We start from the raw sequence: 144,179 nt of genomic DNA on the forward strand, positions 1-144,179 counted from the left end.
ACATGTACGGTCGTCAGTACAGACCTACCGTACATGTCCAGCCGCCCGCCGTGCCTCGCATGCGTCGAATGACTTCGACGCATGCGTGGAAGCATTTTAAAGGCGGGCCGCCCACGTCGCCGCGTCATTGTCGCGGCGACACCGCGTCATCGACGCGGCGACACCGCGGACACGCCCCGCGTATTGTTTACGCGCGGGCTTCTGTACGATGGTGTGTACAACCATCGTACAGAAGCCCTCTGGCAGACATGTATGGTGAAAACGGTCCGACGGACCGCTTTCACCATACATGTTTGTCCGTGTGTACCCGGCCTCACTGATCACCAATGTAAGGAACATTCTTCCCACTGATCACCAATGTAAGGGACATTCTTCTCACTGATCACCAATGTAAGGAGCATTCTTCTCACTGATCACCAATGTAAGGGACATTCTTCTCACTGATCACCAATGTAAGGGACATTCTTCTCACTGATCACCAATGTAAGGGACATTCTTCCCACTGATCACCAATGTAAGGAACATTCTTCTCACTGATCACCAATGTAAGGGACATTCTTCCCACTGATCACCAATGTAAGGAATATATATAGGGAATAACACTCACTTAGGCTGGATTCACACCTACAGTATGCGTTTTTAGTGCTTTTTGCATTTTGCAGATTTGCACTACAGAACGTGTTCCATAGGAAACCATGTTAAATGGACTGTTGTGCAAATCTACAAAATGCAAAAAGCACAAAAAATGCCATAGATGTGAATCAGGCCTTAGTCCAGGTTCACACTGACAGCAGGAATGAAATTGTGTGAGACAGTTCAGCTAAACTCGCACGATTTCATACCCGCATGTCAGTGTGAATTTGGCGGGTGATTTCAGAGACGTCTGTGCGGATTCCATACACAGATGTCTATGGAAATTGCACCAAGAAGTCGCCAAAGGTTATACAGAAACTACTTTTGGGAATCGGTGCTGCGCCAGAAATGGGGCATCGCACCGATTCGGGTAGTGCTATTACCATGCGATTTGACATGTCAAATCGCATGGTATATTGCTTCAATGTAAATCAGGTCTAAGTGCTATTCCCTATATATAACACTGATATCTATACACTGAGTGGCATTCAGTGTACCAGATATCAGTGTGCAGGGGCGGACTGACCATTCGGTCAGTTGGGCACTGCCTGAGGGCCCCGTGGTGGGAGGGCCCGGGCCGGCTCAGTCCGAAACCTGGAGGTGCCCGGAGCAGTGGCAGCTTATCATACACAATAAAAAAAAAAAAAACGAGTCTGTACCCCCGAGAAAGCAGTGTCTTGAACCATTAAATCCTGCTAGCTAGGATGATGTGGCTGTTGTATGAGAGGCTCGGGAGGGATGAGCTGGCCAGGATGGATGGCTCATCATGTGCACTAGTGAATAGCACCTGACCTGCTACCTGGTAAATAAGCACAGACACAGTACAGGGAAAGAAGGTAAAGTAACAATCAGCATGGCTCTTATAACACAGATGAGACACAGACAGTGCTTTCATTATGACACTGACCTGCTTCTGCACAGGCAGGTCTGTGTGGAAGCCATGCCTGTGCAATTCACTCTGCCTCCGAATCCAGCAGCTCCTTCACAGACAGTCCTCCGCGGCAGTGACTTACGGCCCCGCCCCCTCAGCTGAATTCCACAGGGGGGAGAGGTGGCCGGAGCGCCTGTCACTGTAAATCCCAGCACGGCTCCATCCATCTCCAGCTCACACCTCACAAGCCTCTCATACAACAGCGCAGCCACATAAACCTAGCTAGAGGGATCCAAGGCACTGCTTTCTCTGGGTTTTTTTCATTGTGTAGAAGCTGACGCTGCTGCAGGCACCTCCATGGGCGGACTGAGCCAGCCCGGGCCCCCCCCACCACGGGCCCTCGGGCAGTGCCCGACGGACCGAATGGTCAGTCCGCCCCTGATTCCCACTCCATCTCCCTTCCATCCACTGGGTCTGAGGGAGTGAGTCCAGAGAAGGTCACCATGGGAGAGGGAAGCAGGAGAAGCAGTGTCGGATTCATGAAGCCAGGTTTCAGTAATGGCTATGTAGAACATCTGTAGGTAGGTTTTTAAATGATTACTTTCATTGGGAACATTTATGTACTTTTATACTTGTGTGAGTTCAATAAACGAAAGAAAAAAGTGTGTTGAAAGCTCTAGAGTTAGAACAATAGGTAAGGAAGATGACAGCAGATATGCTTTGCCTTTTTCCCAACTGACTAGTGCCGGCCCGCCCATTAGGGGGATCAGACCGCCCCCCCCCTCTATCCATAGCCACCACCCCCATGCTCTATCCAAGGACGCTATTTTTTGCAGGACAACGCCACCATCTATTCACGCGTCCAGCCACTTTCAGGATGCTGGGCACGTGAATTACAGCAGGGTGGTACTGTTTGCCGCCTTCCCAAAAAAACTTACCACCGGCTGCCACTGCAACTGACATAAAGAAAATCATCTCACGCCTCATAGGATAAGATAGTGGCTCCAAACAATGGACTACATAGGACTCAGTCTGTATTATTAACTCATAAAGGGTCTTTATATTGCTCTCAGTCTCCTCCAAATTCATTTATTCCTCCCTCCAATTGCCCCTGCATGTTAGCCTATGTGTCTGTAACGGTCACCACCGTTTACGATATTCATTCCATCAACCACGACAGCTTATCTGACAATCTACAATCCAGCAGACACGATCCATATGGATTTCCCCAGAATAACCGATACATACGCTCTGTTCTCTGGTTTCAAAATGTATGAACGAACTTTAATGGTTCCTTAGCTTTCTTATATACAGTACAAATATGTTACAGTGACAATGAAACTCTCCACCCCCAGCATCACACAATGGGGCTTCAATACACCTTCAGATGGGCTAATTACTAAACATTATCCAGACAGCATGGCTCCGCCGAAGCTCTGTGACCGGGACCGCGGGACCCACAGACCCGATCGCTGCTGGGGTCCCGCGATCGGTCCCCGGAGCTGAAGAACGGGGAGAGCCGCGTGTAAACACTGCTTTCCCATTCTTCACTGTGGCGGCTGCATCGATCGTGTCATCCCTTTTATAGGGGGACACAATCGATGACGTCACTCCTACAGCCACCCCCCCCTACAGTTGTAAACACACATTAGGTGGAACATAACTCCTTCAGCGCCCCCTGTGGTTAACTCCCAAACTGCAACTGTCATTTCCACAGTAAACAATGCATTTTAACCACTTCCAGACCTGCGCACGACGATGTACGTCCTATTTTTAAAGACGGATATCTCGGTAACGGCAGCAGCTGCTGTCACAACCGAGGTATCCATCTTTAGGGTGCGCGGTCTGGAATCCGATAATGGCGGTCTCCGCGGCGGATTCACCGCGAGATCGCCGTTATCGGTGGCGGGAGAGGGGCCCCCCCCCCTCCCGCCGCTCTCCCGTGCCCTCCGCCGCTTACCGGAGCCGTCGGTAGCGGCGGAGGCGATCGGATGCTGTCGGCTGGTGAGCGGGGACGGGACTGAAGGAAAAATCTCCTTCGCCCGTCCCCATAGCTCGGCTGGGCGGAAGTGACGTCAAAACGTCAGTCCCGCCCAGCCTCTTAAAGAGACAAATTTTTTTTTTGGTCATTTGAAAAAATGACATTTTTTTTTTTTTTTCTATTTTTTGCATTTAAGCCCAAATATGAGATCTGAGGTCTTTTTGACCCCAGATCTCATATTTAAGAGGACCTGTCATGCTTTTTTCTATTACAAGGGATGTTTACATTCCTTGTAATAGGAATAAAAGTGATAATTTTTTTTTTTTTTTTTTTTCAGTGTTAAAAATTCTAAAATAAATAAAAATAAATGCGAAAAGCAAAAAAAAATTTTTTTAAAGCGCCCCGTCCCGACGAGCTCGCGCGTAGAAGCGAACGCATACGCGAGTAGCGCCGACATATGAAAACGGTATTCAAACCACACAAGTGAGGTATCGCCGCGATCGTTAGAGCGAGAGCAATAATTTTAGCCTTAGGCCTACTCTGTAACTCAAAAAATGCAACCTGTAGAATTTTTTAAACGTCGCCTATCAAGATTTTTAAGGGTAAAAGTTTGACGCCATGCCACGAGCGGGCGCAATTTTTAAGCGTGACATGTTGGGCATCATTTTACTCGGCGTAACATTATCTTTCAAAATATATAAAACAATTGGGCCAAATTTATTGTTGTCTTATTTTTTAATTCAAAAAAGTGAATTTTTTCCAAAAAAAGTGCGCTTGTAAGACCGCTGCGCAAATACGGTGTGACAAAAAGTATTGGAATGACCACTATTTTATTCTCTAGGGTGTTAGAAAAAAAAAAATATATAATGTTTGGGGGTTTTAAGTAATTTTCTAGCAGAAAAAAATGTTTTAGTCTTGCAAACACCGAATCTGAAAAACACCTAAGGTCTGGAAGTGGTTAAATGCATTTTTTGCTGTGAAAATGACAATGGTCCCAAAAATGTGTCAAAATTGTCTGAAGTGTCCGCCATAATGTCACAGTCACAAAAAAAAATCGCTGATTGCCGCCATTAGTAGTAAAAAAAAAAAATTAATAAAAATGCAATAAAACTACCCCCTATTTTGTAAACTCTATAAATGTTGTGCAAACCAATCGATAAACGCTTATTGTGATTTTGAAAAAAAAAAAAAGGACGCCAATTTTGTTTGGGAGCCACGTCGCACGACCGCGCAATTGTCAGTTAAAGTGACGCAGTGCCTAATCGCAAAAAGGGGCAAGGTCCTTTAGCTGCATTTTGGTCCGGGTCTTAAGTGGTTAAAACCCTTCCATGGATTAAACCTCAATTCCGTCCCAAGAAAAAATGACTAACGATCTTTATCTCAGCCACCCTAAAAATATGGGATACAATAATAAAAAAGGGGGAGGGGGGGGTTATCCACGATAGTTGGCCCAATTACTCCATTGTTATCCAATCCGGAATTTCCACAAGCAGAAAGAGTAAAAAAAATTATGAAATAGAATAGCTCGGAGACAACGAGACTGGCACAAATCCTTGTGGATGGTAAATTACCAAAACCACAATATAAAAACAAATGGATACAATACCACCAATTAAATACATATATTGAATCAAAAATACAATTATCAGCGTTAAATAAACCATTAACCAATTTTGAACAATTGTAAATAGAAGATCAAAAAGTGATTTAAAGCGTTTCTAAAGTTTATAAATTATTACTTCCCTCAGGACCTATTAATGAATTGGTATAAATGAGAAAATGGGAAGAGGAGGTAGAATGGGAAAAAGGCACTGTCAATAATACACAAAACATCGGTAGCAGTAAAACATCAAGAGAGAAATTACCAAAATTATGATGAGGTGGTATTGGAGTCCAGGGGCCCTGAATAAAATTAACAAGAACACAGAAACATGTTGGAGATGTCCTAAAGCGGAGCTCCACCCTAAAGTGGAACTTCCGCTCATCGGATTCCTCCCTCCCTCCAGTGCCACAATTGGCACCTTTCGGGGGGGGGGGGGGGGACAGGATGCCTGTCTTTGACAGGTATTCTTTCCCACTTCCGGGAGTCCGGCCGCGGCCGTGATGTCACCACGGGGCTCCCTCCTCCTCCCCTGGCCGCCAGGCTAATAGGAGAGAGGAGCGGGCCTCGCGCATGTGCAGTAGGGTTCCCGGCATTAAGCCGAAAGGCTACACTGCCGGGGTCCCTTACCCGCAATGGCGGCGTCAGTGTAGCCTTTCGGCTTCACGCCGGGAACCCTACTGCCGACACTGAGGGACAGCAGGACAGGTAAGTGTCCATTTATTAAAAGCCAGCAGCTGCAGTATATGTAGCTGCTGGCTTTTAATTTTTTCCCCTCCGCACCTCCTCTTTAAGGATAGTGGAACAATGGCTCATATTTGGTACGGGTGTCGTTTAGTGAGGAATTTCTGGAGTAGGATATTTTATATACAACGAAAAGTTTCAGGATCAGATATACAACCAAGCATAAATGTTATAATATTATCTATAATACCAGGATCAATAAAAGCCAAAAAATCTGATATCTTTCATCACATGATAGCAGCAGCTAGAATAATAATAGCCCGTGGATGGAAGAAGACAGAAGCCCCAACAATAATGCAATGGGTATGTTAAATGAACAAAATACAACATATGGAAATACAGACAAGGGACAAAGAGGGTTTATAAAAAACCGAATGCCAAAAATGTGGCAACACTGGGATGAATTTCAGTCCTCAAATTTTATAAAATACTTATAAAGGGGAACATATCACCCCGTGGAGGGAAAACCCCCGCCCCCCCCCCTTTTTTTTATAGTTGAATGAATGTTTGGGTGAATGACATTGAAATACAGGAATATTAAATAGATCCTAGAAAACTGGTGAAGGAAAGAATGAAGGGGAAAGAGAGGGATAATAGTCCCTATACTATAAAACATGATCCCATATCAGTTGAATAGGATAATTTGTATAGATATTGAGAAAGTAGATGTATTTGTATTGTGTAATATTGTTTATAAAAACAGATGAAAAGATATTGAAAACATGTTTGTCCCTTTGGATAATTTCGGACAAACTGTTGTGATCGACTCTCTAAAGCTGTGTGATTATCGTATGATGGACATATCAGTGCAGCCTCATCAGTGCCCATCAGTGCAGCCTTTTAATTACTTATTTCAAAATGTTATAACAGAAACTAATGTTTAAAAAAATAATAAAACATTTTGACCTTTTTTCGTTTGTTTAGCAAAAAATTATTAACATTTCATATGGGTACAGTGTAGCATGATCACGCAATTGTCATTCAAAGAGCGACAGCCCTGAAAGCTGAAAATTGTCAAGTGTCAGTTAGGTGTCTGATTTGTCCACCACAATATCACAGTCCCGCCGATCGCCACCATTACTAGTAAAAAAAATAATAATTATCCCATAATTTGAAGACGATATAACGTTTGCGAAAAATAATCAATATGGGCTTATTGAGATTTTTTTTTACAAAAATGTAGTAGAATACATATTGGCCTAAATTGATAAAGAATTTTTTTTTTTATTTACATTTTATGTTGGATGTGTTTTAGGCTCGATTCACATCTACACATGTTGCTTTTGAGCACTTCTGCAGTTCTTTTTTCTGTGCTTTCTGTGATCCCTTGAAAAAGTCAGGTGATTGGTGACGCAATGCGTCGGTCACAGTTGGTGACTTTTTTATCTGGTGTCTCAGTTACACGGTTGTAACAGTGAGGAGGAGAGCAGTGTCTCCCTGATTAGCCTTACACAAATTATAAGCTTTATACAAGATGATGTAACATGTGAGTGTGATATCACTATATGTTTTTACCGATGGCCCTGATTTAATTACACTGTTAATTCCAGATTGCTATAAGCCCCCTGCCCGCAGCCCCCAACAACCACTGACCAGGGTTGTCGGCAAAAGGCCTTTGTCCCCATCAACATAGGGGCAAGGTGCTTTGGGGTGGGGTCGCAGAGCCCCCCTGTCCCAAAGCACCCACCCCCCCATGTTGAGGGCATGCAGTCTGGTATGGTTCAGGAGGGGGAGGGGTACGCCTTGCATGCTCGGATAAGGGTCTGGTATGGATTTTGGGGGGGTGTCCCCCATACCAGACCATGTCCATACCAGACCGAAGGGCCGTTTTTTTCGTAAAAAAATGTAGCCAGCAATTTCGCTGTAAAATTGCAGTAAAAATGCAGTACTTGCGTTTTAGATGCATGTTATTACATGCAAAATGCTGCATTTTGCGGGAAAGAAAGTCCCAGACCCTTTCCAAAAATGCAGAGGCACAAAAATGCATTGATGTGATAATGTTCCATAGTAAAACAAATTTAAAAAAATTCTCATAATGTAAATAGAATCAAAAACGCATTAGTGTGAATGCAGCCTGAGGGCAGAAAGTTAAAAATGTTGTTTTTATCTAAAAGAAAAAAAAAATGCAGGGGTGATCAATCACCACCAACAAAAAAATCTCTGTTTGTGGGAAAAAAGTGCACAGTGTCAGTTAAAGTAACGCAGTGCCGTATTGCAAAAAATGGTCAGGAAGGGGGGTAAACCTTCCGGAGGTGTAGTGGGTAAACAGAGAAACATTTTATTCTTTTACTTGTCATGTTGTTTTAACTGACATCATCTGCAGATCAAAGTTTATCCATTTGAGCTGGAAATTAATAAACAGAATGATACAAAAGTAACAATATGTAACATTAATGTATCTTTCTGTAGGTTTGAGTTATTTATAACCACTGTCTGACTGCTTTTTTGACAGCTGAAGCTGCCCACCTTCTCTCACCTAGATTATCAGTGCCCATCAGTGCTGCCTGTTAGTGCCGCCTATCAGTACCCATCAGTGCCGCCTATCAGTGCCCATTAGTGCTGCCCATCAGTGGCGCCTCATCAGAGCCACCTATCAGTGCTGCATATCAGTGCAGCCTCATCAGTGTCCATTAGTGCAGCCTCATCAGTGCTTCCTCATCATTGCCGATCAGTGTCTTCTCATCAGTGCCCATCATCTGCAGATCGAAGTTTATCCCTTTGATCTGGAAATGAATAAACAAAATGATAAAAAAGTTAAAGCGGAGGTTCACCCAAAAAACAAGTATATAACATTACATTTTGTATTACCTCAAACATGTACAGTATTGTGTTTTTTTTTTTTTTTTGGGGGTGTACATACGGTATTATCGCTATTTTTCACCTTGCTTCCGGGTACTAGCTCCCGCGGGAGTAGACGTTCCTATGCAGTGGCGCAATGTCCTCTGGGACTTCGCCCAGATGATTGATGTGCCTGACAAAAACTTTTTTTAAGGTAACAAGGGGCAAAGCTGAAGCAGTACACAGGCAAGCTAGTTTGTTATCAGGGTCTAAAGAACGTGAGAGAAAGAATAGAAGAGGAAGAAGAATGATGATTGTGTGCAGAATATAAATAGAGTGTGCAAAACATAAGCAAGCATACACAATAGAGTACAGTTTTGTACAAAATGTAAAATTTAATTCACAATATGATTTATTTATTACAGGTACTGATTTTTTTCTTCTTTTTGCATATTTGTCACAATTAAAGGAACACTAAAGGCAGAAGTATTTTTTTTTTAAAATAACAAACATGTTATACTTACCTCCACTGTGCAGCTCGTTTTGCACAGAGTGGCCCCGATCCACGTCTTTTGGGGTCCCTCGGCGGCTGTCTCGGCTCCTCCTCGCAAAAGCTTTCTACCTTCATGCGAGCGAGCATGGTGGAAAGCTTTTGCGAGCGCGCTCCCGTGATACTGCGGCGGCCAAAGCCGCCGACTGTATCCCTCAGCCCGGCGCGCCACATAATCCGCTGTGATTGACACAGCCTAGCCAATCAACGGCCAGGCTGGGAACCGAACAGGATGACCAGCACGTGCCTGGGACTTTCGAACGGTGAGGTAAGTAAAACGGGGGCTCGGGGGGGCCGGTGCTGTCAGATGTTTTTTTACCTTAATGCATAGGATGCATTAAGGTAAAACAACTTTTACCTTTACAACCCCTTTAAATGATTCTGATCATCAACCAAATATGAATATTACACAAAGCTAACCCAAGTCAATACAAAATGCAGTTTTTAAATTAGTTAATTTATGAAGGAAAAAAAGCTGTCCAAACCTGGTGCAGGTTAACCATGCTTTGCCATACATTTACATTATGCTCTTTCAGAAAATGCACCAAAACTGCGGGACATAATAGAAGTCTATAGGAAAGCACAGCTAACCCATACCAATACCGCGGGTACATTGGACTGCAGCCAAAGTGCAGTGGATCAGTGTGAAGCCACCTTGAAGCATGTATTTTATCGCACATTGCCCTCATACATGGTAGTGCACAATATGCAGTTCCATGCCACCCATTTTTAACACCCTATTGCACCAAGGCAGCACACTGGAATGTACAGATGTGAACCATGGGTTTTGGCACAGTGCAATGGGAACAAATGTTGCATGTCTGATTTGTGGTGCATTGGAAGCCGACTAATAGCGAATAGGTTTTCTTACTGCATTCGGCTTATTTGTATTAGGTCCAGTTTTTGCTGCATTGTGGTGCTTTGGCAGCACTTTCAAAATGATTGGGCTGCCTTGACATATTGCATGCTACTACACTTGGGGTAATGAGACCGTAAGGCATAAATCAAGTAAGTATGGCATAAGCTTGAAACCCAACATATTGTGAACTGAACAGATTTTTTTTAAACATTTGGTCAGCTTTTGAATAAATTCACTTGAAGTGATGCAAACCGAAAGCCAGAAAATGTGCACCACAACTCATATACAAAACACAAAGTATGTGTATCCCACTGATATGCCTAATGCCCCGTACACACGATCCGAATATCGTACGACAGATCGTACGACTTGTTTTGCTTAATAGTCGCAAGTAGAAATTAAATAGGATATTAAAGTCACGAAAATTCTCGTACGACAGAAAAAAAAAAAAAATCAAAAGTGATGTCATGTGTTGTAGTGTATTTGTATTGTATTTTCGGATTACAACTGTACTGACTAAACGAAAATCGTACGATCTGGTATCGTATGAGGAAAATTTTCGTGCTTGTCCGATAAAATAATATCGGATGAATTGTCATGATCGGCTCTCGAAAGCTCTGTACTAACGATCCGATTATCGTACGATTCTTCCTGGGAGGACATTTTTTGTACGATATTCGGATCGTGTGTACGGGCCATAAGGCTGGTTGTGACTGCTCTGGCCTGTAGAAATTGATACATTTAGGATACATTGAAGAAAACACATGTAAACAATTTAACCACTTGCTGACCGCAATACGTGTATATACTGTATGTTGTAGTTTGTAAGTGGTTCACCGGGATCATGGCTGAAAATATCAGACAGCTACAACCCCGGTATTGTTTTTTTACCACCGGTGGCTGGCTTTCTCATGGCAACGTTTCAAGAGGCTTGTGAGCCGCTGGAACATTTTCAAAGGCAGCACGAGGGGCTGTCCCCCCTCCTGCTGCTCGCTGGTGTTTCTCCGCCGGTTCACCTGAGAAATGTTAAGACAGTGCCCCCGGCTGGTCACACAGGCAATCAAAGAGTAGATCCGCTTTGATCGCCTATATGGCCTTGAAGGACAGGAGCTTATGACGTCACTTCTGGTCCAGGCTGTAAGTAGATTTTTTTTTTTTTTTTTTAACAAAAGATCAACCTTTTTTTTCTTTTGCTTTTAAAAAGGTCTTTTTGACCCCAGCTCTCTACATAAAGAGGACCGGTCATCCTTCTTTATATTACAAGGGATGTTTACATGCTTTGTAATAGAAATAAACATGATACATTTTTTTTAAAGGGACAGTGTAAAAATATAAAATTAAATAAATAATATTTTTTTTGTTAAAGCTCCTCTATCCCTCAATGCTAGCGCGCAGAAGCGAACGCATACGTAAGTCTTTGCACGCATATGTAAACGATATTCGTATCACATATATGAGGTATTGCCACGAACGTTAGAGCGAGAGCAATAATTCTAGCCTAGAACTCCTCTGTAATTCTAAACAGGTAACCTGTAAAGGTGTTTAAAGCATCGCCTAACGAGATTTTTAAGTATCATAGTTTGTCGCTATTCCACGAGCATGTGCAGTTTTAAAGCGTGAATCCATTTTATTCCCTAGGTTCTCTGCTAAAAGAAATTTATAAAATATGGAGGTTATAAGTAGTTTTCTAGCAAAAATACTGATTTTAAGCTTGTAAACTAAAAGTGCCCAAAAAAAGCCTGGTCTTCAAGTAGTTAAACACATAGGCCCAGATTCACATACAACGGCGCATAGTTATGCCGGCGTAGCGTATCGAATATACGCTACGCCGACGTAGCGCAGAGCGGCGAGCACAGTATTCACAAAGCACTTGCTTCCAAATCTACGCTGGGTTCCCTCGGCGTAACTCGTCGTAAGTGGCAGTGGGCGTGAGCCATGCTAATGAGGCGTGACCCCATGTAAATGATGGGCCGAGCGCCATCAAGATATGAATAACGAACGGCGCATGGACGTATCCCAGTGCGCATGCTCAGAATCACGTCGGAACGAACGCCTAAGATACGTCGAATCACTGCCTATGACGTGAACGTAACCTACGCCCAGCCCTATTCACGTACTACGTAAACGACGTAAAAAACGACGGCTGTGTTCCCTGGTGTAGCCATTTACATTGATGCTACTGACTTACAACTGCTTTATGAGGCATAACATTACGCCGGACGTACGACTTACGAAAACCGCGTATATTAATGCACCGGGCGCAAGTACATTCGTATAGCGGGGTATCTCACTCATTTGCATATTCGAATCGTAAATCAATGGGAGCGCCCCTTGCGGCCAGCGTAAATATGCGCCCACGATATGACGGCGTAGGAAAGTTAAGTCGGTCGGAAGAAGCCTATTTTCAGGCGTATCTAGTTCTGTGGGCACGGCGCACAGATACGACGGTGCACATTTACACTTACGCGGCGTATCTCGAGATACGTCGGCGTAAGTGCTACGTGAATCCGGGCCATATTATATATCCTTGTACTTTGTTATATATAATTGGTTATGCAAACATTATGTCTCATTTAGTTTGAATGGAAAAGCAGGTTGGTCAGCTGAGTAAAAAACTGCAGACTAGACTGGTATGACAGGAAACCACAAACCATAGCTGTACCAATATCCATAAAATTCTCTATTTAACCATTACTGCCCTCCGTTGTTCCCCTATTCACAGAACTAAGCCTGTTTTATTTAAGAGCTGTCACTAATTAATTACATTTAACCTAACATGCTTGTGTGATAGATAGCCAGCGTATTACAAGTAAATACCCCTTATGATCTAGTCACAGGACACGGCCAAACACAGATTTCAGTTTTGTAATATTACATTGTGATCACTACAAACATCCAAGATCACATTGGAAGTATACTAGCTGCAAAAGCTTAATTACCTATTACCTGGTGGACCTATGAATCAATATTGTACACATCATCATATCAATTATTTCTAGTACAAAAGCACCAAGACTGAGGCGATTCAGTTTGCATGTGTTGCGCTTTACAAGTCTCTCTCTCTCTCTCTCTCTTCTTAAGTTTCCCAATATGACCTAAAGCAAAGATCATTGACTTTTACTGCAAGGTGCATTACAGGTAAGCCTGCAAAAAGATTTATATAATTTAGCGATGTTATAGCGCCTGCACCCTTGCCAGAATCAGGTGGCAGTATTAACCACTTAAGCCCCGGACCTTTAGGCAGCTAAATGCCCAGGCCAGGTTTTGCGATTCGGCACTGCGTCGCTTTAACAGACAATTGCGCGGTCGTGCGACGTGGCTCCCAAACAAAATTGGCGTCCTTTTTTTCCCCACAAATAGAGCTTTCTTTTGGTGGTATTTGATCACCTCTGCGTTTTTTATTTTTTGCGCTATAAACAAAAATAGAGCGACAATTTTGAAAAAAATTAAATATTTTTTACTTTTTGCTATAATAAATATCCCCCAAAAACATATATAAACATTTTTTTTCCCTCAGTTTAGGGCGATACGTATTCTTCTACCTATTTTTGGTAAAAAAAATCGCAATAAGCGTTTATCGATTGGTTTGCGCAAAATTTATAGTGTTTACAAAATAGGGGATAGTTTTATTGCATTTTTATAAAAAAAAATTTTTTTACTACTAATGGCGGCGATCAGCGATTTTTTTCGCGACTGCGACATTATGGCGGACACATCAGACAATTTTGACACATTTTTGGGACCATTGTCATTTTCACAGCAAAAAATGCATTTAAATTGCATTGTTTGTTGTGAAAATGACAGTTGCAGTTTGGGAGTTAACCACAGGTGGCGCTGTAGGAGTTAGTGTTCACCTAGTGTGTGTTTACAACTGTAGGGGGGTGTGGCTGTAGGACTGACGTCATCGATCGAGTCTCCCTATAAAAGAGATGACGCGATCGATGCAGTCGCCACAGTGAAGCACGGGGAAGCCGTGTTTACATACGGCTCTCCCCGTTCTTCAGCTCCGAAACGAATAGCCGCGCCGTCGTCCCGGATCGCTCTCCGCGGGTATCCGACCGCCACATGTAGCGGGGGGGGGTCCCGATCGGACCCCCGACCCGCGGAATAGCGGGGACGTACCTGTACGCCCATCTGCCTGTACGTGCCATTCTGGGGACGTTCATATACATGCGGCTGTCGGGAAGTGGTTAACCTATTCTGGCACTTCTCTCTTTCATGTAAAAATCATAATTTTTTTACTAGAAAATTACTCAGAACCCTCAAACATTTTGGGCCAGATCCACATAGAATTGGATAGGCGCAGCGTATCAGAGATACGCTACGACGCCGTATCTTATCTGGCTTTAAGTCAAATCCAGGAAGATTTTGCGCCGTAAGTTACGGTGGCGTAGTGTATTTCTGGCGGCGGAATTCAAATCGGCGGGTAGGGGGGCGTGATTCATTTAAATGAAGCGCTTCCCCGCGCCGAATGAACTGCGCATGCTCCGTTTTGAAATTTCCCGCCGTGCTTTGCGTGAAATGACGTTGCAACGACGTAATTTTTTGAACTTAGACTTGACTTACGTCCATCCCTATTCACGGACGACTTACGCAAAAAAAAAAAAAAAATATTTTGACGAGGGAACGACGACCATACTTAACATGGCAAGTCTATCTATACGCCGCAAAATACCAGCTTTAACTATACGCCGGAAAAAGCCGACTAGAGACGACGTAAGAGAATGCGACGGCCGCGCGTACGTTCGTGGATCGTCGTAAAAAGCTAATTTACATACCCGACGCGGAAAACGACGCGAACTCCACCCAGCGGGCGCCGAAGTATTGCACCTACGATCCGAAGGCGTACAAAGCCGTACGCCTGTCGGATGGAACACAGATGCCGTCATATCTTGGTTTGAGTATTCAAACTAAAGATACGACGTGGGTAATTTGAAAGTAAGCCGGCGTATCAGTAGATACGCCGGCGAACTCGCTATGTGGATCTGGCCCTATATATTTTTTTTAGCAGACACCTCAGGGCACAGGTGTCAAACACAAGGCCGCCGCAGGCCGAATCTGGCCCTCCAGGCCATTTCATGTGGCCCTCGGACCTCTCCTGCAGCTGCAGGAGAGTGCCAGCCCTCCTATGGTACTCCTTCAGACCCCTACTTTCTGCTTTCAAGCAATGCATCCATCTTCTTCCCAGCAGCAGCATAAGGTAAGGAGGGTGCACTGTGATGTAAGTGAGGGACTCAACTTCTTGACAACTTTGAGAACCAGCTCTCTTTTGTTGGCGTAAATTCCGACAGCAAAAGTCCGATGGAGCATACACACGGTCAGAATTTCCGTTCAAAAGCTCACATTAGACTTTTGCTGTCGGAATTTCCGATCGTGTGTACCGGGCATTAGATTAGATTTGTCAGGTTGGTGGGAGGAGAGAGGACAACTATAAATTCCAGTATGACAGTCTTAACAAGTACCAAATCTAGTTTCTATAGGATGAACAGTCAGTTTGAACCATGTTGGTGCAGTGATGTTCTGCACTATACAGTGGCCCTACTGGTAGGTACTTGTTGACTTATGGGGGATTACCATAGCATACATGTTACCATATACCTGCATACTTAGGTATATTAATATATACATTTACATGCTATTTCCCCCTTTGGGAGTATACCCATCTTCAAACATCACACAGTCCCCGTTTCTTCTGATCGTATCCTGGGGGAATCGCTGCAGGCCTGTTCCAAGTGGACCTTTGGTCACATTGGGTAATTGGGTTGGGTGTCGGCTCTTACCCCCCCCCCCCCTTCTTAAGCATCCAGATAGCAGCTGTCTGCACACAGGGTTCTTTGATCGGCTGGATGTTTGTCTATCACTCTGAAGCTCATACAGGGCTTAAGTCCCCCCCCCACTCCACTACTAAAGGCAAATCCACTTTGCACTTCAAGTGCAAAGTTCACTTGTTATTGCACTGAAAGTGCACTTGCTGTAAATCTGAGGGGAAGATCTGAAATGAAGGGAAGCTCTGCTGATTTTATTATCCAATCATGTGCATGTTTTTTTTTTTATCTTCCTTGCATGTCCCCCTTAGATCTACAGCGACTGCACTTCCAGTGCAATTTGACTTTTGACTTTAGTAAATAATGGATTTGTATTCATGTGCATCCTGCAATGGCAATGGCAATGGCAACCTTCGTAGTGAATATACATGTATCCCATATCGCTCTTCATATACACGTATTTTCCAGCGTGGACTCACTTTTTGAGCTTGAAATACTGACCACCTGGCTTCATCACCAAACAACTGACTCAGGACTATCTTCAGTCTGGACCAGGGCTCAAGTCCTGCGGGAACGCGTGGGAACGGAGTTCCTACACTTTTTTCACAGCAGGAACGCAGTTCCCTTTGCAGGACTAGAGCAGCCGAGCCGCCGGAGCCAATCCTTCACTAAGTGGCGATGCCCAGCTCGAGTCACTGTCAGGGGCAGGCGAACCTTAGTAATCCTTTATGTTACTGACCGCTTCCTGTATATGGATTCATCGGGTAGTGTGCGGGTATTCTGTCACTTCCTCAATGCCGCAATGTCTCCTGGGAGCTTTTGTCATTGTTCCCAGGAGACATTTCGGAGGTCTGCCGCGAGTTATCGCGGGATTTAGAATGACGAAAGCACCCAGGAGACATTTCGGCATCAAGGAAGTGACGGAATACCCGCACACTACCCGATGAATCCATATGCAGGAAGCGGTCAGTAACATAAAGGATTACTAAGGTACAGTGGATAAAAAAAAAACAAAAAAAAAACATACGGTTTAGTAATTATGCATATGAGCGTATCATTTTTATTTTTTTGGTGGGGGAGTGGATCTTGGGTGGGGGTTCCCACACTTTTTTCCCCGAAACTTGACCCCTGGTCTGGACTATGTCGGTGCAGTGATTTTCTGTACTATACAGTGGTCCCACTGGTAGGTACTTGCTAACTCTTGGGGTATTTTCTCTGTGGTATACATGTTACCATACATCTGCATATTTAAGTGCATTAACACATACATTTACATGCCTTTTCCCCCTTTAGTTCCAAGTTCCCATTTGGGGTTACATCCATCTTCTATCATCACACACTGCCGGTCTGTTCAGACCGCATCCTGGGGGAATCTCTGTGAGCCTGTCCTGAGTGTTCACATCGGGCTGGGTGTCAGGGAATAACAACGCATGGCCCACTGATGCATGTTCTTAAAGTGGAGTTCTGCCGAAAATAAATAAATAAAAGTCAGCAGCGACAATTACTGCCGCTGCTGACTTTTAATATTAGGACACTTACCTGTTAAGGGCGCCCGCAATGTCCTCACCCAAAGCCGATCTGTCCCTTAGCTCCCGGGTGCAGACCCGGGATCTTTAGTAAGGGAACACAGTTGATTGATAATAAATGGCTTCAGCCAAACACTAAACATGAGTGAAAGAAAAGTTTTTGTGTTATCATTCATATTCTCTGAAAAATGGCCAAAAAATCATAAATTCTGCCAGGGTATGTAAACTTAGGAATTTTTGACTTTAATCTACCAGTGCTGCTATATCCCCTACCAGGTATGTGCCGATTTTCTGGCCCCTGAGCTACTTAAGCTATATAGTGGAGCAATGGAAGTAGGTAGTGTTCCGCCCTCTATGATGGAGGCACATATAGTAGTGCTGCCAAAACCTGGGAAAGAATTTGTTGTGCGGTTCTTACTGCCCTATGACGTTAAGATTTTGGTCAAATTGCTTTCGCTTAGGTTAAGTAAAGTAAAAAATGTTTCCAATTGTTTGTCCTAATCAATCAGACTTTATGCCAAGTAAGAGCACATTTGACAATTACAGACAACTATGCGGGTTATTTAAGAAAGGCAAATTCACTTTGCACTACAGGTGCAAATTGCACTTGAAATTGCAGTTGCTGTAAATCTGAGGGGTAGATCTGCTGATTTTATTATCCAATCATGTACAAGCTAAAATGCTGTTTTTTTATTTTCCTTGCATGTCCCCCTCGGATCTACAGCGACTGCACTTCCAAGTGCACTTTGAGTGCAAAGTGAATTTGCCTTAAGTAAATAACCCCCTATGTCTTCATGTTTACAGTGCTGTACATCAGAAACAGAGTGGGCTGTTGGCCCTAGAAATATATATAGATAAAAGAAGGGATTTGACACTGCTTAATAGTAATTTTTGTAGGAAACGCTGTCCAGATTCGGCTATGGACCTCAGTTTATCACATGGGTCCAACTCCTTTATACTAATCCACGTGCCAGGGTATGTACAAATCAAGACATATCCCAGATTTTCTCTCTTCAGCGCAGTACTCAGCAGGGCTGCGCCCTCTCGCCTCTTTTATGCACCTGGGTCATTGAAATGTGGGATATTTCTATTCGACAGACCCCCGAGGTTGGTGGAATCTGCTGGAGGAGAAAATCTCACTTTACCCAGGGAGGACCTCCCCCCTCTGCCTCAGCACCCGCCAAGGATCTGTGTGATGATCCAGCCGGCTCTCCTCAGATCCCCTGCACGGGTAAGGTTGCATTGCAGGACACTGGAAAGGCTGCATAGATAGGCATAGCTGAGCCCTGCATTCTTTATGTAGCCTGCTCTTTAGCCTTGCATTCTTTATGTAACGCACTCCTGAACTCTGCACTGTTTTTTCTGTCTTATCTTCATAACATTTGGTAGCCATATCTCCAAAAATTCTAAAGTAGTATCTTTTTTGTTATGGATGAAGTGTGAGAAATTACCCACTGCCCTAGTTTTCCTGTTTCAGGGTGACTTCTTTGTCATGCAACATCCCATGGAGCCATCCTTGCAAACAGACTGGCACCAGATTGTTCTGTCCACTGTTAAAGCAGAGTTCCAGACACAATTTCACTTTTTAAATATAAATACCCCATGTAATACACAAGCTTAATGTATTCTAGTAAAGTTAGTCTGTAAACTAAGGTCCGTTTTGTTAGGTTGTTACAGCATTTAGACACTTTATAAAACAGACATTGACTGGGGCCATCTTAAGTGTGGGCATCATGAAGCCAGACTGTATGACTTCCTGGATTTCAGCCTTGCAGATCTCGCACATGCTCAGTGCTGCACAAGCAATGTGATAGTTTTCAGAACCTGTACTGTCCAAGTCACATGATTCTTCGAGACTGGGGAGTGCACAGACTCCTGGAAAGTTACACCCACTACATTCCCAGGAGTCTGTGCAGTGAAGCTTAAGCACCTAGGTGCAGGAAGAGGGAAGATTAACTATTCTGCCTAGCAACAACACTTTGAAGGCATCTAAAAAAAAATATTTTTTTTCTTAAAGGACTAATGACATTTTTTTAAAACTACTGATGTAATGTTATATTTATGGGTGGAACTCCACTTTAACAGACAATGGGTGTTATTTACGAAAGGCAAATCCACTTTGCACCACAAGTGCAAAGTGCACCTGGAAGTGCAGTCGCTGTAAATCTGAGGAGTAGATCTGAAATGAGGGGGAAGCGCTGCTAATTTTATCATCCAATCACATGCAAGCTAAAATGTGGTTTTTATTTTTCTCGCATGTCCCCCTTAGATATACAGCAAGTGCACTTTGGGGGTTATTTACAAAAGGCAAATCAGTGCAATGTGAAGATATTCAGAAAAGTGGCACTGAGAAAGCAGGAGCAGCATTTAAAGTTGTAAACCGCAGGTGCTAGGGTAAGAATTTCAACACATAATTAGCTGGGGAAGGTTTATTTTTATGTTTTTAACTTGTTAAGCCAAAAAAAATCCTGAGGCTTGAACACTACTTTGCATTTATTTATTTATTGGATTCCTCCAACACCACCCCCAAAATCTTCTTCGCTGACATCAGGCTGAAGAGGACTGCTGATTTCTGATTGAAAGTAATGGTCTGACTCTCGCAGCCCAGCCCCTGGGTTCAAGGCTACAAGGAGAGTGTTTGCCATCACCAGAAATTAACACGTCTGTATTTCAAATTTAAGTTATTTAATTGCGCAGGTGGATAAACTGTTAAAATGTGGGTACAGAAAACAAAGTTCAACAAAAAAAAAAACCCCCATTGGAGACCACCAATAGGTGTTATTCTGTAGCAAGAGGTGGATTGGAGGCATGATGAACGGACAGATGCACTGGTTATTCTAGGGGAATCCATTTAATTGTTGGGCTATGCTCCTGTATACTAAATAGAGGCTGAATATCATTGGAAATAGCCCTAGTAGCTGACCTGTGTGAAATACAAAGCACATCTTGAGCCACTAAATATTAAGTCTACATGGGTTTACCTACCCATCTCCTCTCCCTCCTAGGGTAGCCATTCCTGCCTGTCCTTGGTCCATCTTTATGGAGGTTGGTGCACAATGTGGTCCCGTTTCTACCTGCGGGACTTTGGACACTGTCATTATACCATCTTGCCCTGAAGAAGCAGTCTCTTCCACAAAACGCATTGCCATAATACAGAGATGACCCATAACAGACCCTTAAGTAATTGTAAAAGCATAGAATTTGTAGGTGCATGACCCAGATTTTGGGTGGTGCTGAATACATGAACTGTCATTTTTACATAATTTTATACAATAAAATGTATTTTAGACAATAACATGTGTGCAAAGTCCATTTTTATTTTTTTGCGGTGGACCATCACCTATGGGTGGCCTCCACCGTTATTTTGTTGATATACATTTAGGAGGTGGTACAGTGGGAGTACAACTAACCTATTGCCTGCTCACAGCTTTGGGTCTCTAGAATGACATCTATATGGCAACACCAGTGTTAAGTCTTAAACAGTGTTATAAACCCCTTCCTTAAAAAAAAAAAAAATTCAAGTCACACTTACCGCCACTGTGCATTCCGTTTTGCACAGAGTGGCCCCGATCTTCTGGTGTTCCCCAGCAGCACTGACAGCTCCTCCCTGCATCAAGTGTTTACATTGGAGAAGGCTCTCCGTACAAGTATGCTACCGAGTCCTACATCTGTGTACCTTCACACAAAATGCAGGACTTGGTTATTGGATTTGATCGACAGCAGTAGGAGCCAATGGCTGCGTTGCTATCAATCTCTCCAATCAAGAGCCAAGACAAACGGGCAGAGAGGAAGAGCGCATTTCAACCGAGGGAACAAACAGGGTCAGGTGAGTAAAACAGGGGGCTAGGTCAGCGTCAGAAGTTTTTTTCCACCTTGATGCATCAAGGTGAACAAACACAAGGGGGGCTTTACAACCCCTTTAAGGAAAAGCGCCCAGATGTACTGTTACATATGCAACTAGGACAACTGTGCAAGATTGGCCCTTTAATATAAAACAGCCACTGTTTGGTTCCAGGAAAGAAAACATGAAATCCTTTGTTGTCCCAACAAAGATATTTTTGCCCCACTTCATATAAAACTCACACTGATGTAAAATTTTGTGAAAGAAAGATAAACAAGGAAGATGGAAGTTATTATGCAAGCTAGAGGTTTCCAAGAATAACTGAAAAGCCAAAATCAATGAACGCTTTTGTTGGTCCACAGCAGCTACATCATCAACAAGCAGCATGGAGATCTGTTAGAGCCGTGGTCATCAACCCTGTCCTCAGGGCCCACTAACAGGCCAGGTTTTATGTATTACCTTGGAAATGCAGACTAGAATACTGTAATCACTGAGCAGCAAATGATATCACCTGTGATGTATTTACATTATCTTGCAAACCTGAACTGTTAGTGGGCCCTGAAGACAGGGTTGATGACCACTGTGTTAGAGAATACAAGACCAGGAAGTGCAACATTACTGAAGCTCCAATTTTGGCATTCACACTTTGGACTGCTTTCTCAAAAATCGAGCAGCAGTCCATGAGAAACATGGTAAAAAAAGTTTCAGCAGGACATTGGCTGAATGGAAAAATGTTATTACAGCAACTCTTATTTCTCAATGATGACTGTTGGCCGATGCAGCAAAAAAAAAAAAAAACACTTGAACCTGTTGAGCTCATGCAATGGTTTAGAAACATTGTATGATTAAATACAATATAGTCATTAAATTTAATTTCAAGATTCTAGTGCGATACATTTATTCTGAAGTCATTTGTGTTGAGTGCGATGTGGTCTGTCATAATCAGAAAGACCTTTGGGGGAAAAAAATAAATAAAAGGTTGTCCAGTGTAACCCATTGTGTAGGAATACTCTGCCTGTGTCCTGTACAATTAAGATACCGATGTCCTCATCTGAAGACAGCAGCTTATAACCCATGGTCAATATTTAAACGGGTCTGTGTCTTGTACAATTAGGAAAACAAGACAGATATTTTCTCCAAACTTCAGTCAACAAGCTTTGCCACTTTAACCTTCTTTTCAGTTCTTGAATCCTGGTATGGTCTTTGGTTGTAGTCCCTCCAAGTTCTAGCAGATATGAATTTAGAGAGATGTCCACCTCACTTGCTGCCCAGATTCATTAGGTGGTTATTTATGTAGGGGCAAATCCACTTTGAAGTGCACTTGTAAAAGTGCAGTCGCTGTAGATCCGAGGGGGGACATTCAAGGAAAATAAAAACAGCACTTTAGCGTGCACATGATTGGATGATAATATCAGCAGCGCTTCCCCTCAGATCTACAGCGACTACACTTCCAGGTGCATTTGTAGTGCAAAGTGGATTTGCCTTTTCGTAAATAACCCCCATAGTGTATACCTGCTTGTGATGCAAATAGACAAAGTTGAGTAGGCTACTTACCATTTGAAAATAAGTGCCATTACAGTACACACAGATGACGTTTAAAAAAAAAAAAAGAAACAAAAAGATTTAATGTCAAATATAAAAAGCACAAAATACATTGAGGGGAAAAAAATAAAATAAACCAAATACACAAAAATAAGCAAAGTAGTCCCAGTTTATTAGAGACAGGCACAGTTCTCACAAAAAGTTTATTCTCATAAATCAGAGAATGCGTCTAATAAAGGTCACTATAAAAAGAGAAAATTCAGCTTCCAAAATATATTACAGTATATATCCAAATCTGAGTCACACAAACCTTTTCAGACTGAAAAGCACATATGCAATCAAAATATACCATAATACAACAATCCTTTCATTCATAAACCAAAACACATTCTGGCATAGGTACTGAACAATGCAAGCATAAGATTAATGGTAAACATACAGAAAAATCTTACTTGCACGACCACCATTCTTCAAATGCAGTTGTGCAAAAAAAAAAAACCTGCAAGTTTTATTTCCTAGAAAACTCAGATGACAAGTATTGTTGCAGTACAAAAAACCCTCATTACAAAACGAATTTCCTTTGCTAGATATATATAAAAAATAAAAAGGCAGATATGAAGTCATCCAACTGAAGTGCTAGTTTAGAAGTTATTAAAGTAGATGTTCGACCAATTTTTTTTTTTGAGATTTTGTAGTAAAAAAAAAAAAAAATAAAAGATTAGAAACTCATCAGGTTTTACTTCTATCCAGAACTTTGATACTAGAACTACTATCCGGGAGACAATTTAACCAGACAACAATTAGAGAATTAGAGGCAACATTTTATTTTCCCAGCAGAGTATGGAAAGGCTTGCACTTCTGTCAATTATTTGCTGCAGGTCCCTGTTGCAGATTCTTATTTTCTGTAACTGCTGTCACTGTGAAAGGGAAGGAAAATCTCTCCAGTGAATGCCCGGATAGCAATAAAAAACCCTGACAGAGGTTCTAATCCTTAAGGTTTTGGCTTGAAATATACTTTTTTAAACTCTGGGTAAACTTGACTTTTTCCATGCATCGCAATTAAGATTAATAGATTAAAATAGGGCATTGGTGGCTATATCATAGCTGTCATTGTTTCAATACAAAATACTCTGAGAGTTAAACAGACTTTAAATTACAGCACATTGGGATACAGTGTATTAAAATAGAACTAGGAAAACCTTTACCCCCCCCCTCCACATTCTGGATAGAGCAAGGGAGGGTTAACCTCTGTCAGATTCTTTGTTTTTTGCACCATCTGTGTCACTTCCTGTCCCATAGCCAAACAGGAATTCCTTGGGGACCCCCAGGTCACCAGAACTAGTGTCTCCATGGGAAGATTCCCCCTCAATAACTTTTCTGGGGACAACCCAAAACTTGGCATTCTCTTTACTTTTATTTTTAATAATGGTAAGCAGGACAAATATTGAGAGTGAATCTCCTTAAAGGCACAAACATTTATAAGCAATCTAATTGCACTCCACTCTATCCAAAGCGATAGAAGGAAAAAAAAAAAGGTTTTGCCTTTAGGTATACTTTAACTAAACAAAGTTACAAAAACAGCTAAAGTCATTCACAGAATGTAAAAACACTTCACAGGTTTAAAGAACACCACCCCAGTCATAAAATGAGCATAGTTTACATCACATGTTTGTTCCACAAATCACCTTCTTTATTCACACTGCAAGATGGCCAAAGAGTGTTGCTCCATGGCAATGGCAGCAAACTAGAGGATATGCATTCATTATAAAAACATGTGATGATACGGATATGCATCATTCATTATAATCATGCGACGATAACATATTGTAAAGTCCCAAAATCATGCAGACCCAGCTCTAACCGATTACATAAAGATAAAAAACGATCCACAAGTTAAAACTTAAAAAAGGAAATCTCAAAATACACAAAGGATGGTCACATAATTGGGGGCGGGGCCAATAAAAAAATTCTTAATAGCCGATGGATTTCCCTGTGCAGCCAGCACCTGCTCACCTCAATGTTTTTTTCACTTTCTGGAAAACATTGTGAGAAGCAGATACTCATTGCACAGGGGAATCCATTGGCTGTAAAGTGAAAGCCAGCAGCTATTAGGATTTTTTTTGGCTACCCATTATCACGTGACCCTCCAGTTTTGGATGATTTATATGCCCATCAAATCTGTTAGAACTGGGTCTATGTCAGTTTGATGCTTTTCAATAGGTTATCAGTACATGAAAGAATATGCATATTATCCATTACACTATAGTCCCAAAGAAGCATGAGCATGTGAAAAAACACTGACCACCTTGCAGTGTAAAGAATACATAATTTGTGGAACATATATGGTATACATGATGTACACCATACTTATTTCATGACCTTAAATAAGGGTTTTACATTACAGAAATACATTTTGCAATTTTATAGTTTTTTCCAATATATCTGCTCTAATATTCAATACATGAAAAGGATATTCCCAGGACAGACTGCAAACTGGAGCCAGAAGATTTTAGTTTGTGAATATATAATTTTAGAAATGACTTGCCAAGGCACAAACATGAAGTTTACCTAGTGAACACAACTCCTCAGAGAAAGCATGTCCACCAAGCCAAGTGCTCACAGCTTAATCAAATGAAAGCTTTGGCACTATGAACTACTAGGCCTCACCAACAACAGACCGTAGAGAAAACTGCCATATTCCTATATATCACCAGTCATTTGTTATAACCCTTTTATCCTTTTGAAGTCGTCAGTGAATGAACATGAAGGTCTCTGTTGTAATCCTGTAGAGGATTCTGAACATGAGGATTCCTTTAAATAAGCATCATAAATAAAACAGCATCATTAGTGGTTGCCAAAAATCCACAATATATTCACTCCAGATAAACCAAGGTTGACTCTCCTAGAGTTGGAAAAAAAAAAAATGAAAACCGTAAAACACAAATTCAGCCACTGCATGATACTACTTAAAAAAAAACAACAACACTTTAAATACACACATTATAGAACACATTTAAATACAAAATGTTACTATGTACACAAAAAAGATCTATATATTTTGCAGGCATGAGGTCTACTCTGCACTTGTCAATCTGGCTCATCACAGAGTGGATACAGCCATGGTGAGACACCGTCTGTGTTCAGCGTTTGATGCCAAAAACACTCCATCTCAGGAGTATAGGTCATGAGACAGATCTCTTGCCAGCACTTTACACATTGAAATTAATGGCACTTGGGCTGCTTTCACACCGAGGCACTATAGCACTAAAAATAGCGCCTGTAAAGAGCTTCTACTCTCACTCCAGTGTGAAAGCCTGAGCGCTTTCACACTGGAGCAGTGCGCTGGCAGGATGCCAAAGAGCCGGCAAAGCGCTGCGGGCACTTTTAACCCTTTGTTGGTCGCTTGCAGGGTTTAAACGCACCCTGCTAGAAGGCGAAAAGCTCTGCAAAAATAATGGTAAAGAGCCACTAAAAAATAGCGGAGCTTTACCGCCGACGCCTCCAACGCCCCAGTGTGAAAGTAGCTTTAAAGTGGATGTAAACCCTCACATATACCCAGCGAAGTGAACAGCCTCAAATAATACACAGAGATGAAACACAACTCCCTACATAAGTTTTACATGTATATCTGCTGTCTTCAGCTTTATATACGTGTAGAAAGTGCACGTCCTGTTAGAATTTTCTCTTCCTGATTCACCTGTGGGTGTGGATTCTTGCCATACACTGAGACAGCTGATTAAAGACACCCCCACTACACATAAGCAGAGACTTGCAGAGCTGTGTTGTGAACAGTGGCGGCTGGTGCTCAAAATTTTTGGGGGGGCGCAAACGAAAAAAAAATAAAATAAAAAAAATTGCAGCCTCACTGTGCCCATCACATGCAGCCACTGTGCCATCAATTGTCACCACTGTGCCATGCCATCAAACACAGCAACTGTGCCATCAATTGTCACCACTGTGCCATGCCATCAAATGCAGTCACTGTGCCATCAATTGTCACCACTGTGCCATGCCATCAAACAGCAACTGTGCCATCAATTGTCACCACTGTGCCATGCAACACAGCAACTGTGCCATCAATTGTCACCACTGCCATGCCACCAAATGCAGCCACTGTGCCATCAATTGTCACCACTGTGCCATGCCATCAAACACAGCAACTGTGCCATCAATTGTCACCACTGTGCCATGCCATCAAATGCAGTCACTGTGCCATCAATTGTCACCACTGCCATGCAACACAGCAACTGTGCCATCAATTGTCACCACTGTGCCATGCCATCAAACGCAGCTACTGTGCCATCAAACGCAGCCACTGTGCCATCAATTGTCACCACTGTGCCATGCCATCAAACGCAGCCACTGTGCCCCTCAATTGTTGCCACTGTGCCAATTGTCACCACTGTGCCCCATGATGCCACTGTGCCCATTGTCACTCACCACTGTGCCCCATGATGCCACTGTGCCCATTGTCACCTCTGTGCCCTTTGTCACCACTGTGCCCCATGATGTCACTGTGCCCCTTTCCCTGTAAAAACCACTTACCTGTCCTCCCTCGATGTCTTCTGCCGCTGTGGTGAAGCTTCAGCCAATCAGGTTCCTGATAACCTGATGTGCTACATTTGCCTATATGTCTCAGTTTAATTCTCCCTGCTTGCCATTGTGATTACTATCCGGTTATTGAAGTGCTAATGTCCCCTCACTATTTCTAAAGGTTAATTGATCTATTGTGTTGTGTGAAGGAGATCTGTGTTTAAGTGGCTTGTGTTAATTATTCTGATTGCTTCATTGTGGTAATTATCTCTCTATATGAGGGGTCGAGTTGTCTAGTTAATGTATTCAGTACTCAGCGTCATTGATGTCATTGTCTAAAGAAAATGTGTTTTCAGACTCGGCTCCGTCGTGTCTGCCTATAATCTGTATGGAAGCCCCAGTGTGAGGGGGGCGGAGATTTGTCATTGTAACAGTTTTGGAAATGACATATAAGCTGTGTGTTATAACATTAAACTCTGTCTTGTTCTAGCAGTAAGTCTGGACTAATGTGTGGCTTAATGGGCGATCTCAGGAATATCCCTCCTAGTGGAATATTGGGTGATGTTCTTATGGAAAAAGGGACTCCGACGGGGATATCATACCGATAACGTCACACCTGATATCCGGGAACCTGATTGGCTGAAACGGCCTTTTGTCTTATGCAAGGAGCGCAGATTGCCTGCGCTCCGAGTATAGACATCTGAGAGCCGGAGAAAAGCCTATCAGAGCCGCTGGCTTTGATAGGCAGTTCCCCTCAGCCAACCAGCTGCCGCTATTCGGGTAACCGGCGTCCCGCGTCCGGTTATATGAATAGACCAGGCAGCTGGCAACCAATAAACATACATTCGTGCATTTATGCACAAATGTGTGTTATTTGCGAGAGGGGGTGGCGCTGCAGCGCCCTCTATAGACGGCCGCCAGAACTGCGGTTAAAATGTCAAAATGACATTTTAGCCGAATAAAAGTTCTTAAAGGGCCCGTTTTTTTTGTTTTTGTGACTGTGGGAGGGAGGGCGGCGCCCGTGCGGCCCTATGGACGGGCCGCCACTGGTTGTGAATAGACCAGCTCTCTGCTAATCTGTCTATAGCACCCACCCTGATAAGATTTAGGCTGATTGTGTCACAGTCAGAATTTATCATGCTCATAACAGAAGAAAGCCAGGAGTCCTCAGTTTTGTAGCAAGCAATGCAGAGTAACAAGGTCCTGTACCAAACGCTAAGATATGGTATTTACAGGAAAAGCCCAATTCTTCATCTTAATAGTACAGGACACAGGCAACATACAGTTCCTTGAAAAGGGATTCACACCCCTTGAGATTTCCACATTTTGTCATGTTATGACTAAAAACAAAATGTATTTTTATTAGGATTTTAAGTGATAGACCAACACAAAGTGGTACATAAATGAAGAGGAATAAAAATGATAAATGGTTTTAATTTTTTTTTTACAAATAAATATGTGAAAAAGTGTGGTATGCATTTGTATTCTGCGCCCCCCGTCAATACTTTGTAGAACCAACTTTTGCTGCAATTACAGCTGCAAGTCTTTTTGGGGATTTCTCCCATCAGCTTTGCACATCTAGAGAGTGACATTTCTGGCCATTCTTCGCAAAATAGCTCAAGCTCTGTCAGATTGGATGGGGAGCGTCTGAACAGCAATCTTGCTACAGATTCTTAACTGGATTTAGACTGGGCCTGTCTAACATGAATATGCTTTGATCCAAACCATTCCATTGTGTCTCTGGCTGTATGGTTAAGGCAGGTGTCTTGCTGGAAGGTGAACCTCTGGTCTATCACATTAAATACATTTACATTTTTGGTTGTAACATGACAAAATGTGGAAAGTTTCAAGGGATATGAATACTTTTTCAAGGCACTGTATTTATACACCATGGGTCATCCAGGACATGAATACAAAGAGCGAGCAAAGAGTTGAGCGGAAGTTCCACTTTTAAATAGAACTCCGCTTTAAATACCAGTTAGCTGTTACTAAACTAATTGCTATGTGTATAAAAAAAAATTAGCTTTTGGCTATAGCACACAGATACTCTACCCACCCCTGAATTAAATAAGGATTTAATATAATGGAAAAGTAACACACATTCCATTGAAAGGCCTTATTCACTGGGCCAAATTGGCCATTATAGGTCAAGTATCTTGCAGAAAATTATAGCAGGGATCCCAGGTGTGTACAAACAGCCATGGCTGGGCAGGCCATACCAAGCAATGTCAGTTTGTCTGCCACTGTCCGGAAGTAATCGTACAGGGAGCGATTAGCTGCACTGCAGAGATAAATAAGAAGCTTGTTTGTCGTTTGCATCAAGGGGTGATAATAATATGCCCCTAAACGGAGGTAATCACTTTCTCTGCAATTACTTCTGAACATCAGAGGACAGCTGCAGAAAGCTTGTCATTGCTTTAAAAAAGGCTTTCTGGTCACGGCTGTCCACATACATCTGGGCTCCCAGCTGCAGTTTTCCATAAGATGCTTGATGCACCATGAACGTGTGAATGAAGCCTAAAGAGTTCTCTTTAAATGTACAGCAGGGTTTTCATGGATGCAAAGAGCATAGGAGCACAGTAACAAATGGGTATATCATAGTCAGCTGGAAGCTCTGCTCATTTGAAAAACAATCTCCAATTAGGCCCCTTTCACACAAGCGATCTCTCAGTTTTTAAGGCAGACCTGATCGGAAGGTCCATGCATTCCTATGGACAGGCGAGTGTAAAACGGACTTGTGTCAGTTTACACCCGCTTACCTCTGCATATGATCCAGTCCACTATAAGAAAAACAAAAAAAGCAAATGGGATCCATCCTCTTCTGTTTAGGCAGATCGGAGGATAGTCAGGTGTAAATGGACAGAGGAGCCCGTTGCCTCTATCCGTGTCCGCTTTGGAGAAACTGACACAGATGTATGAGCAGATTTCTCCTGATTGGAACAGAATCTGCCCCATAGTTGTATAAATACATGCAAGACTGGAGTGTGGCTGCACTTACCCAAGCATCCCTGATTCTTTGGTCTTTATTATATACAGGAACATTAGTAACGTATGATATAAATTGTTCCTTCCCTTAAAATACAAAAGAAAAAGCCTTTAGGTAATGCAACCATAGGTGCCCATTTCATAAGCTTTCATAAGACACAGTACAAAATATGGACTTGCAGGTCACCTAGCAAAAGCTACATCTAAATAAAAATAAAAAAGGCAACAGGTAAAGTGAAAAAAAACAACACACACACACACACACACACACACACACACACAATTTAGGGCCAGTTAACATCAGGATCTCACTGGTAAATTTGAGGTTTTAACTCGTGTTACTGTACAGTGCGCTTTTGTAGCCGTACGGTGCACTTTCAGCCCATTTGAGGCATAGGCTGCATATCCCCCAGGTATGTGGAAAAAGTAGTGCATGAGATTTGGTAACCAGTTTGTGATCAGCGTTTGGGGTGCCGTCAACAATACACTGGCACCCGCATGAAGATCACAAGGGCAGTGCATTCAAACATGGTTCGGGAAATGTGAACGCTCCTTTCCTGTACTGCGTTCTGGTGTGAACTGACCCTTACAATAGATGTGAGAGATTACAAGTCCAAACTGTTGAATGTTGAAGAAAGTGTTTCCAAAATACTGGACTTTTTTTTATTTAACCTCAGCTCTGGAAGATTACATGTTTTTGCTATTCAGCACTGCGCTACTTGAACTAGAAATTATGCGGTCATACTGTACTAAATTTTTTTTTTTCCAAAAACACAAATGGAGCTTTTTTTTGGTGTTTTTTTTTTTGCAATATAGATGTAAAAAGACCAAAAAGTTTGGAAAAAAAACAAAAAATGAAATATTGATTCTGCTACATGTCTTTGGTAAAACAAACAAAAAAAAACAATAAGGTGTATATTTCTTGCTTTGTGTGAATGTTCTAGCTTCTACAAACTGTGGTATATTTGAAAATAGATCAATGCTGATGTACCGACGCCTTCTCTCGTTCGAGGCCCTTAAAATGGCAGGACAGTACGAACACAAATTTAATAAGTAGTATGGAGAGAGTTTTTTGAAGTTGCAATTTGATTTTTTTATAAAAAAAAGACATTTTATTTTCATTATTTATTTTTTACACATACTGTCACCAGCACAGTACAGCGCCATAAGACTGGTGAGGCGGTGATTCGGTGCACTGACTGACAGTATTGGGAAAAAAAAATAAAAATGTATAACTTTTTTTATAACATACATTTTATAAAAGTGATTCAGTGTCACCATAATAGCACTGTGCTACTCTAAGGGGGTGATCTAGGTTTTTTACACGTTGACATTACAATGATAATCATTGTACCAAAGTTTTCAACTTTCATGACCATTGTGATTACTAGTGATCTGTGTTTGGCTACAGCCAACGACATAGTACAGGGTGCTGTGTGGCCCAGGTACCATGTAATAGCTGTGGGTCAATCACAGCATAGGAAACAGCTGTTATGAATGAACTCATTACATAATTCATTCATTATGATTAAAGGTACTTATATTGCGCCGTCAATTTACACAGAGCTTTACATATAAAATGTACATTCACATCAGTCCCTACCCTCAAGGAGCTTACAATCTAAGGTCTCTAACTCGCATACATATACTAGGGCCAATTTAGGCAGAAGCCAATTAACCTACCAGCATGTCTTTGGAGTGTGGGAGGAAACCGGAGTACCCAGAGGAAACCCACACAGGCACAGGGAGAACATGCAAACTCCAGGCAGGTAGTGTTGTGGTCGGGATTTGAACCAGCAACCCTTTTTACTGCTAGGCGAGAGTGCTACTCACTACACCACTGTGCTGCCCCATTCATAACAGCTTAGCGATCACATGGCCACAGGCATCGGGATTCACAAACCGTTGTGCCTTGTGGTAAAAGTACTGTGAGCAGTGCTTAAAATGAGGGCTGAATAAATAATAATAAAAAAAAAAAACACTCCACACACATTTCATACTCACCGAGCTGTGGAGGGAGTTTGACGCAGCTGGCTCAGGCTCTCAAGGGCACACAGAGCCTGACCCAGCTGCCAGTCAGGCATGTGGGTAGATCCCAATATTGTGGAGACCCCTACATAGATTGCCGGGCTCTGACATCTAAATCTGTCACAGGAGTGCAGAACTAAGTGCACTCTTGTGACCTACAGAAGTATGGCGAAAAGAGCGTTGGCCAAATTTATCTTATTTAATACTGGTTGTATTAAATACTATACGTGGCGTTTGTCAAGACCCGAGTTACACAAATATGCAATACCATCTTTTGCCTATGCCTAGAGCTGGCAATAGAAAGGCAGCATGTTAAAAAGTGGGAGTAAACTCCCTTGGTTGATTTTTACCCATTAGGTAAGCCTATAATAGGGCTTACCTATAGGTAGAGTAAATATCTCCTAAACGTGCACCATTTAGATAATATTCACTTGAAGCCGCCAGTGAATTCTCCGGCGCATGTGCTCTGAAGCAACAGCATACCCATGCCGTTCCTTCAGAGTCCAGTGCCGTGAATGGCGGCACCCCTGCGCATATGTGGGAGTGATGTCATCACGGCTCGATACATCAAAGAACCGGAACCCGGAAGAAAGATCGGGTGAAGATGTAAACCCTTTCAGCGGGTTAAGGCAAGTTTCACATAATGTGCTAGTTTGCGATGCATACTAGATTATAAAACTTTGCCTTTCAGGTTGGAAAAAAAAAATAAAAAAAAATAAGCCAATGGTTTACTACTAGTGCTTTAAAATGGAAAACCAAGCTATTTTTTTTTAATCTTTGGAGACAAATAGTTCCCCCAGACAAATGGTGGTGTCCTTCCTTTTCAAATCAGAATTTGAGAGTTTCACATTAACAGGAATCTACCACTGTGGTTTCTACCTGTAGTCTAGGTGGGCAGACAGGTAGACTTAATGGTAGAGGTGGTACATGACTAGATAGACTTTGCATTTATTCATGTTTTTTTCCTGAACTATTGTCAAACACAGTTTAAGATCGGAATCCAATATAAAAAAAAGTGAAGTACCTTTGGCAGGTTATAAATGTGCTTCTGGTAGACCAACTCAAAATGAGGAGGATTGATGCTGCTTTGATGGATGCAAAACACGTTTTCATTTGAGGTATCTGATGAGGAACAAGAGAATAAAAATTCATTATTAATGGCCAACACAGTTTGAGATAGAATAAATCAGACATTTTGTACAAGTGCAATTTTTAACAATTACATCCAATGACGCGGCGCGCCGGGGGTGGGGGGTGGGGCTGAGTGATACAGTGAGCGGCTGTATCACAGGAGCAAGCCCGCAAGAACTCATCATGCAAGCTCGCTCGCATAAAGGCGATGAGTTCTTGGGGAGCCGAGACAATGGCTGAGGGACCTCAGAAGACCAGGTTCAAGGCCACTCTGTGCAAAACGAGCTGCACAGTGGAGACAAGTATACATTTTTTGTTATTTATAAAATAATAATAAAAAAAAAAAAAATTATATTATTGCGCCAAGCAGCTCATGGAGGCTTCTACATTGTTTTTTTTTTTCTATTAAGCTAGTTTCACTTGGTAATCTTGTAAATAAGATGCTCCAGTTACCTTGCCGACCTGCCGCCGTAAAACGACGGCGGCAGGTCGGCAAATGGTTAATAGGTTTAAGACAAACCAACAGAAAGAAACACAAACACACAAACAAACACACAAACAAACACACAAACAAACACACAAACAAACACACAAACAAACACACAAACAAACACACAAACAAACACACAAACAAACACACAAACAAACACACAAACAAACACACAAACAAACACACAATCTGGTCATAAACGTTAGGCAATACACTCAAACATAGAAAAATAAACTGACATCAGTGCAAAATATAAAGTAGGCACAGTGGTAAAAGGCTCAGGTATAATACCGGGATATAGCAAAAGCGGAGGTCCAGCCATTAGAGATCCGAGGCACGGCCCATCAATGGTCAAGCAAGAGTAGTACAATGAGTGCTGGGAGAGGGTTAGCGGACTAGCCAACCATTTACCCCAAATTTTGTGGAAGGTTTTGTTCCGTTTCCGGAGTTCAAAAGTAATTTTATACAGGGGGATAGCGTCATTAAGTTTTAACCAGAGGGATTTCAGAGGAGGTCTGTGCGCCCTTCCAGGATAGTAAAATAGCTTTTTTTTAACATAGAAGAGTATACGGAGCAGTCTCTTGGCATGTGATGATAGGTGTAATGCGCCAAAAAACGGACGTTACTTACCGGTAACGGTGTTTCTATGAACCTTCCAGGACGGCACGCGAGAGATGATGGCTCCTCCCCACAGGAAACACAATCACTTAACAATTTAAAAGTCCCCACCCTTCCCCTTGATCCTCAGTATGAATTAGAGTAGTCCTGAACTGGTTCACAAGGGACATTGTTCCGTATAGGTACTTACCACCTAGCGTTTAGCTTATCTTTTCCCTCCACATAGGGCGGGAAGTAGGCCTGCCGTCCTGGAAGGTTCATAGAAACACCGTTACCGGTAAGTAACGTCCGTTTTCTCTCATCACCTTCCAGGACGGCACCCGAGAGGATAGACGAGTAACCAACAGGCCTACTTTAGGGTGGGACCCTTGCCTGCAAGGTCTTTTGCTAGATGTCAGAATCTAATTTTATTTCACCACTTCCACTTCCTAGTGTGTGATGAGGGTATCCTAGCTGGATCAGGAAAATGACCTGCAGGTCTGCTCCACCTATGCTCCTGTCTCCTCTTTGGATGCAGAGTCTAGGTGGCACGTGCTCTTAAAGAAAAAAATTCTGAGAGCTTGAGTATTCTTTAGGATAAAAAGGTTGGCTGCGCCAATATTCTGGCCATCGTGGTTGATAGTGTCTGCAAAGCTGCATAAGACCATCCAAAGTTTAGTCAGAGATTTGTTCTGTGAAACAAAGACCTACTTTGACCAACCCAGAAAAAAACATGTGGTTTTAAGCCACTAGTCTGTACAGGAGAATGGTTTAGAAAGAAACAGGGTCTCCCGACGTACAATCCTTGTGGGTCCCCCTTTTTTGTTTGCCATAGTCCTGGTGAAACAGGGAAATAAACCCACTCAAGGATACTAGATTAAGGGAAGTCTATTCCCTTCACTCAAATGACTGGACAGGTATGTGACCAAGCAGGGCGTTTGGTGTGCTCCTGCACTCCCTTTAGTCCACCTGTCCACCTCCATTCATTGGAATGCATGTGACTTTATAGCGAGGACACTTATTGGTCAGTGTCTGGACCACAGGATGCCTTGGCGTGGCTCGTTCGTGCGTCCGCCAATACGTGTGGACAAACTCCTGTCTCCAACGTACACTGCTAGACCGGACAAAAACAGCTGCTCTGCAAGCCGGTTGACAAGCAGGTCCCATCCTGGTCATTCCCCATTTCTGGGTTCCTTCCCATCTGAATACCGACATGTCAGATGTGAGATTGTTCTATATACCCTAGGCTCCTTATAACCCTGCGAGTCGATCATTAAACTACGCAGAAAGGAGCCTGTTACGAAATTGCGAGTAACCACTGCATTCATTGGTATATAACAGAAAAGAACAAAGGTGTCGGGGAAAGAAAACTTTTCACCGCCCCCCGCGTATAATATGCAGATACATTTTACCCTATAATCTCAGGGTAAACCCATGAGTGCCACACGCCAACAGAATACAGTATTCTGTAAAAATCCAGTGTTTGAGGTCATGATCCACTCCACGCACCAAGGAGTGTTAAGTTAAGCAGATCCCTACCACAAGGGACCAATGCCATAGTAGGAGTAAAAGATGAATATTGGTTATTCATATCCAGTTCGTCCAAGGGGGTGACATGAAGGACATACACTGAGCTATAAAGCTCGGATCGGATCGGGAGAACCAGTCAAAGAATCCTGATGCTGAATTTTTTAGGCAAACAGCCCCTAACAGCGTAACCCCTTTCCTACTAAAAAGAACCTACTAGGTGATTTTATGACCTCCTTCCAGTGTCCTATAACCCTACTGGGTTCAGGTCTAGGGAATGTCTCTGGCATGCCTAGAAGTAAAGGCCCGCAATCAGAAATCCTGTTCCTTCCATGTGAATGGAAAATAAGGTCTGAAATAAAGTGACCGAAATGAAGTGACCAAAATGTCCCAGATATACAGGTCCTAGATCTTGTATCTCCGAAGGACAGCAAGCTCAGACTTAATATGGAAAGACAGATAAACACCCCCAGCCTCCACTGCTGTGTTTTCTGATATACAGACACCTGTAGAATAGAGAAGACACAACCAACCTTAGGTGTGTATTTCTCATATGTAGTAAGATACCATATAACCTAAGCCCAGAGAAAGGACAGAAGCTCCAAGTGTGAGCTTCTGATGCTTAATAGGTTTATAGGTCCTGTATCCAACAGAGAGGCCACTAGCCAATCTGGAGTTTTTTTTTTTTTTTGTTTTTTTTTTTTTTTTTCTCTGAGTAATAAACAACGCAGAGGACACAGACAACTTCTACTGCTGTGTTTTATTTATGTGCAGCGACCCAAGGTAATAGATTCAGGACAGGAGGACAAGAACCACTATAGTGTTGTCTATTCCTGACTGACCGCAGTACGGTCTTCCAATCAACAGAAAATACTAGCACCTATAGTATATCTCTGATGATCATAGAAAAAAACAAACAGTCGCATGGCCAGTATGACCAAAAGGACATATGCGGCCTCAACCGTGTATTGCTGGTGTTATACTCCCTGCAGTCATAACTAGCAGAGAGTGGTATTAGCATACTTCAGATAAACAATAGGGTATAGGACAAGGGACCGAAATGTTACAGACAGTAACATTGTGTATTCCAACACCCACAGTCATATACCTGATAGAAACGTCACTAGCAAGAACACTCAATGCTGTGCGTTTCTGGATAGTAACAGTATACCGTCATGAACCCACAATACCAGTTGTGCATTATTTTGATTAGAAAAAAAAAACTTGGAAAGTTTATATGACCAACAGCATGTTGTCAGCAACCCAATGTGTTACTTAATGCAACCTTGTCGGGTCATCTAATCAACAGAAATGTCACTAGCAAAAAAAGGACACTTAAAGCAGTGCATATCTGAATTTATAAATATCCTTAACAATAATACAATGCTATGCGTTTCTAATCAGCAAAATTGTATAGTCATATAACCAGCAGAAGTGTCGCTATCAGTAACTCAGCATCATGCGTTTCTGATAAGTAATAGTGTACCAACATGTAACCTCCAGAAATTTTTACCAACAGTAACTCAGTGTGGTATGTTTCTGAATAACCCTAGTGTGCGGTTTATATAATAGAGGTGTCACCGACAAATCAATGTCATGCTTCTCTAATAAGCAATAATATACATTCCTGTATCCGACAGAAATTACACCGACAGTAACTCAATGTGGTATATTTCTGAATAACCATAGTGTGCGGTTTATATAATAGAGGTGTCACCGACAAATCAATGTCATGCTTCTCTGATAAGCAATAATATACATTCCTCTATCCGACAGAAATTACACCGACAGTAACTCAATGTGGTATATTTCTGAATAACCATAGTGTGCGGTTTATATAATAGAGGTGTCACCGACAAATCAATGTCATGCTTCTCTGATAAGCAATAATATACATGCATGTATCAGACAGAAATTACACCGACAGTAACTCAATGTGGTATGTTTCTGAATAACAATAGTGTGCGAATATAGCATAGAGGCGTCACCACCATTCAGTGTTATGCGTTTGATAAGGAACAGAGTACCGTTATCTAATCAATTTTAGGCATTTCTGGTGAGTCATAGGATATCCCTTGATCATCAGTCTACATATATACACACACAAATATATATATATATATATATATATATATATATATATATATACACACATACACACACACACATATATCTCAGAAATGACCCAAGATAAACCCATGTTGTGCATTTCTGATGTGCGGACAGACCAACGCTCTATCCTAGCATAACCTGAGTTTCAGATATTGATCCTTCATCCCAGTGAAGGAACATGGTAGTTCCAAATACTGGAAATCCGAGGTGTGTGACTATACCACAATAGTGGTAGCTGCTATTCTGCTATTGCAAAGGTCTGAGTAGGTGTAGCTGGTCCACACACAGGTGGGAGCTAGTCCAAGCCTTTAAGGTCTTAACGAGCACAGACTCAGAAATCAATTAGGTCTCTCATGAAGAGGTGACCATAGTTTCAGGCTGGAGGCAATCAGACACCTGTATGGCTGATTTTCATAGTTTTAACACAGGGGTTTGTACCAGAGAAACTCCCAATTAAGGGTTGCAGGCTAGCATTTTATGCTTCTCACACCACCTAAATGGTTTGTTGCCTGAGCCACAAGAGGTTTAGATTAACTCTAACACACTGACAGATATACCAGCAGTGCAAGGAGGAAGTGATCGGTTGGAACTTGGGAGATATTGTAACCAATAAACAACCCCCACAAGGGTAATAAACCCACTAGTATGCCCCCTGTTGGGCCTATCCTAAGAGTTTAGGCGGTCAGTTTTTTGGCTAAAAAACCTAACTGCACCCTTGTGATCTGCCTGTCAGATTCATGGCAGGCTGGCCCTAACTGGATTGAGCCTTGCTCCTCAGAGGCCTGTATTTGCCTGCAGGAGTCCAACCAGACCCTCTAGGGTGAATGGCTCCTGTTTAGCTTGGCTTACCATATCCTCCCTGTCCTCCTTAAGCTTCCTCTACCTGGACTAGAGGGAATGACTGAGGGCGGGGGAAGGGCACTAGGTTCCGTTCGGACGAGGCCTTCTTGGGAGGATATGTCTTCTCTAGGGATAAGCTCCTCTATGTCAGACCTTAAGTTACGGACTGCCTGGCGGCTTCATGGAAAGTTTTTCCTTTCTCTGCCAAGTTATGAGGAGCTATGCCCTGTAGCGGTAGGAGACTGTTTATTTGGGGTCTCCTGGGATCCGCTGGGGGGTTTTTGCAAGACAAGAGATATACATATATGCATAATATTACTTTGTCCTCCCCCAGGACTGCAGGTTTGTACTGGGGAGGTGAAAGGGTGAGAAGTAAAAACCAGTCCTGTGCTGGCTGGCTGGCCCCAGAGACTCAGACCCTGAAGACCAGGACTCTCACTCCCTTTCCTCCTCCCTTTCCAAGGGGGAATGTACTCACTGCGCCCCGACCTGGATCTGCCTGCAGTCACATTTGCCTTCATCTCCTCCTGTCCATGAGGAGGTTTGGCTGGGTCCCCGGCTGTCGGTACCTCTTGTAAGGGCTATCCGCAAGCCGACCCTTCCACCGCCATGCTTCTCTCCGGCGTCCCTTCCGGGTTGCGCTGTGAGGCAAAAGCCCACCTTCACTCAGAGGCTTGGAGCGCCATGTTTCCAAAAGTAGGAAGCAGTACCCGGGAAGAGAGAGCTCTTCAAATGGCGGCGTTTCTTCTGCACCCTAGCGATGGCAAGCCTCCCCGCAGCTCAGAGCGCTGGTGCACGCCTGGGGCGACCTGTGAGTTAGACCCGAAGGCCTACAGGTTAGTTCAGCCCTCCCCGGCCTCCCTAAGACCTGTCTCAACAGGGGTACCTTCGACCCTCCCCGGTCTCTAGGTTTTCAAACAAAACAAACGTGACGATGTGTTCGGAGAAACACAATCAATACTGAGGATCAAGGGGAAGGGTGGGGACTTTTAAATTGTTAAGTGATTGTGTTTCCTGTGGGGAGGAGCCATCATCTCTCGGGTGCCGTCCTGGAAGGTGATGAGAGAAATGCCAAATTGGCAGTTCTTGGGGTGGATTATGTTTGGGAGGCCTAGCGCCGATGAGATGAAAGCATCCACTTCTTCCCAGATGTCCCAGACTACCGGGCATGAACAGAAGCAGTGTAAGAAATCAGCCTCTTGGCCACAGCCGCGAAAACAGGCAACTGAGAGGGCAGGAGACCCATCTTGTGTAACTTAGCCGGAGTGCGGTGGATTTGATGGAAAATTTTGACCTGTATGATGTGGTCCCGGAAAGTAATAACAGAATTTTTATAGGCATCACTCAATTCTGACCAGTCCTCGTCAACCAGGGATATGTCCAGAGAGGTCCATTTTACCTGAGCTTTGTGAAATCTGGGGTCAAAGTCAGTCGTTAGGGCTGCATAATAGGTGGAGACAAGTTTAGTGGGATCTGGCTGTCTGAGCAGTTTTAAAAACGGGGCAGGTCAGTGGGATCATCCAGGGAGCCAAACTGGGCACAAATAGCGTGCCTGAGCTGGTAGTAATAAAATAGTTACGATCTTTGTAGATCGAAGTCTAAAGGTAGCTGAGAAAAAAAGATTTAAAGCCCTGAGCGTTGTACAGGTGGCATAAATATTTACCCCCCCTGGAGTACTAGCGATTGGGATCAGGAAGGGAGTATAGTTTCTGCAGATTAGGGCTAAACCACAGGGGGTTGTTGGGAGATTTCAGCCAGGTGTGCCTGGATATTTGTGACAATATAACGCAAAGAGGAAAGGGAAGTGGCAAGTAGGGAGGTTCTGGGGCGATCTGTAGAGAATATTATGTAGGGTTTCCAGAGAAGATGCGATGGCTCCCTCCGTGGAGGTACAGGCATTGGCCGGAACCGGGCATAGCCAATCGTGGATGTGCACCAACTGGGTTGCCAAATAATATAGAAAGAAGATGGAAAATGCCAGGCCTGCCAAGTGCGCTGGCAACCGTAGTGCTTCAAGTGCTACCTTGGGGGGAGCCACCATTCCACAGGAAAGTAGTACATATTGAATCTATGCGTTTAAAAATAGATTTAGGTATTTTGCCAGGGGAATTGGCAAGGATATAGAGTAATCTCGGTAGGTAGATCATTTTGAGGATGTTGGCCCTCCCCATAAGATCCAGAGGCAGATACATCCGCTGCTTGGTCTGCTCCTGAAGGCAGACCAATAGAGGATCTAAGTTATTGACAACATATGAAGATAAAGGGATTTGCACCAGAACCCCAAGGTACCTAAAGGAGGATGCCACTTGAAGCTTGGAATCCAGGTGAATCGGGGAGGCTCAGCCACGTCTAGGAGGAAAAGACTAGACTTATCCCAATTCACCCGGAAGCCAGAATAGTCTCCAAAAATCTCCACCAACAGGGCCTGAAGTGATTCATTAGTATCAGCCAGATACACCAATGTGTCACCCGCATAAAGTGAAATGCGCTCCTCTATATTAGCAATTGGGAGTCCTTTAATTGAGGGAGTGGAGCGAATGCGAACCGCAAGCGGCTCCATGGCCAGGGCAAACAAGAGGGGTGACAACGGGCACCCCTGTCATGTGCCCCAATAATCGGAAAGGGGCCAGTGAGAGGAATTGACCCTCACCAGAGCTACAGGGGAGGTGTAAAGGAGTTTTATCCATGCTACAGCATGGGGGCCAAAGCCATACATCTGTAAAACCCGAAACAGAAATTGCCATTCCACACTGTCGATTGCCTTACAAGTGTCCAAAGACACAATAGCACGAGTGAGAGGACAGTCATGTGGATATTACAGGTTTTAAAACAGCCTGCGGATATTCATTCTGATGGACCTGCCGGGGGATAAAGCCCCCTTGGTCACTATTGACCAAGGACGTGACTACAGTGTTCAAACGGTTTGCCAATATTTTGGCCAGAATCTTAACGTCCACATTAATAAAAGAAATTGGACGGCAAGATTCGCATTTAAGTGGGTCCTTACAGTGTTTTAATAGAAGTACAATCAAAGCCTCTTGCATCGTTGGGGGGAGGATCCCGACATTTAGAGCTTTGTTATAGGTTCGCAAAAGAAAGGGGCACAAAAGGTCTTTAAATTGCGAGTACCATTCAGTCGGGAAACCGTCTAAGCCCGGAGTCTTATGTGCAGGCATTTGTGAAATGGCTGCAGCAATTTCCTCAACCGAGGGGTGGATGGGAAAAAATATGGCACTTAGGGAAGAATTGCACACTGCGGTACGAAAAAAATGAAGCTAAAAGGAGAGAATAGAAATTACTTGATATGGCACAAAAGTATAACACAATGAAACACATTGGGAGGTTGTTAGGTAATACACAGTGGGAAAAAGTAAGGTCTAGTAAAATAGAGGTTGAAAAGCAAGGAATAAGTTGGTCACTATTGTATAAAATATTAATGAAACGCAGTGGGAAGGCAATACACAGTAGAGAAAAGACAGTTAGAATAAGGAAAACCAGGTCACTGCTCTTGCTGTTCCACCGCGGATGCTGGAGAGGGTGGCCCGTATTTCACCATGGATGCCAGCCTGGAATGTTCCCACTACCGTGGGGAGTATTTAGAAGTTAGTCCGGTGCAAACCGGACTTAGGATGCCTGTAGGAAGACAGAGCTGAAGTCTCACACATCTGCTCCCTCTGCCATCCGGACACTCCCCAATATTTTCTTATTTTAAAACACACAACTGCACTTTATATGAAGATTTTAACAAAATGACATATTCCTACCTGGTTTATCAGGCGTCTGCACAAAGTGCTGTGAGGTAAACGTTTTTCCATTTGGATACTTTGGATGGGCAGGTAGGCGAGAGTCAAAATATGTGCAGAAGACATGAATGAGTATCTGAAAATGGAGATTAGAAGATGGATTTCAATAAAGCTGCATCGTAAGAATGTATACATATGAAAAGCACTATAAAACTTCATGACGGCAGAGGCACAGAAAATTAAATATCAGGTTTAGCCATATTATAAGTATATAAAAGTTGACAATTTGTCTCACTGAGAGATGGTAGTCACAGGTACTAAAAATATAAAGTCTCAGATATTGCCATAAAAAGATCATACTAGGTTTGATATTTTTGAAATTTCTTTACACCCGCGAAAATAAACATTTTAAACATTTAAATAAAACTACACCACATACTGCCGAGTCCGTGGGAAGGTCAGTATCCCATTTGCGACCTTTAAGCTCTCCTCCACCATTCCATCGGAATGAGCTCATGCACCCTCCTTGAGAAAGGTCTGGAAAACAAAAAGATGCTCTTATAAAAATATATTTTGACATACCTCCTTTCTTTTGAGAAATATAAAGTATCTAAAAAAACAGAACAGGTTTCACCTGTAAAGTCCTTTTCCTGGAGTACATCAAGGGACAAAGAATCTTCACATGCATGGACGATAAGGTTATGCAGCCACCTTCAGGTGATTGTACACTGGCAAAAAAAAAAAAAACAGGACATCCCTTCTAGGCATAACCCCTCCCCATTAGGCAAGACTTCAGTTTTTGTAGCAAGCCATGTCTCATGATGTACTTCCATGAAATGGATTTTATAGGCAAACCAAAAATCCTTTTCTTTATTGTACATCAAGGGACAGAGGGTCTTCATATGGATGTTCCAAAACAATACAAGGGGGAGGGCAACCGGCCACAAACCACTAAACCAAAACTGGTTAGAACCTCCAGCAGCCTGCAAAACACACCAACTAAAAAAGGTAGCATCCTCAGCAGCTCAAACATTAAAAATGTTGGCAAGTACGACCCAAAACCAGTAGCTTTGAAAATTTAACAGTCTGATGTCCAATAGTCCTGGAAGCACCAACACTCCTAGCAGAATTAGCGGTCACCAAAAACGTATGAACTTTGCCATTTAGAACGCAAGCATGAGAAAAGCTCATAGATCCAAATAGAGAAATGGTAGACTTGGAAGCTGTATGACCCTTCCTTTGAACGTCGGAATGCACACGCAGGGAATCTGTCCAACAAATTGCAGCAATCGACTTCAGACAACACCTGATAGTACAAACCACATCCAAAGTGTGAAGAGCCTTGTCACCATGTTTTGTGGTGAATATTCCTTGAAGTTGTCTTCTGAGCTTTCAGTGGGGTAGGAATGGTTAAATGAGAGGCTTGCACCGCTCAAGACCCAGGTTTAAGAGATGTAAACCTCTTAGAGAGTTGAGAACATCTGCCTGCCAGTTTACCACACCTGGGATGTGGACAGCGGACATGGAGTTCCCTCTCAAGATGGGATGAGATCCATTTCCTCCTGGGAAGCCCGACTTCTGGTGTCTCTTTAATGAGGTACCCACTGCTGTGGAATTGTCCAACTGGACCCTTACATGAGCAGTCTTCAGCTACACCAACAAATGAAGTAGGGCAAGGCAAATTACTCTCACCTGGACGGTATCCAGGGTCAGGCTGAAATAGTCCAACCTCTGGGTTGAGACAAAGGCCAATGTAAATTTATAACCCATCCAAACCTCACCAGTGTGCACATTGTACATTGGTTAGGCAGAATTACAGAACTTAAAGTGTTAACAACCTTTTAGTGCAGCTCCTCCCAGGGGGCGTGGTTCCCCAGGTATAACCCACACCCTGCTCTAGCAGCCTCAGTTCGTAACAAGCAGTACAAACAAAGGAGGGGTGGGTGCTGTGTCCGTCCATGAACTCAGAGAAATGTATTTTATGGCGAGTACAAAAAATCCTATTTTCTCTTCCATTCATGGACGGACACAGCAGCCTTTGACTGTAGGGACGTCCAAGCAGTGCCAAAAATTTTGAGGGGTGGGAAAAACACAGCAAACCAAGCTTCACCCCAAACAAAACCGGAGTTACTCAACGGAGGAACTCCAACCTTAAACTGTAACACCCTGCGCCTGAAGGAGGCATCAGAAGATGCACTCACATCCACCTTGTAAAACTTTGAAAAAGTGTGGACCGACGACCAGGTCACTGCCTTACACACCTGTAACACAGAGGCTTGATGTCGGAAAGCCCAAGAGGCACTGATCACCCTGGTCGAATGCGCCGTGACCCGAAAAGGAGGCGCCCGCCGCTTCAGGGAGCCGTCGCCGATAAGTATACTCGAAAGGCCCGAACCACATCCAGGGAATGCAAAATGGCCTCCTTCGGGTTCTTCGGCTGAGGACATAAAGATGGAAGAACAATGTTGTCATACATGTGAAAGGCCGAAACGACCTTAGGAAGAAAAAAGGGCTGCGGACGCAGCACCACCTTATCCTGATGGATGACCAAGTAGGGGGCCTTGCAGGACAAGGCCGCCAGTTCAGAAACCCGTCTGAGGTAATAGCTACCAGAAAAAACACCTTTTGTGACAGAGTCAACAAAGGGATCTTCCGAATGTCCTCAAAGGGAGCTCGCTGAAGCACCAAGAGGACCAAATTCAAGCCCCATGTGGGCAGTGGAGGGCGCACCGGAGGAGCCACATGGCGGACCCCCTGCACAAACGTGTGTATCAAGGAGTGCGCTGCCAAGGGACGCTGAAAGTAAACAGCCAGAGCAGATATCTGGCTCTTGACCGTGCTCAAGGCGAGAGCCTGATCCACGCCCCGCTGTAAGAACAGCAGAATCTGGGACACCACGTATGTACAAGGGTTCCACTTCATCTCCTCACACAGAGATGTAGGCTTTCCACGTATGATAGTAAATCTTTTGTGAAGTAGACTTCCATGCACGTAGCATGGTAGAGATCACCGAGCACGACAGGCCCCTGTCCTTCAGCACCTGGTTCTCAACAGCCACGCCGTTCAAGCCAGCGACTGTAAAGCAGGGTGGAAGATCGGACCCTGCGACAGAAGATCTTCTCTCAGGGGTAGACGCCAGGGGCCGTCTGCCACTAGACGCACCAGGTCCGCGTACCAGGAGCGGCGATCAGGATCGTAGGGATCCCTTCGGCTTCCACTCTGCGCAGCAGACGAGGAAGAAGCTTCAGAGGAGGGAAGGCGTATATCAAGCGATAGTGACCCCAAGGAGCCACCAACGTGTCCGACGCGTCCGCCCACGGGTCTCTCGACCTGGCCACGAACCGTGGCACCTTCCGGTTGAGACGGGACGCTAGAAGGTCCACGTCTGGAGTGCCCCATTTTCGGCACAGACCCTGAAACACCTCCGGGTGGAAAGACCACTCCCCTTGATCCAGAGTTGTGCGACTTAGGAAGTCGGCTTGCCAATTTTGAACTCCCGGAATGTACACGGCCGTCAGAGCCGGAACGGACCTTTCGGCCCACCAAAGGATGTGCGCGACCACTGTCGCCGCAGCTGAGCTCCTTGTGCCTCCTTGATGATTGACAAACGCCACCGCCGTGGCGTTGTCGGACTGGATCCTGACTGGTCGGCCCTGCAGATCCAGGGACCACCTGGCAAGGCACAGCTTGATTGCTCGGAGTTCCAGGGTGCCCCAAACGCCCCCCCCCCCCCCAGCCGGAGAGGCTGGCATCCGTTGTGACCACTGTCCAGCGGCACGGCAGAAAAGACTTCCTGGTCCGAAGCACCGGAGACGTCAGCCACCACACCAGGGAAGACTTGACCAGATGGCTCAACTAAATCTGGTAATCCAAAGAAGACGGGAGCTTGTACCAACGTGACAGAATCTCCTTCTGTAGTTCCCTGGTGTGGAATTGGGCATACGGAACCGCCTCGAAGGAGGCCACCATCAGACCCAGAACTCTCATGCAGAAACGAAGAGATGACTACTTCTGGGTCGACAACTGCCATACTGCAGACTGCAGGGTCTTCAGTTTCTCCGTCGGGAGGAACACTCTCGCCTCCGCGGAGTCCAGGACTAGTCCCAAGTATTCCAGTCTCTGGGATGGAACCAACACTGACTTCTGGAAATTCAGAAGCCAGCCGAACTCTTGGAGAGTCTGACACGTGATAGACACGTCCTCTTCTAATTCTGAGCCTGAGGAAGCTCGCAGGAGAAGGTCGTTCAGATATCCCACGATAGCGATCCCTCGCTGTCTCAGCAGGGCTAGTACCTTGGTGAAAACCCGCGGTGCCGAGGCCAAGCCCAACGGGAGGGCCACAAATTCAAAGTGATCCTCCCCAATCGCAAAGCGCAGAAACTTCTGGTGCTTTGTGCATATGGGAACATGTAGGTATGCGTCCATGATATTCAAGGACGCCAGGAAGTCCCCCTGATGGAGTGCCGCTATCACCGAGCGAATCGACTCCATCCTGAATTTTTGCACCTTGACAAAGCAATTGAGGGCCTTGAGGTCCAGGATAGGGCGGACCCCATCCTTCTTGGGGACCACGAACAGATTGGAGTAAAACCCCTGAAAACATTCCAACGAGGGAACTGGTACAATCACCCCCCTGTTCAGTAGATCCTGGACAGCCCCTGACAGCGAACCCGGAGGAAGCTGGAGGTTGGAAGGAAAAAATCTGTTTGGGGGACAAGAGAGAAACTCTTTTACCCCGAGGCAACCACTTCGCGAACCCAACGGTCAGACAGAAGAGACCTCCACTGAGCCGCAAATTCACGAAGCCGGCCCCCCACCTGAGACCCGGGCGGGGGCAGACCTTCATGCGGAAGAAGGTTTTTTTGCAGGCTTGTTGGGCTTGCGGTACCAGGTGCGCTTCTGCTCCGCAGCGGGGGCCTTAGCACCTTGCGGACCTTTTCCCGCCACGCAGGGCGCACGAAAAAAACGCTTTGGGGTAGTAAAGGAGGGTCCTTGCTTGCGGCGAGGCTCCTTGCCCTTCCCAGATTGTGGGAGCAGTGTGCTCTTACCACCATTGGCAGTCTTGATGTCATCCAGGGATGCCCCAAAAAGCCGCTCACCCTTAAAGTGGTTGTAAACTCGCCCAAAAAAAACAGATTTAATCAATATTACAATCCACACATGCATTAGGAATAAAATGGGCACTAAGAGTAAGCCCAAAAATCGTTCTTACTGTAAAAAGGCTGTATATTTGAAACGCTGCTGCTGTCATAGCCGTTGCCATATCAACTGTGGTGTTCCGTGCCTGTATTCTCTTTTACTTCCGCCCGCATTACGTTTTTCTCTCTGTAATCGCGCGCTTGCACACCAATTGCAGTATCCAAGCCTCGTTTTCGTTTCCGGTTACTATGGAAACGAACGTCGAGCGAATCAGAGACAGAGACTGTTGCTGGCATCGCGAGATGTCGGGGCTGACGTTGACAATAGGAAATGACGCAGCCCCGACATAGACTATGCATTCTTCCGGCTGGGTCTCGGGCTGCCGGACAGTTTGGACAAACGGCGCATGCGCGGGCTACGTCACGAGCCACAATAATACATATATCTCGCAATGAGGGCAGGTAAGGAGACAATCTTCTAATGCAAATGATTTTAAAACCTGCAATTGTCCTAATAAAGAAAAGTCGTCTGACTGGGTATACAACCACTTTAAAGGGCAAATCCACTAAAGCCTTCTTAGAGGACTGGTCTGCCGACCAGCATTTCAGCCACACAAGGCGGCGCAATACCACCGCATAGGCGGAAGCCCTGGAAAGCAAGAAGAGCGTATCCAGGGCCGACTCTCAGACAAATTTTAGACCCTGAACCAATTGTTCAGCCAGGTCCTTACAGGTCTCGGAAGCGTCCTGTTCCTCCAGCTCCTGCAGCAGGAGCTTCGCCCGTTCAGTCAGAGTCTGACACCAAAGCCCCGGCCAGAACCGGCCTCACCGCCGAACCCACAACAGTGAATAGGGAGCGGGCCACAGCCTCCACTCTCCTATCAGCAGATTCCTTAAATGCAGGAGCCCCTTCCACAGGCAAAGTGGTAGCCTTGCTAAAAGGCAAATAGTACACCAGAGGCCCACCAGGGACTCAACTCCCCAGCTTGGGATCATTGCCTTGAACTTGTATAGCACCCTACCAGTCCACAAGGCAATATATCATTACAGGGTCTGGTGCCAACCAGCAATATTACAGCACATCTTCGCATGTGCAGTGGAGGGTTCTGGGTACCATTTCCCTGAATATTAAAGCTGTAGATTATGTATCCAGAAGAAAAAAAAAATCTCCTAATCACAGGTGGAACTATTGAGAAGCTATCTATACGTTCATGCAGAAACTGCACAGACATGACCATCACCTAAGACAATGGCAAAAAAAAAAACTAAAGCTTTGCCCAATAGGATTATGCTGCCACCGGAGCGCACCTCCCTATCATGATGGATACGATGAGGCTTTATGTTTTGTGTTGTACGATAAAGAAAGGTTTGTTTTGAATAATGGCAAGACCATTTATTTATTTTTTGCCCTATTGGAAAGATGACTTTTGTACAATTTTCTTTTATATTTACCAAAAACCATATATTATGGGACCAAACCTAAACACTTTCAAATTGTATACAATCAGGCAGACCCTTCCACTACATAGTTAGAGGAAAAAAAAAAAAAAAAAAAACACCAAGGCAAGCTGACCAATAAGCTCAACTGCCTTACTAGAAATAAATGCCTCTCGTACAAGCTACAAAAAAAACATTTTTTATTTTTGTGTACATTTTAGTCCACTTTTATAATGCTACAATAGTTTTACCTTTAATTCGATCAAAGAGATATTCCTGATTTTGGGTGATGTCCAAATACTGCACAATGGAATTTAGCGTTGGGATAAGAGAGGCTTTTATCAGAGCTGCTTGTTTTAAACTGGTAATGCTGGATTCTGAAAAATATATAACAAATACATTTGTGCACGAACTAAACATGTTTATGTTTACACCCGAGACCAACCCCAATAGATGCACCTTTTGCCCTGGTTCACACTGAATGCGACTTTGAAGTGGTTGGTGTAAGTGTGTTTTTATTTTTTATTTTTTACAATTAATTCTTATTTATTGCAATTTTTTTATATATTTTTTTTATCAGCCATGTTGGGGGGCTTTGGTGAGATATCAGGGGTTTCAACAGAACACTGACATCTCCCCTTTGAGACAAAGAAAGGGAGTGAGGACAGATTCCCCACTCCCTTTCTCTGCAGCCTCAGCCAGACAGACGCTCCTCTCCATTCATAAACGGAAGCATCGTATTTAGTTATGTGAATGACAGAGTCAGTGATCACTGACTGTTCATTCGGAAAAAGGAAGGAGCCGGATTTACCAGCTCCTACACTCTGCACCCCATCCAGACAGATTGAGGACAGAACAAGGGGGGCACAGAGAACGACAGAGGGGGACTGGAGAAGGATACAGGGACAATCAGCTGTGATCGGTGCAGTGGGGAGTAAAGGCAGAGCAGCTGCCGAGCCAGATCGGCCATCACCTCTCTGCAAAATGGTGCCAGGGTATAGCTTGCAGCTACAGGCTATACATTCACTTCCTCCTACCGACGTACTGGTATAGCGGGTTGCGCGAAGTGGTTAAAGCAGGGTTCCAGTCGCCTTTGGGAAAAAAAAGTCAGTAGCTACAAAAACTGTAGCTGCAGACTTTTAAAAAACAGCCACTCACCCCAGTCGGTCTCACCTGAAGGCTTCGGTCCCCAGCATCTTCACTATGGGCACCTGGCTGAGACAGATTGCGGCTTCACACCCGGGTGCCCACTGCGCATGTGCGAGTTGCACTGTGCATCGTGAATGGCGGCTGGAACGGAAGTGGGTACCTGTCAAAATCAGTTACCTATACCCTGCTCCTCAATAGTGCCAACTGTTTAAGAGCAGCAGGGAATGAGTCCTTAAGGCAGAACTTCCCCTTGTGGGTGGAGCTCCACTTTAAAGGGAGGGCAAAAGGATGACCTCACCAGGCAAGTAAGAAGGCGGAAAAAAAAAAAAAAAACAAAAAAAAAAAAAAACACCACACACCACCAGAATGGTAAGCTTCTAATCTGGTTGACATCGTCAATTACAGCAGGGTTGAATAAAACAAATACATTTTCACAGATATAAAAAAAGTTCACATATGCCCATTTATACTTAGCAATATTATAAATGTATCTTATTTATGATCAGCAATTACATGATTACCTCCTATTTGTAATTCAGGACACCCAAGTCTTCTCATCTGCAGGTTGACCAACTCCATCTCACGGACCAAAGGTACCAGAATAGTTTCACTAGTCCACTGAAAGAGAAACACACGGAAACAGAGCTAAACATTTAATATCCCATAACAACGTTAAAATAAATTCACTCAATAGGCTGATGAGTCAACATACGTTACGGAATTTCTCTGTCCATGAATCCATATGTTCCAGCAGCTGGCGATTCATTGTAACTCTTGCCCAGATCTAAAAAAAGAGAAGTGTAAGCGTATATGTTTATGTCTATGATGTAAACTTTGTATGCATATACCAGGGGTGTCCAAACTTTTTTCAAAGTGGGCCAGATTTGATGAGCATGCGTGAGGGCCAAAATTTTGCCTGACATTCTTTGATCCATTAAAAATCGGTCTAAGTGTGTTCGCCCGGGCACTAATACACTGCCCAACAAGAATTCTCTTGCCTTTGTGGCTGTGTGTGGTGAAGAGATGAGCTTGAGTGTGTTATTTTGATATACTGTATATATTTTGTGGCCCCAGAGCGCTGTTTAGGACTAAGGATGAGCTTGGGCGTGTTATTTGGATATACCGGCGTATAACACGCACGGCCTTACCATTGCCATGAATGCAGCCTCACCACTGCAACCTCACAAGTGCCACGAATGCAGCCTCACATGTGCCTTACCATTGCCATCAGTGCAGCCTGATCGAAGCCCATCTGCAGCCTCGGAGGGCAGAGGGAGGGGGGCGGGACGAGTGCCGACAGATTACAAACAGGAAAATCTCTTGTTTACTCTGTGGCCTCTTTAATACAAAGTCCCGCCTCTTATGATAGACAGAACAGTCGTCCAATGGCATCCCAGGAGACGGGACTTCCAAAACAGACGCTGCTGAGTAAACAGGAGATACTCTTCATGTAATCTGATGGCGCTCATCCTGCTCCCTCCCTGTCCCCTCCAAGGCAGCGCCCTGGGGGGCCACAAACAAAAAATATATCCAAATCCCCAGGGGGGCCGCATTTGGCCCGCGGGCCGTACTTTGGACATGACTGGCATATACCAACACTTTAAAAATTAGAAACAAAATTATACAGGACCTCTTTTCTGACTTGTAGAGCAAGTATTGTGGATTTTTTTTATTTCTTTGCAAGTTGTTAACTCTGAATACCCCTGACATTTTTTTCCCGTTAGACTGTAATAAAAACTACCATATAGATATGTTCTTTCCTCGGGCTCCTGTGTTGACAAGTTACTGTGATAAATTGTTAAACACAATTCACTATAAAATATGTGCTATAGATTTACTTCTGACTTTACCTCTTCTGCTGCCTGCTTGGAACCAAGATCTGCTTCATCCTTATTTGCAGAAGGAGCTTGAGATCGGCATGCCAACTGGTACTGATACTTCCTCAGTGTGTGCACATAATCACCCATAGAGCGGCTATAATTCCAAAAAGTTGGGCTGTTCGAAGGACTATTCGATTCCGGGCTTCCTGTACGCATGTAAACATTTTATAATAAAATAGAAAACCTTAGCGCTGGGATTAATTTCATCTTTGCATAGTTAGGTTTATAATAGCCGCTATAATGCATAAACTTTATTTGTCTGAGCGCTAGGATCAGTAACTCCGTGCTACTGATATTTCTTTAGAAAAGAGAAAAAACGTATATAAAGCATAGGAAAGTGACAAAACAAAAATGTCTGACATTTTTGCAACATAAGGCAGTCTACCAATTATTAAATGTGGTGGCAACATTCGTTTTTTTTATGCCTCCCCCTCTTTCACTTTATGTTCTGGACAGTAACACACCAATTTGTATTGGAGTGCCTAAACTGACAAATTGAAGCCGAACTCTAGCCAATATTTCATAAGCAGCTACTGCAAACAATTTTTTTTCTATTTGGGAAAAAGATTTTACATAAATAAAAGATGACAATTGTAAGCACCCTTAGTAATGCCAATGGTTTGTTTCAACCCTCGAACTGCTACACGACAGCTTGCTCTGTTGGAAAAACAAGATTACTGGCTGGATGACCAGGTGAAAATATAAGAAAAAGGAAGCCAATGCAGCCATCACATAAGAATTTTCAATTTAATAAATGTTTGCTTTTGGGTTCAATAACGCTTTAAGTGCCAGGTTTTCCACATTTAACTACCTTCACACATATCTACCCCAGAGAACTGCAGGAATAATAATAAAAACCTGCTCAACGTATTTATCGCGGTATAACGCGCTCTGGCGTATACCGCGCACCCCCAAAGTGGCCCCCAATCCTGTGGAAAAAAAAAAGATTTTTTGTTTTTTGTACTTACAGTTTTGGTGTCTTGCGCGGCGTCCATCTGCGGCCTCGTCGGGTCCGGCGTCCTTCTGCCGCCTCGTCGGGTCCGGCGTCCTTCTGCCGCCTCGTCGGGTCCGGCGTCCTTCTGCCGCCTCGTCGGGTCCGGCGTCCTTCTGCCGCCTCGTCGGGTCCGGCGTCCTTCTGCCGCCTCGTCGGGTCCGGCGTCCTTCTGCCGCCTCGTCGGGTCCGGCGTCCTTCTGCCGCCTCGTCGGGTCCGGCGTCCTTCTGCCGCCTCGTCGGGTCCGGCGTCCTTCTGCCGCCTCGTCGGGTCCGGCGTCCTTCTGCCGCCTCGTCGGGTCCGGCGTCCTTCTGCCGCCTCGTCGGGTCCGGCGTCCTTCTGCCGCCTCGTCGGGTCCGGCGTCCTTCTGCCGCCTCGTCGGGTCCGGCGATTTTCAGGGCAAAATAGTGCGCGGTATACGCCGATAAATACGGTATACACACACACACACACACACACACACACACAACACATGGCGACACTGTACGCAAATAAAATATGTATCCCCCCCCCCCCCACAAATAGGAGCTTTCTTTGGTGGTATGTGATCACCTCTGTGGTTTTTATTTTTTGCACTATAAACACCTCAAGTAAGACCTCATCTGGAATATGCAGTTTCGTTTTGGGCACCAATTCTCAAAAAAGAATATCGGGGAACTGGAGAAAGTGCAGAGAAGAGCAACCAAACTGATAAGAGGCATGGAGGAGCTCAGCTATGAGAAACGATTAGGAACTGAATTTATTCTCAAGAGTAAATAAAAAGTGAGATATGATTAGAGCTGCAACTAACAATTATTTTCATAATCGATTAATCGGATAATAGACTAAAAAAAAAAATTTTAATCGATTAATCGGATAATAGACTAAAAAAAATTTTTTTTAAAAAAAAGGTTTACATATTTTTTGGCCAATTTGTTATCGGGCAGATTACAAAAAACACAAATTGCCGCAAAAACACATTACATGCTTTTCTGCAGCTTCTCCATTGAAATATATTGAACCAAAGAAAAAAAATGGCACCGTTTTGCGTCAAAAAGTCCTTGCCCTTTCCAAATCCGCAGCAGCTAAAAAAAATCATGGATGTTAACGTGTCCCATAGGAAAACATGTAACTGAACTGTAGTGTGTTTCTGCAAAAAGCACCAAAAAAATTTGAGGTGTGAACCCGGCCTGAGAGGTTTAGTAACATAATGGGGTTAAAAAAATAAAAGTACAAAAAGAGCAAATAATCTCTACTGTAAGGGGTTCATTTTTTTACTGTGGGACAGTGAAAGTAATATTTACAGTAGCGATTTGCTTTTTTGTATTATATATGGGTCATTTTATTTTTTTTTAACCCCATTATGTTACTGGCCGATTAATCGATTATGAAAATTGTAATCGATTAATTTCATAATCGATTAGTGTTTCGGCCCTAGATATGATCAACATGTACAAATACATAAATGCTCTATATAGTGCACTCAGTGTTGAGTTATTCACTTTACAGTCAATACAGAGGAGAAGGGGGCACTCTAAGCCTAGAGGAAAAAAGAGATTCTGACCAGATCAAAAGCAGAGTTCCACCCAAAAATTGAACTTCCGTTTATCTGGTTCCTCCCCCCTCCGGTGTCACATTGGCACCTTTCAGGGGAAAGATACAGGTATTTGCTCCCACTTCTGGTGATAGAGCGCCACGGATACTGTCTGGCCCCTCCTCTGAGAGACACAGGTCCCAGAAGACAGCAGAGACCAGTCAGAACGCGCAGCATGAATCAGCAATGCACAGTAGGGAACCAGGATGTGAAGCCACAAGGCTTCACTTCCAGACTCCCTAAATAAAAATGCTGGCGCCTGCACCCAGGAGCTTAGGGATGGGTCGGCTTCTGGTGAGGACATCGCGGGCACCCTGGACAGGTTCGTTTTCTTATTTTAAAAGTCAGCAGCTGGAGTAATTGTAGCTGCTGACTTAATTTAAAAAAAAAAAATTCCCGGCAAAACTCTGCTTCAAGAAAGGCCTGAATTCTTTCCTAAATATACACAATATAATTGGGTACTGACATTTATAGGTAATATTAACCCGGGGAAAATCCCCTACTGTAGCAAATTGGTTCATGCTTTGCTGGGTTTTTCGCCTTCCTCTGGATCAACTCTGGGTGAAGACTTGTGTATAAGGGATTTATGATATTTATTTTTATGGTTGAGTTAGATAGACTTGTGTCTTTTCAACCTATGTATCTTTGAATTTGATTAGGTTTGTCTTTGCACCAGCTGTAGTTATGCATCTATTCAACAAGCACAAAAAAAAAAATAAAAAAAATAGTCCGATGATAAAGCTTCATACCTAGTTGGGAACGTTGCTGCTTTTGCTCTTCACTGCGTAGAAAAGCATCCAGTACTTTGGGTTCCGTTATGTAGTCTTCGGTGTCTGTTAGAAAGCTGTAGGATGACGGTGAAGACCTGTAGCGAGATCTTAAGCTGCTGCTTTCCACCGGCCCAAGAGTACTAAGATACTGTGGTGATGCCAAGGGAGGACTATAACTCTGCATCTGGATATAAAATTAAAAAGTTGATTACTAAATGCGATTTCCTTCACTTTCAGTCTGTAAAGGCATACCACCACCAGCCTTAAAAAGCTTTTAAAAAACCATTACCCAACGAAGTTTATTAATATTTAAATGTAACCAAAAACTAGCAGGGCCCTCCGATTCCTCCTGTATTGAATTGTTTTGTAACCTCATATTGTAAAGTGCTGTGAAAACTGTTGGCGCTTTGCAATCCCTGAATAATATTATTAATATTATTATATATAAAAAAAAGAAAACAATTGGATTCCCTCATGTTTTGCATTTCCTCACCAGTTTAAGCCAGGGCTCGACAAATCCCGGTCGTCTAGAATTTTTTTTTGTGAGCTGGCGCCATCTGGTGGTGAGCTGTTGGTATTACAAGTTATTACCACCAGATGTGTGAGCTGGCGCCATGTGGTGGTGGCCGTTGGTATTACAGGTTAAGCATTACAAGTTAAACAGCAATTCTAATGTCATTTTTCACTATTTTCACTGCCATCTTCTTCCCTCTAAATTAGAACCCCCAAACATTAGATATATTTTTTATCCTAACACCCTAGAGAATAAAATGGCGATCGTTGCAATACTTTGTCACACTGTATTTGCGCAGCGGTCTTACAAGCGCACTTTTTTGGGAAAAAAATACACTTTTTTTAATTAAAAAAATAAAACAGTAAAGTTATCCCCATTTTTTTTTAATATTATGAAAGATAATGTTACGCAGAGTAAATTCATACCCAACATGTCACGCTTTAAAATTGCGCCCGCTCGTGGAATGCCGACAAACCTTTACCCTTCAAAATCTTCATAGGCGACGTTTAAAAAAAATCTACAGGTTGCATGTTTTGAGTTACAGAGGAGGTCTAGGGCTAGAATTATTGCTCTCGCTCTACCAATCGTGGCGATACCTCACATGTGTGGTTTGAACACCGTTTACATATGCGGGAGCTGCTCACGTATGTGTTCGCTTCTGCGCACAAGCTCGTCGGGACGGGGTGCGTCTTCTGGCTCCTAACTTTTTTAGCTGGCTCCTAGATTCCAAGCAAAATTTGTCAAACCCTGGTTTAAGCCCTAGTTCACATTGGTGAAATGTCAAATCAGCAGCAATTGCACCTTCCTAATCGAAGCATGGACACCCGGAAGTGGGGACAGGATACAAGTATCCGCTCCCCCCCTCCCCGAAGGGTGCCAAATGTGGCACTGAGGGACACATATGAGCAGAAGTTCCACTTTTGGGTGGAACTCTGCTTTAAACAGACAGGCAATGGTTGCACCAACAGTGGTGATAGTGGACAGTGAACTAGATCTAGCTGGATACCGCTCCTTAAAGTACCCTTCAGTCATGATGAAGTGTCATTGAGCAGTGAAAGAATAACTGGTTAAAGTCAGAGTTCACCGTTTTATGCTCCACTCCACATCAGCACTGTCTGGATGGTTACATTTAGGAGGGCACACAGAAGCTTATAGAGCAGGATGGCAGAAAATACAGAATGCAAAACATACAGTGGTCAACTAACGTGTAAAAAGAGAATAGTTACAACTGATTTGAGGTATTCCAACAAAATCATATTACAATCATAGTACAAATTTATCACCACACATGCAGGATTAAGTTCTTGTCAGGACTTTAGCTCATTACAAACCAGATAAACACTTACTGAAACAATCTATATACACTTAATGAGCAATTAGGAACACAATACAAATACTTTACAGGACTTCCCTTTGTGGTATGATTTCACATTACAAATTCCCTTTGATGTTCTGGCTCATGCAGACATCAGTGTATTGAAGCAGAACGTTACCCATAACAACTTGCTAAAAAATAATGTTCTTTACCAAGGAGCATACATTCCACATAATATTTATGCCACAAAAATTAGTGTGTGCTGTAAATTGCCTCCAGCATTGATCCCATTTCTTCTTGCTGGAGATTGCCACTTTGCTGAAGCCCAGAGACCCTTTTTACAGAGGTAAATCATAAAGTGGAACTAAACCCAGCAATTTAACAATTTAAAAAAAAATTTCATTCCTGGAATGCCAGGATTGCCAACTGTCACATTTGCTATTTGCTTGTGTCCTCAACCAAACTGTCAAATGGCTGGTGTCATAACTGACCACATGTGCAGGACCATGGCAGTCCCCACCGATACTTGTACTCGGGCAAATGCTCCGATGCTTCACCCGATACCTGGGCAGTCAGGGTGATCAATGCGGTGGGGGAGTTACAAGCACTGATCATCCTGTATAGATTTAAAAGTCTCTCAAAACCCCCGCACACGATCACCGCCGACTGTCCCTTATCCTCCTCCAGTGATCACTGACTCTGTCCATTCACATAACAAACATCGTAACGTCCTGCGATTACGATGTCTCAGTTAATGAAGAGAAGCCGTTGTCTTCTCTCCATTCATTTTCAGTGCAGTGGAGGCTGCTGAGAAAGGGACTGGGAAATGTGTGTTCCTAGTCCCTTTCTCAAAGGGGGGGGGGGGGGGGGGGGAGATGTCAAAGATATGTTAAGACCACTGATATCTCACCATAGCCCGCCCAACAGGGCTGAAAAAAAAAAAAAAAGACCCACACACACAGCCATTTTCAATGCTACGTTGACTGAATTTTCTGGCCAGGGACGATTTATTTGGTTTCAATCCAAACCCAGTCTAGAAGAACCTGTGGGAAACCATCACATCCCTATCAGCCCAGTTACCTGTGACATTCGCCACCCTGCAACTGCACATCCACAAAGGGGCAGGGATGATTATGACATTGACCTGATATGCAATTACGTGCACAATTCATTTCTATTTCTGACCTAAATCTGAAGGTTCTCTCTGTTGTGCAGCTGCCAGATCATTACACAAATAAGGTTTACTGGTGTTCATAAGAAATTGCTCAGTAAATGTGGGTACAATTAACACAAAATAAGCATGAATGAACTTCAAGGGTAAATTTGATAGAATATAAAAACATACCTTTGAATAACTGCTATTAGGCGAGTATGGCACAGCTGAAGTAAAAGAGTTACTGCTACTTGACAGAGCATTTTGTATTGGAGGACTATAACCACTGATGAAACTGGAAGAGAACTTAGGACTTGTGCTGGGTGACCGTGAAGGGCTGTAGCTCAGTACACTTTGTCCTTGCATGCCTGAGTAAAGTGATGATGTTGGCACTGTATTTTTTGCAAGTTCCTTTGGTGGGCTGGATTGCACAACTGAAAATTAGATAATCAAATGAATTAAAACCAAGAATAATTTTATAAATCGCACATTCAGTTCAAATGATAGTAAAATTAAAAAAACTGGTACACACAGTGGCCAGGATTCAGATAGAGATACGACGGCGTATCTCCTGATACGCCGTCGTATCTCTGAGTTCTGTCCGTCGTATCTATGCGCCTGATTCGTAGAATCAGGTTCCGCATAGATCTCCCTAAGATCCGACAGGTGTAAGTGACTTACACCGTCGGATCTTAGGCTGCAATTCCAGGCCGGCCGCTAGGTGGTGTTTCGTTTTTTTGTATGCGACGAATATGCAAATGAGGAGTTCCGCGGATTCAGAAACGAACGACCGCTGCTTTATTTTTACGTCGCTTGCGTTTGGCTTTTTCCGGCGTATAGTTACCCCTGCTATGTGAGGGGTATCCTATGTTAAGTATGGCCGTCGTTCCCGCGCCGAGTTTTGAATTTTTACGTCGTTTGCGCAAGTCGATTCAGAATACGGCCGGACGCAAGTTACGCTCACGCCGAAACCAATGACGGAAAAAAACGCGGACGGCGCATGCGCTGTTGAAACAGCGCGGGGACGCGCCGGATTTAAATTGTAGACGCCCCCTAGCCGCGGAATTTGAATTCCGCCGGGGGATTTACGATACGCCGCCGCAAGTTTTGAGGCAAGCGCTTTCTGAATTAAGCACTAGCCTCAAAAACTTGCACCGGCGGATCGTAAATCAGATAGGTTAGCGGATCTAAAGATCCGCTAACCTATCTGAATCTACCCCAGTGAGATTATCAGACAAACCATAATTACGAGAATTACGAAAATTCTCATACGACAGAATAAAACTTTGGAAACAATGTAATGCCGTATATTGCATTTGCGGATGAAAACTGTGCGCATTAAAACTAAAAATCGTACAATCTGGAAACGTACAAGAAAAATGTTTGCGTCAGGGGGTCACAAGTACGTAAAGCGGAAGTTTCATTTTCGGGTGGAACTCCGCTTCAATGGCTGTGTGTTGAGTTATTTTGAGGCGACAGCAAATTTACACTGTTATACAAGCTGTACACTCACTACTTTACATTGTAGCAAAGTGCAATTTATTCAGTGTTGTCAAGGTTATTTCATGTCTTTGTACTGAAATACTTAAAACTTTGAAGAAAAAAAAAAAGACTGATCTCAAAACAAACGACCCTATGGCATCTGCAAATGCCTGCGTTAGTCCTAAATCAATCTCTGCTGTGCCTCTTGGTTCTAAGGCACACACTGTACATGGGCTTCTTGCAAAATGGAGATTAAACCCATTCCCCTATCAAATGTAAAATGGCAGGGGTACTACTGTCCACTAACGTTTGGCACATAGAGGATGACTGTCAGGGGGCAGGACTAAATTTGGCCATAAATGGCTCCAATCTCAGCCGGTTCAGCATTGACCAGTTGCGATACTACCCATCTTGGGCAGGCTAATTGTACCCAAGTTGGGTACAACCAGCAGTTTGTATATGCCAGCAGATATAGCCTCTAGCAATAGTCACTGTTCTCCTGGCTTTTTACTGCATGGGGATGGATGTCACATCACTGAAGGGGAGCAAAGTATACAGAACTTCACTTGTTTTAATCATAATTTGTTAATCACAAAGCAAAGGTCTATATTCTTTATTTAAAGAACACCAAATATGAAGAGATTAGCTACAAAAAAGCATAGGTATGTGTACAACAAAGACTTACCTGACTTTGGTACACCCAAAAGCTTCTGCTGGGAGGGGCTTAATGCAATGCCTGAAGATGTCACTGTGTATTTGAAGTACCTCCAAAACTCAAATAATGCATTGACACTAAACAGTAAGGCGAGTGCTAGTTCTGGTGCAAGAAAATACAAGTGAAAGGTTAGCGATTGACAGATTAAAAATAAATAAAAAAAAACAGTGTGCGTGTGTTATATGTATTATATATACACACACACACACACACACACACACACACACTTACAATGCCTATAATTTGAGACAAACATATCATACACAGGTGCAAATAGAAAGACTTTGAACAGTACAGTACCATTTTAGTCTCATCTGACCATAACACCTTTTCCATGTGGCCTCAGAATCTTCAAGGTGTGTTTAAGGTGGTTAAATGAGTAAAATGTAATTAGTTGGCCTCAACACCACCAAATGATTTGTCTGGCGGAAATCCAATACAGCTCACCATCCAAATAACACCATTCCTACAGTAAAGCATGGAGGTGGTAATATCCTGTTATGGAGGTCTGTCCATTAGGGGTGCCCAGTTGCTGCTCCCTCTCTCCTCTCCACCCCCTATATGCAATGGATAGATTCATGCATAACATGAATCCATCCACGGCTGTCGCCCCCTATTCATGTGCCCGGTACTTTTGGTGCACAGGAATTACAGCAGCCATGTTTTTTTTTTTTTAAAGCACCTCTAATAGGCTTCAAAATCAGGTGGGCTCAGGTCGCAGAGGATGCGTCCAGAGCCCACCCAGGTGTGTTGAAACCGCAAATGAATATTCACTATTGCAAAAATGATCCTCTTCCTGGGCAATCAGGAAGCAGGTATGAAACCCATTTCCCGATTGGCCGAAATGTCAAGCGATCCTATTGGACGCCTAGCGCCGGAAGGAGCAGAGAAGAAACGCACAGCAAAGAGGACTCAAAGAGGACACCGGAGCCCGCCATGCTGGAAGATGGCCACAGCAGCTCTGACCACCCGCTGCCAGAAAGTTGTCAATGGGAAGAAGGTTTACCTTCCGACATGACAATGACCCAAAGCACACAGCAAAAATTACCACACAGTGGTTGAAGGGAAAAAAAGAAAAGTGAAAGTCCTTGCATGACCTAGTCAGAGCCCAGAATTAAACCCCAATGAAAATCTTTGGAATGACTAGAAGACTGCAGTCTACAAAAGGTCGCCATCAATTTTAACTGAAATTGAGCAATTCTGCAAATAAGAGTGGGCAAATATTGCAAAATCTAGATGTGCAAAGTTAGTAGCGACAAATCCCAATAGACTAAAGGCTGTCATTAAAGCATAAAGTGGTTCAACAAAATACCGACATAAGGGGGGTGTGATCCTTTCTCCACCTCAGCGTTTTAGTTTTTCTGACATGTTGGCGTTACATCTTTTACTTGGTTAAGTTGAAAATGCTAAGCCACCCAGCTCCCGATGAGAACCACCAGTCACCCCTGCCCTCCCAGACTCACCCAGATGTTCTGACACTTCTAATCCCAAAGGCAGGGAACCCCCCCCCCCCCCCCCAACATGTCCCTCCTGTCTCCAAAATGGGAGTCCCGTGCCATGCCCAGCCCCCAAAAAAAACATGCACACGCACATTCCTGCAGGCCCCAAACAAGCCCCAGAAACAGGACTGAAGATTTTGTGCCTCCCAAGATAATTTGAGATCCTCAAGCTCCAGGACAAAAAGACCCAGAGGGTACCGACATGCCAGTCTTATCTATTCAAAAACAAAGCTCTGCTTTCTGCCCTGATGTGAAACACACACAGTTGCACACACTTTTACATATTTTAGCACTGACCACTATACGGTTCCCTACAATATCATGTTTCCTTAGACTAAGGTTCCTCACAGCTTTTACCATCATAAGAAAGTTAGGTATTTAAAAAGATTTCTAACTCACCAAAATACCAAAACGGCCAGTCTGGAATGTTAAAATATGTTCCAATAGTCTTACCAGTCCTTATAAAAAAAAAAAAAAGTGAAATAATTTTGGAATGTTAAAACATGGCAATAAACAAAATGTTTCTGTTATAAACACTTCTGTACAAGAGGACAGAAAAAGACAGCACTCCTGTATGCACTGGTAAACACTGCAGGTCACAATCAAAGCATAACATGCTATGCAGTCAAGGGTCCTCTGCAGGTTAGACACTGCAGTTTATAAAATATTTTATGTAATATACAAATATTATGTAATACAGTCCACACCAAAACCTCAAATGCAGATTATTTTTTTTATTTTTTTAACAGATCTGAACATGGCACAGGTTACTTAGCTGCATGCATGGGCCAAGAGCGAACAATGCATTCGCATTGAGATCCATATAAAGAAAAAAAAATATGTTTCCTAATAAAAACAATGTTATTCGCAGCCACGTGCATGAATCTATAGCAGGGATAGGCAACCCTTGAGGCGGAGATCTAACTGAACAACATGAAAGATCACCAGGGGTTAGGCATCATTTTTTTTAAAGAAAAATAACCAGCGAGGCCTAACGAATTAGTAAGGAAAACTTAGAAAAATATTAAAAAAAAAAAAAAAAAACTTACACTACCTTAAAAGCGGACAGCATCAGTCTAAAATATACTAACCATGTTACATTGTGATACAGCCCACAGGTTGCTGGTATTTAGCAGGACCTCTCATAAGTAAAATTCTGTGTGCGTTTTTTTTTAAAGGCCAATGCAACCTCCAAGACCATGTTACACTCATATTTAGGGTGTAACACGTGCCAGATAAACTCACCCCCCACCTCCAAAATGGCCCCCCCCCCCCCCAGCAGCTGTCAGGTTTGAAATAGTCTCAGCTGTGTTGGGCTCCACCTGCACAATAACCTTATTAGTCACATGAGTCTAAAGCTGGATACAAATAAAAATTGTGATTAACCGCACACCCTACTATTTAATACAGCATAAACATCATAAAGTGCAGAAATAGTGCAATGTCATGAACGTCCACTAGATGGCCCTAGCGGATTATTTACTATAAGTGAATGTGCAAATATATATGACAATCACATAAAATATGGGGGAAAAAAAAAAAAAAAAATCACATAAAAAGGCCCCATGTACACTGCTGCTGCTAAACCAGTGTTTCTCAATTCCAGTCCTCAGGCCCCCCCAACAGGTCAGGTTTTCCCTCAGATGGAAAGGCTGTGGTGATTACTAAGGCAGTGAAACTGATCAAATCACCTGTGCAAAATAATGGAAATCCTGAAAACCTGACCTGTTGGGGGGGCCTGAGGACTGGAATTGAGAAACACTGCGCTAAACGAACATTCAGAGGCAGTTGGACACTTTTTTCAACTGCCCCTGAACTCAATGTTATCTTATGTGTACATGTACACATGTTCGTTTACTGTCGTTTTTTTAGGCAGTTGCGTTTATAAGCACTTATTTAAAGGCAAAAAAAATGAGTTCAGATGCCGAGGTTTGACGTTTCAAACGCAAAACGCGTCTAAACACGGTAACCCGTGTAACTCGTCATTTAAAAAAAATAATAATATGATTCTAGACCTAAACGGCCAGTTTTAGACAGTAGTTGCTAGCTGTCAGGTTAAATTGTTCAGGAGAAGTTGAACAACGTCCCGTGTACATAATGTCTTATAAATGTACATGAAGTTGTCACCCAATGTCTGCAGTGGCTAACAAAATATAAAATGCAGTGTCCAAAAAATAATAATATTAAAAGAGTGAAGAGCCCAAAAGCTTCCGTTAAATTATTTTAAATGGTACATACGATTTAATTGATCCAACAATATAGTGACTAGGGGTCTTCCTTTTTGGACTTTAAATATTATAATTATTTTTTGGACACTGCATTTTACATTTCGTTATCCACTGGAGACATTGGGTGGCAACGTCATGTACATTTATTAGCTCTTTAGAGCATCATTTTATGTGTTGGTCATATACATTTGCATGTTCACTTATGGTAAATAATCCACTAGGGACATCTAGTGGACATCCATGACATTGCACTTTATGATGTTTATGCTGTATTAACCACTTGACTACAAATGGTGAGGTCGAAAAAAGACACAAGTCCAACTTATGTGTGCGATTATATGTCAGTATTACACTGTATATCCATATATGTTGTGGTCGTTCAGGTGCCTAATAGTTTTTTTAAACCATCGATGCTCTCCAGTGAGACCACTGCCTGTGGAAGGGAATTCCACATCCTTGTTGCCCTTACATTTAAAGAACCCTCTACGTAGTTTAAGGTTAAACCTCTTTTCTTATAATTTTAATGAGTGGCCACGTGTCCCTCACTTCAGCGGAAAAGTTTTATCCTTATTGTGGGGTCACCAGTTCGGTATTTGTAAATTTAAATCATATCCCCCTCTCAAGTGTCTCAGTGCTCGCAAACTTTCCTCATAACTAATATCCTCCAGACCCTTTATTAGCTTAGTTGCCCTTCCCATTTCCAGTACATCCTTCCTGAGGACCGGTGCCCAGAACTGGACAGCATACTCTAGGTGCGGCCAGAGCAGTCTTGTAGAGCGGGAGAATTATCGCTTTATCTCTGGAGTTGATCTCCTTTTTAGAGCATGCCAATATTCTGTTTGCTTTGTTAGACTACTGGGCACTTAAACCCCTTCCTGCCTAGACCAATTTTTAGCGCTGTCACACTGACAATTGCACGGCCATGTAACACTATACCCAAATGACATTTTTTATCACATTTTTCTTCAAAGAGCTTTCTTTTGGTTGGTTTTTATTTGCAAGAAGCACGAAAAAAAAAACAAAAAAAAACCTGAAAGTTTTGAAAAAAAAAAAAACACTGTTTCATAGTTTCTTATAAAATTTTGAAAACAGGTAATTTTTCTACTTCATTGATACGCGCTGATGAGGCGGCACAGATAAGGCAGCGCTAATGGGCACGGATAAGGCAGCCAAGGCTCTCTGTGTGAGTGACCGTTGTCCCTCTGACAGAACACAGTGACCGACTTTTTTCCCCCCACATACCAATCTTCTGTTTACATCACGTGATCAGCGGTCATTGGCTGACAGCTGATCACGTGGTAAGGGCCCGGAAATAAGCCAGCTTTAGAATGAATACGTTACAAGTCACTTCTTCCACTGCAGCAGACAGATTTGTAGTTCTCAATGGAACAATGTGATAACTGCACTTCATTTATGGACACTTCCTGCAGGTCTCCAACTGAAAGTCTGCATCTCGGTAGGGGCAGGGAGCTGGAGGGAGAGTCTCCAGCTCAGGATAAAGCCTGCATGGGTGGCCCTATTGCAAGCCACTTGCTGTGGGGGCACTTGTACGGGTTTGTCATCAGTTTGGAACAAAAATTTGACCTGAGGGGGAAAAAAAAAAAGGGGAGGGGGGGTTGCACTGTGAAAGAAAGTGCACATTGCAATTGGACTCCTTTAACCCTCAAATGTTGTGCCTTCATTAAAGCGGTTGTAAACCGCATAAACTTTTTTTTTTTTTTTTTCAAACCTGCAAGGCAAAAAGGCATAATCGGCTAGTATGCACCGCATACTAGCCGATTATGAAATACTTACCTCGGAACGAGGTGACCACCACTTACCTGGTCCACGCCGAGTGAGATGTCATCTTGCTCTGGCGTGTCTTCCGGGTATCGCCGCTCCAGTGCTGTGATTGGCTGGAGCGGCGATGACGTCACTCCCGCTCGGGAGATTTAAAAATCGGCAGGGTCCGGCGGATGCCGGTCCTTTCACCGTGGATTCCCCCCTGCGCATGCGCCGCCCGCATTGCGAGGGGAATATCTCCTAAACCGTACAGGTTTAGGAGATATTCTTTATACCTACAGATAAGCCTTGTTATAGGCTTACCTGTAGGTAAAAGTGAAAAAGTGGGTTTACAACCACTTTAAATGTACCCATATTGCTACATTTAGAGACATAATGTGAGACTGTGAACCTAGACATAAAGGACTGTGAGGCAGTCGAGTTAATAAACGAGCAGCCACGATACTTACATCTCAGAGTAAATAATCCCAGCCAGAGACACATTGAGGAGGCCGCTGGCCAGCACATACTTTCTTGTGCTCGCCTGTTTCCTCATCCTGATGGTGGTGTCAATAAATGACATGTTCAGGTTTTGTTCCTCAGTCTTCATTTCTGGGGGAGAGATAAATATGACTTTATATATGTGTATTCTGGTTACACCTCATAGACCACCAACTATCCCCCCTGTACACCCTCACACACCATTCTGTGCCCTGATATATACACACACACACAACACCTCAGCCCCAATCCCATTGGTTCTCTCACGAGTTCAGGCAGAGACAACTAACACAGAAAGTAGAAGCAGCTCTCTCCCCCCATACAATTATCACTAGAGATAACTCTTATCAAACACGTGAAATGAAGCCATGCGGCTACCACCCAGGACACTTTCATCCACTATAACGCCGTACCATAGAGTCGCCGCCACACACAGAGAACGGACACTACACCAAAATGTGGTGAACAACTCAACACCCCTCTCTACGTCCCTCCACGGTTCTCTACACCCAATGAGAGAGCTCCAGGACTGACGTCTGAATTACGCGCCCGTTGCTTTGGGCGGGCTTTAGTCAGATTAGTGTGGCGAGTAGGGCGATGGAAGTGACGTCAGTGGGTGGTTTCGGTGTACCATCAGACTACAGGATGTAGTTCTGTCCGTGCCCCGGAAGAGACAGAAGCATGAGTAGGGGGATACTAAGCCGAGGTCTCCAGTTTTTAGGTCCCGCTGACTACTGGCACGTCTAACCACACCCACAGAAATGCCCCCCATGTGTAGCCACACCCAGAAGATTATAGGGTGGATATGCAGAGTTTCCCAGGGAGTTATGGATGTAGCCAGATTGCAGTAGCAGTAGGAGGGGCTTAAACCGATATGGCTATATAAAATCAGCCTGCTATTATCAAAGGCAAAAATGCAGACACAAGGGGGCAGATTCAGATACCTGCGCGCCTAGTTACAGCTGTGCAGAATATTGTATTTACGCTTTGCCGACGCAACTTACAGGAGCAAGTGCAGTATTCACAATGCACTTGCTCCGTAAGCTGCGGCGGCGTAGCGTAAATGGGGCCGGCGTAAGCCAGCGTAATTCAAATGTGGAAGGGAGGGCGTGTTTTATGCTAATGTGTGATGACCTGACGTGTTTTACGAACGGCGCATGCGCCGTCCGTGTACATATCCCAGTGTGCATTGCTCTCAAGTACGCCGCAACGACGTATTGGTTTCGACGTGAACGTAAATTACGTCCAGCCCTATTTGCGAACGACTTACGCAAACGACGTAAAAAATTAAAATTTCGAAGCGGGAACGACGTCCATACTTAACATTGACTGCGCCACCTAATAGCAGGAGCAACGTTACGCCGAAAACGACTTACGCAAACGACGTAAAAAACTACCACCGGGCGCACGTACGTTTGTGAATCGCCGTAACTAGGTAATTTGCATAATCTACGCCGAAAACGACGGGAGCACCACCTAGCGGCCAGCTTAAGAATGCACCCTAAGATACGACGGCGTAAGAGACTTATGCCAGTCATATCTTAGGCTAATGTCGGCGTATCTTGCTTTCTGAATACAGAAAGAAGATACGCCGGCGCAGATTTGAATTTACACGGCGTATCTATAGATACGCCGGCGTAAATTCTCTCTGAATCTACCCCAAGGTGTGTGTGTGTGTGTTACACAGAGGGCAGGGTCAAAATCAAGTAATGCTCAGGGTGCATGGGTAAGTAACACACTCAGGAGTGCAGTGGTCAGGAGTAAGTAACACACAGAGGGCAGTGGTCAGGAGTAAGTAACACAGAGTGCAAAATAAAGTAACACACAGAGGGCATTGGTCAGGAGAAAGTAACACACATACCGCGTACACGCGATCGGAATTTCCAACAACAAATGTTCGATGTGAGCGTTTTGGTCGGATATTCTGACGGTGTGTATGCTCCATCGGACATTTGCTGTCAGAATTTCCGACAACAAATGTTTGAGAGCTGGTTCTCAATTTTTCTGACAACAAAAGTTCTTGTCGGATATTCTGATCGTGTGTATGCAATTCCGACGCACAAAAATCCAAGCATGCTCGGAATCAAGCAGAAGAGCCTATTAACCTTCATTTTTCTCGGCTCGTCGTAGTGTTGTACGTCACCGCGTTCTTGACATTCAAAATTTCCGACAACATTTGTGTGACCGTGTGTATGCAACACAAGTTTGAGCCAGCATTCCGTTGGGAAAAAAATCCACGGTTTTGTTGTCGGAATGTCCAATTGTGTGTAAGCGGCATTAGAGTGCAGACGTAACGCACAGAGTGCAGTGGTAAGGAGTAAGTAACACAGTGCAGGAGTAAGAAATGTTCAGGGTGCAGGTTTGTGAGTAACGTTAGGAGTGCAGGAGTAAGTAGCGCACAGTGCAGGAGTAAGTAACAGGGGTAAGAAACTCTAATGCCGCGTACACACCATCACTTTATGTGATGAAAAAAAACGACACTTTCTGTGAAGTAAAAAATGATGTTTTTGAAACTTCAATTTTCAAAGACGAAGTTGCCTACACACCATCGTTTTCTCACAATGTTCTAGCAAAGCGAGGTTACGTTCCACCACGTTTTACCATTGAAGCTCGCTTCATAAGTAGCTTCTGGGCATGCGTGGATGAAAAAACATCTTAGAAAACTACGTTTTTTGCTACACACGGTCAATTTCTGTGAAGTAAAAAGTGCACTTTTGAAAAACGACACATAAAATTGAAGCATGCTTCAATTTTTTTTGGTCGTTTTTTACAAGACATAAAACGACGTTTTCCCCCACACACAGTCAATTAAAGTGACGTTTTTAAAAACGTCATTTTTTTTCATCACATAAAGTGATGGTGTGTACGCGGCATTAGAATGTAGGAGTTCGTAACAAACAGAGTGCAGTGGTCAGGAGTAAGCAACACACAAAGTGCAGGAGTATGTAATGCTCAGGGTGCAGGCTTGTGAGTAAGTAACATTAGGTGTGCAGGAGTAAGTAGCACACAGAGTGCAGGGGACAAGAGCAAGTAATGCACAGAGTGCAGGGGTCTGGAGAAAGTAACACTCAGCGTACAGTAGTAAGTAATCCTCAGAGTGCAGGGGTCAGGAGCAAGTACCACTCAGAGTGCAGGAGTAAGTAATGCTCAGGTTGCAGAGGTCAGCAGTAAGTAATGCTCAGAGTGCAGAAGTATTGTTCCGGGTGCAGGAGTAAGTAATGCTCAGGAAACAGGGGTAAGGAGTAACTAATGCTCAGGATGCAGGGGTAAGGAGTAATTAATGCTCAGGAAACAGGGGTCAGGAGTAATGCTTAGGATGCAGAGGTCAGGAGTAATTAATGCTCAGGATGCAGGGGTCAGGAGTAATTAATGCTCAGGATGCAGAGGTCAGGAGTAATTAATGCTCAGGATGCAGGGGTCAAGAGTAATTAATGCTCAGGATGCAGAGGTCAGGAGTAATTAATGCTCAGAAAACAGGGGTCAGGAGTAATTAATGCTCAGGATGCAGAGGTCAGGAGTAATTAATGCTCAGGAAACAGGGGTTAGAAGTAATTAATGCTCAGGATGCAGAGGTCAGGAGTAATTAATGCTCAGGAAACGGGTCAGGAGTAATTAATGCTCAGGATGCAGGGGTCAGGAGTATTTAATGCTCAGGAAACGGGTCAGGAGTAATTAATGCTCAGGATGCAGGGGTCAGGAGTAATTAATGCTCAGGAAACAGGGGTTAGAAGTAATTAATGCTCAGGATGCAGAGGTCAGGAGTAATTAATGCTCAGGAAACGGGTCAGGAGTAATTAATGCTCAGGATGCAGGGGTCAGGAGTATTTAATGCTCAGGAAATGGGTCAGGAGTAATTAATGCTCAGGATGCAGGGGTCAGGAGTAATTAATGCTCAGGAAACAGGGATCAGGAGTAATTAATGCTCAGAATGCAGAGGTCAGGAGTAATTAATGCTCAGGATGCAGGGGTCAGGAGTAATTAATGCTCAGGATGCAGGGGTCAGGAGTAATTTATGCTCAGGATGCAGAGGTCAGGAGTAATTAATGCTCAGGATGCAGGGGGTCAGGAGTAATTAATGCTCAGGATGCAGGGGGTCAGGAGTAATTAATGCTCAGGATGCAGGGGTCAGGAGTAATTTATGCTCAGGATGCAGAGGTCAGGAGTAATTAATGCTCAGGATGCAGGGGTCAGGAGAAATTAATGCTCAGGATGCAGGGGTCAGGAGTAATTAATGCTCAGGATGCAGAGATCAGGAGACATTAATGCTCAGGATGCAGGGGTCAGGAGTAATTAATGCTCAGGATGCAGGGGTCAGGAGCAATTAATGCTCAGGATGCAGGGGTCAGGAGTAATTAATGCTCAGGATGCAGGGGTCAGGAGTAATTAATGCTCAGGATGCAGGGGTCAGGAGTAATTTATGCTCAGGATGCAGAGATCAGGAGACATTAATGCTCAGGATGCAGGGGTCAGGAGTAATTAATGCTCAGGATGCAGGGGTCAGGAGCAATTTATGCTCAGGATGCAGAGGTCAGGAGTAATTAATGCTCAGGATGCAGGGGTCAGGAGTAATTAATGCTCAGGATGCAGGGGTCAGGAGTAAGTAATCCATAGAGTGCAGGGGTGTGAAGCAGGTTATGCCAGTAGACAATATGGCTCCTCTGGGCAGACTTCTCTGCATCTCCACAGGCTAATAATCCATGGTGCTTCTTGTGGACGTATGAATTGGACACATGCTCCTGCGCGCGTACAATTGTGCTCGTGCTTGCAAGCATCTGCGTGCTCATGCACACTTGTGATAGATGTTGACGTCAAATTTAACCACTTGCCCATTCGGCACTTTCACCCCCTTTCCTGCCCAGGCCAGCTTTCAGCACTGTCACACTTTGACAATAGCGCACCCATGCTGCACTGTACCCATATTTTTAGACTCTAATGCCGTGTACACACGATCGGATATTCCGATATCAAAACCGTGGATTTTTTTTTTTCGTGGAAGTTCGCTCAAACTTGTCTTGCATACACACGGTCACACAAATGTTGTCGGAAATTACGATTGTCAAGAACGCGGTCACGTACAACACTACGACGACCCGAGAAAAATTAAGTTCAATGATTCCGAGCATGCGTCAAATTGATTCCGAGCATGCATAGGAAAAGGCTATAGACGATTGGAATTTCCGTCAAGTTTTGACGTCACTTCCGCCCTGCTATGCTATGGGCACGGGTGGGGGCCATCTTGCCCTCACTCGTATCCCTGTCAAGCAGGAGAGAAGACCCGATCGCCTCCGCTGCTGCCGACGGCTCCGGTAAGCGGCGGGCCCCTCTCCCGCCGCCGATAATGGTGATCTTGCAGCAAATCCGCCGCGGAGACCACCGTTATCGTTTACAGGACCGCTCACTGAAAAGATGGATATCTTGGTTGTGGCAGCAGCTGCTGCCGTTACCGAGATATCCATCTTTAAAAATAGGACGTATATATACATGAGCGGGTCCTTAAGTGGTTAAGGTGAAAAAACATCTGAGGATTAGCGGCCCCCCAGAACCCCGTTTACTTAACTGGTCCCTCGAAAGTCCTGCCCCGTGAACTTCTTGGCTCATACATTGGTTGATTGAAAGCAGCGCAGCCATTGGCTCGCATGAAGGTGTTTAGTTCTTGCGGGGAGGAGCCGAGGGACCCCAGAAGACCAGGTTCGGGGCCACTCTGGGCAAAACGAGCTGCACAGTGAAGGTAAGTATGACGTGTTTGTAATTTTAAATTTTTTTATTTTTTTTACCTTTTACAACCCCTTTAAGAGAATTACCTATCCATAATAGCCCCTTATTAAGCCGCCACTAGCTTAATAAGGAGCCATATATACCTGGGTCGGTGCTACCACTAGGCAAACTAGGCAGCCGCCTAGGGCACACAGCTGCCTAGGGCACCTGGCCATTGATGTTTCTACTCTCTTCTCTCTGCAGCAAGCAACTAAGCCTCAGACTCAGCAGGCAGCCACCGCTCTGTTCATACATAGTGTCAGAGGTGCATTGGCGACGGAGGACTGTGTCTGTGTCCTGACCCCCCAAATGATTGGAAGCAAGCAAACACTCATTGATGGACGCTGGTAAGCTGCATTGATGGGCACTGGTGAGGGTGCATTGATGGGCACTGGTGAGGCTGCATTGATGGGCGGGTGCTGATGAGGCTGCACTGATGGGCGCTGGTAGGATGCATTGATGGTTGCTGGTGAAGCTGCATTGATAGGCGCTGGTGAGGCTGCATTGATGGGCGCTGGTGAGGCTGCATTTGATGGGCGCTGGTGGGCTGCATTTGATGGGCGCTGTACATGGCAGGGCAAAGGGTGTGGAGTCAGGGTAGGAGCCAGGGGGGGTGGCAAAATGAGGTTTCGCCTAGGGTGTCAAAAATCTTTGCACTAGCCCTGCTTATCTGTAAGTGCTAATCAGCGGTCACGTGATGCGCCACATCTCTCCGGCTCTCTCCTCCTCCCCTCAAGAGTGACATAAGTGGGGGAATCTCAGCCCCTCCCACTGCATCTGTCACACAGATAGATGCGGCGCGTCACGTGACCACTGATCAGCGGTCACAGGTGAGGTTTATCCGGATTTTTTTTTATACAACAGACACATGGGGACATATCATTATAGGACAGAGCGGATTATATAAAGTAGGATGTGTTATTAGGACAGCAGCAGAGGGGGCGGACCCTCACACAGGAGCCAAGAGGCAGGCATCGGAGAGAAGATGGAAGACACAGGAGAAGAGAGGAAAGACTGCAGGCTGCAGATGACGAAGGCACCCAAACTGACCACAGTGTCAAGGCTCAGCAGCCATGATTACCGTGGTCAGTTTACAGAGGGGAGGGGAGAAACTGGCAGGATTAGCCAGGTTTTTTAGCTGTTACAGACTGCCAAATGACACAGGACAAGCACTGTAAAGGGGTTGTAAAGGTTAGTTTTTTATTTTCTAAATAGGTTCCTTTAAGCTGGTGCATTGTTGGTTCACTTACTTTTTCCTTTGATTTCCCTTCGAAATGTTTTTTTTTCTTTGTCTGTATTTTTAACTTCCTGTTTCTCCTCAGTAAGCTTGCCCCCAACATCCGAGCCGCTCTGGCTGGGGGTTAGTCAGCCAGAACAGCTTACTGAGGAGAAACAGGAAGTAATAAATTCAGACAAAGAAAAAAAACATTTAGAAGGGAAATCAAAGGAAAAGGTAAGTGAACCAACAATGCACTAGCTTAAAGGAACCTATTTAGAAAATAAAAAACAAACCTTTACAACCCCTTTAAAGGAGCAGGATCCATTTTTTTTGCGCGGGGGGGGGGGGGGGGGGCTGGGGTTAACATACGCTTTAAGAATGCTTAAAATATTGATTACTTGTAGCTCCTCATTTAACGACCAATTTGTTTAATGACCTGGTCGTTGGAACGGAACCCGATCGTTAAGGGAGGAGAAACTCTATATTTAATTAAACATTTTTGTGCTTGGGGTTCAGCTTCACTCTGTTTTCCCATGATTTTAGTCCTATTTTCCTTCATTTTGTGGCATTGGTTCCTAAAGAAACCTGGTTTTAATTTATTTACTTTTAATTATTTATCAATTTTTAATGAATTTATAATTATATTCAGGATGGGCATACTTCTATTTGCCCACTAGAGGGACCTCCCATACAGTCTAAGCTTGCACACCGATAGTACAGTATTTAAAGATGAACTCCAGGAATTTAGTCACTTTTTAAGATACTTCAGGTTACTATGGGTTAAGACCAAAAAGTTACATGGAACATGAATGAGTGATATCCCTATTTCCTGGTGCCTTCCATGGCAGCATACATATGGTTGGTAACCCCGCCCGCCCCCAACCAACCCACAGGACCAATTATAACTCTTTAAAAGAGTGTCAGCCTCTTCCATACACCATTTTTCTTTCTTCTGTCCTCAAACCTGCAGGATCGTGGATCACCTGGATCAGCCCTTACTAGGCTCACTATCCCCTCTTTGCTTTTCTCCAAGCTCCGCTTCCCACTAGCGAGGTTGCTATTTTCCATGACACGCGTGGGGAGCCATACTCACCCACGGGGACGAGGATGGTCCCACGTAGTAGGTGTATGTCTTCCCATGCTGACTGGCGTCTGCGGCGCTTCACGCGCGGCCTCCCGGATTGGCTTATCGCCTCCGGGGGCAGGGCTGTGTCACGGGGGCGTGATGTCTTCGGCACATGCGCGGTAAATGTCTCGAGTTAAAAAAAATAAAATAAAAAATATATGAATAAAGTATGTATGTGTATGTATGTGTGTGTGTATAGATAGATAGATAGATAGATTCATGTGTGTACAGGGCTGCCATCAGGGGGGTACAGGCAGTACACCTGTAAGGTGTTTTTATTTATTTTTTATATAAAAAAAAAAAAATGTAATATATATTTTTTAATAAAGGGCCCAAAGGTCCCTCAGGGGATATATATATTATGTTTTTTTTTTTATTATTAAAGGGCCCAGAGGTCCCCAAGGCCTTAGATGGCAACCCCCCCCCCTTTTTTTTTATAAAAAAAATACATTTTTAATTTTTATTTTTTATTAACCACTTACCCCCCGGACCATATTGCTGCCCAAAGATTTTGCGCGGTCGTGCGACGTGGCTCCCAAACAAAATTGGCGTCCTTTTTTTCCCACAAATAGAGCTTTTTTTTGGTGGTATTTGATCACCTCTGCGTTTTTTATTTTTTGCGCTATAAACAAAAATAGAGCGACAATTTTGAAAAAAATGAATATTTTTTACTTTTTGCTGTAATAAATATCCCCCAAAAATATATAAAAAAAATAATTTTTCCTCAGTTTAGGCCGATACGTATTCTTCTACATATTTTTCGTAAAAAAAATCGCAATAAGCGTTTATTGATTGGTTTGCGCAAAAGTTATAGCGTTTACAAAATAGGGGGTATTTTTATGTCATTTTTATTAATATATATTTTTTACTAGTAATGGCGGCGATCAGCGATTTTTTTCCGGTATTGCGACATTATGGCGGACACTTCGGACACTTTTGACACATTTTTGGGACCATTGGCATTTTTATAGCGATCAGTGCTATAAAAATGCATTGGATTACTATAAAAATGCCACTGGCAGTGAAGGGGTTAACACTAGGGGGCGGGGAAGGGGCTAAGTATGCCTGGGTGTGTTCTTACTGTGGGGGGGGGGGGGGGGGCCTCACTAGGGGAAACACTGATCTTCTGTTCATACATTGTATGAACCGAAGATCAGCATTTCCCCCGCTGACAGGACCGGGAGCTGTGTGTTTACACACACAGCTCCCGTTCCCCGCTCTGTACCGAGCGATCGCGTGTGCCCAGTGGCGATCGCGCCCGCCGGGCACACGCACGGGAGTCGGGGGCTCCAGGGGGCCCATGCCTGAAGCTGTGTAAGGGGCCCCATAATTCCTGATGGCTGTGTATTTCTATGGATATAAAAAAAAAAAAAAAAACTTTTTTGATCCTCTTGAAGAAAGAGGAATCTATGCATATACACTGGAATAATAACATATATTTTTTTGTATGTATGTACTCATATATATATATATCTCTGTGTGTGTGTGTGTGTGTGTGTGTGTGTGTATGTATATACATCTTTCTTTTCCGGTAAAAAAAAAAAAAAAAAAGAGAGAAAACAACTCAAAGAATTATTCTAACTGGTGTTCCCCTCCGACAGCTGTTCCTCGCAGTCTAATAATAATTAAAAAGATCCTCAGCATTCCATTAGGTAGGTGGCTGCAACTACCAGGTAAGTTTAAATAAAAAGAGCATTCGGGCACCCTGACAGAGTCTCCTGTCTTTCTTTTTTTTTTTTTTTTAGCCCGCACCATCAATCAATGATGGAGATGTGCAAGATGGAAGGTCCAGGGAGCGCAGTTTCTCAAAGAGAGAATACTCTTCTGCTCACAAACCCCATAGCCGCAGACCCTCTCTACATTTGGCTCAAAGTCCTCCCTCTTCGCATTGTGCGCCCGCCCAAAACCCTGCTGGGCCAGTGGATGGAAACCTCTTCCAAAAAAAAAAGGGGGTATGCAGTACTTGCTCTCTGGAAACAGCCAGGAAAAGGAGCCTGGATTCCCTAGGTACTATTTAAAAGATTAATAAGGGGCTCAAGTCATGGCTTTAACTTCATTTCAAGATCCATTTCTCTTTCGTCAGGCATGGTTCCCATGAAAATCCCGGCTCAGCCAACAGCAGATCGATTCGTGAGAATTCAACGGCGCAATGGAAGAACGATACTCTTTTTTTATTTGAAATTTTTTATTTTCTAAATTTGCTGAAACTAGCTGTCTCGGTTCTGTGCATTCCGGTTAGATTTAACTCTGGGACTTGGCTCCCTGGAGGTTCAGGTCTCAGCCTTTTTAGCCTTGCCAGACATTTAATTCCCTCTGTCAGTGTGAACCTGGGCTAAACCTGAAACCAAAAATGTCATGTATTGCAGCCCACCAAACAACAGATGTTGTGATTGCATTAATTTTTTTTATAAAAGCTGATCATTAAATGGTTTGTCTCATCCCTCTTTGAAAAACAACTGACTTATTGCCTGGATCACCAGGTGAAAATACGGGGAAAAAAGCCAGAAAAAAACAAATGTTGCCATCACATCTAAGAATTGGTAAGCTGCAATATAATATAATGCTTTTGGGTAAATACTGCTTTAAAGTGGTATTAAACTCAAAAGCAATCATTTATTATATTGCAGCCTACCATTTCTTAGATGTGATGGCTGTATTTATTTTCTTTTTCAAGCTGTCTTTTTTTTCTGCTATTTTTATCTGGTGATCCAGCCAGGAAGTCTGTTTTCATAAGAACAAGCTCTTCAACAGAATTTATCATTTACAGAGATGAGAAAAACTATTTACCACTGACAGAGGTGCTTAAAATGATCAACTAATAGCTGTAACTGATTATAAAGTGCGAGCTGCAGTTTGGTTTAAGCTTGTTAGTGTATTTAAATCTGCTAGTACATCTAATATTTCCTTCCCCCCCAGATTGACAATGCTGCTGTGTGCTGTGCCCCCTGTACTCATTCATCCAGCGTGGGGACTCTCTAATACAGGAGGCGTGTTATTGGCCAGATCACTGGGTGAAAAAAGAGGGGGGGGAAAACCTAAACAAAGAAAACAAATGCAGCCACCACATTTAATGATTGGTAAACTGCAATATATAAATTTTTGGTCTGGGGTTTAAAATCGCTTTAGGGAGGCACATGTAGCTATCTGTCTCCAATGTTATCTCCTGTGTTGTCACTCATAGGGTACTTGAACAAAGTAGTGCTATATAAACATCAGAATCCTTGCAGAAACATTCTAGCTTTTCATAGGTTGTACCTGCATAAGGGTATAAAAGAGCAACACTGATTTTTTTTTTTTACTGATCTACCGTATATACTCGAGTATAAGCCAAGTTTTTCAGCCCTTTTTTTAGGGCTGAAAATACCCCCCTCGGCTTATACTCGAGTCAGTGTACCTGAAATTATTGAGAGGTGCGGGTGTCTATTGTTTAAAACTTGCGGTCTCCTCCTGGTCCCTTCCGTGATAGCCGGAACTGTGTCTGCTGAGAAACGCCTATCGCGAACGTTCTCTCATCCTTGGGTTTCCCAGCAATCACGGACGCCTTTTCATCCTCGGACAAGAGGACGTTCGTGATTGGCGGAACACAGTGTCTGCTGGGAAACTGAGTCCGAGGATGAGAGAACGTCCGTGATGGGCAGAACTGTGTCTGCTGAGAAACGCCTATCAGGGAAGGTACCAGGAGGAGACCGCAAGCAAATCAGCCTGTCAATTTCAGGTACACTGATAATGGGAACAGTGAGGATGGGCACAGTGACAATGGGCATAGTGAGGATGGGCACAGTGAGGTTGAAATGGGCACAGTGAGGTTGCAATGGGCACAGTGAGGTTGGCACAGTGAGGTTGCAATGGGCACAGTGAGGTTGGCACAGTGGGGTTGCAATGGGCACAGTGAGGTTGCAATGAGCATAGTGAGGTTGGACACAGTAAGGTTGAAATGGGCACAGTGAGGCATGCAAATGGGCATTGTTGACCCTCTTTTCCGCTTACAGTAGCTGCTGCATTCTCACCCTAGTCTTATGCCCCGTACACACCATCACTTTATGTGATGAAAAAAAACGACGTTTTTAAAAACCGTGTGTGGGGGGAAACGTAATTTTATGTCTTGTAAAAAACGACCAAAAAAAATTTAAGCATGCTTCAATTTTATGTGTCGTTTTTCAAAACGTCATTTTTTACTTCACAGAAATTGACCGTGTGTAGCAAAAAACGTTGTTTAAAAGGACGTTTTTTCACCCACGCATGCCCAGAAGCTAGTTATGAAGCGAGCTTCAATGGAAAAAGTGGTGAGAACGTAACCTCACTTTGCTAGAACATTGTGAGAAAAACGATGGTGTGTAGGCAACTTCGTCTTTGAAAATTGAAGTTTCAAAAACGTCATTTTTTACTTCACAGAAAATGTCGTTTTTTTTCATCACATAAGTGATGGTGTGTACGCGGCATTATACTCGAGTCAATACGTTTTCCCATTTTTTTGTGGTAAAATTAGGTACCTCGGCTTATACTTGGGTCGGCTTATACTCGAGAATATATACGGGTATATGCAACACAAGTTAACAATTAGGGGGTTATTTACGAAAGGCAAATCCACTTTGCACTACAAGTGCAAAGTGCACTTGAAATTGCACTTGGAAGTGCAGTCGCTGTAAATCTGAGGGGTAGATCTAAAATGAGGGGAAGCTCTGCTGATTTTATTATCCAATCATGTGCAAGCTAAAATGCTGTTTTTTTATTTTAAGTGCCTGTCCCCCTCGGTTCTACAGCGACTGCACTTCCAGTGCAATTTCAAGTGCACTTTGCACTTGTAGTGCAAAGTGGATTTATCGTAAACAACCACCTTGGTGTCACTATTGGTGTCAGTGTCAGTTAGTCACTATAAGTCGCTGATCACTACCATTACTAGTATAAAAAAAAATCAGTATCTATACCAGACCCTATAACTTTTACAAAAAACAAATATTATATACATTTATTGGATTTTTTTATTTTATTTTTAACCAAAGACATGTAGCATAATAAATTTTGTCCTCATTTCATGAAGAAATTCATTTTTGTTCTTTTGAATGTATTGTGTTTGTTTTATAGCAGAACATACCACTAAAAGAAAGTTCTGTGAAAAAATGATAAAAATGTCCTTTGCATACAGTGTTGCATGACAGCGCAATTAGCGCAGTGCTGAATAGCCAAAAATGCCCTGGTCATGAAGGGGGTAAAACCTTTCCGGTGGTCAAATAGTTAAAAAAACAAAGCCAACAAAGTCACTTAAATTTTTTTTTATAGCGGAAATGTTTTAACTTTGTTAAAGAGACCACATTCTACCAAACAGCACCCAGAATTGTTTATGAATTAACAACGAAGGAATGGCGATCATTTATTCATATGTTAGTTAAAGTGTGACATCAGCTGAACCTGAAAAAGGGTTGCACTTGCACTGTCTTAACAGATTTAAAAAAGTGCTTACTATATATTTGAGTGAGGACACTGTAGAAGTGGAATAGGAAGGAAATGGTGGGTTGTATATTCGTTTTCATTCACAACTGAAGCTTTTATGTTCTAAAATGTTCATTTTATCACCTAAACAAATACACATTTTTTTAGAGTGCAAGTGCACCATGTAGGCTCCTTTCACAATAGAAGTCATTTTTACTGCCCCCCTTGGTGGATCACTTTTCAGAGGACAGTGAATAAGCAGGCATTCAGGAGTTGATGCTGCCACTTTCTGATGCCTGTTTTTTTTGCTTTTTTATTGTCAAACGGCGATTTTGTATTGCTGATGCCTGTTTTTTTTGCTTTTTTATTGTCAAACGGCGATTTTGTATTGCAGGGCCGTGCTATAACTTGGCTTGTGGTTGCAGGGTGGCCCCACTCACTTACTGTACACGAGAGTTTGACAGTGCTGCCTGTTATACTCTGCATGTAGTGTTAAAATTGCCGAACCGTAATGCAAAGACACGGCAATGTGTACTTATCCAAGCGTGTAGTGGTCGGTTGTTTCTACCACCCCTGGTCACCTGTGAAGAAACCTTATGCAAAAAAGCTTAATTCAGATATTTTAAAACAGAAAATACAATACATACTGTATTTAAAATAAGAATTATTTTTCTGGTAGCGTACAAATCAATTTAATGTTCCCAGAAGAGATTTAAATATGTCACACCGAAGCTGATTAGCTGTTGTGGGCAAAAACATAGACAATAAGGCCCGGATTCTCAAAGCACTTACGGCGACGTATCTTTATATACGCCACGTAAGTGCACAGATGCGCCGTCGTATCTATGCGCCTGATTCCTAATGCTAGATACGCCTGAAATGTGGCTTCATCCGACCGACGTAAGTTTCCTACGCCGTCGGAGCCTGTGCGCATATTTACGCTGGTCGCAAGGGGCGCTTCCATTGATTTACACATCGAATATGCAAATGACCGAGATACGCCGATTCACGAGTGTACTTGCGCCCATCGCTGTAATGTACGCCGTTTACGTAAGGCGTACGTCCGGCGTAAAGTTATTCCGTCATATAGGAGGCGCACGCCATGCAAAGGTATGGACGATGGAACAGTCGTCGTATTTTACGTTGTTTACGTAAGTCGTACGTGAATGGGGCTGGGCGTAGATTACGTTCATGTCGTAGGCATTGAGCCGTCGTATCTTAGGGAGTAAATTCAACGTGATTGTGAGCATGCACGCGCATGCGCCGTTCGTTCGGCCCATCATTTGCATGGGGTCAAGCTTCATTTAAATGGATCACGCCCACTTCCTTCCTACTTTGAATTAGGCGGGCTTACGCCGGACAATTTACGTTACGCCGGCGCAACGTTGGGAGCGAGTGCTTTGTGAATACTGTTCTTGCCTCTCAATGTTGATAAGAGATGCGCTACGCCCGCACAAATATACGCCGATCTACGTGAATCCGGGCCTAAATCTGTAAGAATGCAGAAGCTGCAACCTTGGTCTGGTGCAGCCTGGTTTCATTGAACCCTAGGGTTTCTCCAGAAGTTCCTCCAGAAGTTAAGCAATATACAATTTCTGCCCCTTAGATAATGATGTTTTCAACTATCTGTAAAGGGGCATTCTTCCCTCTGACCACCAAAGTACAGAGCATTTTTCTGCCAATGTAAAAGGTTTGCAGTTGTGCCATACTCTTTCCATTTTCGGATGAACAGTGCTCTGTGAGATGTTCAAGGCTTAAGATATTTTTTTTTATAACCTAATCCTGCTTTAAACTTCTCCACAACTGTATCCCTGACCTGTCTGGTGTGTTACTTGGCCTTTGTGATGCTGTTTGTTCACTGAGGTTCTCTAACAAGCCTCTGAGGGCTTCACAGAACAGCTTTATTTATACCACAGCTCCGAGTGTCCCTGATTTTGAGGGACTGTTCCTGATTTGGAACAAAGTCCCTCTGTCTCTCTTTCCTCCTCATTTGTCCCTCATTTTGACCTGATATATAGAGTTGTATATAAAATGCACTTTTTATCTTTAAAAAAGTATTTCCTAGTGCTAAACCATTCATTCACTTTCTAAATGGCTGCATTTATACATCTCAAAAGCCAATATAGAGGAAAAATAATGGTAAGAAAAAGCACTTGTATGTTTAACCAATATTTTTTTTGTGCAATTCCCCTTTAAGGGGAGCGTGGCAGGGGGTGTGCCCTATACCTACATACTTTTGCTAATTGGAGTCCCACGTTCCCATCTCAAAAAGTTGGGAGGTATTTACTGAGAAATTTACGTTTTTGGTTATAACTTGACAAAATGTGAAACATTTTGAGGGGTATGAATACTTTTTCAAGGCTCTATCTCTATCTTTATCTCTATCTCTAGTTATGGTGAAGATTCCTTCATGTTAAAAAGGTTGGGAAAGGCTGGCCTAGTATATAACCCAACAGGAGAGTGTTTTTTTTTTCTTTTCTAAACATCTGCATATAATGGTCTACATTGATTATGAATTTAATAGCTATCAAAGTGTACCCGAGTACAGGGCAATTTATCCAGATGCCAGAACTACGTTATTAATAAAAAAGAAAAAAAACTTGGAAATACCATACTAGCTGATCTTTTATATCTTTTGATTTGAATACAATGTAATGGTTATATTTGGGATTTTTCTGTTGCATATATATTTTACTTATGTATTAACCTGTGTTGTTTTTCTTATATTGGCAGGTGTGCACAATTCTCACATATGGCATGAGGACGTGCGATAGTTTAACCACTTGCCGCCCGCCAATGACAAATTGACGTCAGCAAAGTGGTTGTAGAATCCTGACTGGACGTCATATGACGTCCTCAGGATTCTTAGCCGCTGCGCGCCCCCGGGGGCGCGCATCGCGGCGATCGTTGTTGCGGGGTGTCAGTCTGACACCCCGCAACACCGATCTCGGTAAAGAGTCTCTCACGGAGACTCTTTACCACGTGATCAGCCGTGTCCAACCACGGCTGATCACGATGTAAACAGGAAGAGCCGTTGATGGCTCTTCCTCACTCGTGTCTGACAGACGCGAGTAGAGGAGAGCCGATCGGCGGCTCTCCTGACAGGGGGGGTTCGCGCTGATTGTTTATCAGCGCAGCCCCCCCTCGGATCGCCACATGGACTACCAGGGATGCCCACTAGGGAAGGGCAAAACTTAAAAAAAAGGGGCAAAAAAAGTAAAAAAAAAGATGCAAAAAAAAAAGATGCCAATCAGTGCCCACAAATGGGCACTGACTGGCAACAAGTAAATCAGTGCTGCCCCAGTGTCCATCAGTGCCACCCCACAGTGTCCATCAGTGCCACCCCACAGTGCCCATCTGTGCCACCCCACAGTGCCCATCTGTGCCACCCATAAGTGCCACCCCACAGTGCCCATCTGTGCCGCCCATGAGTGCCCATCAGTGCTGCCCATGAGTGCCCATCAGTGCTGCCCATGAGTGCCCATCAGTGCCGCCTATGTGTGCCCATGAGTGCCGCCTATGTGTGCCCATCAGTGCCGCATACCAGCACTGCCAATCAGTGCCACCTCATCTGTGCCCGTCAGTACTACCTCGTCGATGTCCATCAGTGCCATCTCATCTGTGCCCATCAGTGCCACCATATCAGTGCCCGTAATTGAAAGAGAAAATGTACTTATTTACAAAAAAATTACCGAAAAAAATAAAAACTTAATTTTTTTCAAAATTTTCGGTCTTTTTTTAGTTGTTGCGCAAAAAAAAAAAATCGCAGAGGTGATCAAATACCACCAAAAGAAAGCTCTATTTGTGGGTAAAAAAGGACGCCAATTTTGTTTGGGTACAGTGTAGCATGACCGCGCAATTGCCATTCAAAGTGCGACAGTGCTGAAAGCTGAAAATTGGCTTGGGCGGGAAGGTGTATACGTGCCCTGTATGGAAGTGGTTAAGGTAGAACTGTAGGCAAAAACTTTTTTCATTTTGGATAGGGTAGGAGGGTTATAACTAGGGTTGTATCGGTATAGGGGACCGATACCGAGCATTTATGCGAGTACTTGTACTCGCACAAATGCTCTCGATGCCTTAGCCGATACCTGTCAGAGTAGCGGGCGGAGCGTCGAGCTGGCAGGGAGTGCAGAGTTCAGGGAGACCGGAGCCGTCGCATTTGGTCGCGGAAGTGATGCTCCGTGTTGCCGTCAGAGACGCCTATCTTGGTGCACCCTGCACTCGGCCACAGTATGCCAGCAGCGGACATCTTGTTACACCCAGCCCATATAGTTTGGGCTGGGGTCACTGTCTTCTGGGACATGTGTGTGTCCCAGAAGACAGCCGGCCATTCACAAAGTGCTGAGCGACTCGCGCATGCGCAGTAGGAAACGGACAGTGAAGCCGCAAGGCTCCACTGCCTGTTCCCCTTAGTGAGGATGGTGGCGCCGGCACACGATACGATGGACGGATCGGCCTCGGGGGGCCGTCATCGTGGGTGCCCTGGACAGGTAAGTGTCCTTATTAAAAGTCAGGAGCTACAATGTTTGTAGCTGCTGACTTAAGAAAAAAAAACGATTTTACAGCTGGAACACCGCTTTAATGCCTTCAGAGTGTGCCCTTACATCCTCCAGAGTGTCTCCATACATCCTGCAAAGTGCCCTTTCGTAATGTGGGTACAAAAACTGTGGTATGTGTGCAGTGTATACTGCAGGCACAAATTATGTTCAATCTTCCTTTAAGATCTTTTCACTGGCCATGCCCACTGTTTGCCACGGCGCACCTTTCCCGGGGTGCTCTAGGTCTTTCATAATCTTAGTCATGCTCACATTTTGTCTGTGCCACATTCCTCCCTTGGAATATACTGCCTGCTGTCATACCTTCAGCACTGCCCTACTGAATATACAACCCACTGGAATGGGCACCGTGTATATAAAATATGCATCACTCTGCAAAAGGCTCTAATATCTAGAGATACAAAAGAGGTCATCTCTATGATAAATACTGAACTCGATGTTGGCATGCTGGGACATTTACATTTACTTAATGAGACTTTCTAAATGACTTGCCATTTCAAAGCCTAATATATCTCTCTGTAATAGACAGAGCTGAAAGTTTAATTAAACATTTCAGCCAGATATAGGAAATGGGCTTAGCATTTCAATTACGGCGTTCAGTCAGTCATTGGATGTTTAATCCCTTTCTCAGTCAGCAGTAAGTTCTATTTTTGCCTTTTACAATTAATCTTATTTCTGTGCAAGGAAATAACTATGAAACAAAATATTGATTATACATTTGGGAGATATACAACAAGATGAAAGCAGGATTTTTTGTTTTTACAAAAGCTCATGTTTAAACCTCTGTCAGGTTGTGCCAGGTAGACAGGGGGTTTGATAGGGTCCCTGGCAGGGCCGATCCTAGGGTCACGGACGCCTGGGTGCAGAAATATTTCTGGCGCCCCCACATGGGCGTGGTCGTCTTACTAACTCCTCCTCTTTAGAAATGTTTCTAAGGCTACGACTAAAACACAGAGATGCTCCCCTAAGAAGTCTTCATTACCCTGGGACCCTCCTATGATCTTTTAACAATAAAGACAATTAGTACACTAATGGGAACTGGAGTCTGTTAGAAAGAGCCCCCAGACATACTACAGGAGATGGTCAAAGACTGCAGACATGATACAAGAGATGGTCAGAGACTGTAGACATGATACAAGAGATGGTCAGAGACTGCAGACATAGTACAGGAGATGGCCAGAGACTGCAGACATAGTACAGTAGATGGCCAGAGACTGCAGACATAGTACAGTAGATGGCCAGAGACTGCAGACATACTACAGTAGATGGTCAGAGACTGCAGACATACTACAAAAGATGGTCAGAGACTGCAGACATACTACAGTAGATGGTCAGAGACTGCAGACATACTACAGGAGATGGTTAGAGACTGCAGACAAACTACAAAAGATGGTCAGAGGTTGCTCCACGCGCACCGGACAGAATAATTAGTGGAGCCTAGTACCGGAGCGAGTTCCGGTACTGGGCTCTTCTGCAGTACCCAGCCCAGATTCTGTGGACAGCGGGAGGTATGCACTCTTGTCAGTTGCCAGCGGAGAGAGCAAGCAGGATGGGGAACCGCAGCACCCGCTACATGCGCTCCACCTCTGGACACACACAAGGAGGAGAGGGGAGCACTCTAGAGCTTCGGCGCCCCCACCTCTGCGGCGCCTGGGTGCGGAGCACCCTGCCTACCCTGCCTAGGATCGGCCCTGGGATTCAGTTGTTAATGACCTCATTACACACATTCAGGAAATGAGACACAAAATAGTCTTTGCCCATAATGGTCAACTGGGGGTCTGTATCTACCAAGCACTTCACTGTGTGAGTGTTGCATACCTCCCAACTTTTTGAGATAGGAATGAGTGACACCTGTCAGCAAAAGTATGCAGGCATAGGACACACCCCTTGCCACGCCCCTTTAAATGAGAATTGTACAAAAAAACAAGATTGGTTAAACCCACAAGTGCTTTTTTTACACTACTATTCCTTTATATTGGCTTTTTTAATTTAGAAATGCAGCAATTTAAAAATCAGATGAAAGGCTTAGGGCTGGAAAACACTTTTTGATAGATAAAAAGTGCATTTTATATACAACTATATAGATCAGACCAAAATGAGGGACAAATGAGGAGGAATGAGGGACATTGCTCCAAATCAGGGACAGTCCCTCGAAATCAGGGACAGTTGGGAGCTATGGTGTTAAAGAGTCCCAAAACAGACCATGTGCTTTAGTGCTCCCCGCAATTTACAAAACAACCACAGGGTTCTCCTGTTTAAATTCCTCTGTGTTAAAGTGGAGGTTCACCCGGAAATGTAAATTTTTAACATTAGATTGATGTATCGGGTAGTTTTTAAAAAAACGAAGCAGTACTTACCGTTTTAGAGAGCGATCTTCTCCGCCGCTTCCGGGTATGGGCTGCGGGAGTGGGCGTTCCTATTTGATTGACAGTTTTCCGACAGGCTTCCGACGGTCGCATCTATCACGTCGCGATTTTCCGAAAGTAGCCGAACTCCCGCTTTAAGCTTCAGGCAACGGGACTTAGGCACTCTCTGGCAAAGTGACTTCCTTTCCCAAACCTCCAGCAAGGCTCAGGCCTGTGTTCACTTTTGAGATGTCGCTTTTTTACTTCTGCTGGGGCTACTCGCTCAAGCTGGGTCATTTCCTTTTTTTAGTGCCAGCATGCTATCCAGCAGTTCCTTGATGGTCTCTTGAAGAATATCTATTTTATTTGTTTCCTTGAATTTCAGCAGAACACGTTGTGTTTCAGGTATGTAGGTATAAATCCTATTATGCTCATGGCCTCTTTTTGCAACCTGTGGAAGCTTATAGCAGGGTCAGCAATCGGCATCCACCTTCTTCTGGAGCATCTGCTGCAGAGGCACATTTTTTTTAATTCCAAGTAGAAACTGATCACATAGTAACCAATTGGTCTCCTCCAGTGTATGCAAGTAGTTTGTGTCTTTCCTTTGCGCCACCACCGTAATTTCCTTCAAGAGTGAGTGAGGGTGTTCCCTTCCCTCTGGAACCAGGCAACAAAAAAAATTGCACACCACAATGGCTGAAAAGGAGTCTTTATAAAAGACCCAAATATATTTTTTATGTCCTCAGGGGGTATGTTTTTTCACCCCCAGAGGTAATTAATGTCGGCGTTTTTTGTCCTTATATGGCCACGGCCTCTGTTCTGGACAATAGTATTTGGAGCACAGAGAGGACTCTGGCCAAGTGATTACGTTGCAAGGTTTGTGACGTTTTCTTTCTTTTTGCGTCTCCCTGACGCCCCATCTCGCTGTTTTCCATCCAACATGGCTGCCCGCCTGGACTCCCGGATGTTTACATCTGAGAGACAGGAAGTGATGTGGCCCCTGTATTGCATCACGTCCTGGCTGCAATAGTTGTGGCTGGACGTGCTGCGTCATCACGACGGTACGCTATTTCGTGCTGCGTCATCTTGATGGCGGGGTGCGTCACGGCGACGCACGGAACAGCATTTAAAAGAACACAGAGGATGGCAAATGGTGCCATTCCTCTCCTCAGCGAGACAGCTGAAGGAGCAAAACTACCACCGGAGTGCTGTCTTATGACTCTTCGGTGCCAGAAGACTTGAACCTTTTTTCCATTTGCAGAGTACGATAAGTTTTATTTTTGCCTATGGGAGTTGGTAATTGAGGAAAATTTCTTCCTTTGTCCTGATCATTCTGCATTTTACACAGCACCCGGATTGTATGCTTTTTAAGTGCCAATTTTTGGATTTATTACATCCGGCCTTCCTGTAGAGGATGAAGGGTATACTATGTGGTTTTGGGACCTTCCTTGCTGTTGTCACTGGGAATGCACCTGCTATTTGATTAACTATGTATTGAAAAGTCATCATTTTGTATACTCATGGATAACATCTATGTGTATTGAATATGATTTCAATATCCCTGATGAAGACTTTAATGATTATTATCAATTGAAATGTGTTGGATCAACCGCTTTTTCGTCACTGCCAGTTTATCTGGTGGTCTCCGAACCATATAGTGGACAGTATCATTTCATCTCCTTTTTCAACATACAATGTTTTAATATGCATATGCAATATGTTTGAATTCTCAATGGAACTTTTTCTATGAATATTTGTAAAATAAATGCATTTTTTCAAAAATACTTTTTTCATTGCCATGAAAATCCCACAATAGAGGTTTTTCACATTCTTTCATGTTATAAGGGATGATGGCAATTACATGCCCAATTATATGAGTCGTCTTCATTCTTTAGATGTCACTCAGGGTTACTCCTATTCTCTGAATGCTGGAGCAACACAGACCGACCTGCATCTCCCTCCAGTGCATTTAAGGCCAGCTCAGCTTGAACCTCCCGGGGCACATTATGCAGACAGGAAATGCTCTCCAGTCTCCCATACCAGTACTTTAGTAACAGGTTGGAGCCATCGAATTTTTGCACAGAGGCAAAAATAGCTCCAAGGGGCATCATAATAGTGGTAGAAGCTGCACTTTTGTAAAGCTATACTGCCAACTAAACCAATTTTGTAACAAAGATGCAGCAGCTAATAATTAGCTTACCACCCAGTTACACCCTGTGGCCGTCCTGTAAAGATGACTGCAAGAACACAGTGCAGACTGCTTAGTGAGGTGAAGAAGAATCTTAGTGTCAGCTAAAGACTCTGGCATATGCTAACATCCCTGTTAGCGAATCTAAGATACGTAAAACACTAAACAAGAATGGATTGGGATGATACCACAGAGGAAGCCACTGCTGTCCAAAAAATCATTGCTGCACGTTTACAGTTTTCACAAGAGCACCTGGATGTTCCACAGCAGTACTGGCAAAATATTCTGTAGACAGATGAAACCAAAGTTGAGTTGTTTGGAAGAAACACACAACACTTTGTGGAGAAAAAGAGGCACAGCACACCAACATCAAAACATCATACCAACTGTGAAGTATGGTGGTGGTGGCATCATGGTTTGGGGCTGCTTTGCTGCGTCAGGGCCTGAACGAATTGCTATAATCGAAAAAAAAAATGAATTCCCAAGTTTATCAAGACATTTTGCAGGAGAACTTAAGGCCATCTGTCCACCAGCTGAAGCTCAACATAAGATGGGTGTTGCAACAGGACAACGACCCAAAGCATAGAAGTAAATCAACAACAGAATGGCTTAAACAGGAGAAAATATGCATTCTGGAGTGGCCCAGTCAGAGTCCTGACCTCAATCCGATTGAGATACTGTGGCATGACCTCAAGAAAGCGATTCACACCAGACGTCCCAAGAATATTGCTAAACTGAAACAGTTCTGTAAAGAGGAATGGTCAAGAATTACTCCTGACCGTTGTGCATGTTACAACTACAGGAAACGTTTGGTTGAAGTTATTGCTGCTAAAGGAGGTTCAACCAGTTACTAAATCCAAGGGTTCACATACTTTTTCCACCTGCACTGTGAATGTTTACATGGTGTGTTCAATAAAAACATGGTAACATTTAATTCTTTGTGTGTGATTAGTTTAAGCAGACTGTGATTGTCTATTGTTGTGATTTAGATGAAGATCAGATCACATTTTATGACCAATTTGTGCAGAAATCCATATCATTCCAAGAGGGTTTACATACTTTTTCTTGCAACTGTAATTGTGAAGTGGAACGAAAATGATAAATTGTTTTACAAATAAATATCTGAAAAGTGTGGTGTGCATTTGCATTCAGCCCCCTTTACTCGGATACCCCTAACTAAAATCAAGTGGAACCAATTGCCTTCAGTAGTCACCTAATTAGTAAATAGAGTGCACCTGTGTATAATGTAATCTCAGTATAAATACAGCTGTTCTGTGAAGCCCTCAGAGGTTTGTTGGAGAACCTAAGTGAATAAACAGCATCACGAAGGCCATGGAACACATCAGGTCAAGGATAAAGTTGTGGAGAAGTTTAAAGCAGGGTTAGGTTATAAAAAAAATATCCCAAGCTTTGAACATCTCATGGAGCACTGTTCAATCCATCATCCGAAAATGGAAAGAGTATAGCACAACTGCAAACCTACCTAAGACATGGCCGTCCACCTAAACTGACAGGCTGGGCAAGGAGAGCATTAATCAGAGAAGCAGCCAATGGAAACTCCGGAGAAGCTACAGAAATCCACAGCTCAGATGGGAGAATCTGTCCACAGGACAACTATTAGTCATGCACTCCACAACTCAAATAATAGAGTGACTCCCCGTAGTGGTTCAATGCAATAATTGCAGAGAAATATAAGTCAGAGCTAAATACATTCAGAATGCAGATGGCTATACAGAGTACAGTCCTATATGGCAGAATGATACGTATACTGAATTGACCAAGCTGCAGTCTGGAGCTAGATGGAGGAAGTATGGGGTCACACATCTCAAACACATATTCCGCAATGGAGTGCTGCGCTGCTTCACTGATTTGAGGGAAGCATACGGTCTTCCACAATCAATGCACTTTTACCATCTACAACTTCTTCATGCGGTGGCGGCACAGAGTCGCTCCTCGGAGTGGCATATGTCCCAGACCCCTGTGTTTAGTCTTCTGGGCGATGTTGAGTCTTCTAAAGGTTTTATTTCCCAATGCTACGCCATCCTGTTACAGTCAGTGATGAAGCAGCATCCTCTGAAGATAATGGAGAAGCGGGAGGCGGACGTTGGCCAGTTAGATGGGGAACAATGGGACAAGATTTTTCAGGCAGTGGGCAGGTGCTCACTGAATGCCTCCCAAAGGCTTACTCAGCTATATATCCTGCTACGAACTTACTATACTCCCCGCAGGCTTCACTTGATGAATTCACAGCTCGACCCCCACATGCACGCGCTGCAAAAGAGACCATGGCAATCTTATCCATATGCTGTGGAGGTGTCCCAAACTCCACACATATTGGGCAGGAGTGGTAACTACTGTTAACTCGGTGGTTGGAGTATCTCTTCCACAGGACTCGCAAGCTTGCCTCCTGGGTGCTCTGGAGGAATACGAATGGGAGGAGGACTGCAGAGAGGCTGTACATAGGGTATTGTTCCAGGAGAGGAAACTAATTATGGTACACTGGAAGGCTGAGGCCCCCCCGACCGTGAAAGAGTGGATTACCAATATTGGAATGGTACTGAGAATTGGAGAAGCTAGTATACCAGCACAGGGGCAGCGCACATAAGTTTGAGAAGATATGGGCGAGGTGGTTGGATGTACCAGGACTAGCCCCAGTGGACTTAGTGGCAGATAGGCTACTGGGAATTAATGTTGGGTGAGGTATGGGATGTGTGAACTAATAAAGGGGAGAATGTGAAGTTTTAGATGTGGTTCTATTGTTGGTAATTTTTTTTTCTCTCTTTGGCTGAACAGTCAGCTCTGAATCCAGTACTGTACTGCACTTTATATACGCTATGTTTTGTTACCCCACATTGTCACAGGGAATCTCTTGTACCTCTGCTGAACTCAATAACATTTTGTTGGATAAAAAAAAAAAAGGGTGGTCAGAGTGTTTAAAACATGTGTCCCATTTCTTTTCAAATAGATGTTTGGTATTGTATAAAGTGTGATTTTTTTTTTTCCATGAGGTGTGTATATATATATTATTAATTCTGGTTGGGTTATAGGTAACAATTTTGATTTCTAATGGTAAGCGATAAGCCAGTGAATGGAAACACAAATTGTGTTCACTAGTCTCAAGTGATGGGTGGTTAATCATGTGATTGGGGTGATTAATAGAAAATTGGGGAGGGTAAGTCTTATGATGTTATCTGAAATATATTTTGACGCACAATTGAAGTTTCAACACAAATTCTAAAATGAAAATGAGGATGCAGCAAAACGCTTCATGCTAGCTTCAAGGAAAGTCTGTTTATTTGATGTGATACCTAAGCGTGGCTTTACCTATTTGTATCGTGCGCTGACACCAGAAGGTTATCCCTGACTGCAAGCTCCACAATGCCCACAAGCAAAATGACAACGGTGTGGACATAGTTTTATAAACCATCTTTTTTGAATATCTATGCGGATCGACGGCAGATTGTAAAATAGTGAGTGACCGGATCTATATTATAAAAACGCATGATGAAAGGACATACATTTAAAAAATGCTAATTGTGGTTGGAACTCCGCTTTAACCTATATGTTAATTCCGGGGTCCTGTATGTGAGGTGAGCGGCTAGATGTGTCTGTGGTGGAGGCTGCGCACTGTGTGGTCCACAGAGTGATTTTAGAGTCACATCTTCAGTTTCTCGAACCTGTGTGTCCTTCATTTATGAACTATTGTTTCCGATTTATTTGTAGCACTGAACTATTTGTACTTATAACCAGGGCCGGACTTACCATTGGCCTTGACTGGGCTCAAGCCCAGGGGCCCCACCCAATAGGGGGCCCCCTTTAAAAAAAAAAAAAAAAAAATTTTTTTTTTTTTTTTTTTTTTTTTTAGGGGTCCGGAGGTCCCCAGGGGCCCGGAGGCCCCCAGGGCCCCGGACGGCAACCCCCCTTTTTTTTATTTATTTTTTGTAAAAAAAAAAAAAATTTTATATATTTTTTATTTTTATATATATATATATATAATATATATATATATATATATATATATATATATATATATATATATATATATATATATATATATATATATATATATATATATTTTATTATTATTATTAAAGGGCCCAGGGGTCTCCAGGGCCCCGGATGGCAACCCCCCTTTTTTTTATTTATTTTTTGTAAAAAAATGTTTTTTTTATATATTTTTTATTTTTATATATATAATATATATATATATGCATATATATATATATATATATATATATATATTTTTTATTATTATTATTATTAAAGGGCCCAGGGGTCTCCAGGGCCCCCGAATGGCAACCCACCTTTTTTATTTTTTTATAAAAAAAATTACATTTTTATATATATATATATATATATATATATATATATATATATGTTTTTATTAAAGGGCTCAGAGGTCCCCAGGGCCCCATGTGGCAACCCCCCCTTTTTAATTTTTTTTATAAATGTTTATTTTTTTTTATTTTTTATTAAAAGGCCCAGAGGTCCCCAGGGCCCCGGATGGCTACATATATTTATATATATTTGTTTTCTTCTTTATTTCTTCTTTTTTTTGTAAAGGCCCCCCCCGCTTCTCAATTTGCGGCAGCCCCCACGCTTCTCAATTTCAGGCGGCAGCACCCCCACCCCCCCTAGATACAAACCTGCCAGACACTTACTTTTTTTTGCAAAGTTACTACATCTTAGAACATTTTCTAGGTGTTTCCAGAAATAAGATATACCAACAGCAACAGTCTGTGCCGACTGGTGCTGTAGTACAAACTTTTTTAACATTCAGAGATGTATTAGATGTAACAGAATAATAGACTTATGACTAAAGCCTATAAAAATGAAATACCACGGAAAAAACATGCACAAATGGAAGGAGCACCAGACCAAAGGATAAACAAGTCCAAATTAATTTATTAGTTTGTACTAAGAAACAGCCAATGCATTTTGGGGGTCATAGAATCTCCCTTTTAATTAGGGTTACAACAAAACACAATATAAAGTAAATTTAAATGTGACTGATACAAATCATAACCCTAACAATGATAGAACATCATGGATAACATACTGTGATAGGAAGTCAGGTAAATCTGTGGGTGTTGTCACAGACGGGACATACATTTCTGCCTTGTTTAGACAATACACCAATTGTTATTAGGCGTCGGCTGCAAATGTAGCCAGAAAAGGCTAAAGGCCGTTGGAAAACTTCAGCTGTTCAGAATGAGGCAATTAAGGCCTCTATAAGTAGTCCAGATGATTACCACTAATTTGCTGCATCCTGAGGCTTTGTGAGTAAGGAGAGCAGTACTGAAAGTCTTCTGAGGAGGTGAGGAGAGGATTGATTTTTCTGTGTGATAAAAATCAAAAGACTATTGTTTTTCTGCTGTATGACCAGCACTGTCTGCCCAGCACTAGGCTGAGCCAGACTCCATAGATAGGTTCCTGTGTGGAAGGTAGACGCCCCAAGTGGCCAGGGTTTATTTTATGTTTGATTTTGTTTATGCTGTTTGGATGCTTGCACTTGTTTCCAGCAAGATGGAAGAATAAACCAAAATCTTTGTTTTCAACCGTCTTCGACTGCCAGTCTGTATAAATTCAGTGTGTGGTGAACCCATCCAAGGGGTCACACACCCCGCTACTGAGCTAACCCTCTACAATATACATGCAAAAATACGGTAAGTATACACATGCATAGAAAAGAACATAACGAAATATCAGCTGGTAAGAGATAATGGGGTTGATTACCAAAAACTAAGCTTTGACAACAAACCTGGAAGCTGATTGGTTTCTATGGAGAGCGGCACCAGATTTTACATTCCCCCAGTTTTAGTAAATCAACACCTGTGTGTAAGAGGGTTCATTTATTCTTTTTCTATAAAAACTGAATGACACCAAAGGACAAAAGGATGCTACTTCACCAAAAACTTGCTCTAGTCTTGATTCTTCTGTCCAATAGCAGGATGTGGTACTAAGCTGCATTTTGGGTATGACTGTGTCATGAGCTTGATCATAATCAATGTCGATACGAATCTTCTAGCACTCAGACCACAAGCCCCTACTCTGTATATTACTTTAACACTTACTGAGGCAATCACAGCCTTTAAAGTGTTCCTTTGGTAAAAACAGTATGTGTCATACGTTCACTAGAATATATTCCAATCCTTATGCTGGCCATGCACTATATGAAAATTCGGTCGTTCAGACAGTTCGTTCGTTTTTCGAACAGTTAATGGGAACAAAATCGATAATCTATGGGACGTTTTTGAGCCGAAAAAACAAAGGACAAGTTTGGAAATTTTCTGCCGAACGAACGATAAATCGGAAATGTGTTTCCCATCCAAACTTTCTGCACTAGGTATATGTAAAAAAAACGAACCAATTATTTTTTTTATTTATGTCCACTGAACGATTTATCGGTCATTACATGATGGCACTATCGTTTGCGCTCACGACCGAACGTTCGTTTTTTGAAAGTTAGTTCGGACGATTTTTCGTAGAGTGTATGGCCAGCATTAGACTTTTCCAGCATTGTGAATGGCATATCAGAAACACAAATTCTGAATGGTAAAAACCTGTGCTCTCTTAGGCCGCGTACACACGGTCAGACAAAAACGATGAGAATGGACCGAGGTTCCTTTTGCATTGGTCCAAACCGACCGTGTGTATAGCCCATCGGTCGGTTTTCCTTCGGTCCAAAATTTTAAAACATGCTTTAAAATCGAACCGATGGACCGCTGACCGATCGGTCCAAACCGATGGTTAGTACAGAAAGCATCCGTTCAAAACCCGTGCATGCTCAGAATCAAGTCGACGCATGCTTGGAAGCATTGAACTTCGTTTTATTCAGCACGTCGTGTGTTTGACGTCACCGCGTTCTGACCCGATCGGTTTTTGGAACGATGGTGTGTACGCACATCAGGCCACTTCAGCGGTGAACTGATGGAAATGGCCCGTCGGACCATTCTCATTGGTTTGGAACGACCGCGTGTACGCGGCCTTACAGTTTTGTTTGCCAGCTGACCTAAACCAAGAATCTGACATTTCTATTACTTGGTGGGAAGGCCAGCAGTATCTAAAAATTTGAGAGCTACTTTGGGTAATGCTGCTCATTTGACACACTATTTATGTGTTTTAGTTGAGTTTCTTCTAAAGCTGGTCATAAACCAGTACAGTGGTTCTTTTTTGAGTCACAGACCCTTTTAAGACCCCATACACACTATTGGATTTTCTGCAGATTTTTGTCTTCAGATTTATCAAAACCATGTAGTGCAAGGGCTTGACTGATTGCATACAAATTTAAACTTTTATGCCCTGTACACACGATGGACCGCTTTCATCAGACGAACCGATCGTGTGTGGGCCCCATCAGTTTTTTTTCCCATCGGTGAAAAAAATAGAACCTGTTTTAAAATTTTCGTATGGTGAAAAAAACGATAGAAAAATACCGATCGTCTGTGGGGAAATTCATCGGTCAAAAATCCATGCATGCTCAGAATCAAGTCGACGCATGCTTGGAAGCATTGAACTTCATTTTTCTCTGCACGTCGTTGTGTTTTACGTCACCCGGTTGGACACGATCGGATTTTTAACCGATGGTGTGTAGGCAAGACTGATGAAAGTCAGCTTCATCGGATAGCTGATGAAAAAATCCATTGGTTCGTTTTCATCAGACGAACCGATCTTGTGTACAGGGAATAAGGGCCAGTTCACACCAGACACAGTTCCGTTTAGTTCCGTGTGCTTTTTTTTCTGCACAAAATGCATGCACAGGGGCAGATTCAGATAGATTACGCGGATCTTTAGATCCGCGTAATCTATCTGATTTTCGATCCGCCGGTCCAATTTTGCGAGGCAAGTGCATGATTCACCAAGCACTTACCTCGAAAATTGCACCGTCGGATCGTAACTCCCCCGGCGGAATGCAAATTCCACGGCTAGGGGGAGTGTACAATTTAAATCAGGCGCGTTCCTGCGCCGATTTAACTGCGCATGCGTCGCCGGCGAAATTTGCCAGTGCGCATGCTCCAAATGACGTCGCTAGGATGTCAATGTTTTCGGCGGCTACGTAAATTCCGGCCATCCGTATTCCCGATCGACTTACGCAAACGACGTAAAAATTTGAATCTCGGCGCGGGAACGACGGCCATACTTAACATTAGCTACCCCTCATATAGCAGGGGTAACTATCCGCCGGAAAAAGCAGAACGCAAACGACGTTAAAAAAAAAAAGCAACGGGCGGGCGTTCGGTCTTGAATCGGCGGTTCTCCTCATTTGCATATCCGACGCGTAAAAAACTGCGACGACACCTAGCGGCCAGCGGTAGATTGCAGCCTAAGATCCGACTGGTGTAAGGCACTTACACCAGTCGGATCTAAGGGAGATCTATGCGGAACTGATTCTTATGAATCAGTCGCATAGATCCGACCGGCTGGACTCAGAGATACGACGGCGGATCAGGAGATCCTCCTTCGTATCCCCTTGATGAATCTGCCCCACAGTGTTTTCCATGTATTCCAATGGCTCTAGTTGGCTCTGGTTCACACCATGCAGTCAGTTTCCAGTCAGTTTCTGCACCAGAAACTGACTGCATGGTGTGAACTACAGCCAACTAGAGCCATTGGAATACATGGAAAAAACTGTGCATGCATTTTTAGTGCAGAAGAAATGCACACAAAACTGTACAGAACTGCGTCTGGTGTGAACTGGCCCTAAGGTTTGACCTCATATTATATGGTTTTGGTAAATCTGAAGACAAAAATCTTTAAAAAATCTAATAGTGTGTATGGGACTTAAAGGGTCACTAAAGGAATTTTTTTTTTTAGCTAAATAGCTTCCTTTACCTTGCTGCAGTCCTGGTTTCATGTGCTCATTGTTCGTTTTTGCTTTGATGTTGCTGTAAATCCTCTCTGTTCTGGACACTTCCTGGTTGCCTTTTTCCTGATAACCACAGTGCTGGGAGATTTCTCACGGTGGTCACTAATCAAGGAGCTGTGTGTAAAACGAAACTGGATTGGTGCTGAGGAGTTTTAGACAAAGTATCACTGCTCTCTATTGGCTGACTGCCCTCTAGTGGCTCTCTGTACATCAGAGAACCAGCAAACAACAGCAAAAACGAAACTACACTGCAGGCACATTATATGATTGTTTTTTTATCTATTTTTAATCATTTTTAAAAGGAATCAGTTAACTATTATGTCTCTATGCCCTGTAAACAGTCATTTCAGCTAAAAAATTTTTTTCCTTTAGTGACCCTTTAAAAATAATCAGATGAAAGCTGATGGACTCTCTCCCCACAAATATTCACATAAACACAACATTGCCTGCAATGAATATGTACTTTATTTTATTGAAATGTGATTGCCTCATACATTTACAATGTTTGAATAAAGTAAACAATCTTAACAAAAAACTCACTGCTTTTCATGCAAAAAGTAATGTTCACTCATTACAAAAATGAAATACAAATATCTTGTTCAAATAAAACAAAACAATTTAAAGGGGTTGTAAAGGTAAAACATTTTTTCCCTAAATAGCTTCCTTTGCCTTAGTGCAGTCCTCCTTCACCTACCTCATCCTTTGATTTTGCTTTTAAATGTCCTTATTTCTTCTGAGAAATCCTCACTTCCTGTTCTTCTATCTGTAACTCCACACCGTAATGCAAGGCTTTCTCCCTGGTGTGGAGAAAGCCTCTTGAGGGGGCGAGCAGGATACTCAGGACCAGGGCCGTCTTTAATATGGTTTGGGCCCAGGGCAAACATTTTTTTTGGGCCCCCCTCCAGCTTATTTTGGGCCTGGCTGGTTCACACGTATGTTTTGGCGGTCCTTATTTGTGCAGGTACAGCAGCCCATTGATTTGAATGGGCTGCCATGCCTTTGTTTCCTGCAGAAAAAAGGTGCATTCAGCATTTTAAAAATACAGTTGCCTTGAAATCCATTCTGCTTTTGCACCATGCTACTTACCTGCAGTTCTTGCACACACAAACACACTGTGTTTTTAAAAGCGTGACCTAAACATCTAAAAATGCAGCAAGTTTGACAGTGCGGGAACTGCAGATAAGTCACAGCAGACAGCAGAATGGACAGACAGTGCTGTATTTCAGTGCTTGATGGGCATAGGCGTGCCGTGTGCGCAGCCTATTACATGAGGCATGCGCTTTTCTTTGCAGGAAACGCAGGCATGGCGAATGGGCTGCTGTGCCTGCGCAAATGTGGGCCGCCAAAACACATACATGTGAACCAGCCAGGCCCAAAATAAGCCCATCAAGCAGTTAAATACAGACAGTAATGTCATGTACTCTGAGGCTTTACTCAGCCTGGACTGCAGGTCTGGTCTGTGATTTAAAGAGTTCCTCTATTTTACACATGGCATGGCATGGGGTCCCATGGTGCTAAAGCAGAATGGACAGACGGTGCTGTGACCCCATGCCATGCCATGTGTGTAAAATAGAGGAACTTTTTAAAACACTGACCAGACCTGCAGTGAATCATCAAATATTATAAAGACTTTGGGCACACTCTACAGAAAACTTCAATTTACAATATAGATTAGCAAACAGTGACATACCTTGAGGAGCAGGACATGAAGAAGTCAGCCTCAGGAAGAGCAAACTGGGGATGTTATAAAATCACATTCTAATTCACTTTTATATACAAGCAGCACCCAGTGGCAGGAAGGGAGAAGTGCGTGTCTAAAGGGAAGTCAGGGGTGCTGTACATTTTAAAACACTGGGAAGGGAAGCAGTACTGTCACTGGCTGCGTGCCGCTGATGATTTTCAGCCTGATTTGTGGGCAGCACAGGGGCTTAACGGGAGGCAGGGCCGCCATCAGGAATTATGGGGCCACTTACACAGCTTCAGGCATGGGCCCCCTGGAGCAGAGAACCGGGATGGGGGGTGCTGCCGCCTGAAATTGAGAAGCAGGGGGGGGGGGGCTGCCGCAAATTTAGAAGCGGGGGTCCTTTACAAAAAAAGAAATAAAGAAAAATATATATAAAAAAGGGGTGTAGCCATCTGGGGACCTCTGGGCCCTTTAATAAAAAGAAAAAAAGAAATAAAATATATATATATAAAATATATTTTAAACAGGGGGTTGCCATCTGGGGCCCTGGGGACCTCTGGGCCCTTTAATATTTTTTTTTTAATAAAAAATAAATTACAAAAAAAAGGGGGTTGCCATCCGGGACCTCTGGGCCCTTTAATAAAAAATATATAAAAAAACATTTATAAAAAAAAAGGGGGGGTTGCCATCCAGGGCCCTGGGGACCTCTGGGCCCTTAAATTAAAAATAAATAAAACAAATATATAAACAAAAATAAAAAAATAAACATTTATAAAAAAAGATAAAGGGTGTTTGCCACATGGGGACCTCTGAGCCCTTTAATAAAAAAAAAAATATATATATATATATATATATATTAATATATATATATATATATATATATATATATATATATATATATATATATATATATATATATATATATATATATATATATATATATATATAGAAATAAAATATATAAAAAAAAAATTTTTTATAAAAAAAAAGGGGGGTTGCCATCCGGGGCCCTGGGGACCTCTGGGTCCTATAATAATAATAATAATAATAATAATAAAAATATATATATATATATATATATATATACGATTTTTTTTTATTAAAAAAAGGGGGTTGTCATCCGGGGCCCTGGGGAACTATGGGCCCCTGGGGACCCCCAGACCTCTAAAAAAAATTGGCCCTTTAATAAAAAATAAAATAAAGATATATTAAAAAATTGTCCCTTTAATAAAAATATATAATTTTTTTTATTATTTAAAAAAAAATAAAAAAAAGGGGGGGTTGCCATCTGGGGCCCTGGGGTCCTCCGGGCCCCTGGGGGCCTCCGGACCCCTAAAAAAAAAAAAAAAAAAAAAAAAAAATTTTTTTTTTTTTTTTTTAAGGGGGTTGCTTTGGGCCCCCAACAGTGACAGGGCCCAGGGCACCTGCCCCATTTGCCCTGCGGTAAAGACGGCCCTGCTCAGGACGCTCACTAACACACAGCTCCTTTCTCTATCTGCAAAGTAGAGAGTGTCCTGACTCTCCTGCTCGCCCCTTCACCCCTCAAGAGGCTTTCTCCACACCGGGGAGAAAGCCTCCCATTACGGTGTGTAGTTACAGACAGAAGAACAAGAAGTGAGGATTTCTCAGAAGAAATAAGGACATTTAAAAGAAAAATCAAAGGATAAGGTAAGTGAAGGAGGACTGTAAGGTAAAGGAAGCTATTTAGGGAAATATTTTTTTACCTTTACAACCCCTTTAAATTCTGCTTAAATCTACTACTACTACTACTACTACTACTACTACTACTACTACTACTACTTCTAGAAAATGAGAACTAGCTCTTGCTGTTATAGAGTGACACAAGGCGGGGGTTGTGTAAAGATCAATGATACAAATTTAAATGGTGAACATGGACCAACAACGAGTCATGGGACAATAAGCGGTTGGCATTATAAGCAGTGGCATAGTGTGTTTTCTTTAATTTACCGTATTTCAAAGAGAAACCGTTGATTGGGAAAAGGGGGAGAGTTGTATATTGAATGTAAATTATACTTTTTATCTGACCCTCACCAACCCCCTGAAACCCATCCATGGACCACTTTGGGGTTCATGAACCTCAGGCTAATTGACTATATGGTTAGTGGGATCAAATTGAATTGTTTTTTGAACCCTGTGATCAGGCCCGTCGCAACAGGACAGGCAAGGCAAGCAATTGCTTGGGGCCCCGAGCTAGAGGGGGGCCCCCAAGCTGGCTCGCCTGTCTGCCTGCTGCTATGTTCACAGGCTCCCCGCGAGCCCCCCTCCTCCCCCACGGAGAGCCGCACAGCTGAATCCTGGAGTTCAGTGCCGAAGCGTGCAGTTGCACTGAACTCCAGGATTCAGCTGTGCGGCTCTCCGTGCGGGAGGAGGGGGGCTCGCGGGGTGGGGGGGTGTTTCTCCGCCCCCCGCAAAGTGGCGCGGTCACCGGGGACAGTGCAGCCGTCCCTCTCTCTCCACTGACTGCAATACACAGTCACACTTCGGCTCCCCCCCCCCTCATGGCTCAATGTGTACACAGCCAGGAGGAGGAGCCGAGGAGAGACACGAGTGCTGCACAGTAAGCAGGAGGTAAGGGGCCCCCCTTAAGCAGATTCGAGGTGAACTATTGAAGTGATGGGAGAGGAGAGGGTGGTATGGTGATATGTGCTGGGGAGTGATTTGAGAGGGAAGATGATATGTGCTAGTGTGTGTGTGTGGGGGGGGGTTCGATTCCCCCCCCCAGTAGCACATATCATCTTCCCTCTCAAATCACTCCCCAGCACATATCCCTATACCACCCTCTACCCCCCCCCCAAATTAAGATGCTCTGTTCCCCTGTGCTCATCCCACCCTGTCCCCATCCCACCCTGTGCTCATCCCACCCTGTGCTCATCCCACCCTGTCCCCATCCCACCCTGTGCTCACCCCACCCTGTCCCCCTGTGCTCATCCCACCCTGTCCCCATCCCACCCTGTGCTCACCCCACCCTGTGCTCACCCCACCCTGTCCCCCTGTGCTCACCCCACCCTGTCCCCCTGTGCTCATCCCACCTTGTCCCCCTCCCACCCTGTCCCTCTGTCCTCATCCCATGAAAATGACAGGACGAGTCTTAAAAAGGAAGGGGTGCGCGAGTTTCACCAGGCCTAGGGCAGCACAAAACCTAAATACACGAGTGTGTCCTGCCTGGCTCCCTCTCCCCTCCTCCTCCGTCTCCCCTCCTCCTCCCTCCCTCACAGTCCAGAGCCGCCAGTAGGAGGCCGCCCACCGGTTCCTGTAGGCTTTGTGTGCGTGCAGGGGGGGTTGGGGGGCCTCTATGTCCATTTTGCTTGGGGCCCCCAAATTCCTTCAAACGGCCCTGCCTGTGATGAGAATTTGCAGGAGCAGGAAGGAAATTGTTTCTCAAACTAAACTGAATTTTCACTGTGTTTGACTGTTTTTTTTTTCACCACTTAATGGACTATATCAATTTATATAATTTTTTCTTTTGCTACAATATGATTTGACTTTTTGATTTTTTAGCACAGGTTTTTACACTTTAGCACAATATCCTTATGCACTTTGGTTTAGCACAATTTTGCACAGATAATGGGGGTGTGTCACATTTCAATATATATATATATATATATATATATATATATATATATATATATATATATATATATATATATATATATATATATATATATACATATTTATTATATACACAGTGTATATATATATATATATATATAAATGAAGATACACAATTTTGATATTTCTTTATTGTTTTTTTTCCCACAAACTATTGTTTTAATTTTCTGTTTTTGGTTGGAGGAACTTTTGACCAGCGCTTCCTTGTGATCTATGCAATTTGGTCCCCCCAAAAAATTTTAGTGGCAGAAGTTTGTGTTCCCTTTTGGACACAGTATAGTTGTTCCCAAAAATTGTCCATATCACTGGTTGCTTTTTTTCATTTTCATGAAATTCTAATTCTGTGGTTTTCGGTTGGGGAAAAAAAAAATCACATATATTGTATTGCTCATGTTACAACAGAAACTTGTCTGTTACATCTGGAATTTCATTTAAGCAGCGGGACTGGACAACATTTTAGGAACTTTTTAAACAAAATTAGTTGACTCAATGATGGCAAGATCAAATGATTTGACCAACAATTCTTCAGAATTTTCATATGAACTTCTATTGATGTAGGGCCAGCATAAACTATCTAGTCTGTTCCACACCCACTAATAGGGGCTAAAGTTTGTATAGTAGAGCTGCTTTTGCATCCCAGTCTGGCTTTGGTCTCAAGCTACTGCCAAGATTGTTATTACTACAAAGCAACACTGATTTAATTTATTTTTATTTCAGGTACTTGTATAGCGCCGTCAATTTACGCAGCGCTTTACATATTGTGACAGGAAGTCAGGTAAATCTGTGGGTGTTGTCACAGACGGGACATACATTTCTGCCTTGTTTAGACAATACACCAATTGTTACTAGGCGTCGGCTGCAAATGTGGCCAGGAAAGGTTTGAGGGCGTTGGACGACTTCAGCTGTTCAGAATGAGGCAATTAAGGCCTCTATAAGTAATCCAGGGGATTACAACTGATTTACTGCATCATCCTGAGTCTTTGTGAGTAAGGAGAGCAGTGCCAGAAAGTCTTCTGAGGAGGTGAGGAGAGGATTGATTTTTCTGTGTGATAAATAAAGACTATTGTTTTTCTGCTGTATGACCAGCACTGTCTACCCAGCAGTAGGCTGTGCTAGACTTCATAGATAGGTTCCTGTGTGGAAGGTAGACGCCCAAAGTGGCCAGGGTTTATTTTATGTTTGATTTTGTTTATGCTGTTTGGATGCTTGCACTTGTTTCCAGCAAGATGCAAGAATAAACCAAAATCTTTGTTTTCAACCGTCTTCGACTGCCTGTCTGTATAAATTCAGTGTGTGGTGAACCCATCCAAGGGGTCACACACCCCGCTACCGAGCTAACCCCTTACAATATACATTGTACATTCACATCAGTCCCTACTCTCAAGGATCTTACACTCTAAGTTCCTTAACTCACATTCATACATACACATACTAGGGCCAATTTAGACAGGATCCAAATAACCTACCAGCATGTCTTTGGAGTGTTGGAGGAAACTAGAGTACCCGGAGGAAACCCGGAAGAACATACAGGGAGAACATACAAACTCCAGGCAGGTAGTGTCATGGTTGGGATTTGAACCAGCAACCCTTTTTACTGCTAGGTGTAAGTGCTATCCACTACCCCACTGAATGAGGATTCGGAGGCTGAGCAGTCAGAAAATACATTTTCAATGGGTGAAATTAAATGATGAGCTCCTTCATGTAAGTAATACTTTGGAGGGTCAGGCACTTTCTAAAGCATCAGACTTTCAGGGCTGGCTTAAACTTCGTACACACGGTCGAATTGTCATCGGACAAAGCGTAGGACTTTTGTCCAAAGGGCGTTGTTATGGTGAGTTGAGGTGTGAGGGAGTTTTGCCCGACGGATTTGTGTACACACAATCGAAAAACACACAATTGTCCGATGGGGCATACAAACGGTCGGATTTTCTGACAACAGCCTGTCATCACACAGTTCCCGTCGGAAAATCCGATCGTGTGTACGAGGCTTTAATGCTAAATGTTCACGTGTTTGTTTGTTTTTTCATATATTGCTACATTGTACTAAATAAACACTAATAACAATGCATCCAAACTAAACTACATCAACCCATTCATATAAATTAATATTTTAACAAATATTTTTTTTGTTTGTTTTAATGTTTGCATTTAGATGTAATTTCCCTGAACATGTTGGTTAGTTTCATTAGCAGCAAAGTGGTATAAATGACAAGTCAGACGTCTATTAGGATGCATCTTGTTGCTGCATGTCTATGACAGCATAGGGCAGTTAGTGGAACATTCCAGGAAGACTGGCAGAGCTGTGAGCATTTCATAAAATGTAGGTGTAGAAAACACAAAACATAGTAGCAATATTTTCCATGTACAATATTTCACACATGCAGTATGTAATAACTTCTACAGCTCTACTAGGTTCCAGTCAAAGAAAAAAGTTACAAATATCTGCATGTAGGTCTGATAATAAGAATGATTTATGGTTTTCTGTATTATAAAATAAGTCATAGGTTGTAAACATGTATGTAATATTAAACAAATTATGGATCAAGTCAATCAATCAACTTATGTCAACTTCTGTTAAAGGGTCATGTTGAAAATGTTTTCTCAGCCAGTGGCTGCAGCCTCTGATTTGTGAATTCTAACTGTTGGTTCCGCTGTCAGAATACACTGTCCTGGTGGGGGGATTCCTCCAGCCCTCGTACTGTATTTGTGTAAAGCCTAGTACACATGTAGCGCCTGTGTACTTTCGTACAGGTGCTATATTTAAAGTTAGTGGGGGAATGAGAGAGTTATGTAGCTCTCATTCTTTAATTTGTCAAATTTGGCTGTCGCCAAATCTGGATTGTCCTGTGGGTCAGTCTGAGCCCCAGAGATGCGGTCTCATCTCTGGGCAGCAGGTGAAGCCAGAGGGGTCCAGGCGGAGCCGCTTCTTCCCAGCAGCCAATTGGACATCACGGGCCCCACCACTATGGCCTACCAGGCCGGGGTCGCGTGCTACGCGGAGTTCCTGACTCTGGGCTCTCATAGCCCGGAGTAACTGATACTGCCAGGGGACCCCAGTGATTTACTGGGTTCCCAAACCTTTTGAGAAGATCCCAAGCTGGGTGCAGGTCGGTGGGGGATCGGTCTGAGGAGAACCCGGAGGCAGGTGATCCAACAGGGCTTGAACGAACCACCGGGGATCTGGGTGACCGGACACTGACAGGTCACATTCAAACTGTCAGTCGGTGACCCCAAAGACATACTGGGAGGATTTGCTCTACTGTCCTAACTTCCAAGCACTAGGCCTGTGGCAGAGGTCTCATCTGGACATCCAAATCTAAATTAGAGCCAAGTCTGTGGCAGAGACTTGTTCTTCTCAGAAGTTCTAAGTGGCGCTCTGGCTGCCAGGCCTGTGAGAGAGGTCTGTCCAGGGGCACTTTACCCACTCCAGCTGGAGTGGCGACATAGGCGAATACAATTGCTAAAGGGCAGGATTGCCTTTACTATCCATAGCCTGATTCTGTGAAGTTGCTCTTCCTTCACCAACCTATCCTGTCTACCTCAAGTTGTCATGTTGGTCGTGTTTGACCAGAGAATAAAAGTATTGAAAACGTCAACCAACGGTTCTGGACATTCTATTATTACTCTCAGCACTACCATCACCCCTAGACACAGTATAGAGGTAACTTAAATACGCAGATCCCAAATCTAACCAGCGGCTCCTCCGGGGGTAGCGCTACACACATTATTAAAAATTCTGACTTTTTTTTTCTTTGTGCTAGTCCCATGTTGGAAATGAAATTGCCTAACAAGAAATGTTTTCAAATGACAGGACAACTTCCCTTATACATAGCTACAGTCTATTTCTAGTGTAGCGCCCCCTTGCTTTCAGCATGGGCACTACGCCTAAATTTAGTGGGAAGGGAGAGTTACTTTGCTCCCTTCCAGTGTTTGTTTAAAATTGGGACCTCTGTCATTCTGGAAATGTCCACTGGGTCAGTCTGCGGTCAGGGAGTGCAATGCCACCCCTGGCCGGCAGCTGGCGCCAGAGGGGTTCTAGCAGAGCAGATCTTCTCTCAGCAGCCAATTAGAGGATGTTTTCCCTCGCGGGGCATGCTGGGGGAGGGTATATCTGGGACAGAGGTCATGTGTTGAGGATCCTTTTCCGCGGGGTCCCCGTTCCAGGTGCGGTACCCACCTTTAGGGTACGAGCATCCATGGACCCCGCCGGCGCAGCCCACCTGGCCAGAGCTGAACTCTGCAGCGAACCTAATCCTGATGAGAGAAGGGACCTCAGCGTTCCACTGCCTATTGAAAGACAGGTATGCTTGCTGTCATCCGGGGACCATTCATAGAAAAGTCTACTGGGAGGATTCTCTTTCCTTATTCACTCACGTCCTCTATTGAAATTGGCCCGTGGCAGGGGCCCTAGAGACGGGTCTGTGTGAGAGACCTGTTCCTCACAGTATTATCCCAAGTGACGATCCGGCTGCCAGGCCTATCATAGGGGCCTGTCCGGGGGCACTTCACCCACTCCGAGTAGAGTGGCGACGTGTAACCAAATTGGTTCAATGCAGAGCAGTGTATTGCTCAGTTCTATATCCAGGCCTGATACCGCATGGTTCTCTTTTCTTCCTTCATCAACTTTGATCTCCCCAAATTGTGTTGATGTTTGGCCTGGGAAATAAAGCATTGAAACTCTTTATTGAATGTCTGGACCTCCACTCACTGTTGCTATTCTCACTGTTACACCCCTAGACACTGCCAGGGTAACTTAGTAGGCCAATCCCCAAATCAACCAGCGGCTCCTTCGGGGGTAGCGCTACACTAGTCTATGGTCTTACTTTGTTTATGATCATGAGTGGACATGCTCATTTGATTTTTATAGGACGTATACTGTACTAGTTAACAACAAGAAGTTTTTTTTCCAACATGTCGCTTCAGAAATATCAGCCCTTGGAAGAAATATAGGGCCGGATTCAGATACATTGCAGTATCTGTCGGCGCGGCGTACTGTATCTCAGATACGGTACGCCGCCGTAACTTAGGGCGCAAGTTCCGTATGCAGAAAGAACTTGCGCCCTTAGTTACGGGGGCGTAACGTATTTAGTCTGGCGTAAGCCCGCCTAATTCAAATGGGGATGATGTGGGCGTGTTTTATGTATATTACATGTGACCCCGCGTATGACGTTTTTTACGAACGCCGCATGCGCCGTTTGTGAAAAAATCCCAGTGTGCATGCTCGAAATTACGCCGCAAGTCGTCATTGCTTTAGACGTGAACGTAACTTACGTACAGCCCGACTTACGCAAACGACGTAAAATTTTCAAAACTCGACGCGGGAACGACGTCCATACTTAACATTAGCTACACCTCATAAAGCAGGGGTAACTTTACGCCGAAAAAAGCCTAACGTAAACGACATAAAAAAATGCACCGGCCGGACGTACGTTTCTGAATCGGCGTATCTACCTAATTAGCATATTCATCACGTAACTATACAGAAGCGCCACCTAGCGGCCAGCGTAAATATGCAGCCTAAGATACGACGGTGTAAGACACTTACGCCGGTCGGATCTTAGGGAAATCTATGCGTAACTGATTCTCTGAATCAGTCGCATAGATATGACGGCCCACACTCAGAAATACGACGGCGTATCCGGAGATACGCCATGGTATCTCCTTTCTGAATCCGGGCCTTTATAACTAACTCCAAGCACTCTACCCCTACTTATGCTTTGTCTGTGGACTTCTTCAGAGACTCTAAGCTCCTGAAGGTACATTGTATATCGCATGTTTTCCATCATGCTGCTAGACCGGTCCTTGAAGCCTCAGCTCTCCTGCACGTTGGCGGTCTAAGGTCCTCTGATGTCATCAAAACCAATGTAAAGCCAATAGCCCTGCATTGGACATGAGGAAGCCTAGGGGCAGTCCACTGTAGGAGAGCATCGTCTGCCGGGGTAGCAGACAATCAGGTAACTAAATGTGCTTTTTCCATCTCCTTGATCAAAATGAGCACTTAACCCTTGCAGTGTGGGTACAGCCCCACTGCAGGAGGAGACTTTACGTTTTCCTTGAGTTTGGCTTTAAATCATATTTTCACTTTTAAATAAGTATTAATAACCAACACATTAGGCAACTGAACAATGCTGGCTTTGTTAGAGCTTATTTCACTGCTTTGCTAAATTCTGAACGGAGCTAATTCTAAAAATGTAAATGAATCGTCTTTAAAGAAACCAAACATTTTTTCAATATATCTCTAACTGCAAAATGCATGCCAGTCTGTTTATCACTTAGTATTACACAATTAGCATTCATAGGAATTTAATAAACACTAAGATATTTTTTCTTGAATAAGGGCACGTGAGTCGTTATGTAAAAACTGACAATACCATGTGCCTGTGCTGAGAATATAAAATGTCTTTCTATGGCTAGATCATATGATAGCAGACATAAGTGCTGGAGCAAGACCTTTTTTATGCAACTTACAAGAGGGAAAGGTTATGTTAGTGCAGACATCCAAGCATCTCAGGGTCCTCTATTGTATCAAGCCTGTCCTCAGGGGCCACTAACAGGCCAGGTTTGCAAGATGACTGAAATACATCACAGTTGATATAATTTGCTGCTTGCAGTATTGCAGTATTCTAGTCTGCATCTCCCCAAGGTAATACATGAAATCTGGCATGTTAGTGGGCCCTAAGGACAGGGTTGATGACTAGTGATGGATGAACATCTGACGGGGCGGTTCGCAAACGCTAACCGCAAACTTTCGCAAATGTTCGCGAACCGCAAGTTCGCGGTGGGCTCCTTTGACTTTAATGGCAGGCGAACATTTAAAAACCTGCAGGTCATATTTGCAGCCACAAAATACTTACTAGCTGTGCACAAATAGTCCAACTTGGACACTGACCTACCAGAAGTATTAAGCGAAAAACCGGATACAGAAGTAAGTGTCGGCCATTACAGGCCCCAAAAATTTGCCACAGGCGTTCCCCTGACAGCAAACAACTTTGTATTCTGTGGCTGGAGGTACATTAAGCTATTCACCGGATACAGAAGTAAGTGTCCGCCAGTACAGGCCCCAAAAATTAGCCCACAGGCATTCACCTGACAGCAAACAACTTTGTATTCTGTGGCTGGAGGTACATTAAACTATTCACCGGATACAGAAGTAAGTGTCGGCCATTGCATTGCACGATGGTCACTTTCACTCTCCCTCATCTTCCTTCTCCCCACTCTCTTTTTATTTACCCCTGTGTTGTCACTTTTATGTATTTTTTTGTTTGGTGTAGCACGTTTGGCACAGTGTGATTAGTAGGGTGTAGGTCCTCGGGCCTGCCCTGAACGTCTTGGGAGTGGGTGGACATGGCCTTCTGACTTAGTTCGCCTGTTCTCATGGGGTCTCCCTTCGGGGGAGCCCCACCTAGTACTTGGGTGTGTCTGTTTCGGCCGCCCATTACAGGCCCCAAAAATTAGCCCACAGGCGTTCACCTGAATTTGAATCAAACATGGTCTACTGGTCACATGTGTTGAATTCCTCCGAGATCCATGCCTCATTCATTTTTAGAAATGTAAGGTAGTCAACACTGTTTTGAGCTAGGCGAGTGCGCTTAGCGGTCACGACCCCCCCTGCTGCGCTGAACGTCCTTTCGGACTGGACGAGGGGCAAGCCAACAGTTCCATTGCAAATTGTGCAAGCTCTGGCCAGAGGTCAAGCCTGCCCACCCAGTAGTCCAGGGGTTCATCACTTCTCAGTGTGTCCACTTCTCAGTGTGTCCACGTTAACCCGATGTAGTCGGACACCTGTCGGTCTAGGCGTTCCCTGATGCTGGATCCGGAGGACAGCTGTCGATGGGTCGGCTGAAAGAATGATCTCATATCATTAGTGACCAACACATCTTCAAACCGCCCTCTTCTTCCAGGCACTGTTGGATTGGTACCCGCAACTGTTTCTCTGAGTGGAAATTCCTCTGCAAAAGCAGAATGAAAGAAGAAAGGCCTGGAAGTGCTGCATTCTGATAGCCCTCTGTGATGGTGGTAACATTTCCGCCATGTTTTGTTTGTACCAGGGGTCTAAGTACGTTGCCACCCAGTACTGCTTCTTGCCCTTTATGCTTTTTATACGGGGGTCCCTCTTAAAACATTGGAGCATGAAGGCATCCATTTGCACTAAACTGGAAGCGGTGTAGTGGCCTGGCTCCTGCTCATCATCCAGAATAATGTCGTCCTCGTTCTCCTCCCCCCATCCACGGACAACACCAGGGATCCCAGAAAGGTTTAAAGCATGCTCTTCTTGCTCCTCCTCATCCGCCCTGGCACCGTCCTCTGACTCCTCTTCAGACTCCCGTTGTTGACTTGTCTCAGGTGGACTAGCCCCCCTGGGAATTCATCCAGCATTGCGACTTCCTCATCTTCCTGCTCCTGCTCCTCGACGACTTGATCAATGACACAACGCAATGCACGCTCCAGAAAGAAGGCTAAGGTACGATGTCACTGATGGCGCCCTGGCTGCAACTGACCAGTTTGGTGATCTCATCAAATGGTCGCATAAGTCTGCATGAGTCGCGCATGAGCAGTCACTGGCGCAGTGAAAAAAAAAACAGAACCTGTCCTGCCGCAGAGTTCGTACAGGTAGTCGTTAACTGCACGTTTCTGCTGGAGCAGCCTATCAAGCATATATAAGATTGAGTTCCATCGCGTCAGGCAGTCACAAATAAGATGTCTGACGGGCAGGTTGTGTCGCCGATGAATGTCAGCAAGGCGAGCCATGGCCGTGTAAGATCTTCTGAAATGGCCGAGATTTTCTTGGCCTGCCGCAAGACGTCCTGGACCCCAGGGTGTTTGGCAACGAATCGCTGCAAGACCAAGTTCAGGACTTGTGCCATGCATGGCACGTGTGTAATTTTGCCCTGTTTCAGCGCGCTCAGCAGATTGGAACCGTTGTCGCACACCAATTTACCAACTGTCAAATTGAGCGGTGTTAGCCACTGATCTGCCTGTGAAAGCAAAGCTGAAAGGAATGCAGGACCAGTGTGGCTCTTGTCTTCCAGACACAACAGACGCAGCACAGCATGGCAACGTCTCACCTGGCATGTCGAATAGGTTCTGGGGATCTTGGGCGGCGCAGCGGAAGAGACGGTAGCATCGGAAAAGGAGGAGTCAGCCGAGAAGGAGAGGGAGGATGGAGTAGGAGGAGGAGAAGAAGAGGCAGGCCTGCATGCAATCCGTGGCGGTAAAACCAAATCTACATGGGTGCCATGGGTTAAATGCTTGACGGCCGTCAGAAGGTTCACCCAGTGGGCAGTAAAAGTTATATACCTTCCCTGCCCGTGTTTGCTAGTGAGTGGTGAGCCACTCAACCAAGTCTGGTGTGTCATTTGACGTAATTGAACGCACCTTGTGCCACTTCCCACTTTGGCTCCGGCCTGGTGCTCCTGCCCTACCCCTACCACCCCTGTGGAAGGGCCTGCCTCTTCCTCTGCCTGTCATTTTTTAAATGACTCTGTGACAAAAGTCTCTAGAGAAGCGCAGTATATGTGGAAGAAGGTATATAACACCCCGCTTCAATCTGTCGTTTTGGGGGGCCACTAGTTTATCGCACCAGTTATAAAACTTTTTTTTCAGGAAATTTTGTCAATGTGTGTAGCAGAGGTAACGCAGCGAAAGCGGCACGAATTCTACAGTACACAAATACACGACCAGTCACAATGCTGCACAATGCAAATCCACTATAATATGCTTTCTATATTAGAAAGTATATTATAAGTGTATTACACCCCTATATACTGCACACCAAATAGTACACCTATACCAGTCCTTAAAAGGACTTTTGTGGACCTGTCAGGTAACGATTTGTGTCACTACAGTCTGTCCCTGCTCCGCACACAACAACCTGTCTCTGCACTGACAAAAAGTATATAAATGTATTAAACCCCTATATACTGCACACCAAATAGTACACCTATACCAGTCCTTAAAATGACTTTTGTGGACCTTTTTAGATAGCTATTTGATTAATACAGCCTGTCCCTGCTCCACACACAGCAACCTCTCCCTACACTGACAAAAAGCAGATTGTAAAATGGCCACCAGATCAGGTCTATTTTTAAGGTAGGGGGTATGTCCATGTGCTGAAATGTCTCAATTGGCTGTCCTGTACCACCTAATGGATCCTCTATGGAGCCGCGGATGTCAGCAGTGACATGCCCGCTGACATCCGACCCGCTCTGATCCGCCGAAGTGTGACGGAGGAAAAACCTACTTTCCTGACGCATTCATGGCAGCACACACTGGGTTGTGACTCCGCCCCCACAACCTGACAGGATTGGTTAGCTATAAATTCGAAGAGGAGACACCCGGCATCATTCTCTTTTTTTATCCTCACCTGACAAGGACGTGGACGTACAGCTTGCCTCCTACCGCTATCGCCCCAGCAGGTTCAGCCTCTCCTGTTTGGAAGTCCCCCCTGTACAGTCTCTAATAGAGCTATATGGGGGGATCCCCGCTCTGGTGGTCTCAGGGGCTAAATCCCGGCAAAATTCCTGGCATCACACAAGCTCTAAATGAGCTTAAAAGTCTGGCAGTGGGTCTCCCTATTTTTCAGGTATTTGTGCCAAGCCTTCTTCCTGTATGCCTTTTCATTGTCTATATGCCTGTATGTGTGCCTTCTATGAATTGTATGGATGCTTACAAATCGTTTTAAACATTTTCTACCTTTTTTCCCTCGGAGGCTTGCTGGGCTGTGTTGTCCCATGCTTCCCCTCCGCTCTCAGCGCTTCCTGTCTGCTCTGTGCATGAGCGCAGCGCTCTGATGATGCGGCAGTCTCCTACTCGCCCTCATCCAAGATGGCGACGGGACGCGCGCGGCGCTACTGCGCATGCGCGATGACGTCATCAGCGCCGCGACAGCGTCGCCAAATTTGAAAAGTTACTTTTTTAGTTTTTTTCCCTTTCCCAAGCTGCTGCTCTGCCATTTTTCCTGAAAATTTCTCCTCAAGGTACCTAGCTCTTCTCCTCTGCCAGGCTCACCTCATCTTATCCTTTCTACCCTTTTTAACCATTCTTTTGCCTTTCCAGCTGCCCATATCTGCTGCTGTTTTCTCCATGGAGCCCACTGCCCTAGCAGATCGCTACCAGCAAAGGAGGTATGGAGGCCATCATTTGACGGGTAAGTATTGAAGAGAAAAAAGAGAGCCGGCCACTGAACACTGCTTTGTTTTGCAGTCCCACCAGGCCTAGAGACGCAAGCCCACGGCGCAGGGAGAGATCCAGCATGTATCGAGCAGGAGGTCTCACAAGAGTCGGTCAAGATCATCCTCCCGTTACCACCGATCAAGGCATAGCCGATCACGCCACAGCCGTTCCCGTCGCAGCCGGTCCCATCGCAGACGGTCTCCATCATCGCACCGTGAACGTTATCATGCCCGTCCTGCAGCAGACGCCTGCTGGGTATGCGGTGCTACTGCAATGCCAGGGAAGCTAGCCTGTCACTCTTGCTTTAATGAAGCAACGAAGGAAAGGGAGATGGATGTTAGAGTCGCTTCTGACCGTCCAAGAGAGCCGGCACAGGAAGCAGCCTGGGCCGTGGCCCCGCTAGTCTGCGATGACCCCACTCCGGGCACCTCTTCGGCCTTTAGTCCGTATTCCCAGCTAACAGGAGCCCTTCCCGATCTTGAGGAACAGGAGATGTCAGGGTTCGATTTTAGCTTGGTCGAACCCTTTGCACGCTCTGTCAAGGATGCCATTGGCTGGGAAGAACCTGTAGCGGATCCCCCGAAGGTGGGGAAATACTTTCCAGAATTAAGGAGGGACCCCGAGCTGTTCCCCTTCATCGAGGAATTAGAGGACCTCATCAAAGACGAGTGGGAAAAACCAGACAAGCGGCCTGGTCTGTCCAATAAACTAGCTAAGTTATACCCTCTAAGGGAGTCTAAGGTTTCCTCCCTCATCAACGCTCCCATCGTTGATTCATCTTTAATGCGACTTGCTAGGCATGTCACGCTGCCCATAGAAGACGCGGTCTCATTCCGAGATGTCCTCGATCGCAAGATTGATTTGGAGCTAAAGAAGGCACACTCTACGGCAGGAGGAGCATGCAGGCCAGCCATTACCACGGCGGCTGTCGCCAGAGCCATTTCCACATGGGCAACCAATGCTGAGAAGGCCATCCTGGAAGGTACCGATCAGGGGGAGGTGATATCCACTTTACAGGAAATCAGACTGGCTGGCGACTTTGTGGCAGGGGCTTCGGTAGACGCCATTCGCTCCTCGGCTAGATCCATGTTAGCCTCAGTAATGGCCCGCAGAGCCTTATGGCTGAAGCCCTGGGTCGCCGATACAGCATCGAAGTCAAATTGGTGCAAAATACCATACGATGGCACAAACCTGTTCGGCGCTAAGTTGGACTCAGCTATCTCCAAGGTCACTGGAGGAAAATCGGGGCTCATTCCCTCGGACAGAAGGCCCAAGCCTCAGAGGAATCCTACCTTCAGGCGTAATCTGCCTGAGAGATACAGGGAGGCCAGAACCTATCGCCCCGGCAGGGAGTTTAGGAGAGATTGGAGAACTACTCGCCCTCCCTTTGCAAAGGCCCAGAAGACCAAGGCCATTACCGCGGGGGACCAACCAAAGTCTTTTTGAAGCTTCGCCTGCCCACCCAGCTCAGGTGGGCGCCAGGCTCAGGGCTTTTGCGCAAGTTTGGTCAGAGCACATAAAGGACCCATGGACTCTTTCCACGATCGATCAGGGTCACAAGTGGAATTTTATGGGGGCATTGCCTCACACCGTCTTCCAACCCACCAAGATTCCATCTTCTCCGGACAAAAGGAAGCTTCTCGTCCAATATGTTTCAGAGCTGATTCTAAAGGGAGCAGTCATAGAAGTTCCTTCACACCAAAGAGGCAGGGGATTTTATTCCCCTCTATTTTTGGTCCGAAAAAAGTCAGGGGACCTTCGGCCCGTTCTGGACCTCAAGCGACTCAACAGGAGTATCCAGATAGAAGCTTTCAAGATGGAAAGTCTTCAATCTATCTGTTATGTATCACGTACCTGGTAGCCAGAGCCCGATGGTAGGAGGAGGCCTTTCTTACAGCTCCGGCTCGTGAGCTGCCGGATTGGGGACAGCAGACTCAGGAGCCTGGCGGGGTAGGAGTGCCGGCGTGCTGGGTAGGTGAAGCAGGTGCTGACTTCCTCTGGAAGGGTAGGCTGGAAGATGATTGGATCAATGACAGCAGACGGAAGCAGAGTCAGGTAAACCGGGTCACAACAGATGGTTCAGGTAATCAGATGCAGCAGGCAGAAGAGTAATCAGGGTACAAGCAGGAAGGTCTGGCAACGGTAGGTCAATCTGAAGAGGTGGTCAATGGAAGCCGGGGTCAGGATCGGAGAGGTACGGATGGTCAAACAAGCCGGGTCACAAAGTTCAATCAGAAGTTCAAATCAGGTAAACAGGTTCTCAGGTTCAAGTTCAATCAGGGACTGCAGATCAGACAGCAACTTGCAGGAAGCAAGGACTGAGCTTTTAAAGGCGTTTTGGCGCCAAGGAGGGTTCACGTGCACGCGTGCGCTCCTGCTGCGCACGTGCGCGTCCCGCTGATGCACGCCGCTGTCTCAGCCCAATGCTGGGCTGACGATTTTGGAAGGTGAGTCCCTGACATTGCCCCCCCCCAAGGGGCAACCTCCGGATGCCCAGTCGGGCCACTTTGTCAGGGTGAGCGAGAAAAAATGCACGTATTAGTCTTTTGGCATGGATATTACCTTCGGGTTCCCAGGAATTGTCTTCTGGTCCATAACCTTTCCACTTGATCAGGAATTGGTTTTGTCCTTGTCTTTTCCTACAATCCAGCACAGTCTCTACCACGAATTCCTCGTTGCCATCGACATGGATCGGTTCGGGAGGTTTGGACCCCCTATTAGGAAAAGGATCCAGAACTGCGGGTTTTAACAAAGAGACATGGAACACAGGATGCACTTTAAGAGAATCAGATAAGGATAGTTCATATAAAAATGTATTGATCTTTCTCTTGACCGGAAAGGGTCCCAAAAATTTTGGTCCCAATTTCTTGGACGGACAGGCTAGTCTAAGATTGTTCGTAGAAAGCCATACCTGGTCTCCTGGTCTCAGATCCAGCTCACCTCTCCTTTTTCTGTCAAAGAACCTCTTACTGTCAGCCTGGGCCTTGGTCACCGTCTCCCGTAACAGTTGGTTATTGCGGTTGAGGAACTCCATAGTGCTCTGTACAGCCGGAACTGAGGACTCTGAAAGAAAGTCTGGTAAAAAGGTTAAGTTGAAACCATAATTGGCAAAAAAGGGAGATTGCCCCGTAGCAGAATGACTGGCGTTATTGTACGCAAATTCTGCTAGGGGTAACAGAGACACCCAGTCATCTTGGGAGAACGTTTGTAAAACACCTGATGTACTGTTCCAAAGTCTGATTGGTTCTTTCAGTTTGCCCATTGGTCTGAGGATGATAGGCCAAGGATAGAGCAAGTTCAATCTGTAGCGTCTTGCAGAGAGCTTTCCAGAACCGAGAGGTAAATTGAACTCCTCTATCTGACACGATGTTGGAGGGCACCCCATGTAGTCTGACGATTTCTTTAATGAATACACGAGCAGTCTCAACGGCAGAAGGTGTATTCTTTAAAGGAAGAAAATGGGCCATTTTGGTCAAACGGTCCACAATCACAAAAATGACAGAACAACCCTCAGAGCAGGGAAGTTCTACAATAAAATCCATGGCGATCATTTTCCATGGTCGATCGGGCACAGGTAGTGGTTTCAGTAGCCCCCAAGCTTGGTTTCGGGGTGTCTTGTTCCGGTTACAGATAGGGCAAGATCTGATATAGGACTTGCAAAAATCCTCCAAGCCAGGCCACCAGAAGGTGCGGCGTACTAGTTCCAGAGTTTTGTGAACCCCAAAATGTCCTGCCAGTGGGTGATCATGCAGATGTTTTAAAACTTCGACTCGGGTCTTTTCAGGTACACAAATTTGGCTTCATTTCCAAAATAATCCATCTCTGGACTCTAGAGAAATATTGGGAGGTTTTGAAGATTCAGAAGACGCTCCTCTAAGTAATGATATAAGATCGGCATGTAATAGCAGAAAGCTGTTTTCTGGAAGAATGGTGTCAGGGGTAGAGGTGTCCTTTGGGTTGTCAAACATTCGGGACAGAGCATCTGGCTTGACATTCTTTGATCCAGGACGATAGGTGATGTGGAAACAGAAACGGGAGAAGAAGAGAGCTCAGCGGGCCTGTCGAGGTTTCAATCGTTTAGCAGTTCTTAAATATTCTAAGTTTTTATGGTCCGTATAAATTAGCACGGGATGTGCAGCACCTTCCAACAGGTATCTCCACTCTTCTAATGCGGCCTTGATGGCCAATAATTCACGATCACCTACGTCGTAATTTCTCTCCGCAGGGGAGAGTTTTCGGGAGAAGGAGCCCACCGGGTGTACTAAGTCCTTGTTCCCAAGTCGTTGAGATATAACGGCCCCTACAGCGACTTCAGAAGCATCCACCTCAAGGAGAAAAGGTAGAACCGGGTTGGGGTGACTGAGGATCGGAGCAGAAGTGAAGAGTCCCTTCAAGGTGTCAAAGGCCTTCTGAGCCTCGGGGTTCCAGTGGAAACGGAAATTTTGTCTGGTAAGCTGTGTAATGGGAGCAACGATGGAAGAAAAACCTTTAATAAAGCGTCTATAGAAATTTGCGAATCCTATAAATCTTTGTACCCCCTTTTTATCTAGAGGTACTGGCCAGTCCAGAATGGCAGACACTTTCTTTCGGTCCATCTCGATTCCCATCGAGGAGATCACCAGACCCAGGAACTGAATGGTGTGTAACTCAAATTCGCATTTTTCTGCCTTTGCGTATAAGCCATGCAGGCGGAGCCGGTTTAAAACTCTGCAGACATGCTCCCAATGTTTGTCTAACGAGCCAGAGAAAACCAGTATATCATCCAGGTAGACGATGACGAAGATGTCTAAAAAGTCTCTAAACACGTCGTTGACAAAATGCTGAAAGGTAGCGGGAGCGTTGCATAACCCAAAAGGCATGACGAGGTACTCGTAGTGGCCATACCGAGTGCGAAAGGCAGTTTTCCACTCATCACCGTCTCTGATGCGAATTAAATTATAAGCCCCCCTCAGGTCCAGCTTGGTGAAAATAGTGGCGGATCTTAGTTTTTGGAATAATTCAGGTATTAGGGGCAACGGGTATCGGTTTTTAACCGTGATGTTGTTGAGTTCCCGATAGTCGATGCATGGGCGAAGGGTTTGATCCTTTTTGGCAACAAAAAATATTCCAGCACCCGCCGGTGAGGTGGACGGCCGAATGAACCCCTTGTTTAGGTTTTCGTCAATATAAATTTTCAGAGCATCTTGTTCTTTCTCGGATAATGGAAAGATGCGCCCAAAAGGGATCTTAGCCCCAGGAAGCAGTTCTATCGGGCAGTCATAAGGACGGTGAGGTGGTAGGGAGTCGGCCCCCTTTTTGCTGAACACATCGAGGAACTTGTGATAATGTTCCGGGACGGACTGGAGCAAACTGGGATCAGTGTTCAGGCATAGCAGAGTGGGAGAAAAGCTAGGTACTTTAGGTATACAATATTCTTGACAGTACCGGGAAGGAAATCGTAAAGTTCCAGAGGACCAATCAACCTGAGGGTTATGAATCCGGAGCCAGGGAATGCCAAGAATCACAGGGAATAGAGGAGAGGAGATCACATCCAAAATTAATAATTCTTTATGATCAGCAGAAGTAGTAGCAGGTAGAGGAAGGGTTTCTTGTGTTACTTGTCCTGATTTAATGTGGGATCCATCAACTAGAAAAACGGAAAGTCTGAAGTTCTTTCTTCGAAGAGGAATATTGTGTAGGTTGGCAAAGGCGGCATCAATGAAGCAGCTGCATGCCCCGGAGTCAATAATTGCGTTGACCGGAATCGTTCTTCCTTGGAGCTGTAAAGACAGAGAGAGAGCAAGGTGGGTTGTATTGACTGGGAGAGCGGAAACGTTGAGAGAAACAGAGGAACGGCACTTACGCATCTTGATGGGGCAGTTGGCGACATAATGACCGGGCTCACCGCAGTATAGGCATAGATTCAGTTGACGACGGCGTGCTCGTTCTTCTGGAGGCAATGTGGGTCGCATGACTCCGAGTTGCATAGGCTCAGAAGTATCTGGAGGAGAGCTGGCAGGACTTGGGCAGACAGGTGGTTGATATCGGGATGCAGGCATGGGTGCTTTGGTAGTGACCCAAACTGGACGACTCAGATGAGAAGAACGTTCAGCCCGTCGTTCTCGTAGACGTCGATCAATCTGAATAGCCTTGTCGATCAAATCTTCTAAGGTATCAGGAACCCCGATGCGAGCCAGTTCATCTTTTAAGGCCTCTGAAAGTCCCAGGCGGAACTGGTGTCGCAGAGCTGCGCTGTTCCACTGGGTGTCCGCACTCCAGCGGCGAAAGTCCGCGACATAATCCTCCACTGCTCGGCGGCCTTGTTGAAGTGCGAGCAGGGCGGCCTCGGCAGTGGTAGTCCGCTGAGGATCATCATACATTTGTGCCATGACCCGAAAGAAGGCTAGTAAAGTCTCTGTGTTGGTGCCATTTTCTTCCAATAATCGGTGTGCCCAGGCTAGGGGCTCTCCTTGAAGAGAAACCACAAATCCCACTTTAGTGGCTTCTAGGGAAAAAGTCCTTGGTTGAAGGGCAAAATATAATTGACAGGCATTACGGAAATCCCGGAATTTGGAACGATCCCCGGTGAATCGCTCTGGCATCGGAACTCTGGGTTCGGGCGGTAGCATTACTACGGATGGAGCAGCGGCCGATGGAGATGATCTGGCAGCGGATGTAGGAGCTGCGTCTCCGGATAGGTTCTGTACTTGACCTTCCAGTCGCATGTAGCCGTCCTGTAGGTTCTTTACAGCTTGTGTGAGAGATGCGAGGTGTTTACAAATCTCCTCCATGGCCGGGGCCACTCCTGAAGGCTCTGTCATGGCTGTCTGATACTCTTATGTATCACGTACCTGGTAGCCAGAGCCCGATGGTAGGAGGAGGCCTTTCTTACAGCTCCGGCTCGTGAGCTGCCGGATTGGGGACAGCAGACTCAGGAGCCTGGCGGGGTAGGAGTGCCGGCGTGCTGGGTAGGTGAAGCAGGTGCTGACTTCCTCTGGAAGGGTAGGCTGGAAGATGATTGGATCAATGACAGCAGACGGAAGCAGAGTCAGGTAAGCCGGGTCACAACAGATGGTTCAGGTAATCAGATGCAGCAGGCAGAAGAGTAATCAGGGTACAAGCAGGAAGGTCTGGCAACGGGAGGTCAATCTGAAGAGGTGGTCAATGGAAGCCGGGGTCAGGATCGGAGAGGTACGGATGGTCAAACAAGCCGGGTCACAAAGTTCAATCAGAAGTTCAAATCAGGTAAACAGGTTCTCAGGTTCAAGTTCAATCAGGGACTGCAGATCAGACAGCAACTTGCAGGAAGCAAGGACTGAGCTTTTAAAGGTGTTTTGGCGCCAAGGAGGGTTCACGTGCACGCGCGCGCTCCCGCTGCGCATGTGCGCGCGCCGCTGACGCACGCGCACGTCCCGCTGATGCACGCCGCTGTCTCAGCCCAATGCTGGGCTGACGATTTTGGAAGGTGAGTCCCTGACACTATCCTTCTGGCAGTGAATCTAGGGGATTGGATGCTGTCGGTGGATCTTTCCGACGCCTACCTCCATGTGCCAATTCATCCTGCGTTCCAGAAGTTTCTACGCTTCTCCATCAGCCAACAGCACTTCCAATTCCGATGTCTACCGTTCGGCATCTCTTCGGCACCCAGGACATTCACAAAGGTCCTCCTACCTCTCATAGCCCTCCTCAGGGAAAAGGGACTTCGCGTGCATCACTACCTGGACGACATTCTGCTTTTAGCAGCGAGCCAGGAGACACTGCTCCTCCAGTGGGAGATCCTGATCTCTGCCCTTCAGGGTTTCGGCTGGCTGATCAATTGGCGGAAGAGCAGCCTTCAACCTTCACAAGTGATGACATTCCTGGGGGCAGAATTGGACACAAAACGGAACAGGGTACAGCTTCCCCTAGAGAAGGTGGAACCTCTAGTTCAGAAGGTACGGAACCTACTGTCCTCCAAGCTCGTGTCGGCCAGAACCTGCCTCAGCATACTGGGCTCGATGTCTTCAACCATTCCCATGATACAGTGGTCCCAATGGAACATGAGAGCCTTCCAGAATATATTTTTGAGACAATGGGACGGAGCTTCAATGCACCAACGCATCAGGATTCCCAGCCGAGTGAAACACGCTCTTCTGTGGTGGACTTATCCTTCCAACCTCAGGAGATCCAGACCTATAGCTCCTCCGAGCCCGGAGATCGTGACATCAGATGCCAGCGAGAAGGGCTGGGGGCCCACTACCAGAACCAGACAGCCCAGGGACCGTGGCTCTTCCCTGCTCGGGGCACAGTTTCAAACATACTGGAACTCCGAGCTGCGTTCCAGGCCCTCTTAGCCTTCGCGCCTCTGCTACAGGGGAAGTCCGTTTTAATCCGGATGGACAACAGAGTAGCGGTAGCATAACAGAGTAGCGGTAGCATATGTCCAGAGACAGGGTGGTACCCGAAGCCACACTCTGCTAGAAGTGGTTCACCCCATAATGGAATGGGCACAGGCTCACCTATTAGACCTGAGAGCAGTTTACGTTCCAGCGGCACAGAACACGCTAGCCGACTTCTTGAGCAGGGAACTTCGTTCAAACAACGAGTGGTCCCTAAACCTACGGGAGTTTTCCATTCTGACGAAGGCATGGGGGACTCCAGAGATCGACCTAGCGGCAACACCAGTAGATGCCAAATGTCCAAGGTTTCTTGCCAGAGTACCCTTTCCGACAGCAGAAGGGACAGATTGCCTTCTTCATCCATGGGACTTCAATCTGGGGTACATCTTTCCCCCAACTCCCTTGATAGCAAGGTTCCTATCCCGGCTCCGGTCATCGGCCACAGTGATCGCAATAATACCATTCTGGCCAAGGAGACCGTGGTTCACGACTCTCCTGCAGCTCAATACCCGACCTCCAATCCACCTACCGGTCTCAGCAGACCTCCTTCACCAAGGTCAGCTCCTCCATCCGGCTCCGGACAGACTCCACTTGACAGCCTGGAGGTTGAGAGGGCTAGGCTTAGAGAACAAGGATGTTCCCAGGCAGTTATAGCAACCTTAATGCAGGCCAGGAAGATCACCACAAACACGGTCTACACCAGAGTTTGGGAAAGATTCGCCCACTTGGCACAACTCAAAGGTTGGAATCACGCCTCTCCGGATCCTTACCAAATCCTAGAAATCCTAGAATTCCTGCAAACAGGAATTGACAAAGGCCTGAGCTCAAGCACCCTGAAAGTACAAATCTCCGCTCTGTCGGCCAAAACGGGCACTAGATGGGCCCTACACCCGTTGATAATACAGTTCATGAAGGCATGTATTAAGATTAGGCCGCCCAGAAAACCATCCTTTCCGGCTTGGGATCTTTCAGTAGTTCTGGAAGCGCTGTCCAATCCTCCCTTCTTCCCACTCAACTCAATCTCCTTTGGGACCTGACCCTGAAATTGACCTTCCTCATTGCCATTGCTTCGGCTAGGAGAGTGTCGGAGTTGCAAGCTCTCATGTCGAAAGAGCCATACTTAGTTTTCCTGCCCGACAGGGTGATACTAAGGCCTTCGGATCGCTTCCTTCCCAAAGTTACTTCGGCCTTCCATTACGGCCAGGACATCGTCTTGCCATGTCTTTCTAACGAAGATGGTGAACCGCATGCCTTGGACATTAAGTCTGCAATTTCTAACTACCTGTCAGCCACTATCCACCTTCGGTCAACGGACGCCCTCCTGATTATACCTCACGGAGCCAGACGAGGTCAGGCAGCCTCCTCTCGAACCATCGCCTCTTGGCTAGTTAAAGCGATCGGGAAAGCATATTCCACTCAACAGCTGGAGATCCCAGAGGGCATCAAAGCGCATTCAACCAGGGCAGTGGCTACCTCTTGGGCAGCATATTGTGGAGTTTCTTCAGAGACCATCTGCAGAGCAGCAACCTGGTCCTCCAGGCATACCTTCATCACCCACTATAGGGTGGACGCCGCTCTGTTGGCGACTTCCGAGTTTGGCAGATCTATCTTCAGGGCCAATTCTTCGGCTCTATAAGAAAATAAAAAACTTTTTGCATTGAACCCGCCCGACTAGCGAGTTATTTCCCAGTGTGTGCTGCCATGAATGCGTCAGGAAAACGGAAAATTGTATACTCACCTTTCCGTAATTTTCCTTTCCTGACGCATCTTCATGGCAGCACACAGCTGCCCACCCTGTTGTTCAATGATGATGATATTTACGGAGAATGATGCCGGGTGTCTCCTCTTCGAATTTATAGCTAACCAATCCTGTCAGGTTGTGGGGGCGGAGTCACAACCCAGTGTGTGCTGCCATGAAGATGCGTCAGGAAAGGAAAATTACGGAAAGGTGGGTATACAATTTTCCGTTTTTCCATCCGTCTGGCGGATCGGGTGAACACGGACAGACGGTCCGTGTTTATCCGATTCCCCCCATAGGACCGCCCTGTCATCCGCCGGCTCAGCGGGGATCAACGGAGTGATCCCCGCTGAGCAAGCGGAGGTTCACGGGGCGGATCATTACTGATCCGCCCTATGTGAAAGGGGCCTTAAAGTGACACGCAACAATAAAATGTCCCTGTAATCTGATTTCCATTAAAAAATCTCATAAAAAAGTTTGTGTTTTCTAGCTCCTTGTAAGATTCTTTGTGAGGTCCTGAGCCTCTCGTTTCTGTTTGTTTGGAATGAGCACTGCATTTATGCCCCGTACACATGATCTGCAAATCGGACAACAGATCGTCCGCTTTTTTTTTTTAGCCTACTAGCCGTGTTGTAATGTATTTGTATTGTATTTTCGGACGACAACTGTACTGTGGAAAACGAAAATCATATAATCTGGTATCGTACAAGAATAATTTTTGCACTTGTCCGATCGGATAATATCGGATGAACTGTCGTAATCGGCTCTCAAAAGCTCTGTACTAACGTTCCGATTTATGAGTGAGTGAGAAACTTATGTAGCGCAACACATGCAAACTGAATCGCCTCTGGGCGCTTAGTATCTGTTCCCTACTGTCCTTTTGCCTTCAGAAAAGATGGGTTTTGAGTTTTTTTCTGAAGGCCTGGTGATTCACCTTCATTCGGATTCTGGTTGGTAAAGCGTTCCATAGTCTAGGCCCTTGGACTACAAATCTTCGTTCTCCTTTGGACTTGTATCTGGCTTTGGGTATCTGGAGTAGATTTTGGTCAGTGGATCGGAGAACGTGATTGGGGTTGTGACTTTTTAATTTTTTTGCATAGATATTGGGGGGCATTTCCTTGAACACACTTATGCGTCAGACAGAGTGCCTTAAAAGTAATTCTGTCCTTTACTGGCAACCAGTGAAGGGATCTCAGTGAAGGTGAGATTGATTCCCATGTTTTTTTGAACGATTTGCAGACGAGAGATTTGGTATTTTGGGAGTCCGAAAAGGGCATTTGCATAGTCGAGTCTGGAGTCTATGTCTTCGTACGATTGCTTCGAAAGCGTTTTTTTTATACGATTTTCGAATCGTGTGTATGGGCCATAAGTTGCGATCATGTGTACTGCTCTATGCAGGATTTTTTTTCTCAAACAATAGGTGCAGGAATTCCTCCTTTCCAAGTCACCCCTTGTCTCCGCCCCTTACCCACCCCCTACACCATTCCCTGGTTCCACCCCCTACCCGCTTCCCAGTATGGTCCCTTTTAGAGAATACAGAACCAAGCAACAATTGTGCTAATATGTAATTGGTATGGAATTTGTTCATGATAACAAGAAAATCAGTAAACTACATCTCATGCAGCCAGCAACAATGAACCACCTGCAACAAAAGATCCCCAGCAGCAATAACAGATCTCCTTGCAGCCAGCACCAATAGACCCCCCTCTCCAGCAAAAATGAATCGTCTGCAGTAAAAAAAACTCGCCCTGAGGCGATTCAGTTTGCATGTGTTGCGCTATATAAGTTTCTCACTCACTCACTTAATAGACCCCCAACAGAAACAACAGATTTTGCTTCAGCCAGCATAACTACATCCCTCCCAGCTACAAGTGACCCCCAGCAACACAAGACCCACCCCCAACAACAGTAGACCCCCCCCCCCCCAATTTAATTCATGCAATCAGTGTGAACCTGGGCTATGCAGTTATGCATGTTCCAATAATGACAAGTTTCCTTAACCACTTAAGGACCGGACCAATATGCTGCCTAAAGACCCAAGGTGTTTTTACAATTCGGCACTGCGTCGCTTTAACAGACAATTGTGCGGTCGTGCGACGTGGCTCCCAAACAAAATTGGCGTCCTTTTTTCCCCACAAATAGAGCTTTCTTTTGGTGGTATTTGATTACCTCTGCGGTTTTAATTTTTTTGCGCTATAAACAAAAATAGAGCGACAATTTTGAAAAAATGCAATATTTTTTACTTTTTGCTATAATAAATATCCCCCCAAAAACATATATAAAAAATGTTTTTTCTCAGTTTAGGCCGATACGTATTCTTCTACATATTTTTGGTAAAAAAAATCGCAATAATCGTTTATCGGTTGGTTAGCGCAAAATTTATAGCGTTTACAAAATAGGGGATAGTTTTATTGCATTTTTATTATTTTTTTTTTTATACTACTAATGGCGGCGATCAGCAATTTTTTCCGTGACTGCGACATTATGGCGGACACTTCGGACAATTTTGACACATTTTTGGGACCATTGTCATTTTCACAGCAAAAAATGCATTTAAATTGCATTGTTTATTGTGAAAATGACAGTTGCCGTTTGGGAGTTAACCACAGGGGGCGCTGTAGGATTTAATGTTCACCTAGTGTGTGTTTACAACTGTAGGGGGGTGTGGCTGTAGGACTGACATCATCGATCGAGTCTCCCTATAAAAGGGATCACTCGATCGATGCAGCCGCCACAGTGAAGCCGTGTTTACATACGGCTCTCCCCGTTCTTCAGCTCTGGGGAGCGATCGCGATGGAGCAGCTATAAACGAATAGCCGCGCCGTCGTCCCGGATCGCTCCCCGCGGGAACCCGACCGCCACATGTCGCGGGGGGGGGGGGGGGTCCCGATCGGACCCCCGACCCGCGAAAAGGCAGGGACGTACAGGTACGCCAATGTGCCTGTACGTGCCATTCTGCCGACGTAAATGTGCATGCGGCGGTCGGGAAGGGGTTAAAGCAGAAGTAAGGTTGAAGAAAAAAATCTCCCTGCAAGGTAAATTCATAATGTGCTAGTATGCAACGTTTAGGAGATATTCCTTGTACCTACGGGCAAGCCAGGGGGGACTTTACTACCACTTTAGCCCTTGTTCACATTGATGCGATTTGGCAATTGCTGGCAATGGCAGCATCCGAATCAGTGCAGCGCTGCCCCGATTCCCAAAAGTAGTTTCTGTACTACTTTTGGTGATTTCGGGGTGCGATTTCCATTGCCATGTGTGCAGAAACCTGTACAGATGTCTCTGAAATCGCACCCCGAAGTCGGGACTGACATGGACGTAAATTGTGCGCGTTCAGCTGAATTTAATTCCTGCAATCAGTGTGAACCTGGGCTTAAAGTGTTTCGCTTAGGAATTGTTTCACCAAAAAAGGACTAAGGTGTCAACATCCCGTATGTAAGTATACAGAATAAGGGGATCCCCCTAAAAGGATTGGGATTTTACAGGAAACCAAATACAGGTACAAAACCAATGGGTAGAAATATAATTTATTCAGTGATATAAAAAGTCAATAATATGGACAACATTACAATTGACTAATTGATAAAAGCAATATCAAAAGGAACAAGACCAGTTACAATGGTTGTAAATTGACATAAATGGTGTCTCCAAAATTAGGGTTTGGCCCGTCGCATTTCAGGATACTATCCTTTCCTCAGTCAGGGGCATTCATTACTGGAGCACAATGTATACAGTATCTTATGTGAGAGAGTACAAAAGAGAGTAGGTAAACATAGAATCAAGGACCAAAGGTGAGCATCGTTGAGAGCTAAAAGGCAGATTTGAACAACATAAAACAAAGGACATGCAAACCAAATGCCAACAATCATAAAAATAAAAAATGTAATTAAATATAACCCTTTTCTGTAGGCTTAAAGTGTTTGTTATCTCAAAACTTCATATTCCTGATATGCTGTACCATATACTTGTATGGTAAAGTATCCTGTTCTGTTTGTATTGTTTCCTTTATGTAAAACCCCTGGTGTTCCTGCCAGTTCCTCTCCTTTTCTAAAAAAAAAAACAAAAAAAAAAACTGACCACACTATACAGGAGAACACAGCGTGGTCAGTTCTCTGGCTATGCTGTGAATTTAGCTTTCTCTCCTCCAATGATTAGACTTGTCCTGACACCCCCCCCCCCCCCACTGCACAGCTATTCACTGAGAAGCTCAGTGTGCTGCCGCTTTTCCTCCCACCAGCACCTATGCTGAGAACAGAAAGAATGTGATCACTTCTAAAAAACAGGAGAAAATGTATTAATAATGTTTTTTTATATCTATCCAAAAAATGTTTTGCCTTTCATTTCTATTTTAAACTGAATGGGTTGTTTTACAAGGTGATCGCTTACAACCATTTATTTTTTTCTCCACTTCAGACTCAACCAAAAAGGACAACGAGACTTGCTCATGGTTCATTTGCCCATTACGTCTCTTCTATGGTTTCGCATCATAAGTGGTTTATCCTTTGGCTGAAGCGTCATCAAGGGCGGGAGAAGACATCGAGGGACGGTAGAAGCAGGATGGCTGACCCCAGAAAGGTAAGTGCCGGGGGGGTGGGTTTATTTTACATTGCACAGTGGGAGTATTTTACAGGGAACAGTGGTGACAATTGCTGGGCATAGTGGCGACAATTGCTGGGCACAGCGCTGACAGTTGATGGCACAGTGGCTGCATTTGATGGCATGGCACAGTGGTGACAATTGATGGCACAGTGGTGACAATTGATGGCACAGTGGTGACAATTGATGGCACAGTGGTGACAATTGATGGCACAGTGGTGACAATTGCTGGGCACAGTGGTGACAATTGCTGGGCACAGTGGTGACAATTGCTGGGCACAGTGGTGACAATTGATGGCACAGTGGTGACAATTGCTGGGCACAGTGGTGACAATTGATGGCACAGTGGTAACAATTGGTTGCACAGTGGTAACAATTGATGGCACAGTGGCTGCGTTTGATGGCATGGCACAGTGGCTGCTTTTGATGGCATGGCACAGTGGCTGCTTTTGATGGCATGGCACAGTGGCTGCATTTGATGGCATGGCACAGTGGCTGCATTTGATGGCATGGCACAGTGGCGACAATTGATGGCACAGTGGCGATAATTGATGGGCACAGTGGCTGCCTTTGATGGGCACAGTGGCTGCCTTTGATGGGCACAGTGGCTGCAATTGATGGGCACAGTAGCTGCGTTTGATGGGCACAGTGAGGCTGCAATTGTTTTTTTTTTCCGTTTGTTTGCGCCCCCCAAAAATTTTGAGCACCAGCCGCCACTGAATACCAGTTGTCATATACTAAATATTCTTATACTGTTCTAGGTTTAGTGAAAATGCTCTACAATTACTGGATTTCTTAAAATATTGAATATTAAATTATACACAGACTATAATTGTATTGAATTCCTACCTCCTTTCTGTTGTCTTAATTACTTATATTAGGTTAAAAGATATATAGTGTCAAGCTACCCTGGTATTGAAGGAACATTTATTTTTTCATGGGTCAACCACATCATAGACTCCTCTGATTCGTTACATAATGGCTGTGTGGCTGAAGCAGTTAAATGTGTGAAAGGAGTGTCTACAAGTGGCGGTGGGATGGAGCATGTGAGAGCTGCAGAGGTGCTTTGTACAGATGTCATGACATCCAACACAAAGACTACATCGCAGGCTTCTTCTGCAGCATCATCAAGGTATTGTATATTCTAACTATTCATTACAACATGCTTTCACTTTAAATGACACTTTACTATCATTTTAGATATGTGGCAAAATTACTTGCTTTTGATCTAAATGTTATAGTTCAGACTAGAAGGTACTTTTAGGTATCATACTTTGCTTCTTCGAATGACAAAACCTCATTATACCCATAAGAACGGAAGAGCACTTTTAAATGAAAACATGAAATATATGCAGATCAGCTGAAGAAAGAGCGCCAACTTTAATCCTTCTTTATTGAGACTGGTATTCACTCTGTTGTGTCCATTCTGTGCATTGTAGCATTATTTCATAGTACTGCACAATAATACCGCAACATAAAGCTTACCAGCAACCATGAGTAACAATAAACAACTGTGGACTATTTATTTTACTTATTTTTTTATAATTTGAGAGTAGCAAATAAAGATGCAGGATTTTTATATATATATATATATATATATATATATATATATATATATATATATATATATATATATATATATATATATATATATATATTAGGGCTATTACTGATCAAAATGTTTCTGTTCGATTAATCTTTTTTATTTTTTTAATTGATTAATCGACTAATTTCGATTAATTATAACGCACATACAGATCCAACTACTTTTAGCTGATCTCCTTGCAGGCTGATTCCCAGCGCAGCTACCAACCACTGGAAAAATGGATAGCAAAAAACACACAAAGGCAGCGCTCGATGGGAATAGCATTAAAACTTTTATAGTCTTCAAGTAGGTAACAAAATAAATATTGCACTGGAGATAAAATCGATGTAGCATAAACTGTAAAAATGGTGCGAGTAATACCAAACGGTACCAAAAGCAGTCATAAAAACATGTAGCCAAGTATGATACTGGTATAAAAATGTGTACAACGATACCACTGCTGAATCCAGATGAGGAGAGGTTAACATCAGTCCGTCTGCATTTAGATGTCCCATGAAGGGAACTATCACAACTCCCAGTGGATGGCTGTAGAATCCCAGGTTGATAGTGGGAAGTGATAGAGGGAAGTGTAAGGTCCCGCCAGCATGCAGATATGAAGGCACAGTAAAGGAGCCCTTCAGATGGACACGGCAAACCCTGCCGGTGTCCGTGACGTTACTGGATCTCCGACAGAACTCCCTGAAGGCCCAGAAGCCGGCGGAGAGGCGAGTACCAGTAATTTTAATCGATCAAAAAGATTTTGATCGATCAAAAAAATTAAAGATTAATCGATTAATTAAAAGTTAATTTGCACAGCCCTAATTATATATATATATATATATATATATATATACATATATATATATATATATATATATATATATATATATATATTTATATATATATATATACGCAAAATACAAATAGTTGCATACAGGGCCGTCTTAATAGCATCTTGGGCCCCTGGGCAAAGTAATGCTCTGCGGCCCCTACAATGATGACAGTGCAGGTAAACAGACATCAAGTAGGTAGGAGGAAGACTGCCCCCCCCCTGTGTATCTATCACTCTCAGTGCTATCATGGGGCCCCCAATTTCGGGGCAGCGGGGGGTTCAAGGATGATCTGCTTTGGGCAAAGTGCAGGGGCCCCCCTATGCAGCTGGGGCCCCTGAGCAGTGCCCAGGTGTGCCCTCCCATTAAGACAGCCCTGGTTGCATAGCCCCTACCGCTGGAGAGACATATACACAAGGTCGGGCCATAGACGGAGCCACTTTCTTTCCTAACCATGGGTTGCAGGAAAGAAAATCAATTGATTCCACCATCAACACAGTCGGTGATGGAGGATCCCTCTTGTGGAGCTAATGTGTTCTCCCGGCAGGGGGAGCACACAGTGATTATTCACATTATAATTGCATGTAGATTCCGTCAGGCTGGTTGTACCCAAGTTGATCAGCCTGCCCATACATGGTTCAGCAGGAGATTCAAATCGTCTATGGCCGGCTTTATAGCAACCTATTTGTAAAAATGTTCTTTGACTTGACTTCTTTGTCCAGTGAAATGCAATCAGCTTTGGGTTACTGCCCTTCCATATCTTCATTTCTCTCTGTGTCACATTGCTAAATGAAACCTGTTCGAGGTGGCCATTGCTAATTTTCTGAAAATACTAGTTACTGTCAGTGGCAGCTGGTGCTAAAAAAAATTGTGGGGGCGCAAACAAACTGAAAAAATCAATTGCACCCTCACTGTGCCCATCAAATGCAGCCACTTTACCCATCATATGCAGCCACTGTGCCCATTAAATGCAGCCTCACTGTGACCCCCCCCCCGCTCGCTGTCTGATCGGCACTTACCCCATCTTGGTGGTGGGTCAGGCAGCGGGCGACAGCAACGAGCTGTGGGACGGGCAGTGGGTCAGGCGACTGCTCCTGTGTCCTCCATGCTTCCCATGCGTCTCTCCTTCCCTTCTGCTAGGCATCCAATAGGACCGCCTGAGCCTTCAGCCAATCAGGTGACGGGTATTTGATCCGCGCTTCCTGATTGGCTAAGAGGCGGTACAGTGTTAGAAAAGCAAATATTAATTTGCTTTTCTAACACACCTGGGCGGGCCCCGAGTGCAATGCTCTGTGCTCTGAGTCCACCTTTTTTGAAGCCTATTAGAGCCTATGGCTCTAATCGGGTGCTTAAAAAAACAACCCCGCCGCTGTAATTCTGGTGCTTGGTGTCCGAAAATGGGTTGGACACCAAAAAGGGGGTGGTCACGGGGGCCATGGATAGATTCCTGCTATGCGGGAATCTATTCTACACATAGGGAGGTGGCGTGATAGAGAGAGTGGCGCCCTGTCGTAACCGCTAGCAATAATCACTTTGTTTTCCCGGCTGGGGGAGGCCGTCCCCACTGGCAGAACACAGTGATTATTGCTAGCGACTATAAACACAATGGATCCGCAGTAGGGATTCACCCATCAACACTGACTGTGTTGATGGGGAATCAAGCTGTTTTCTTTCCTGCAACCTGTGTAGGAAAGAAAGTCACTCTGACTATGGCCAGCCTAACTGCCCTGAAACAAAAATACACATCAGAAGTTTTGATTTTACCTCATGCATGCTTGTCCCAAGTCATTCACTCAAAGTATGCCAATCACATGATCAGTATGACAGCCAAGCATATAGCATTTTTAGAAGCAGGTCAGCAGTGGCAGTCCCAATGTTTTTCTAAGTACAAACTTCACACTTTTGTAATACTTATATTATTCTGTAGAATGACACATGCTTATATTATATATATTTTAAATGATGTATTCCTCTGTCAGTGTCTGTGAGGCTTACTGATCCCCGGACAAAGGGTTTCAATCTGGGTATTTTTTTTCCATTGTATGTGTTTTTACCATTACAAGGAAAAACTGCAGGTTGTTTAATTTAGGCTGAATTTATTATGGGCTATCTCCCTGCATCCTGTGTCAATTGGAGGATTGTAGCTATATATCCAATGGGCCAGTGAATATGTAACCTTGTTGCCCTCCCAAATGCTGTACACCAGTGGTCTTCAAATTGTGACAGTATACAGGCACTATTCCTCCCACTAAAACCAGCAATGGGGCACTATTTATTCCACTAAAACCAGGTATGGGGCACTATTCCTCCCACTGATGCCAATGATGGGACACTATTCCTCCCACTGATGCCAATGATGGGACACTATTCCTCCCCATGACACCAAAAAGGGGACACTATTTCTCCCACTGATACCAATGATGGGACACTATTCCTCCCACTGACACCAAAAAGGGGACACTATTCCTCCCACTAACATCAACAAGGGGGCACTATTTCTCCCACTGATACCAATGATGGGACACTATTCCTCCCACTGACACCAACAATGGGGCACTATTTCTCCCACTGATACCAATGATTGAACACTATTCCTCCCACTGACACCAACAAGGGGGCACTATTTCTCCCACTGATACCAATGATGGGACACTATTCCTCCCCATGACACCAAAAAGGGGACACTATTCCTCCCACTAACATCAACTAGGGGGCACTATTTCTCCCACTGATACCAATGATGGGACACTATTCCTCCCACTGACACCAACAAGGGGGCACTATTTCTCCCACTGATACCAATGATATGGCATTGTTTACTTCCAGGGTATTTTCTACTCACACACAGTTCAGCTCCCCCAAAGTCTGAAGGATAGTAAACTTGCCCTTTGTTCGGAAATACACAAAGCAGCACCTTCTGCATTCTCCTGACACTACCTTTTTGATTTCCTTTGCTAAAGCACACCAATGCAGCAGCTACATCAAAGATTTCCTTTACACAAGAGAATCTGCTCCCCTATTTAAAGTGACACTGTGGTTTAAAAAAAATAAGTCATACTGTAGCTGCTAACTTTTAATAATAGGATACCAGCGATGTCGGCCCCCCAACCGATGTTCCCCTTCCGCCCTCAGGTGCTGCCGCCACCATAGCTTTTAAGGGAAATTGGCAATGAAGCCTTGCGGCTTCACAGCCTGTTCCCTATTGCGCATGCGCGAAGCACGCTGTGCTCTCTAACTGGCCCCTGGTGTCAGGGAAAGGATGAGGGGGCCAAACTGGAGGAGGGGAGGAGACAGATAAGCAGAGCTTCCACTTTTGGGTGGAACTTCACTTTAAAGTGGTTGTAAAGTCTTAAAGTGACACTATGGGTTTGATTTTTATTTAAAAAAACAAACATGTCATGCTTACCTCCACTGTGCAGCTCGTTTTGCACAGAGTAGCCCCATTGCTCCCCCTCCCAGCGCCTTCTGCCGATTGCCCGAGCAACCAGCTGGCACGTCCACCGGCTGGCCGAAGACCCGAACAAAGTCGATGCTTCATTCGGGTCTCGGTTTCTAGTAATCCGCAAGCGATGTCATGACATCACTTTCTGGATTACTGGCATCTTAAAGGCACCAGTTTTTAAAAAATAAAGTATTCAAAACCCTGATCTTGACGCTTTGAATACTTTGAAGTGCAGAGGAGGGGTTTGGGGTCTTACAGACCCCCGATCTCTCCATAAAGAGTACCTGTCACTGCCTATTACTGTCACAAGGGATGTTTACATTCCTTGTGACAGTAATAACAGTGAAAACAAACAACAAATATATTTAAATGACAGTGTACATTTTTTTTTATTTAAATGTACAAAATAACGGCAAAAAATATCGGATATCGGCAGGAGAGGTGGCCGAAAAAAAAAAAGTATTGTATCGGCACCGAAAAAACAATATTGGTCGATCCCTAGTGTCTACATTCATTCCATGGTCTCAATATATGTAGGAACATAGGGCCAGATTCACAGTGAGAGTACGCCGGCGTATCTACTGATACGCCGGCGTACTTTCAAATTTGCCGCGTCGTATCTTTATTTTGAATTCTCAAACAAAGATACGACGGCATTTGGCTAACATTCGACAGGTCTACGGCTTTGTACGCCTTCGGATCTTAGGATGCAATACTTTGGCGCCCGCTGGGTGGAGTTTGCGTCGTTTTCCGCGTCGGGTATGCTAATAAGCTGTTTACGGCGATCCACGAAGGTACGCGCGGTCATCGCATTCTCTTACGTCGTCGCTAGTCGGCTTTTCCCGTCAGAAAAGTTGCGACTGCTATTTCAATGGCTTATATTTAGACTAGCCATGTAAAAGTATGGCCGTCATTCCCGCGTCGAATTAGAATTTTTTTTTTTTGGCGTAAGTCGTCCGTGAATAGGATAGGACGTAACGCACGTCGCCGTTCAAAAAATTACGTCGGTGCAACATAATTTCGCACAAAGCACGGCGGGAAATTTCAAAACGGAGCATGCGCAGTAAGTTCGGCGCGGGAACGCGCCTAATTTAAATGACACACGCCCCATTTGAATTTGGCGGGCTTGCGCCGGACAGCTTTACGCTACGCCGCCGCAAGTTTACAGGCAAGTGCTTTGTGAATCAAGCACTTGCACGGAAAACTTGCGGCGGTGTAACGTAAATGTAATACGTTACGCCGACGCAGATGTACCTGAATCTGGCCCATAGTCACTCTCTTGCTCAATGTACACGATCACAACAAATGTTGTTTTCTCATTTCAAACAAATGGAAGACAAGAGGAAAAGGAAGGATTCTGGAGCTCATTGAGTATGTTACAAGGTGGCATAAAAACACAGTAATAAATTATTTAATAAAAAAATAGTTTAACCCCTTCCCTACCAGGCCAATTCTGGCACTTCGCTTCTTCATGTAAAAATCATATTTTTTTGCTAGAAAATTACTCAGAACCCCCAAGCATTATATATATTTTTTTAGCAGACACCCTAGGGAATAAAGTGGCAGCCATTGCAAATTTTTATCTTGCAGGTATGTGCGCAATAATTTTTCAAACGCCATTTTTTGGGAAAAAAACAGGTTCATGAATTAAAAAATAACAAAACAGTAAAGTTAGCCCAATTTTTTTTGTATAATGTGAAAGATGAGGTTACGCCAGTAAAATAGATACCTAACTTGTCACTCTTTAAAATTGCGCACACTCATGGAATGGCGCCAAACTTAAGAAATCGGTACTTAAAAAATCTCCATATGCAACGCTTTAATATTTTTTACAGGTTACCAGTTTAGAGTTACAGAGGAGGTCTAGTGCTAGAAATGTTGCATGTGCTCTAACACACGTGGTGATACCTCATATGTGTGGTTTGACATATGTGGGCTGGACTTATGTGTGTGTTCGCTTCTGACCGCCAGCTACTGGAGACAGGGGCGTTTACATTTTTTTTTAAATTTTTTTACTTCATTTTTATTTTTACACTTTATTTAAAAAAAAATATTTGGATCACTTTTATTCCTATTACAAGGAATGTAAACATCCCTTGTAATAGGAATAGTGTGTGACAGGTCTTCTTTATGGAGAGATGCGGGGTCAATAAAACCCCACATCTCTCCTTCAGGCTGGAAAGCATGAGATCAAGAGAAAAATTCACTGATCTCATGCTGACAGTCGCGATTGCAGCTTTGTTTACTTCCGGGTACCCAGGCGTGACGTCATTACGTCGCGCCTGGGCCTCCGACGATCATAGAGATGACCTGTGACTATCTGGTCACTGGATATCTTTATGGTCCTCATCCGAAGCCGGCTGATTTGTTCTCCCGGCCCCCGATGGCACGGGAGAGCCTGCAGAAGCACCGGATGGTGGTGGGAGGGGGGGCGACGTCCCCACCCGCCACCTATAAGAAACATCAAGCGGAGGAACTACCGCTTTGATCATTCTTATTGGTGCGCAGAATCACCGGCAGAAGAGAAGGATATCTAAATGATGCCAGTGGCTGCAGACATCATTCAGATATCCCCCCCCTAGAGTCCAGGATGTCATATGACGTCCTACGGTAGGGAAGTGGTTAAAGAAAATAAGGATATTGTTTAGTGTTACTTTAAAGTGATTGTAAAGTCTCTCAGTTTTTTTTTCTATTAAAACAACAAACATGTTATACTTACCTGCTCTATGCAGTGGTTTTGCACAGAGAAGCCCAGATCCTCCTCTTCTCGGGTCCCTGGCTGGAGTTCCTGGCCCCTCCCTCCTGTTTGGTGCCCCCACCTCAAGCAGCTTGCTATGGGGGCACAGAGCTGAGCTGCAGCTCAGTGTGTCCATTCAGACACAGAGCTGTGGTTTGGCCTTTCCCTTTTCTCTCCTGATTGGCTAGCTGAGTTTGATTGACAGCAGCTAATGGTGCCACTGCTGTGCCTCAGCCAATCAGGAGGGAGTGTCCCGATGGCGAGGCATTCCTGGACATCGGTGTATAGAAAGGGGCTCAGGTAGTTATTAGGGGGGCTGTGAGGGGGCTGCTGCACACAGAAGGCTTTTTATCTTACTGCATAGAATGCAGTAAGATAAAAAAAAAAAAACTTTAATGGCCCTGTAATCTTCTTTTTTTTATATATATATTAAAATGTTTCTGTGTTTTTTTCTCCTTTTCCTTTCCACCCTCACTTCTGTTTAACCACTTCAATTCAGGGCACTTATATCCCCTTCCTGCCCAGACCCATTTTCATCTTTCAGTGCTATCACACATTGAATGCCAATTACTCAGTTAGTCATTCAACACCGTACCCAAACAAAAGTTTTTATATTTTTTTTTTTTTGCGATATAAGTGAAAAAATAAATTTTTGAAAAAAAGCCCTCTTTTTTTTTTTTTTTAGGTTCTATTATAAAATTTAGCAAATAAGTAATTTTTGTTCATAAATTTGGGCCAAAATTTATACTGCTACATATCTTTGGTAAAAATAACCCAAATTAGTTTATATTTATGGCCCGTACACACGGTCCGAATATCGGACGAAAACGATCGTCCGATGAAGGATCGTACGATTTTCGGATCATGTGTACACTACTTTCGAGAGCCGATCACGACAGTTCATCCGATATTATTCGATCGGACATGCACGAAAATTTTCCTTGTACGATGTCAGATCGTACGATTTTCGTTTAGTCAGTACAGTTGTCGTCCGAAAATACAATACACATACACTACAACACATGACATCACTTCCGATTATTTTTTTCGGTCGTACGAGAATTTTCGTGACTTTAATAACCTATTTCATTTTACTTGCGACTATTAAGCGAAAAAAGTCGTACGATCCGTCATGCGATATTCGGATCATGTGTACGAGCCATTAGTCTGTGAAGGCTATAGAGACCTACAATCTATGGTGCCAATCATGAAAATTGATCAGGACAGTACAAATAACCACTAAATTACCCCTTATACTGTACATTGTGACATCATTGTGACATCATTTCTGGAGTTAGGAGATGGATATATAGCTCAGAGATTAGCTCACGCCTGTGGAGGTCGGACTTGCATGCCCGTTTGAATAGTGTAAATCCCGGGTCCGAGGAATTTACTAATAGCACCAGGAAAAGGGGGGGGGGGGTGAGAATGGCTCACACACACAGAAGCTGACAGGCAGGGAGGGAGGAGGAGAGGGGAGATCAGCATATGATTGAGGCACATAAACTGACCGCAGTAATCAGGGCTCAGCAGCCATGATTACCGTGGTCAGCACACCAAGGGGGACACAGGAACAGGCAAGGTCAACCAGTTTTTTTTTTACAATTTACAAATGGACAGGTTAGACTGCACAAGCACTGTGCTGTTTAACCTGCTATAAGGAAACAGGTGCCCTCTCTTTTTTTTGGGTTACAACCATTTTAATATTACTGTGCAGATTGGTCCTTTATCTGGCAGGCTACTAAATCTTCCTCACCCAATATTGCTGATCTAGAAACAAACTACAAGGTGCTCACCTGGTGGTACCCGGTCCCCGCCAGGATTCATAAATTCCTCACGTAATACCCACCATTCTGTTTTGTGGCTGTAATGAGGCGGGCACACACCTCCATATTTGGTGGGAATGCCCCACAGTACAATCCTTCTGGTCTTTATGATCCTATCAGAACTTTTTGCAACACCATTACTGCCGGACCCAACTGTGACTCTCCTGAATAATAAACCTATGGCTTTGACCCACTGCCAATGTAAACTTCTACTTCACATCACTACTGTGGCCAAACAGACCATTGCTAAGGCATGGAATTCCCCTTCCCTGAGTGTACCTGTGGCAAGAAATTGAATTACTCAAGAAATGATTCACACCAAACTGAAAGCTGTCCTATTAGAAAAAGTACATAACTTTGAGAAACTCTAGAAACCCTGGGTAACCCATTACTTGTCCCCTGGTTTTAAAGAAACCTTATTGCTTTTATGACTTCCCACATGTACTTACTCCATCCTGATCTTGGTTCTGTCATCACTGTCTAACCTCTCCTAGGGGATCCCCTACCCCCTCTTCTCTTCCTTCTCTTTCCCTTCACCCTTCCTTTCCTTTTCCTTTCTTTGGTCTTCTCCTATTCCCTTTACTTACTCATCTGTCTGTCTCCTTATATCCTTTCAGTTTCTGCCCCCCCCCCCCTACACAGCCTTTCTACACCTGTCTCGGACCTCTAGATAGGTCTGTCCTCTAGTATGCCCTCACTGATCACCCCAAACCGCAGTCTCCCAGTTATCTTGGGCTTTTTGGTCCCCCCCTTTTTTTGGAGTGCCAAACTGTTGCTTTTATACTTGTTTGGACATAGATTGGGGTGCCCTAACATGTACATTCCACCGTAACACCCCCCCTTTCTACCTCTTCTGTTGTTATGTTACATACGTCTAGAATTTTAGCCTACTTTTGTATACAGTCTTGGAGGGTTGTCCTCCCCCACTGACTGCTTGTTTTTTGAGTATGTATGGTCCTTTCCATGCTTCAACTTTTTATGTCAAACCTGTTGTGATCATGTCCTTACTGCATTATTGCCAATACCCTTGTACTGGAATCTTTCTTTACTAAAATATGTAAACAAGAAACCCATATGTCTTACAGAACTCAATACGTCAGCACTAATGGCTCTATAGTATATGATATCTAGTCTAAAAACAAGTAAAAGTAATGGCCAGAAAAGTAAAATGCTGACAGTGAAATTTGTAGTGTTGCCTTACACTGGTAGTTAGTTTAGAAGTGACTCCTTACATTGGTGGTCAGTTGAGAAGTGCTTCTTTACATTGGTGGTCAGTGGTGTCGTAACTACTTACATTGATGGTCAGTGTAGTGACTCCTTTACATTGGTGGTCAGTGTACTGCCCCCTTGCATTGGTGGTCAGTGGATAAGAGTCCCCATTATATTGCTGGTCAGTGTAGTGCCCCCTTATATTGGTGGTTAGTTGTGTAGCGCCCTTATACATTGGTGGACTTCATCAAAAAGGGGGAAATGCACTTTCACTTTAGTAATTCATTTTGTATTTACATATATGCATATACCTGATTTGGAGGTATAGATTAAAGATTTGAAAAATTAATGCTGAACTAGTCAACCATAAAACAGCTTTTTCTTTCATGGACCTTTTTAATGAATGATATTATATTCATTAAATTATTATAAGTTTGTTAGGATCAAATAAACATCTGAGGCATCCCAAAACTGTTATTTTGACCAAAAATTTACTATTATGTACAGTAAACCATATTCTGTTTGACATGTAGTTTTACTGTTTGGTTGCAGTTACTAAAGTCTACATTTTAGACAGTATTAGGTAGATTCAGTAAGAGTTAGGCCGACTTATCAGTAGATAAGCCGACCTAACTCAGAATCTACGCCGACTTATGTTTAAGCGTATGCTCAAACAGAGATACGCTTAAACATATCTAAGATACGACGGCTTGCGCTGTCCTATCTTAGGTTGCAATATTTTGGATGGCCGCTAGGTGGCGCTTCCATTGCGGCCGGCGTAGAATATGTAAATGAGTTTATACGCCGATTCACGAACGTACGCCCGGCCGCCGCAGTCGATTTACGCCGTTTCCGTAGCGCATTACAGGCCTAAAGTTATTCCATCTATTAGGTGGAATAACAATGTTAAAGTATGGCCGCCGTTCCCGCAGCGAGATTCAAATTTTTTACGTTGTTTGCGTAAGTCGTCCGCGAATCGGGATTTACGTCGTTTACGTCCACGTCGAAATCAATAGGCCCATGCGGGGTACGTAACTGCAATGCACACTGGGAAATGTAGTCGCCCAGCGCATGCGCAGTGAAAAAAAGTCAAAAACGTGAGTTCAAGCCTCATTACCATCAAACACGCCCCCCTCCAAGTCATTTGAATTCGGCCCCCTTACGCCCGCCCGCTTTAGGCTATGCCGCCGTATATTAGCAGGCAAGTATATTGAGAATCATTACTAGCCTAGCTAATTTACGGTGGCGTAGCCTAAACAGGCTAAGCTACGCCGCCGCAAAGTTAAGCCCATCTCTTTGAATCTACCTATATGATTAGATAATGAATTTATATATTTTTATGTGCATATGAAATTGCAAACTAAGCAAAACCGTAGGATAACATTTTAGAACTTAGATCTCTTTTGCTCTGTTGCCATGTGATATTCTATAAACCGTAGAATCGGCTTTTGTTTGTTCAGTCCGTTACTCTGCATCTCAACCCTAATAACAGCCTCAGCCCCCCTCTGGCACACCTGGCAATAGTGTAAGTGCAATGACCAATGAGAAACACACACACACGTTATGATAAAACACAGAAATTGTCTTTACTGCAATATTTCTGTGGAAGAATAACAGACAGTAACAGTATACATTCAAGTAATCAACTAGAGAACAATAACTGAGATTTAAAGCGGATGTCCGCTGAAAAAAAATTATTAAAAGCCAGCAGCGACAAATACTGCAGCTGCTGACTTTTAATATTAGGACGCTTACCTGTCCTGGAGTCCAGCGCCATCCGCAGCAGAGGACGAGCGATCGCTCGTCACTCTGCTGCCCCCATACCATCCTCGGTGAGGGAACCAGGAAGTAAAGCGATCCGGCTTCACTGCCCGGTTCCCTACGGCGCATGCGTAAGTCGCGATATGCTTGCCGATTGGCTCCCGCTGTGTACTGGGAGCCAAGTGTTCCCAGAACACAACGGGGGGACGGGGACGGGAGGTGACGTCATGCCCGCAGTCTGCCCGAGACTGTGTGGCCGGAAGTGGGTGCAAATACCTGTCTTTAGACAGGTATCTGCACCCCCCTCCCCCCTGAAAGGTGTCAAATGTGACACCGGAGGGGGGGAGGGTTCCAATCAGAGGGAGTTTCACTTTAGGGTGGAGCTCCGCTTTAAGGGCAATATAGCTCTTAATTCTATATTCAAGCTGCTTTCAGGTGAATCCAAACCTGAGAATGTCCCCAACAGCAGAGACACACTGAATTGGTAAATAAAGCACAATATGACACTTTAAATCGGATTGGTTACCTTTACTCAGGTTGGCTCTATGCGTCCAGGGAGGGGGAGAGCAGAGGAATGACCCACTTTGTGTTAGTCCTCTCTCTCCTGTCCCCTGACACCACAGGCCCAACTTGCATCCCCTGTTCATCTAAACATCAGATTCATCCACCAGAGTATCCGTAGAATCTATCCAGGTAAACCACACCTTCCTAAAAAAAAATGTAGGGACCCATGGGCCTCATACGTCATTCTGTAAAGCGGAAGTGCAGCATTAACCATTTTTTCCCATATTTCCAAAGTTAACGTTTTCCCATAAATCCACCTTACAGCAATAAGTTTACGAATAGAGAAGAAAAGAAGTGGGAGAAATAATTTTGTAGACACATCCAACTCCTTGTCCTCAAACTCTCAAAAGGCCTAAAAGAGGGTTACATGTGTTAGGAAAGCCAAAAGTATCGACTATAAACTCTGTCATCTGTCATCTGAGACCAGAGAGGCCGTACTTCGGAACACTCCTACACCATGTGAAAGAAGGTAACCTCACCCAATGTTACGGGCACACAAATGAAAAATCCCCCCCCGGTAAAGATAGCACCTTCCCACCTCCTTCCCTGGGATCCCCTTCCTATATACCAGATTAAGTAAGGTTTCATACGAGGTAGCTACTGCCACAGTGATCGCATTTGGAATGCCAACGAAGATAGATTTGTTGAAAAACAAAATAGTTCTCAAATCTGGCATTGATAGGTGAATTAGAAAGGATATACAGAAATTTTCGAGGGAAAAATCTTTTCAAATAAATGTATGCGACACTAACCACTGACTTTCTTCTGAATACTGCAATACCTG

At 44.2% G+C, this 144,179-nt stretch overlaps 2 protein-coding genes across 4 annotated transcripts in view; one reads left to right on the plus strand and one right to left on the minus strand.

Annotated features, from left to right (window-relative positions):
* Positions 1-22,841: 22,841 nt before the first annotated feature.
* On the minus strand, positions 22,842-67,417 carry TMEM209 (transmembrane protein 209). Of its 2 annotated transcripts, none has more exons than XM_040343260.1 (15): positions 67,197-67,417; positions 66,753-66,894; positions 62,693-62,751; positions 60,765-60,896; positions 58,790-59,031; positions 55,595-55,799; positions 52,251-52,426; positions 51,113-51,184; positions 50,922-51,018; positions 49,503-49,628; positions 43,116-43,213; positions 42,698-42,812; positions 33,261-33,358; positions 30,222-30,295; positions 22,842-25,592 (listed from the first exon to the last, which is right to left on the minus strand). In XM_040343260.1, the coding sequence occupies exons 2-15, from the start codon at positions 66,890-66,892 to the stop codon at positions 25,535-25,537; spliced, it is 1,692 nt and encodes a 563-aa protein (XP_040199194.1). In that variant the 5' UTR covers positions 66,893-66,894; positions 67,197-67,417; the 3' UTR covers positions 22,842-25,534. The 2 variants fall into 2 exon arrangements, with proteins under 2 accessions (XP_040199194.1, XP_040199195.1); XM_040343261.1 differs by lacking the exon at positions 67,197-67,417 and adding an exon at positions 67,074-67,159.
* Positions 67,418-130,355: 62,938 nt separating this feature from the next.
* PRKCQ (protein kinase C theta) overlaps positions 130,356-144,179 on the plus strand; it is a 133,751-nt gene continuing 119,927 nt past the window's right edge. For both annotated transcript variants that reach the window (XM_040343262.1, XM_040343263.1), the window contains exon 1: positions 130,356-130,573. In XM_040343262.1, the coding sequence (XP_040199196.1) occupies positions 130,479-130,573 (95 nt within the window). In that variant the 5' untranslated portion in view covers positions 130,356-130,478. The remainder of the gene's footprint in view (positions 130,574-144,179) is intronic.

Source organism: Rana temporaria, chromosome 3, assembly GCF_905171775.1.
Source record: "Rana temporaria chromosome 3, aRanTem1.1, whole genome shotgun sequence".
NCBI lineage: Eukaryota > Metazoa > Chordata > Amphibia > Anura > Ranidae > Rana > Rana temporaria.

What these genes read in the sequence shown, in the direction of transcription:
- TMEM209 (XM_040343260.1), bottom strand. Translation starts at nt 66,892, where the DNA reads ATGAAGACTGAGGAACAAAACCTGAACATGTCATTTATTGACACCACC. An exon ending in GGACAGAGAAATTCCGTAAC is followed by an intron (nt 51,019 to 51,112) that starts GTATGTTGACTC and finishes TTTCTCTTTCAG; the next exon opens with TGGACTAGTGAAACTATTCT. An exon ending in ACCTTCCCACGGACTCGGCA is followed by an intron (nt 42,813 to 43,115) that starts GTATGTGGTGTA and finishes CTCCATTTTCAG; the next exon opens with ATACTCATTCATGTCTTCTG.